Here is a 144,179-nt window from a genome sequence, read left to right as displayed (position 1 = left end):
AATTCAGTTCCACAGTCACTGGAAGGAGATATACCATTAAACCATTCTGTACATGTACCACTAGGCATATAGTATATTTGATCACTTGCCCTTGTGGCAAGCAATACGTCGTACGTACAAGGACATTCTCTATAAAAGTGAGCAAGCATATCCACTCTAATTAAAAGTAGGGACCCCAAACACAGTGTCCCCAGACACTATAGAGAATTCCATAATAGTGACCCAAGGGGTTCCCAATTTATTGCCATAGACAAGTATACTCCACCTTGGAAGGAGGGTGCCATGACCAGGGGGGGTCTCACGTCTAGAAACATTCTGGATATATGAACTACAGTCTCATTTTCCACATGGCATGAATATGGATCTGGATATTAATTCCTTTATTAATGATTCTTGAATATAACATAAAGGCGATAGTTCATTATTGGTAATTTGTAAAGTATACATATGTATGTGGTGTCGATTTTAATAAGCATATGATGTTATTTGTAATGCCTAAAAAGTCCCTGTGACCCGAGGAGATTCCACCTTAGACATCAATATTAAAATCAAGCCCCTTTTCTTATTGGTCACAAGCTTACTTACAACTACGAATAAGGGACTGTATCCATTACATAAAAAGTGTCAAAGAGATTCTTTGACGCCGGAATGACTCACTTCCCCCTAATATACCAGTAGAGTATTCACTCTTGTTACAATATAGTCCATGGGATTACATTTATTACATAAATATACCAATGTTACAATTACACAGTCTTTATATTTTATAACATAAACCTCACGATTATATGTATTTAATAGTATTAATATAACACAGTTTATTTGGAGTCTTTGATGTCCAAACCTTATTTACACTACCGGTTGATGGATTTTTGGTATAGTGTACATACAATGGACGGATGTATCCGTTCACCCTGTTGACTCCACTCGCAATGTTCGTTGGAGGATTTTTTTGGTGTCCCCACAGACATTTTTTATCTATACGTGCGGCCGTCGTGTCACGTTGTTGATCTTTCCATCACATCGAGACGTGAAGCGCACGTCCCCTCTAGACACACCTAGCTTGCGTTCCACTGTATGTGGAGCGCACGTCAAGGTGTGACGTCACGACAAATACGCGACCACGTGATTCAACACGTAGGTCGCGTTGCGTGATACAGGCGAACTGACGGGGAACAAATACAGATGTGAGATGGCCACTCTTAATAATTCCTGGTTTTTTTCATTGTATATGTATTGGTGGCTCAGATTCGCTACTACATATAAGAAGAGTTGGTGGATGATACAATAATATATATGGAGAAATGTGTATGAATCATTTTGGGTGCTGGAACGCATAGGTGAAGGGAATAGGGAGGCTTGGAACGCACGCGGGTCCGCCATTTTGGATGAACCCGAAAGTGCACGGCCAAATGAGCCACGAGCTGGATTCTCATCATAGGGGTCACAGGGCCTTTATTAGGGAGCATGGCTGCAGTGGAGGAGCACCCTAGACAAAGTCTGAGACGAAACGCGTCGGTAGGACTCCATTGCCGCCAGTATTTTATCCAAAGCGCTTTTCTTACCACTTAACTGTAAGTGTTTACTATTTTAATAAATATTTTCCTGCTTACGGAATTACACTATATGGCCCCTTTTTTCATCCTATATGGGCTAAACTTTCCTGGATGCATACCATCTTGATGGAGAAAATCTTCTACCATTAAATCCTGGATGACTCCAGTCTTCCATCGGTGTGGACCCTTAAAGGCTCTTCTTCCATTGCCAGGAGCAATACAAGCACATTTGACTCACAGAATGTATGTTCTTTTGAGTCTACAGTCTCTGGAAAGCTTGCAATTCACTAGGGTGGCGGTGTCATCACTAATTACCTTCCATTCATCCTATTGATATTCACGAGGTGAACAGGATTATTTATTTTGAATATGGACTGTGAATAATCATTACACGGAACAGAATGAAATTTGGTCAGCAGAGACTTTTCATTATTTTTATATTTTTTATTTTCATTTTATTATATGAAATGTTTACTGTATTTGGTCACATATAATTTTCACTGATTCACGTTGAAATCATTTGAGGTTATTTAATGCAATACTACAGCGCTGCACTTTGTTACACATGAGGTTTTTGATGTTGTCATTTTTTTCCCACAATTCTTTGCAAAATTAAGGTTTTTTTTCCCACAAAAATTTTCATTGTAATAGGTTATTTCTCTCACATGGCATGTGCATACCACAAATGACACCCCAAAATACAGTCTGCTACTTCTCCTGAGTATTACGATACCACATGTGTGGGACTTTTTCACATCCTGGGCACATAGAGAGGCCCAACATGCAGGGAGCACGGTCACGTGTTCTAGGAGCATAAATGACACATCTAACTTGTTGACTACCTATTACACTTTTGAAGGCCCCGGAGCACCAGGACAATGACACGTGACACTGAGAGATGGCACTAATATGTGGCACTGATGACACGTGACACTGATGACAGATGGCACTAATATGTGGCACTGATGAAACGTGGCACTGATGACAGATGGCACTAATACATTGCACTGATGACAGATGGCACTAATACATGGCATTGATGACAGATGGCACTAATATGTGGAACTGATGACATGTGGCACTGTTGACAGATGACACTAATACGTGGCACTGATGACAGATGGCACTAATACATGGCACTGATAACAGATGGCACTAATACATGGCACTGATGACAGATTGCACCAATACGAGGCACTGATGACACGTGACACTGATAACAGATGGCACATGACACTGACAGATGACACTGATACGTGGCACTGATGACATGTGACACTGATAATAGATGGCACGTGACACTGACAGGTGGCACTGATGACACTGACAGGTGGCACTGGGGGCAGATGGCACTGGGGACAGATGGCACTGACAGGTGGCACTGGGGACAGCTGGCGATGGGGACAGATGGCACTGGGGACAGATGGCACTGTGTTGTGTTAGTGTACCTAATTTGTTTTCACTCCCGCTGCAGCACGGAAGGGAGAGCCGGTGATGAGTTGATCTCATATGTTTACATATAAGATCATCTCTCATTGGACACTCCGATTGAGTGCTAAATGGTCGCTGCGATTGGCCATTTAGCATGATCCGTGATTGGCTGTGTCCAAGGGACACGGCCATCACAGATTTCCCCCGCAGCGGCGCACCCGCGGCGGCGTGCAGGGGGAACGTAAATAGGAGGCCGTCCAGGGACGCCCTCCCGGCAGTTGAGCGCCGCGCTGTAGCCATCTTTCGGCTATAGCGCGGGCGCGAAGTGGTTAAGGGAAGGACTCCTGTGCAACTATGGGTAATCGTGGTGGTGGAAACAAATGGTACAGTGAGTGTTTATGATACATTACATAGTTACATAGTTGGTAAGGTTGAATAAAGACAATAATCCGTCCAGTTCAACTTGTGGTATGTGTGTAGAAAAATCATTTCACGTCCAAGAATCTTTTAAAACTATCCATACTTATTGCCGACACCACCGATTGTGGAAGAGAGTTCCACATACTTACCGCCCTGACAGTGAAAAATCCCCTACGCAGCTTAAGGTTAAACTGCTTCTCTTCCAGTCTCATTGTGTTGCCCCTGTGTCCTCTTACACTCCCTAACACTGAAAAGTTTCCTACTTTTCCTACTTGGGATCACCATTGATATATTTGTATATTTCTAGAATATCTCCTCTCAAGTGTCTCTTCTCCAGTGAGAACAAACTCAGCACTTGTAGTCGTTCCTCATAATTGAGGTCCTCCAGTCTCCATATTAATTTAGTTGCCCTTCTCTGGACTCTCTCCAGCTCCAGTACATCCCTTCTGAGGACTGGTGACCAGAACTGGACGGAATACTCCAGATGCCGCTGAACCAGAGTTTTATAAAGTGGCAGCATTATCGTTTTATCCCTGGAGTAAATTCCCTTTTTAATGCATGCTAATATTCTGCCGGCTTTGGCAGAGTTGTTTGCTGTAGCAAAATTAAAGTGATTCTAAACCGTTAAACATTTTTTTTAAACCACTTTCCTACCCGCCCATTGTCATATGACGTCCTTGGCTTCCCGGCGATATAGGGGGCGCACACGTGCCCACCGCGTCACCGAAGAGCCAATGCGCATGCCCGGAGGCCGCGATGTCCGCTGGGCACTCGCAATCTTTCGTTACAGAGCAGGACCGTGGATCTGTGTGTGTAAACACACAGATCTACGTCTTGTCGGTGGAGAGGAGAGAGATCGTGCGTTCCTAGTATATAGGAACACCGATCGGTCTCCTCCCCTACTCAGCCCCCTCCCCCTACAGTTAGAATCACTCCCTAGGTAACACATTTAACCCCTTGATCGACCCCAAGTCTTAACTCCTTCCCTGCCAGTGACATTTATACAGTAATCAGTGCAGTTAGTGGTCCCAAAATAGGGTCAAAAACGCCTGATCTGTCCGCCGCAATGTCACAGTCACGATAAAAATCACATATCGCTGCCATTACTAGTAATAATAATAAAAATGCCATAAATCTATCCCCTATTTTGTAGGCGTTATAACTTTTGCGCAAACCAATCAATATACACTTATGATTTTTTTTTACCAAAAATTTGTACAATAATACATAGCGAAAATGAAATAAAAAGTAGCGCATAAATGGTGCCAAAAGTCTTCAATCAAGAAAACAACTGAAAAAAACAAATGTCCACAAATGATAAACATAACAGTGAAAAAACTTGTAAGTCTCTCAATATAGGTGAATAAAATCCTGTCGGTGAGTGGGAAACAAATGACATGGAATGTCCCACTGAAAACCATGCGTGGATGCAGGGAGACAGAAGTTAAAACGCAGGTGAATCAACAAATCATCCCCAAGTTGTATCTCTCAACAACATGCGACTTGGTAAAGGTGGTGTGTAAGAAACTCTTACCAGATATGATGGACTCCCTTGTCAGCGACAGGGAGTCACTCGAGCGGGTTGCCTCTCAGGGCCAGTGAACAGACATCACAGCTCTGCGAACCTTCTGGGTCAAACTCTGAGCGGATCTCCCGGGGTCGCCAGGTGGGTCCTCCCAAAGGATGGCCAAGGTGCGGATCAGAGGGAACAATGCGTCACGTGCAAAGGCTGGAGTGAAGGCTGGTTGAATCTCTCAGTAAGTATGTGGAGAAAAAATAAACAAGCTCCACATAGTGTAGATGAGCAAAAATAGGATTTTTATTGCTAAAAATGCCAGGTAACAATAAAATGTGATCACAAAGTAAAAAATCGAAAATGGGCAACAAGGAGGATGCTGGAATGCTTCCAGCATCCTCCTTGTTGCCCATTTTCGATTTTTTACTTTGTGATCACATTTTATTGTTACCTGGCATTTTTAGCAATAAAAATCCTATTTTTGCTCATCTACACTATGTGGAGCTTGTTTATTTTTTCTCCACATACTTACTGAGAGATTCAACCAGCCTTCACTCCAGCCTTTGCACGTGACGCATTGTTCCCTCTGATCCGCACCTTGGCCATCCTTTGGGAGGACCCACCTGGCGACCCCGGGAGATCCGCGCAGAGTTTGACCCAGAAGGTTCGCAGAGCTGTGATGTCTGTTCACTGGCCCTGAGAGGCAACCCGCTCGAGTGACTCCCTGTCGCTGACAAGGGAGTCCATCATATCTGGTAAGAGTTTCTTACACACCACCTTTACCAAGTCGCATGTTGTTGAGAGATACAACTTGGGGATGATTTGTTGATTCACCTGCGTTTTAACTTCTGTCTCCCTGCATCCACGCATGGTTTTCAGTGGGACATTCCATGTCATTTGTTTCCCACTCACCGACAGGATTTTATTCACCTATATTGAGAGACTTACAAGTTTTTTCACTGTTATGTTTATCATTTGTGGACATTTGTTTTTTTCAGTTGTTTTCTTGATTGAAGACTTTTGGCACCATTTATGCGCTACTTTTTATTTCATTTTCACGTTTCTTTGGTTGTTGTCACCTTGTAAGTAGCTGCTCCGCACCATATTTTCTTTCAATTTAGCGCAGTGTACACTTTTATTATAAATACATAGCGGCATAAATTGAGGAATTTTTTCTTTTTTTTTTTTAAATTGGGGATATTTATTATAGTAAAAAGTAAAAAATATTGTGTTTTTTTCAAACTTGTTGCTCTTCTTTTGTTTATAGCACAGAAAATAAAAACTTAAAAGCTGATCAAATACCACCAAAAGAAAGCTCTATTTGTGGGGAAAAAAAATTTAAAACATTTAATTTGGGTACAGTGTTGCATGACCGCGCAATTGTCATTCAAAATGTTACAGCGCTGAAAACTGGCCTGGGCGGGAAGGGGGTGAAAATGCTGTGTATTTAAGTGGTTAATAAACATATTGTACTTACCTGCTCTGTGGAATGGTTTTGCACAGAGCAGCCCCGATCTTCCTTTTCATGAGTCCCCCTTCAGCGCTCCTGGCTCCTCCTGCATTCTGAGTATCACCGTAGGCAAGTTGCTTGCTAGGGGGGCACTTGTGCAGGCTCTTTCCCAAGCTTCGCTGCCCGCATCCCGCCTCGTGCTCCTTCATCACTGGATTTGATTGACAGCAGCAGGAGCCAGTGGCTCCCACTGCTATCAATCTGTCCTGTAAGGAGGAAGAGAGCGGAGAGAGCCATTGTTCTTGGGCACAGTGCTGGCTCAAGATCAGACCCAGGTAAGTATGGGGGGTTGAAGATCCTGGAGACAGAAGGTTTTTTTAATTTAATGAAGAGAATGCTATAGGGTAAACTTTAAAAGGCTTTAGAGACACTTTAGATGTGATCTAGTTGGTGTTTAAATCTACTTTAAATACCAGTAATAATCTTTGGAAAGCACTGTGAGGTGTTATACAAATCCTTTTATGCCATACTGGCTACGATACCCACACTGTGGACAGTTAGCCAACCACTTCTGGTCCCTGTGTGTTACTTGAAGTAGTTGGAGAGTTCACAGTGCTGTACCTCAGAAAGGACAGCACCAAGGAAAGAGTAATTTTTAACGCGGACTTCAGTCATTTTTTTTACTTTCCATCTATTAAATCTTCTGCCCTTGTTGTTTTAACTTTGACTAGTAAAACATTTATTTTCTTCCAGTAAATACCTTATACAGCCCACTTCCTGTTTCTTGTCTGGTCATTAGCCTAGGCTTATGACATCATGCACAGCTCTCTCTCTCTCGTGAGAGTTTGCCAGGAAGGGAGGATTCATAAGAGGGCCAATGAGAGCTGCAGGTGTGTCTGTGTAAAACCAGGAAGTGAACAGGCAGCAGCTTCAGCTGCCCACAGTTAAAATGGCTGCAGCCAGACTCAGTGGAGGGAGATTTCTGCAGCATATTTGGCAAGTACAGAATCACAATATATATAAAATAATAAGCAAAGTGGTTGGAGGGAAGCTTCAGAATGGCAAAGATGTTTTTTATTACTAATTCAGACTGTAGTTCCCCTTTAACCATTAAGACCCCTTTCACACTGGGGCGCTTTGCAGGCGCTACAGCGCTAAAAATAGCGTCTGCAAAGCGCCCTGGAACAGCCACTGCAGTCTCTCCAATGTGAAAGCCCAGAGGGCTTTCACACTGGAGCGGTGTGCTGGCAGGACGCTGAACAAAGTCCTGCTAGAGCATCTTTTTATCGGTGAAGGAGCGGTGTATACACCGCTCCTGCCCATTGAAATCAATGGGGCAGCGCGGCTATACCGGCGACATAGCGCAGCGGCGCTTTGCGGGCCATTTGAACCATCTTTTGGCCGCTAGCGGGGCGGTTTTAACCCCCGCTAAATAGCACCGCTAAGACGACGGTAAAGCGGCGCTAAATATAGCGCCGATTTACCGCCGATGCTCCCATCGCCCCAGTGTGAAAGGGGCCTAAAGGAAACTTCACTTCTAGTAAGTGTATTTAACCTGCTATCAGGTATAATTTGATGCCATTCTCCCCATTAGGAAGATGTACCCTCTCTGTTTGTCCTGGTGACTATTGTCAGCTGTTAATACTCAGTCACTATGAGATTCATTTTCTGTATTCAGCATAAAACCTGATTGACCCTGCTGTGCCCTATCTCCACCTTCTGTTCATGTCCCCAATTAAGTTAGGGATTTTGCAGCTGTGGTGGCAACTCTACACATGCTCAAATTTCAGTGTGATTCTATGCTGAGAATTTCCTCACCATCACATCTGAACAGCCCATGTGACTATAAAGAAACACATATGGGTGTGTACACAGTGACAGTGGTAAATGGCAGCCCACTCTCTCCTTCCTCTTCCAAACCCAGCTAAACAAAATGGAGGCAGGATATTACATGAAGATGAATGGAGGCTTCACCTCCATCTTATTCTAAGACACAGGCTGGAGGGGTGTGACACAGTCTGTGACTGGCAGAAATCCACCCACAACACATAGCACCCAACTGTCCCTGATTTCAAGGGACTGTCCCTGATTTGGAGCAATGTCCCTCTGTCCCTCATTTCTCCTCATTTGTCCCTCATTTTGGTCTGATCTATATAGATGTATATAAAATGCACTTTTTATCTATCAAAAAGTGTTTTCCAGCGCTAAATCCTTAATCTGATTTCTAAATTGCTGCATTTGTAAATTCCAAAAGCCAATATAAAGGAATAGTAGTGGTAAAAAAAAGCAGTTGTGGGTTTAACCAATCTTGGTTTTTTGTACAATTCCCCTTTAAGGGGGCGTGGCAAGGGGTGTGTCCTATGCCTGCATACTTTTGCTGATAGGTGTCCCTCATTTCCATCTCAAAAAGTTGGGATGTATGCACAACATGTTATTTCCATAAAATAATAAAGATATAATTTCAAATATATATTTGTATGTCAATTTAAAACAGATTTTGATATTTTGCTCTGTATTCCAAAGGCTGTTTTTTTTTTTTAACATGTGACCAGCAGCAGAGGACTATAAGCTCCTCCTGCTTTTATTTCCCTGTAGACAGGCTGGGAAAGATCTGGGTCATGTGACAGCTGTATATCGATTAGGAAAAGGGTACTTAGATGTTTTTTTTTTTTAATTAAAATAATTACAGTGCAATCATCCATATACAGAAATAGAAAGGACAATATAAATTAACCAGTGTGTGTGTTTAGTAACACTTTAAGTATACTGTAAATTATATACGAATATAGATCTTTTTTTTTTTTTTTTGTGGTTTCCTGCTGTAGATATCATGAGGATCATTGCTGCTTTGCTTACCAAAGTTAAATCGGCCTCGCTATGAAGTGCAGCATTTGAAAACTGATGCCTTGTTACTACTACTTTTAATTTTTGTGAAATAAATCCACAGCAGTTTATGGTCACAAGGTGGAAAGTCCTTCTAGATGCAGGTTGTGAAATTTATTGTACAGTATATCCCTAAAATGTCCCCTAAAATGTGTATTTATCACTTTAAGACATAGGTCCACCTAAGTAATGTTGGTGATGCTTGCCTTGCACATTTACTTGGCTGAAGACATTTCCAGAACACTTGTTTTTTCAGTAGGAAAGCTGGGCTGAAATGATAGTTTCTCCAGTTTATCCAGAACAAATATACAGGTCAGAAAGATCATAAATCCTTAACCGCATATACTTGGTCCAGATCAGTGACTAAAGTGAACGTAAAGGTATTTTTAAAATAATAAACATGTTATACTTATATGTTCTGTGCAATGGTTTTGCACAGAGCAGCCCTTACCTTCCTTTTCCCCGGGTCCCCCACCGCCACTCCTGGATCCTCCCCCCTGCTGAGTGCCCCCATAACAAGCTGCTTGCTATGGGGGCACTCATCCAGGCTCACTCTTAAGATGCGTGCAGCGTGTCCATTGATACACAGCGTGACTCGGCCCCGCCGCCTGCTCCCTTTTAACTGGGTGTGATTGACAGCAGCTCCTACTGCTGCCTCTGAGCCACTAAGGAGAGAGTGCAGCAATGCTGCTCTCGTGCACAGCACTGGATTGATATTGAGCTCAGGTAGGTATGGGGGGGATCTTGGACGCAGAAGGTTTTTTTACTTTAATGCAGAGAATCTTTGAAGGTACAAAACTTTCTGCCTTTGGAACCACTTTGACGTATGGAAGCATTTCCAGAAGGCAAGGTAAACAATGGGAGCCTCTATGTTTCTGATATGTCTTTATGGTACTTCAATAGCAAGGCAACATCCTTGGCACTATATCCTTAGCACTGTTCATTTGGTCAAGCCAAGACGAAGGTGCTGACACCTGAATCATCCCAACATTTGTTTATTTACACATTTCATTTTGTTAAGAAGGGGAAGTCACCTAGCTCACCACATTATCTCAATGTTAAAGGGGTTGTAAACATATGTGTTTTTTCACCTAAATGCATCCTACGCATTAAGGGGAAAAAACACCTGGCAGTGACCGCTCCCCCATTTTACCTACCTGAGCCATGGAACTTGACCCGCTGCTGTCAGTCAAATCCAATGACGCAGGTCCTGGGGGGGTTCTGCCAAGTCCTGCATTCGGCATCTATGGACGCCCAATGCTGGACTCGGGAGCGCACCTGCAAGGTAATCCCCCAGGAGAGTGCTTCTCCCAGGGGGTTATCTGAAGTGTGGAGGAGCTGCGAGAGAAAAAATGGAATGATTCGCGCTAAGTGAAAGAGTGAATGTGTGGCTAAATAGTCACATCAAAGCCACTAAATGCAACCTGTGTAAGAAAATGTATAAACCATATGTGCAATGATAATCGACAATCAGTGCAAAATATAAATAAATGAATAAAAATGAAGTCCAAACAGAATAAATCTATTAGAAAATCGTTTTCACATAAAATCTCTTGTGAATGATTAAAAGTAATCCATAAAAAGTACCCAAAGAATGGTGAAATGGCAATCACAGGTTTTTCAACTGCATGGAGCCTCAAATGTATGGAACCAATCAGTGCAAACAAATCACAATCAATGCAAACAAATGTGAAAATAAAGTCCAAACAAAATGAATCTATTAGAAAATCATTGTAAATAATTAAAAATAGTCCATAAAAAGAACCCGAAAATAGTGAGATAGCAATCGCGGGTTTTTCAACCGCATGTGGCCTCAGTTGTATAGAACCATCACCGACAGTAAGAGCCTGGCCGCTTACCAGAACTCCATGACCCCCCGTTACAGAGGGTCTAGGAGGGCTTTTATGATCCTAGTGGTCCAAACTTTCCAGGAGCGAAGATGGAAATGGAAACTGGACGGGGCATCAGGTGTTGGAATGGAGATGGATGGGTCCACAAGAAGGGGGCTCAACCCTCAGCAAAGCAATGTCATCATAGAAGAAAAGAAGAGGAGGGCTCCCATAGTGTAAAATCTGATAGCAATTTATTTTAAAAATATAAACACTTACATGTAAAATAGGACAATCAGCATCTTCAGATGAAAGAACAAACTGTGGCACCGGCCGGATGACCACAGATAGCTCGTCCTGTTAGATGTACAGCGACAATGGGAGGTGGCGCGATAATACCGCTCAGCCCTACGCTGCGTTTCGCAAAAAAATGCGTCTTCCAGGGGCACCAAGTGAGGAGGAGCTGCGAGAGCCGCCGACTTTTACAATTCTGTTGGAACATGTGTACTCCTTGGACGAAATAAAGAGACATTTTATTCATCCTCACCTGGTTGCCGACTTTACCTATATGGAATGCAATTCTGTTGCCTTTAAAAAAAATGCTCATTGCAAAAGAATGCTGTTCGTGCCACCTTGCAAAATCTTGGCTCCTTGTAGAGCAAACCCACAGAATCTTCATACCTGTCAAACTTCCTGGTGTGTTGAATGTTTGCACCCCCACACCTTGTGCAGTAGTTCCATCTGCAGACTCCTTTTTCACTACTACTGGTGGATGGAATCACAGTGTACAGTGGAGAATGCAGGCATCTAACACAGGGGTTGGTTTACCAAAACTGGAAAGTGCAAAATATGGGGCAGCTCTGCATAGAAACCAATCAGCTTCAAGGTTTTTTTTTGCCAAAGCTTAATTGAACAAGCTGACATTAGAAGCTGATTTGTTATCATGCACACCTGCACCAGATTTTAAGTTCGCCAGTTTTAGTAAATCTCCCCCTCAGTGTTTCTTAACCAGGGTACTTTTCGGGTTCCCTCCAGGTGCCTCGAGCATGAAACCCAGTTTGCCCTTGATCAGAGATGAATGAGAGGACTCCTGATCAGAGATGAATGAGAGTTTCCAGGTGAGGACTCTACGATGATGAAGGTTTCCTATGTATAAAGGATACTCTGACATCATGGGGGCTTCTGACTCTGATGGGGGCCTCTGTGTAGATGAGGGCCTCTGATATATGTAGCGCTGGTAGATTTTTGATCTACCATCTGATAGGTAAATTTAGTGGGTTGCTTGTTAGAGGAAGTTAGATTTGCCTCTGTTCCAGCTTGGCTGAGTTGCGTGTGGTTCCACACTGTGCCGGTGGGTGTCGCTGTTACCATTGGCTGGTGTTGGAAGAGCAACGTGTCAAAGTGTATGGGTGCTCCTCTGTCCCGGAGTCAACTCGGTGGAGGTGGTCCTCCGAGTTGCATTCTGGGAGGGGGTATTTATGGGACAGACGCCATGTTTAGGGGTTCGTTTTCAGCCACCTGCTGACCCTCCTGGCCGACAGGTATGCGTTAGAGTACCACCTCGTGGTCCTCCGTTTTGGAGGCCCGCGTCGCTGCGGCGCATGGGTGGGCCCAGAAGCCTGTCTGGGGCCTACCACAGCAGCAGAGGAATGGTCCTGAGCTGTCTATCCCGAGTGAAGAAGCTGGACAACCGAGGAGATCCCAGGGGAGGACCCGTCATGGAAGGATCATGCAGAGTGCTGGTCTGGAGAGGGGCCTGGTGACTCGGTTGGAGGACGTATCCTAAAGTAGTCTTACTGCATAGTACTGCCGGGTTGGCTTAGAGGTCCAAGTACTGTGTCTGACGTTCACCACAAACCAATACTCTCTCTCATAGTACCCTTCACCTTCTAGGAATCAATCCCATGCCAATAAAGAAGAGATTATGAAAACTGAGTGACATACTGTAAATATGAATGATAACATGTATGAAAGCATTATTATATACAAATTTATAAATATATACACTAATCAGCCATAACATTTTGATGACCCTCTTAATATTGAGTAGGACCCCCTGTTGCTGCTAAAACAGCCCCTTTTGCCACCATAATAGCTCTGACCCGTTGCGGCATGGATGCCAATAGATCTCTGTAGGTATGCTGTAGTATCTGGCACCAAGCCGTCAGTAGCAGATCCTTTAAGTCTTGTACGTTATGAGGTGGAACCTCCATGGATCGGACTTGTTTTTCCAGCATATCCCACAGATGCTCGATTGGATTGAGATCTGGAGAATTGGGAGGTCAAGTCAATACTCATTGTTGTGTTCCTCAAACCATTTTTGCAGTGTGGCAGGACACATTATCTTGCTGAAAGAGGCCACTGCCCTCAGGGTATACAGTTGGTCAGCAATAATCTTTAGGTAGATTGTACATGTCAAAAAGCATCCACATCAATGGCAGAACCCAAGGTTTCCCAGCAGAACATTGGCCAAAGCATCACACTGCCTCCCCTGGCTTGCCTTCTTCCCATACCGCAACCTGTTGCCATCTCTTCCCCAGGTAAGTGACGCACACGCAACTGGCCATCTACACGGTGTAAAAGAGAATGTGATTCCTCAGACCAGGCCACCTAATTTTATTCCTCCGTGGTTCAGGTCTGATGCTCACGTGCCCATTGTAGATGTTTTTGGCTGTGGACACGGGTCAGCATGGGCACCCTAACTGGTCTGTGGCTACACAGCCCCATGCACAACGAACTGCAATGTCCATTTTTAATGCTTTCAACACATCAACTTCATGGACAAACGGGTATACTTTCTGCCTAATATACCGACTAACTTTCAGATACCATTGGAGATATCAGTGTTATTCACTAGAGATGTGCACAACCGGAAAAATTTGGTTTCAAGTTCATTCGTTAAGTTAATAACTTTCGTTATGTTAGAATGATTAGTTTTCAGAATTTGTTTCATATATTTGGATTCATTTTGTATATTCGTTATTTTAAAATCTATTTGAAATTCGAAAGATGGCTATGTTCATTCTATTTTATTCCTTTCTTTTCTATTCTGGTGGATTCTTTTCTATTCAATTTAATTGTTTTTAATTCTATTTTGTTTTATTCTATTCTTTTCAATTGCTTTTATTTCTATTCTATTCTGTTTTATTCTACGCTATTCTGTTCTTTCCTATTTTATTCTATGCCTTTATTTTCTTTTTGATTCTATTCTGTTTTATTCTAATTTTTTATATTCTATTCCTTTATTTTCTATTCTATAAATCAGTAGGAATAATTTTATTTCACTTTTAGACCTTATTGTATTTATAGCAATATGTTACCATTTTAAATTCAATTTCATTTTTGAATTCGAATTTTTAGTTTTGTTTTAATTTATTTCGGATTTGTTGAAATTCGTTACTATTGTGATTCGGAAATTTGGATACATCTGAATAATGGAATTTTTGTCTACATTTCGATTTGGAACGAAACCGATCGCACATGTCTTTTATCCACTTTACTTGTCAGTGATCTCAATGCTATGCCTCAATGGTGTTATCAGAAACCATGAAATCAGGCTGAGACAGAAGTACAGTTAAATCACACTTGTTTAATAAAAAAAAAATAAAAAGAACAAACGTAGTCAAAACATAGCCAAAGTTCAGTAACTGGAACGGATAGTCAGCCAAGCCAGAAGTCAGGGATCAATGTAGTGGAACAGCAAGCAGGATCTGGAGCCAGAAGGGATGTCAGCAAAGCAAGTCTTGAACAGGATCGCAGGAGGTAGTTTCTGTGATGTGACCAAGGTGAAGGCAGAGCTCCTCTGGACTGGACAGCTTAAGTAGGCAGGACTGACGAGCGGGATATCAACAGTGGCCAGTTCAGAGAAGGAAGGGCTGAGCCCAGCCCTGACAGTACCCCCTCCTCAATGACCCCTCCCCTTTGGAGGACCACCAGGCTTGAGGGGAAAACGTCTATGGAAATCACAAGGGGGCACAGGGGCATGTACATCTGAGGATGAGACCCAAGAGCGTACCTCCGGACCATACACTTTCCAATGCACCAGGTACTGTATGCGCCCATGGAACCTATGGGAGTCAACAATAGACTGTACTTCATACTCCTCATGGTTCTCAACCTGTACAGGGTGAGGACGTGGCACCGAGGTGGTAAAGCGGTTACAGACCAAAGGTTTTAATAGGGAGACATGAAATACATTTGAAATACGCATATTAGAAGGAAGGTCTAATGCATAAGCCATAAGAATACGGAAAGGCCAAATAAACTGAGGTGCCAACTTCAGTGAGGGAACGCGAAGTCGGAGGTTGCGAGATGACAGCCAGACCCTGTCCTCAACCTGGTAGGAAGGCGCAGGCAGGCGTCTGCAGTCAGCATGGAGTCTGTACCTATCATTAGCATGTCGCAAAGCCTCCTGGCTTGTGCCCAAGTGTAGGGATGAGCCGAACACCCCCCTGTTCGGTTCGCACCAGAACATGCGAACAGGAAAAAAGTTCGCTCGAACACGCGAACACCGTTAAAGTCTATGGGACACGAACATGAATAATCAAAAGTGCTAATTTTAAAGGCTTATATGCAAGTTATTTTCATAAAAAGTGTTTGGGGACCCGGGTCCTGCCCCGGGGGACATGGATCAATGCAAAAAAAAGTTAAAAACGGCCGTTTTTTCAGGAGCAGTGATTTTAATAATGCTTAAAGTCAAACAATAAAAGTGTAATATCCCTTTAAATTTCGTACCTGGGGGGTGTCTATAGTATGCCTGTAAATGGGCGCATGTTTCCCGTGCTAGTCTGACAGCAAAATGACATTTCGAAGGAAAAATTCCATATAAAACTACCTGCGGCTATTGCATTGCCGACAATACACATAGAAGTTCATTGATAAAAACGACATGGGAATTCAACACAGGGAAACCCCGAAACCAAAATAAAAAAAAAAATGACGTGGGAGTCCCCCTAAATTCCATACCAGACCTTTCAGGTCTGGTATGGATATTAAGGGGAACCCCGGCCAAAATTTAAAAAAAAAAATGACGTGGGGTTCCCCCTAAATTCCATACCAGACCTGAAGGGTCTGGTATGGATTTTAAGGGGAACCCCGCGCCAAAAAAAAAAAAAAAAAAGGCGTGGGGTCCCCCCAAAAATCCATACCAGACCCTTATCCGAGCACGCAACCTGGCAGGCCGCAGGAAAAGAGGGGGGGACGAGAGTGCGCCCCCCCTCCTGAACCGTACCAGGCCACATGCCCTCAACATTGGGAGGGTGCTTTGGGGTAGCCCCCCAAAACACCTTGTCCCCATGTTGATGAGGACAAGGGCCTCATCCCCACAACCCTGGCCGGTGGTTGTGGGGGTCTGCGGGCGGGGGGCTTATCAGAATCTGGAAGCCCCCTTTAACAAGGGGACCCCCAGATCCCGCCCCCCCCTGTGTGAAATGGTAAGGGGGTACTTACCCCTACCATTTCACTAAAAAACTGTCAAAAATGTTAAAAATGACAAGAGACAGTTTTTGACAATTCCTTTATTTAAATGCTTCTTCTTTCTTCTATCTTCCTTCATCTTCTTCTTCTTCTGGTTCTTCTGGCTCTTCTGGTTCTTCCTCCGGTGTTCTCGTCCAGCATCTCCTCCGCGGCGTCTTCTATCTTCTTCTCCTCGGGCCGCTCCGCACCCATGGCATGGGGGGAGGCTCCCGCTCTTCTCTTCATCTTCTTCTTCATCCTCTTCTCTTCTTCCTTCTTCTCTTCTTCATTTTCTTCTCCGGGCCACTCCGCACCCATGCTGGCATGGAGGGAGGCTCCCGCTGTGTGACGGAGTCTCCTCGTCTGACGGTTCTTAAATAAGGGGGGGGGCCACCCGGTGAACCCGCCCCCCTCTGATGCACGGTGACTTGACGGGACTTCCCTGTGACATCACGGGGAATGCCACAGGGAAGTCCCATCATGTCCTGTGCGTCAGAGGGGGCGGGGTCACCAGGTGGCCCCGCCCCCCGTTATTTAAGAACCATCAGACGAGGAGACGCCGTCACACAGCGGGAGCCTCCCTCCATGCCAGCATGGATGCGGAGCGGCCCGGAGAAGAAGATAGAAGACGCCGCGGAGGAGATGCTGGACGAGAACGCCGGAGGAAGAACCAGAAGAGCCAGAAGAACCAGAAGAAGATGAAGGAAGATAGAAGAAAGAAGAAGCATTTAAATAAAGGAATTGTCAAAAACTGTCTCTTGTCATTTTTAACATTTTTGACAGTTTTTTAGTGAAATGGTAGGGGTAAGTACCCCCTTACCATTTCACACGGGGGGGGGCCGGGATCTGGGGATTCCCTTGTTAAAGGGGGCTTCCAGATTCCGATAAGCCCCCTGCCCGCAGACCCCCACAACCACCGGCCAGGGTTGTGGGGATGAGGCCCTTGTCCTCATCAACATGGGGACAAGGTGTTTTGGGGGGCTACCCCAAAGCACCCTCCCAATGTTGAGGGCATGTGGCCTGGTACGGTTCAGGAGGGGGGGCGCACTCTCGTCCCCCCCTCTTTTCCTGCGGCCTGCCAGGTTGCGTGCTCGGATAAGGGTCTGGTATGGATTTTTGGGGGGACCCTACGCCGTTTTTTTTTTTTTTTGGCGCGGGGTTTCCCTTAAAATCCATACAGGTCTGGTATGGAATTTAGGGGGAACCCCACGTCATTTTTTTTTTAAATTTTGGCCGGGGTTCCCCTTAATATCCATACCAGACCTGAAGGGCCTGGTATGGAATTTAGGGGGACTCCCACGTCATTTTTTTTTTAAATTTTGGTTCGGGGTTTCCCTGTGTTGAATTCCCATGCCGTTTTTATCAATGAACTTCTATGTGTATTGTCGGCAATGCAATAGCCGCGGGTAGTTTTTTATGGAATTTTTCCTTCGAAATGTCATTTTGCTGTCAGACTGTTCTAAACACGGGAAACATGCGCCTCTTTACAGGCATACTATAGACACCCCCAGGTACGAAATTTAAAGGGATATTACACTTTTATTGTTTGACTTTAAGCATTATTAAAATCACCGCTCCTGAAAAAACGGCCGTTTTTAAAACTTTTTTTGCTTTGATCCATGTCCCCTGGGGCAGGACCCGGGTCCCCAAACACTTTTTATGATAATAACTTGCATATAAGCCTTTAAAATTAGCACTTTTGATTTCTCCCATAGACTTTTAAAGGGTGTTCTGCGGCATTCGAATTTGCCGCGAACACCCCAAATTGTTTGCTGTTCGGCGAACTTGCGAACAGCCAATGTTCGAGTCGAACATGAGTTCGACTCGAACTCGAAGCTCATCCCTACCCAAGTGTAACGAAGACCACAGAGATGCTCCTCTAAAGCAGGAATATTCTATGGAACAAACGAGTCAGGCAACACGGAAGGTTGGAAGCCATAATTCGCCATAAATGGGGACAATCAGGAAGCAGAATTCAAGGCACTGTTGTGAGCAAACTCTGCCCACGGTAATAGGCCTGACCAGTTGTTATGATGGTCAGAAATATAGCAACGTAGGAATTGCTCCAAGGACTGATTGGCTTGTTATGCGGCCCCATTAGACTGCGGGTGATACGCAGAGAAGAAAGCAAGTTGAATTCCCAACTGTGCACAAAAGGCTGGCCAGAACCGGGACACAAACTGACTACCCCTGTCTGAGATAATCACCTTGGGTATCTCATGTAAGCGAAAGATCTCCAGAGCAAAAATGGAAGCCAGTTCCTTAGAAGTGGGTAACTTCTTAAGTGGAATACAATGACACATCTTTGAGAACCGGTCAACCACCATAAGGATAACTGTGTTGCCCTGGGAGTTGGGTGACTCCACAATGAAATCCATAGACAGGTGGGTCCAGGGCCTCTCTCCATTGGGTATGGGTTGTAGGAGGCCCACTGGAAGGTGTCGTGGAGTCTTACTCTGAGCACGCATGGAACTGGCAGCTTCGAAGGCAGTTACATCAGCAGGTAAACTAGGCCCCCAGAATTGTTGGCAAATGGCCCAAAAGTATTGATTCCTCCCAGGGCGGCCAGCAGCCTTGGGAGAATGGTAAGTCTGGAGCACGGCAGTATGGAGACTCCCTGGGACAAAGCAGCGGTCACAAGGTTTCTCAGGAGGAGCATGGACCTGAGCAGCAAGAATTTTGTCACCCAAAGGAGAAGTGAGACTGGTGCGAACCTTAGCCAGAATACGATCAGGAGGAATCCCAGGAACCGGAACCGACTTCAACTTGGAAGTGGAGGAAAAATTTCGTGACAAGGCATCAGCCCTTACATTCTTAGTACTGGGTAAGAATGAGACAATGTAACTGAAACTTGACAAGAAAAGAGCCCATCGCGCCCTTCTGGGAGAGAGAGGCGTTTAGCCTCAGACAAGAATGTGAGATTCTTATGGTCAGTAAGAATGAGAACCGGCACAGTGGTACCTTTGAGATGTCTCCATTCTTTCAGGGCTAAAATGATCGCCAACAGCTCTCTGTCACCAATCTCGTAACTGCACTCTGCAGGTGACAATTTCTTGGAAAAGTAGCCACAAGGATGCATAGCGCTCTCTGAGGTAGCACGTTGAGACAGAAGGGCGCCAACACCCTTCTCAGAAGCATCAACCTCAAGGATAAAAGGTAACGTAGGATCAGGATGTGCCAACACAGGAGCAGAAACAAAGGCAGCCTTGAGACTCTCAAAGGCCTTAATGGACTCTGGAGACCAACTCTGTGTGTTACCGTCCTTTCTGGTCATATCAGTCAGGGGCTTGACCAGAGATGAGAAGTTACGAATAAACTTCCGATAATAGTGGGCAAAGCCCAGGAAACGCTGCAGAGGACATAAACCCACGGGTCGAGGCCACTGTAGAACTGCTGAAAGTTTCTCTGGGTCCATCGAAAAACCAGCAGTGGAAATGACCTAACCCAGGAATTTAACCTGTTCACAATGGAACTCGCACTTCTCCAGTTTACAATAGAGATTGTTCTCTCTTAGTTTCTGAAGCACACGGCAGACATCTGTGTGGTGGCTCTCCAGGGACTTGGAAAATATGAGATAATTGAGATAAACCACCACACATAACTGCAACAAATCTCGGAGGACATCGTTAATAAATTCCTGGAAAACTGCCGGGGCATTACAAAGGCCAAAAGGCATTACGAATTACTCATAATGGCCTGTTCTGGTATTAAATGCAGTTTTCCACTCATCGCCCTCCTTAATCCTCATGAGATTGTATGCCCTTCTCAAATCAAGCTTTGTGAAAACCGTTGCTCCCTTGAGGCGGTCAAATAATTCCGTAATCAACGGAATCGGATAGGCATTCTTAATTGTAAAACGATTGAGACCCCTATAACCAATACAAGGTCTCAGTTCACCACTCTTCTTCACAAAGAAGAAACCAACACCAGCAGGAGACGAGGATTTGCGGATGAGACTTCGAGAAAGTGTGTCTGCAACATACTCCTCCATGGCCTTATCCTCCAAGACCGACAAAGGGTAAACCCGGCCACGAGAGGGTATGGCACCAGCTTGAAGGTCAATTGCGCAATCATACGGCCGGTGTGGAGGCAAACTACCGGCTTGACTGTTGTCAAAGACATTGCTAAAATCGCGGTACTCCTCCAGCGGGGAAGAGAGTGAAGAGGTGCACAGGACCTTGGCTACCTTCTGGAAGCATGTCTCACTGCATTGTGGTGACCAGGAGAGAACCTCAGCATGGAGTCAATCAAAAGAGGGGTTGTGCCTCTGTAACCAAGGATAACCAATAACCAAAGGAAACATAGGTGAGGGAATAACTTGGAATTGGATTATCTCATGGTGAAGAGCCCCTACAGGCCATGGACAACGAAACAGTCTCATGAGTCACATGGGCAGGCTGTAGAGGTCTCTCATCAAGAGCCTCAATGGCAAGTGGAGTGTCACGCAGCTGCAGCGGAATTGAGTGCTTTGATACAAAGGCAGCATTAATGAACAGACCTGCAGCCCCAGAGTCGATTAGAGCCTGTATCTCGACGGACAACACAGCCCAAGAAAAGGGTGACCGAAACCAGGGGCTTATCCTTCTGGATAACTGGGGATGAAAACAACACCACCTAAGGTCTGTCCGTGACTGGACCTCAAGGTTCGGGTGTTCCCTGGACGGGTAGGACAAGACTTCAAAAAGTGACCTGCCTGGCCACAATAAAGGCACAATCTCTCCCTCCTCCTAAAGGCTCTCTCATCCGCAGAGAGACGCGTGAAACCCAAGTGCAAGGGTTTCCCTTCATTGACCGACTCGGTACGAGGAGGCTTGGGAGGTGAGGGAGGCACAGGTGGGACTGCAAAGCTTGGAGACAAATGTACAGGAGGCTTCCGCAAGCACTCCTAGAAAGAGTCTTTCTCTGAGTCTGGAGTCAATGAGGATGGAAAACGTGATCAACTCCAGCTCAGTGGGTATATCTCGGGCTGCTATCTCATCCTTGATGGTCTCCAAGAGACCATGAGAAAAAGAAGCCACGAGGGCCTCATTGTTCCACGCAACCTCAGCTGCCAGAGTATGGAATTCAATGGCGTCGTTGGCAACAGTTCTCGTACTCTGTTCGATGGACATGAGGCACTTGGCAGCAGAAGCGGAGCATGCGGGAACGTCAAATACCCTTTTAAACGAAGCCACAAGCTCAGGGTAGCTCAAGACAACAGGTTTTTGCGTCTCCCATAGAGGGTTTGCCCAGGCCAAGGCCCTCTCAGAAAGCAAAGATATCACGAAATCTACTTTGCTTTTGTCCCTCAGAAACGTCTGGGGCAGCATCTCAAAGTATATCTCAACCTGGTTGAAGAACCCTCTGCATTGGGTTGGATCACCCCTAAATCGCTGGGAAAGCAGAGCGGAACCAGACATGCCTCTTATAGAGGTAATACTCGAGGCAGGTAAAGAGAGGCCCTTAGGTCCCTAGGTTGATTTAATGGGGTATATAATAATGTGTGTTAAAAAAGGAATAATATACATATGGGCTGTCTATATAAGTATAATGTATAGGCAGATACGCTTCAATATATATATGCTAATGTATACTATCACATCTAGATAGATAGATAGATAGATAGATAGATAGATAGATAGATAGATAGATAGATAGATAGATAGATAGATAGATAGATAGATAGATAGATAGATAGATAGATAGATAAGCCACAGAAAATCAACCAAGCGAATACAGTACAAATTATATAGTAAAGCTTGAACCCAACATATGCTGCAGTAAACAGGTCAGGTTAATATATAATAATAGTCTCATAAGCTTTTATCTGCATCAAAACCAGTTAGTATATAGTAGTAGTCCCATAAACTTTTATCTGCATCAAAATCAGAACATCATCAGGGTGACTTTGGTGCTTAGAGATGTTTTCAGGTGACTTCTGTGCTCCCCCTTCAGATTACCCACTCACCGGCTCCAAGCACCCCTGCAGGGGTAGTAGGCATGTAGTGCGTTATATGGAGATCGCTGCTCCCTGTTGTCTTCGTTGGATGCCCCGGATATGTCCTGGCTGATTGGTAGATGCTGTTTATGCCAGATACACCGGGAAACTTCTTCCAGTCATGTCATGACTGGAGGGAAGAAGTTTCCCGGTGTATCCCGGCATAAACAGCATCTACCAATCAGACTCTTGGTCTTTGGTGAAGATTCTTTCACCAAAGTCACCCTGATGATGTTCTGGTTTTGATGCAGATAAAAGTTTATGGGACTATTACTATATACTAACTGGTTTTGATGCAGATAAAAGCTTATGGGACTATTATTATATATTAACCTGACCTGTTTACTGCAGCATATGTTGGGTTCAAGCTTCACTATATAATTTGTACTGTTTTCGCTTGGTTGATTTTCTGTGGCTGATCTATCTATCTATTTATGTAGATGTGATAGTATACATTAGCATATATATATTGAAGCGTATCTGCCTATACATTATACTTATATAGACAGCCCATATGTATATTATTCCTTTTTTAACACACATTATTATATACCCAATTAAATCAACCTAGGGACCTAAGGGCCTCTCTTTACCTATTTTATACCAACCACTTGGGTTTAGTATCTCATACACTAACTGAGAAGGTATAGGTATTGACGTATGATTCTCTAATATTAAAAAACACCTTTTGTGATTTTTCCTAATATGCAGTGGCATTTAGGTTTTTCTTAGGTAGCGCCATTACCCCATTTGTTTACTTTATATTACGTTAGCGGAGTACCCCTGGTAGGTGCTCAGTGTAGGGGAGGCAGCAACCTATTCTCTTACCATATAGGCCTATCCTAAGCGCAGTTTTTCTACCTGCTATTATTAATACTCGAGGCGGATGCCTGCACAGAGACTGGAGCAGCAGCAGGGTTGGCCAGCAACATAGGTTGTACCGCGGCGGCCACAGTGGGTGATTCCAGGTAAGCCGTGTGACTCAGGAGCGTTTGTAATGCCATGGCAAACTGATCCATGCAGTGATCCAGTTCATCCAATCTGGAAAAAATATTGCCAACACGTGGATTGACTGCATCTTCTGAATTCATGGCCTTCGCCTACTGTCAGAAACCATGAAATCAGGCCGAGACAGAAGTACAGTTAAACCACACTTGTTTAATAATAAACGTAAAAAGAACAAAGGTAGTCAAAACATAGCCAAAGTTCAGTAACCGGAATGGATAATCAGCCAAGCCAGAAGTCAGGGATCAATGTAGTGGAACAGCAAGCAGGATCTGGAGCCAGAAGGGATGTCAGCAAAGCAAGTCTTAACAGGATCGCAGGAGATAGTTTCTGTGATGTGACCAAGGCGAAGGCAGAGCTCCTCTGGACTGGACGGCTTAAGTAGGCAGGACTGACGAGCTGGATATCATCAACAGCTGAGTAACTGTGGTGAGATAGGAGCTGGCAATTAGCCGGCAGCTGAGAGGCCAGCTCAGAGAAGGAAGGGATGAGCCCAGCCCTGACAGGTGTATGTATTATAAATAGGCTCAGTGCTGCCCCAGTACTTCTTTTGCAGATTCCCAGTATGAAATTGCTTGTTGCAAGATTGTATCCACTCTGCAAAAGAACAAATCAGCAAGGGTGCAGGATCAGTTTAACAGCATTGTTTGTTAGGTAAAAAACATAGCACACTTATATTTGATCTTGAGCAGAAGGGGTGAATTGTACAAACACAGAGGAAGATGATAACAAGGCAGATGAGATGATAAGCCTCCATTTGTATGATTCACCCCTTCTGCTCTCCAGGCCATTTGCAGGCAGTTCAGATGTAAGTGTGCTATGTTTTTTACCCAAAAATGATTCTACTTCACTGATCCTCTGCCCTTGCTGCTTTGCTCTTTTACTTTGTACGAGGATGGATGGATCCCGGATCTAATAGGAGGGCTATGGGATACCGCTGTTCTTATCTGGGTACTACCTATAAGAACTGTAGGACTCTGCCCGGAGCTGTCATAATATAGCCTGAACTGTTTTATGTGCACATTGTACAAAAAGTGCTGTGTTCTTGTATCCATTCTAATTGGTTTGCATTCATGTGACGAGTCCAGATACTGACACTGCGCAAAAATGTCTGCTCCAGGGACTTAACCTTACATTAAAAATGAGAGTAAAAAATTAACAGAGAACTGTAGTTGTGGATTGCAACCAATCAGATTTCATGGTTTTGACTGTTGACCATTCTACTGCTGACACATTGGGTTTCTGTATTTAAATTCTTTTAATTTTCATAACTGCTTGCAAAACAGACATTTTTTTGTAAAATAAAATATATATTTTCTTTGTAATATGCATGTTTTGTTTGTATTGCAGTCTTCTACCCTTTAAAATACTGCAATGCAAAATGAATTCTTGACTGATTTAATGTTCTGACAAGCACAGTGTGTTTGCTAATTCCACATGTATTGACCCTTTACTGCTGATGTGAGAAACCTTTTTGTTTAAGGCTGGGTTCACACTACTGCGAATTGGATGTGGGTTCTTCGCATCGAATTCGCAATAGCAGGAGATTGTAACCGTCTCTCTATGGAGCCGGTTCACATATCTCCGCAGCTGCTACGGTGCGATTTGCTGTGAGCCGCTGCGTGCTCATATGTGAACCCAGCCTAAAGTTTTATTAAACTCCATGCCACACTGGAAAATCCTTTAACTGCTGGACATCACAGTTGGTGTGTAATGAGCATAAGGAGTCTGAAAAGTCTAGAAGCCGTAAGCATGGTACGCATGTAGCCTAGCGGGTTAACCAAAATAAACATGACAGGTTGCTGTATTAACACACACAATATTAGTGCAGTGATCTCCCCAACTGGGGGGGGGGGGCTGGGGGGCAGAACACACTGATAAACTCTGGCAGCCATTGGCTGTGAGCACCAATCGAAGGCTGGTTTTCCAGCATGTCCCTTCGAACAAAAGCCGGTCTGACTTCTGTTGGAATGACAGCTGTACATACTGACGAAATGTCTGTTGAACCAGCTGATATTCAGCCTGTGTGTACCCAGCCTCAGAGTTTCAAGTAGATGTCCTGAGCAAAAGGCATGCTTGGCCTTGTAGCGACTTCAAAGTCACATGGCTCAATGTGTGTTTGTGGCTATGTCACAGATTGATATAGTCATGTTCTTGCATTTATTTGCCAGTTTGTAGTTAAATTTTAATGAATGTTATTCACCTATCCATTACAGTTTAATTCAAAGTTATTAAATGCAAAACCATAAAGCTGACCAAAATGTGAAACCTTAAAGCTGACCTCCAGGTGTGGATTTTTTTGATTGGTTACATTGGTCCTAATTGGACCAATGTAAGTAAGCAAATGCCATACCTGTGGGATCCGTGTGGAAGCTGGAAAGCACCATAGTAATCAATGCTATAGGATTGTCGCTGTCTTCCAGGTCGAGTGCTGCCTAGTACATGCAAGACATTCTCTTATTGGATATGGTGGTGGAGTGGCAGAACGGTGACATCAGGATCCCTACTTCGTCCACCCAGGGATTACATTGCATCCCTGGAGCTAGTATTGTGACGTCATCACGCACGGGCATGCTCATCGCGGCTGTGCTGGAGAATTTAACTGCTTAATGTTACCTCATGTTTGTAAGTGCAATCTTTTTAAAAATAAAATACTATCACTACAGTATAGCACTATGAGATTTCTTCCTTCTGCTTTTGTGCTGGAGTTTGATGGCGAATTAAAGGCCAAGTGTAACACCGTCATGGTGGGGACACTGCTGTTGGAATTGGCTGACGGGGTTGCAGAGCTCCTGTGGGAGCCAATGGTGAGAGCATCGACTCTCTAGGTTGGGATATACAAAGCGCTATCAATCTCCTTACTGTTAGATCATACAGTACACCGGAAAGTATTCACACCGCTTCACTTTTTCCACATTTTGTTATATTACAGCCTTATCCCAAAATAGATGAAATTCACAATTATTTCCTCAAAATCATACAAACAATACCCCATAATGACAACATGAAAGAAGTTTGTTTGAAATCCTTGCAAATTTATTAAAAACAAAAAAAAAAAACAAAAAAAAAAATCACATAAATAAGTATTCACAGCCTTTGCTTAAAGTGATTGTAAACCTTCCTGTTTTATTTTTTTAAAATAACAAACATGTCATACTTACCTCCACTGTGCAGCTCGTATTGCACAGAGTGGCCTCGATCATCCTCTTCTGGGGTCCCTGGGCGGCTCTCGCGGCTCCTCCTTGCATTAGATAACACCCTAGGAGAAGCGCTCTCCCGGGGGGTTACCGTGCAGGCTCGCTCCCGAGTCCAGCATTTGTATCCATAGACACGAATGCCGGACTCGGCCCCACCCCTCGCATCATTGGATTTGATTGACAGCAGTGGGAGCCAATGGCCGTGCTGCTATTAATCTATCCAATCAAGAGTCGGGACCCAGTGCAGAAAGTGAGAGCGCGTCTGCCGAGGGAATTACGGTAAGTAAAACGGGGGGCTGGGGGGCTGGTCACTGCCAGAAGTTTTTTCACCTTAATGCATAAGATGCATTAAGGTGAAAAAACACGGAATTTACAACCCCTTTTAATACTTTGTCGAAGCACCTTTAGCACCAATTACAGCCTCAAGTCTTTTTGAGTATGATGCTACAAGCTTGGCACCCTTTTTTTGGGCAGTTTCTCCCATTCTTCTTTGCAAGATCTCTCAAGCTCCATCAGGTTGGATGGGGAGCGTTGGTGCACAATCATTTTCAGATCTCTCCAGAGATGTTCAATCAGGTTCAAGTCTGGGTCCTGGCTGGGCCACTCAAGAACATTCAGAGTTGCCCTGTAGCCACTCCTTTGTTATCTTGGGGCTGTGTGCTTAGGGTTGTTGTCCTGTTGGAAGGTGAACCTTCACCCCAGTCTGAGGTCCAGAGCGCTCTGGAGCAGGTTTTCATCATGGGTGTCTCTGTACATTGCTTCATTCATCTTTCCTTAAATCCTGACTAGTCTCCCAGTTCCTGCTGCTGAAAAACATCCCCACAGCATGATGCTTCCACCACCTTGCCTCACTGTAGGGATGGTATTGGCCAGGTGATGAGCAGTGCCTGGTTTCCTCCAGACATGACGCTTTTTATTCAGGGCAAAGAGTTCAATCTTTGTTTCATTAAACCAGAGAAATTTGTTTCTCAGGGTCAGAGTTCTTTAGGTGCCTCTTGGCAAACTCCAGGTGGGCTGTAATGTGACTTTTACTGAGGAGTGGCTTCTGCCTGGGCACCCTACCATGCAGGCCAGATTGGTGGAGTGCTGAGAGATGGTTGTTCTTCTGGAAGGTTCTTCACTCTCCACAGAAAAATGCTGGAGCTCTGTCAGAGTGACCATCAGATTCTTGGTCACCTCCCTGACTAAGGCCCTTCTCCTCCGATCGCTCAGTTTGGGCCGCTCTAGGAAGAGTCCTGGTGGTTCCAAACTTCTTCCATTTATGGATGATGGAGGCCACTGTGCTTACTGGGACATTCAATGCTGCAGAACATTTTCTGTACCCATCCCCAGATCTGTGCCTCGATACGATCCTGTTTCGGCTGTCTGCAGACAATTCCTTGGACTTCATGGCTTGGTTTGTGCTCTGACATACACTATTAACTGTGGGACCTTATATAAACAGGTGTGTGCCTTTCCAAAATTATGTCCAATCAATTGAATTTACCACAGGTGAACTCCAATCAAGTTGTAGAAACATCTCAAGGATAATCAGTCGAAACAGGATGCATCTGAGCTCAATTTTGAGTGTCATGGCAAAATACTTATGTACATGTGATTTTTTTCGTTTTTCATTTTTAGTAAATTTGCAAAGATTTCAAACAAACTTCTTTCACGTTGTCATTATGGGGTATTGTTTGTAGAATTTTGAGGAAAATAATGAATTTAATCCATTTTGGAATAAGGCTTTAACATAACAAAATGTGAAAAAAGTGAAGAGTTGTGAATACTTTCCTGATGCACTGTATAGTAAGAGGCCCCTTGGCCTAAGAACTTTTCTTCAGCACTGAAGCACCTTTTATTGTATTCTGAGAACTTTTTTCAAGAGTCTGGATGGACTTTCTACTATTAAATGATGAACTTTTGCTCGAATTTTTGCTTTTTTAACCTCATTATACTGCGGCCGGTCGGCTTTCCTGCGCAAACCACCGTAGGTGTACGCCGATCTGTGCAGGGAGGCTAGCAGGAGCATTCCCACGGGTCCCGTGGACTCGATGTCTGCCAGTGACCCGTGATCGCGGTGTACAGAAGCAGAACGGGGAACTGCCTATGTAAACAAGGCAATTCCCCGTTCTGCCTAGTGACATGTCAGAGGTCTTCTGTTCCCAGTCATCGGGAACAGCACACTGTCATGTCCTAGATAGCCCATACCCCCTACAGTTAGAACACACCCAGGGAAAACAGTTAACCCCTTCCCTGCCAGTGACATTTATACAGTAATCAGTAGCTATAAATATGGAAGAAAAAAAATCACACCTAGAATTTAGATAAATTTTTCCACACAAAGAACAATAACATCTTTTATAACTCCAGCTATAACAGCTGGGTACTGACTAAATCAGCCAGACATGGCTCCTGGAAAAAATAAATTAGCAGAACACTGTGGGGGTTATTTACTAAACCTGGAAAATGCAAAATATGGTGCAGCTCTGTATAGAAACCAATCAACTTCTAGGTTTTAGGACACTTCCACAATGCCAGCACCCGGGCATCAGCAGTAAAGCGCGGCTATTTTTAGTGGCGCTTTACCGTAGTTTTTGCAGGGCTTTTCAGCCGCTAGTGGGGCGCTTTTAACCTCCACTAGCTGCCGAAAAAAAAGGGTTAAAACCGCCCACAAAGCAACGCTGCAGCTGTGCTTTGCCAGCGGTTCAGCGGCGCTGCCCATTGACTTCAATGGACAGGGGCGCTTTACAGCGCTGCAAAGGAGCTGCTTGCAGGACTTTTTTTGACGTCCTGCCAGCGCATCACCCCAGTGTAAAAGCACTCGGGCTTTTACACTGGGATTGCAGCTGAGGCTTTTTTCAGGCGCTATTTTTAGCGCTAAAGTGCCTGAAAAACGCCTCCAGTGTGAAAGGGGTCTTATTGTCAAAGCTTACATGAACAAACTGAAGTTAGAAGCTGATTACTACCATGCACAGCTGCATCAGATTCTGAGTGCACCAGTTTTAGAAAATCTCCCCCTGCATGTTTTAGCCCATATTCATTTTTTAGCAGTTAAAGCCGGCATTTTCTCAAGGAATTTAGGATGCTAAAGCCAATATAGAATGTTTGTACCAGTTTTATTAATAAAGAAGCTTACACTAAACATATGTTTATTATATTAAATGCAGAGGAGTTCAGAACCATTGAAGAGTAGCTATAAGTTTAGGCATGCTCATAAAAGAAACCAGTCATTGGGAAACATATGCAGGCTGCTAACGCTTACCTCAAAAAATGCTAGTTGGCTGTCTGTGATGCTAATCAGATGGATTCAATACTTTGTGTTACTAAGAAGGAGCAAGCATGCTTATCAGAAGATACGACTTTACTCTAGCTTCACTAGCTTAATGCTTGTCCAAGGTTAGTGACATAGAAAGCCAGAGACACTCAGGAAAATAGCATTTTCAGAGGAGGAGGTCAGCAATGGAGTCCCTGGTGTTTCTAACAGTACAGGTGTCCTTTAAAGCACAAGTACATAATTATATTACTCCTTAGAACTGATTCAATAAAAGCAATCACAAAACTATGAAAAATAAAATACCCCTGCGCAACCACTATGAGATATATAGTGAATCACAGTGAAATAACCAGATATTTTGTCAACCAATACTGCTGCCAGAATCTCAAGTGCTTCACACACCAATAGACGAATATCTTAATAAAATTATTCAGCACTGCAATAAAAAACTATTAATCCAAATTAGATCCAGCACAAACCAATTGTGAAAGTTATATAAATAAATAAAAAAGTCCCAAAATGAAAAGTCCTGTGTATTAACATCAGTCCAAAAACGTGTGTTACAATTGTCCTCTGGGAATGCCACCTTGTGATTTACATATCACCACCGCAGCAGTTCACCTTATCTCTTGACCCACAAAGGTCAAATTGTGCCTGTCCCTTTAAGGGCAATATTTTCCTTGGCATGAGATATCCTCACGGTTTAACTGGACCAACATATTAACATCCACCAAAATCCAAAGATGGTACTCAAAAATAAAAAGATTTAAAAACTATTATAGGGCTTTCTGTAAAATCACTAATTTATTAACGAACAGGAAATTCATGTGTGTTAATCACGAGGTGGCATTCACAGAAGACAATTGTAATGTATGTTTTTGAACTGATAATAATACACACTGGACTTTTCATTTTGGGACTTTCTTTATTCTATATAACTTTCACGTTTGGTTTATGCTATGGTTTCTGTACAGCTCATATTATCAATGCAATGCCTGAAAGCATGTACAAAAGGAACACACACACAAAACAAAAACACACAGCCTTTTCTCAGTCGGGGTGTCACGGCACCCTCGGGTGCCGCCTGAGGTCGTCAGGGGTTCCGTGGCATCCTGGTAGAGAAAGGCTGTCAGATGAGACTGAACTTGCGATCCTGAGCCAAACTGTAAATCAGCACTGTGGGAGCTATGTTAGACAGTGAATGCACTTAGGAAAGTGAACTGGAAGGGCAAAGCTTATTCCCACGGCTGAGCTCTCTGACCACCCCCTACAGTGAACTATCTGGCTGTTTGAGTGAAGGTAAAGTGCTGCAATTTTTTTAAAGGCTGTTTATGTGTGTGTGTACTGTATGTATGAGTGTGTGTACTGTATGTATGTGTGTGTGTACTGTATGTATGAGTGTGTGTACTGTATGTATGTGTGTGTGTACTGTATGTATAATGGTGTGTGCACTGTATGTATGAGTGTGTGTACTGTATGTATGTGTACTGTATGTATGTGTGTACTGTATGTATGAGTGTGTGTACTGTATGTGTGTACTGTATGTATGAGTGTGTGTACTGTATGTATGAGTGTGTGTACTTGTATGTATATATGTGTGTACTGTATGTATGAGTGTGTGCACTGTATGTATGTGTACTGTATGTATGAGTGTGTGTACTGTATGTATGAGTTTGTGTACTGTATGTATGTGTACTGTATGTACGAGTCTGTGTACTGTATGTATGTGTATTGTATGTATGAGTGTATGCACTGCATGTACGAGTATGTGTACGGTATGTATGAGTACTGTATGTATATATGTGTGTACTGTATGTATATATGTGTACTGTATGTATATGTGTGTGTATTTGTGTATGTATGTATGCAAGTTATTTTTAATCCTGTAAGATCAGATCTGCGTTCTTAGGGCTTCTTAATAATAGCAGCAAGGATTGACACTCAGAGAGAGTTCTCAGTGCAGTTCCTCAGAAAGAACAGCACCAAGGTAACTGTTATTTAACCATTAAAGGAAACTTCACTTCTAGTAAGGGTATTTAAACTTCTGTCAGGTTTAATTTGCTGTCTGTCTCCCCATTTGGAATATCTACCCTGTTTGTCCTTGTGACCATTGTCACTGGGACTGAAAGTGATGAATAAAGGGGAAATCTTTCAGAAGGAAAGCTTTTTCTGGTGAGAGCTGTCAAAGAGCTTGTTCACAGGTGTGGCTATATATATCCGAGGTGGGTCTCTTTTCAGAAGGCATTCGACAAGCGTCAAGAGGCAATATGTCCCCTCCTTTCTGCCTGTTTAACCCCCTTAATGCTGCATCACCACGCCACAACCACATGCAGTGCAGCCCCATTCACCAGGGGATACACTTCTAGCTGCTGCCACAGCATGTGTACACCCCCCGGCTACTACCTCGGTAGCTAAAGGAATAGTAGTTGGGGGTGGTAAAATTTCTTAACCTCATGGTTTTACTGCCCCCCTACCTCACATGTGAACAAAGCATTGATTCACATCTGTAGGACAGCTCTTTCCTTTCAATGGGGTGCTCTATTTGCAGAAAGGCAGGGAAAGGAGTCCTCGAGCCACACCTAAAACACACCGCATTTGCCAATGTGTGAGAGTACCATTATAAATTCAAGACACCCTTGCTTTTCTGCTACAGAGCACTGCATGTCAGGAACATGTGTGATTTTGCACATGTTCCGCAACATGCAGTAATGTAAACCAAGCCTTAGATTGGAGTGCCTTGAGACTGAAAATGCTTTTCAAGGGCGCCTTGACTGGAATAAAGTTGAGAAACACTGCTTTAGACATACAATTTCCCTACAGATCTCTGTCAGCTGATTCTGACCAAGCCTTGGGTACAGACACATCTAAAGGGACGCAAGGATGACTTTATTTAATCCTAAATGCAGAAAAGCCATTGTCTGCAGACCGTTTTATCAGGAAGCAGAAGGAGATTTGAAGACCCTGCATGATGGCAGTGCAGCCCCAAAACTAGTGCAGGAGAGAACAGAATATGTAGATTATATTTTAAAAACTGTTTGATTGGACTGGACATGATAAAAGAGGCAAATGTGTATTTAAAATGCACTTATTCTTTACATTTCTGTGACAAAGATACATTCTATACATTAAATACTGACTTTTTTTAAATGCATTTATTACACAACTTGGAACCTTTCAACTAATACATCTACTCTACTCAAGACAAGATAAGAGGCTTTGCAACCTCTGTGCCTGATTCTTCAGCAGAATGCAGTGACACTTAATATCACACTATGCCAGCCTATCCATTGTTCCTAAAACAATCACTGTACAAGAAAAAGGCTAACATATTGGCAGAGTAACATTAGTGACAGCAAAACATGAACCAATTACCGTATATACTCAAGTATAAGCTGACTTTTTCAGCACATTTTGTATGCTGAAAAAGCCCCCCTCGGCTTATACTCAAGTGAGGGTCTCCCGCTGTGTCATGCAGTCTTAACTGTTCGGCAGCCGTCCACTGTAACAAAGCCCCGCCTCATCCTCGTCCATGATAGACGGAACACTGAACACTGATACAATGCTGGAAAACTGAATCAGTGTTCCGTCTATCACGGACGAGGAGGAGGCGGGGCTTTGTTGAAGTGGACGGCCGCCGAACAGTTAAGACTGCATGACAGAGCGGGAGACACCCGCTGTTTTGGTTATTAAAGGTACAGGTGGGCACAGTGAGGCTGCAAATGGGCACAGTGAGGTTGCAAATGGGCACAGTGAGGCTGCAGATGGGCACAGTGAGGCTGCAGATGGGCACAATGAGGCTGCAGATGGGCACTGATGATACAGGTGGGCAGAGTGAGGCTGCAGTTATTGTATTCGGGTCAGATTATACTCGAGTATATATGGTAGTTCTAACCATCAGTCATGAACCACTAATATTCTAGACTAAGACAAACATGTCTGGATATTAACAGATTACATTTGCAATCCAATACCAAATGCATCCTTCTGCCTACATTGGAAGCCACCTACAGGCCACTAGAACTATAGGAGAAAGAGGTGGTGATAGAATTGTGGTCTATTCTCCTAGAGGTCCTGGGATTTCCCGGAATTATAGACCTGGCATGCATATTCACATTTCTCATTGCCAGCAGGATAATACCACACTGATTTCTAAAAAAAGATTAATGATGAACTAAACATCCACCTGGACACAGCTTACAGTAACATAATTTCAAAAAAGCAACTTGATACTGAAAGATCTTGCAAAGGATGGTTTTATAGGCACCACTGAAGATATCCTTAATTGCTGTAGGAATCCATCTGTTGAGGAAATTAAGGTAAAAATTAATTTTATTTTAGAAGAACATTAGTTTGGAAAAAAATACTGTACATCATATCTTTGGTGTGGTCATTTCCAAATGGAACATTGTGTGGATAGTGAAGGGTTGACTGACTTGATTACACTATGTGCAATGTCTAGTTGCATACATAACAAGCAAAGCCATGGTGGTGTAAACATGTCAGACTCATAAGCAGCAAATGGCCTAAAGGTCTGTGAATCTTTTAAACAGTGCATCCAAAAACGAAATCACACACAGACATAACTATTTATATTATTATTTAGTAATTAGGGTGCCCTTTTAGCAATATGGGAGAAGATTTGCAAGAAAAAAAAATACTTTGGCTATGAAAGGGTGCTGTGGCTTCCTTAGAAAGGAAAAGAGGAGGCAGCTGCCCTTACAGTTTTTTTTAAAAGAGAAGTATGTTTTTTTTTACTTACTTTTACTTACCTAGGTGGATGCAGCATCGGACCGATGCTGCATCTGCCCCCGGCGTCTCTGCACTGAGAACTGAGCGATCGAACACCGCAGATGGCTCAGTTCTCTCAGCTCCCCAAGCAGAGAGCTGCTGCCTGTCAACAGCTCCCCTCTCTGCTCCTCCACGCTCGTTGGAGTGCTAAGCTATGGAGGGGCGGGGAACGGCCGCTGAGACTTTATTGTCGTGATGACGCGGTGTCTGGACTGATTCTAGTGACATCAGCAGAGAGCGGACTCTCTGCTGAAAACGGGTCACAGGAGTGCAAAACGAATTGCACTCTTGTGACCCATAGGAGAAGCCCAGCCAAACAAGCTTAGACTGGACTTCTCCTTTAAAGTCTTGCCAACCCAGGACACATTGCTCTGCAGTGGGAAACTGTGGTGACAGCTTTGCAAGTAAAAACTACTATTTCTTGGATTTGGCACAAAGTTGGACAAGCTAAGACTGTTTTATTACTGTGGATAATCTGATTGTGTTTTCTGGGGCTGCTTTGTGGACTGTTGATACCTGTACAAAAACACTCTACTAGAGGTGGTTTATCCCAAGAGATGGCAAAAAAGCAAGGCTGCTGCCATTACAAAATTCACTGAAATTATACTCACCAAACCTTCAGGTACTAGCCTTTCTAAATGAGCATATTCATCTGGAGACATTGGTAACAGAGAATCGGCTGTTGTCAGTCTTGAAGGGTGTCTAGGACAAATAGAATGAAAACAATTAGTTTTATGCCAGTAACTCATTTTCCGAAGGCATAATCAGGACAAAGAAGAAAACAATTAGCTTAATGCTATAATAATACATTTAAATTTAAAAATACTCAGCACTATACTTACACTTCAGATACTGATATTAATTCTGTTTTGATGTATCCTGTTGCTTTAGGTCCATCAAGATCCATTGGTTCAGAAACTAAGAAATAAAAAGAATTACAATTATTTAGATGTCTCAGGAGTTTCACAAACTTTATCCTCTTCAACATTGCTGATGTCCGTTTTATGCATTGCTGATTTCTTTGGCACAGCTATCTGTATCCAGAGCTTTTTTTTTACCATAAAATGTTAAATGAGGACCAATACATAGGGCAACAGGTGCAGCGTTAAGCCTCAACATTTACAAATTGTGATAAGCTTGTTCTTATTTTGTTTCTCTCTTCTGGCCACCTATGGACATTTTTGGCTAAATTCAGAAACAGAACTGTTGGGGAATGAGGGGCAGGGAATCTTGTGATTACTCAGAAGACTCTCTATAACTCAAGGAATATCAAACCATCTCTCCTTTCTCTTTTTGGCCCAAATTTATGAATACATTCATTTTTTTATGTTTTATTGGATATGTTTTATAACAGAAGTAGTAAATATTTTTTTCTTTTCATCATATTCAGTTTAATTTGGTTACATAATAAAAAAACTGTGGTAATCAAATACCGTCAAAAGAAAGCTCCATTTGTGTGAAAAAAAATGATATAAATTAAATTTGAATACAGTGTTGGATGACCACGTAATTATCAGTTAAAGTAGAGCAGTGCTGAATAGCATAAAATTGTCTGGTCATGAAGGGAGTAAAACCTTTCAGAGGTTGAGTGGTTAAACTTGATGTAAGCCTTCTGTTAGTCTCTTCAAAGTGACAGCCAGCATTCTCATTATCTGTGTTAAAACCTCCAAAATAGCCCTGAAGATTGCTTTATAAGCCTCAGCAAAGTTATTCAAAGCTTTCTAAAAGCTTTACAAAAACTGTCACAATCGTATATCCTACTCAGGGTTCATTTGTTGCGCCTGCACAGAATGAGTGTTCAGCCAGATCCCTGTTGCCCTAAATGTCAGCATGATAATGGAGATCTCATGCATCTACTCTGGCGCTGTCCCAAACTCCATCTCTACTAGAAGGGGGTGGTTAACATGATTAATTCAGTGTTCCAGGTTAACACACCACTAGACCCTAAATGCTGCCTATTGAATGTTTTGGGAGATGTAGAACCCAGGGATTTTGCACGAGGCCATATCCAGAGCCCTGTTTGTGGCAGGAAATTTGCTCTTGATACATTGGAAATCCATAGCTCTGTCTTCCTTGTAGGAATAGATTAGCTCTCTTGGTGAATTGAATCACTGCGTTTAGAAAAATACATATTACAACATAGGGGCTGCTCTGGCAAATTTGAGAAGCTATGAGCTCCTTGGCTGAACACCCCTGGACTCAGTTCTCTAGAACTGGTTCAGATGCGACTCTTGCCGGGTCTTTCAAGGTGAAGCCTAGGTTTATCTATATGTTTTGGTGCACTCGTTAGGTTTGAGGTATCTATATATCCCTTTCATGCCTTAAAGTTGACGTAAACCCGAATTTTTTTTTTTTTATGTCATAATGTAGAGTATAAGATTTCCTATCATTTGAGCCCAGTCTTGCCACAAAGAGTTAATCCAGCTCTGAGCAATCCTCTTTTATTGTTCAGTGAGATAAAACTTGACAAACAGAGAAAAACTTTGTCAAATCCTCCCCCTTTCTGCGAGTGACAGGTGATTTACATATCTCGTGCACTAGCATAAGACATGCATTATTTTTTAATTCCTACCCCCACTCCTTTCTTCAGCAGCTCTGCAAGGATTGGCTGTTCCACACCTCAGCATGATTTGGCATGCTGAAGTCATGTGGTTACTTTCCTGTCTTTTCACTGGATGTTAGAGATCATAGCAGAAGTTCAGTGTAAGAAATACACAGGAGAAATGCATATTGACAAGGGGAGTGTAGAGGTGGGCGGGGAGTCTACTGACATCACGACTCCACCCACCGAGCTCCAGACAACAGACCCACCCACAGAATATGCAGTTTTTCGGGTCTCATAACAGAAGAGGGGAGACATTTGACAGGTAAAGATACATGCAGCAGGCATGTATATACTTATAGATAACCCCTATGGCAGTAGTTTAGAAAGGATGACATTGGGTTTACATCCACTTTAAGCCTCGTACACACGATCGGATTTTCGGCAGGGAATTGTGTGATGACAGACTGTTGGCCTAAAATCCGACCGTTAGTATGCTCCATCAAACAATTGTTGTCCAACTTTCCACCAACAAATGTTGGCTGGCAGGCTAGTAAATTTTTGGCGGACAACGGCCTGTTGTCAGATTTTCCTATCGTGTGTACACAAGTCCGTCACACAAAAGTTGAAAGTACAAACATGCATGTTCAGAATCAATGCTCACCAAACACAACATTAACAGAAGATGCCCAAAGGGTGGCGCTCAAGAGCTGAAATTCCTTGCAGTACGTTACTACGTTCGTGTTTGTTGGCCGAAAATTGTGTACCGTTTGTATGCAAGACAAGTTCGCGGCACACGCCCTTCGGACAAAAGTCTGATGCTTTGTTGGCCAACAACCCGATTGTGTTACGAGGCTTAAGCCTATTTCTGACATTTGTTGCTTACAAGATAAAATCCATATTTTTTGCTAGAAAATTATTTAGAACCTCCAAACAGTATATATATTTTTTTAGCAGAGAATCTAGAGAATAAAATGATGATCGTTTCAATATTTTATGTCACACTATTTGCAAAGTGGTCTTTCAAATGCAATTTTTTAGGAAAAAAAGACACTTTCACAAATTAAAAAAAAAAATAGCAAAGTTAGCCCAATTTTTTTGTAACACGTGAAAGATGATGTTATGCCGAGTAAATAGATACCCACCATGTCCTGCTTTGAAACTGCGCACACTCGTGGAATGGCGACAAACTACAGTACCTAAAAATCTCCACAGGCGACGCTTTAAAAAAAATTAACGGTTACCAGGTTAGAGTTACAGAGGGGATCTGGTGCTATAATTATTGCTCTTGCTCTGACGATTGCGGCGATACCTCACATGTGTGATTTGAACACTGTTTACATATGCGGGCGCGACTTACATGTGCGTTTTCTTTGGGCGATTTAAAACATTTTTTTTCTTATTTATTTTTATTTTTTACATTGTTGCTTTTAAAAAAACAAATTTTGACCACTTTTATTGCTGTCACAAGGAATGTAAACATCCCTTGTGACAGTAATAGATGGTAACAGGTACACTTTATGGAGAGATCGGGGGTCTAAAAGACCCCAAATCCTTCCTTTGCACTTAAAAGTATTCAGATCGTCAAAAACAGAGATTCTGAATACAAGTCATTTTTTTTAAATCGCCGCCATTGGCAGCCGAGTAAACCGGAAGTGACGTCGCTTTCATGTTTACACATATGAGACTGGAGAGAAGCAGTTTCTGGCTTCCTTCCAGTCTCACTCTAGCCGGCGATAGTGCTGGATTGCCGATCGTGTCTCCCAGTGAGACGGGTGGCCCTGGAAGAGCGGTGGAAGGGGGGGTTGTCCCCTCTCGCTCCTTTGGGATAAGAGCTGAGGGGCTTTTAGCCACATCGCTTGTTATCCTTGAAGAGCCAACCACCCCCTCTAAAAAACGGTACCGGGATGATGCCGGCATCATCCCGGTCTAACCCCTTAAAGCCGAGGCCGCATATGTGCGTACGGTCAGCGCTAAGGGTTAAGTTATTACTGATTACTGACTGGATATTTCAATGATAAATTTGACTGTGTGATTGGGAGTTTTATTTCTTCTATCTTTTGTATTGGGTGCTTACTGGCACTAAACTGCTGTACCTATGTCCGTAACATTGGTCCAACTTGGAGCAATGTAAGTATGCATAGGCCATATCTGTGGGATCCCTGTGCAAATGGACAATCACCATTACTACAGTAATTGCCAGTATCTTCTGGGTGCTATTCACCGAATGCCTTGTAGCTCTCTAAATGAATACAAATCGTTCTTTGATTGGATGAAGTAATGACTGTGACTTCACTGCTACGCCTCTTCACCTTGTTCAAAGAACACTTCTGTGAATGATGCCTAAGCTGAGCAAGCTCTCGTGTTCACTAGATAGCGGTGATTATTATAGTAGCTGTGCTCACAACAGTGATTTTTTGCTTCCACAGGGATCCCACAGGCATGGCATATACATACTTACAATTGTCTCAGCTGGTGCAATATGTCTATGCAAATAAACATACCTAAATTCTGCTCATCCTCATTACTCCTTCCTCAACCAGCACTAAAATTAACAGTGCTGGTGAGGTAACAGTACTCTCTCTGTCATGTGACAATGTGCAGGCCTAGCAACTGGTTGCCAGGCCTGAGCACTCTCACAGGGGAGGAGATCACATGCAAGGTGAGTATATGTGGGTTGGGGGAAGGCCTTTGCAGAGAACTTGAAAAACAAAAAAATGATATACTCGTATATATATATACCATCTGTAGGCCTGGAGTAGTATCTTCCAAATGCTACATCTTTTGGCGTGTCTGGATATAAAAATTTCAGTGGATTTTCAGGAATATTTTCAGCTGCCATTACTTTATAGTTGCGAATAATGTCTGGAAATGTTACAGCAGAAAGTTCCTTCTTTGTATAAGGCTCCACAGAATGAAATACTGGCTCTGAAATTAGATAAATGGATAAATAGATAAATAGTAATCTTATAGTTTATCATTACATATCTCAATGTGCCCATTGTATTGAAAATGGAAGTGAAACCCTGAACCAGACATTGATGCAACGGTGTATGTTTTGCTGTAAATACATTATTATCTCATGTTATTATTATCTTATGTTACCAAAAATTATTCAGATTATATAATTAAAGGTAATATAGTATTTCAAGTTTATTTTTTTATAGATTTAGGATCTGATCAGCATAGTGTCCATTCAAAGTTTCACAGTTTCATAGGGTTTCATAATTGGTAAGGTTGAATAAAGACACCACTTCCATATCCCTCTATATTGTGTTCAATAAGATGCCCATCTAAAGGTTTTTGTTTCAATTAGCAACATGTTCCTGCTGAAACCACCAATTGTGGAAGGGAGTTTCACATCCTTACCGCTCTAACAGTAAAGAACCCCTTACGCAGTTTAAGTTTGAACTGCTTCTTGTCCAACTTCATTGAGTGGTTACGTGTCATCTTAAGTGACCTGAGACTAAATAGTTTCCTCACAATGTTGGAATCACCATTAAGATATTTATATATATTCCTATCATATTGCTAACTTGTTATTGATTGTTAAAATAAGTCAAAAGGAAATAGAAAATATAAAAACATTGAAAAGCAGAAACCTAAGAGGAGCCCACCTCTGCATTTACATTTCTTCATAAGCTCTTTAATAGAGCTGGAACTAAACAGTGCTCTAATATGCAAATACAAACTATTGAACAGTGAGCTTACCCAACTAACATTTGCATCAAAAGTGAGGCGTAGGAGGCAACTCTAAGGCTGCATTCACACCTGAGAGTTTTTAGCTTGTAAAACGCTTATCTCAAAAGTTCAAAAACGCCCAACAAGCAAAATCCCATTCATTTAAATGGCCCCTGTTCACATTTGAGTGTTCAGTCGTCTGAAGCAAAACACCTGAAGCTCAAAAAAGTACATGAGCTTGTTTTTAGGCAGATTACAGGTGTTTTTCTGCTTTTTACATTGGTGACCTTTTGACCTGTACAAAATCGTGGCAAAAAACAGGCGACTTTCCGCCTGAAAACGATACACTCAGGTGTGAATGCAGCCTTTGTGCCTGCTTTAAAGTCTAAAAATACAATATGCAACTTTCGTGCCTTTAACACAGTCTTTTCCCATCAACACAGTCAGTGTTACTGGAGGGAATGACTCCTGCAGCCTTCCCCACTGACAGAATACAATGCTCACTGCCGGCATCTATAGGTGGGCAAAAAAAAAACACAGACAGGCTGATTTTACTGATATCAATTGATGGATCAACTTCAGTACAACCAGCCTGCCCATAGACGGCTTGGAAATCAGCCAGTACCTGTAGTGCTAGAGATACAGTGAGTAAAATAAGTATTGAACACGTCACCATTTTTCTAGGTAAATATATTTCTAAAGGTGCTATTGACATGAAATGTTCACCACATGTCAGTAACAACTCATACAATCCATACATTCAAAGAAACCAAAACAAATATAAAGTTATGTGTATTAAAATGGAATGACACAGAAAAAAGTATTGAACACATGAAGAAAGGGAGGTGTAAAAAGGCATGGAAAGCCACGATACCAGTTGAAATCTATTAGTAAATAGAAAGCAATCCTGCCCCTTGTCAGTGCAAATTAATATCAGCTGGTTTAGTCTCAACTGATGGCCTATAAAAAGGTGTCTCATTATCAAGGGGTCACACAAGAAACATCACATGATGGGAAAAAGCAAAGAGCTCTCTTGACCTTCGCAACCTTATTGTTGCAAAACATACTAATGGCATTGGTTACAGAAGAATTTCTAAACTTCTGAATGTTCCAGGGAGCACTGTTGGGACCATAATCCGTAAGTGGAAAGAACATAATTTCACCATAAACCGACCACGGCCAGGTGCTCATCACAAGATTTCTGACAGAGGAGTAAAAAGAATTATCAGAAGAGTTGTCCAAGGATCACTTGTGGAGAGTTTCAGAAAGACCTGGAATTAGCAGGTACAATTTTTTCAAAGAAAACAATAAGTAATACACTCAACAGCTATGGCTTCTACGCATGCTTGCCACGCAAGACTCCATTGCTGAAGAAAAAGCATGTTGAAGCTTATTTAAAGTTTTCTACACAACATTTAGACAAGCCTGTGAAATACTGGGATAATATAGTCTGGTCAGGTGAGACCAAAATTGAACTCTTTGGATGCCATAATACACACCATATTTGGAGGTCAAATAGCACTGCACATCACCCCAAAAACACCATACCAACAGTGACGTTTGGAGGTGGGAACATCATGGCGTGGGGCTGTTTTTCGGCATACGGTACTGGTAAACTTCATTTCATTGATGGAAGGATGAATGGAAAAATGCATCAAGACGTTCTTGATATAAATCTGCGGCAATCTACCATGATGATGGAAGATGAAACAAGGGTGGACATTTCAGCAAGACAATGATCCCAAACACAAAGCCAAGGAAACTCTCAATTGGTTTCAAAGAAAGAAAATAAAGCTGCTAAAATGGCCCAGCCAATCCCCTGACTTGAATCCAATAGAAAATCTATGGAAAGAACTTAAAGATCAGGGTTCATAGAAGAGTCACACCTGAGCAATGCATGCGACTAGTTTCTTCATACAGGAGGTGTCTCTAACCACCTCCCACCTGGCCACTGCACATATACGGCCGGATGGAAGCTTCCTTCTTCTGAGTGGACATTCAGGAACATCCCTCAGAAAGAAGGGGAACGCGCGCGCCTGTGCAGCAGCGCGATCCCACTATGCTCGTGTCACCCGGACACGGCGCATTTCCGATCGGCAGGAGGGCTCTGTGATTGGCCCTCCTGATCACATGATCAGAGGCATCATGTGATGTAAACAGAGAGCTGGTTGCTAGGTGATCGGCTCTCCTCTCCTCACACAGGAGTTGTCAGTGAGGAGAGGAGAGGAGATCGTTGCAGCCAGCTGGTGATCAGTGAGTATGAGCTGTTTTTTACAGCTTTTTACACACTGATCGCTGGCACAGTGTCCCCACACATGTAAACACACAATGTAAACACAAAATGTCCCCAAAACACTGTCCCCACACATGTCCCCACACAGTAAAAACACCTGTCCCCACATATGTAACACTAAAATCCAATGATCATCTGCACACATCCGTGATCATCTGCACACATATGTCCGTAATCATCTGTGCGCATCTGTACATGATCATCTGCGTACATATGTCCATGATCACACAAACCAATTATTATACACTTAATGGGATTTTTTTACCAAAGACATGTAGCAGAATACATTTTGGCTTAAATTTATGACAAAATTAGATTTTATTGGATCTTTTTTACATCTTCTACTTTTACAGAAAGTAGAAAATATATTTTTTTTCAAAATTTTTGCTTTTTTTCGCTTATATTGCAAAAAATAAAAAATTGATTTGTGAATAAATACCACCAAAAGAAAGCTCTATTTGTGTGAACAAAATGATAAAAATTTCAGTGTTTTAGTGTTGCATGACCACGCAATTCTTATTGAAAATGCAAGAGCGCTGAAAGCTGAAAATTGGCCTGGGAAAGAAAGGGGCAAAAGTGCCCAGTATTGAAGTGGTTAAGCTGTGGTTAAGCTTACCAACAAAAGATTTTGTACGAAGTATTAAATAAATTTCATTTGGTGTGTGCAATACTTTTCCCCTGTGTCATTCCATTTTATTACACATAACTTCATTTCTGAACTTATGTGTTTTGGTTTCTTTGTATGTATTGATTGCAATGGGTTGTTACCGACATGTGGTGAAAAATTTTCATGTCAATAGCACCTTTAGGAATATATTTACCTAGAAAAATGGTGACGTGTTCAATACTTATTTTACCCACTGTATGTTAAAAAGGAAATGCAGTCTGCTCACAAAATTTGTAATAAAAACATCTTTGCCATTCTGAAGCTTCCCTCCAACCACTTTGCATATTATTTTATATATATTGTGATTCTGTACTTGCCAAATATGCTGCAGAAATCTCCCTCCACTGAGTCTGGCTGCAACCATTTTAACTGTGGGCAGTTGAAGCTGCTGCCTGTTCACTTCCTGGATTTACACAGACACACAGAGGCACACCTCCAACTCTGCAGCTCTAATTGGCCCTCTTATGACTCATCCCCCTCCCTACCTGGCAAACTCTCTGAAGAGTGTGAGAGAGCTGTGCATGATGTCATAAGTCTAGGCTTTTTTCCAGACAAGAAACAGGAAGTGGGCTGTATAAAGTATTTACTGGCAGAAAAAAAAATGTTTTACTATCCAAAGTTAAAACAACAAGGGCAGAGGATTTATTAGATGGAAAGATGAAAAATGACTGAAGTTCTGCTTTAAATTAGTGTTTGCATCCTATGAATGTGCAGCTGTCTTACCATTTTGTGACCTCTCCACCCAGGTAAATGTGATGGCTCCTTCTTTACTGCTTTCACTAAACCTCAATAAAAATGTACCCGGTTCTTTGTCTTTTAGCAGCATACGCTCTCGTTCTTTGCTTATAAAACCCATGATACACCTGGAAGTTTACAAGATGAGAAAGCATTATTGTTGTTTACGAGTAAATCTATGACAATCACACGATAGCTGCACAATAAACATTTTTTGTTTACTCACCATAGAATCCTGAAGCAAACAAAAAATTGCAGGCTAGCTCAGGATGAACCCTCTTACTCCCAAGCATGCCTCAGTTCTGTAGTAAAGCAGTACCAAAAGCATGATCATAATTACAGAGGGGTAGGCCATGTGTCCCTCAATGGACTCCAAAAAACGTATTTTACTGAGTTTTTTCTTACACATCGAGGGACATGAGAAGTCATTCCTCTTCCAAAAAAGCAGTCAAACTGAGGGGTGGGCAACACAGGAAACAAACACTAACAGGCCCAAGAAAACAACAGAAAACTGGGGAATACCTGCAGCTCAGAAAATCACCTGAAGGACCTTACACCTGAGGCTGGCATCAAATGAGACGTGCAACATTCACCTGGTAAAATGTGTGAATAGAAGACCAAGTGAAAGCAGATGCTTTCTTACAAAAAAAAAGAAACAAGAAATACTCACAGATCTAGTGTAGTGCGCCTTGATAGGAAAGGATGGAATCTGATCTTTGAGATCATGAGCTTGGATGCTGATCTGTCTAAGCCACCTAGAGATGGTAGAACAAGAGGTTGGTGCACCCCTAGAGGGAATCATTCTGAAAGAAGCAGTAGCTAACAGATGAACTAACAAAGGCCAGAACCACATCCAGAGAATATGGGAAATTTCCTTTCTTTTTGGTGAACTGGAGCTGGACAGAGATGGAAAAGTGATATTCTGGTTGAGGGGAAAGGCAGAAACTACTAGGAAAAAGACAGAAACTAGGCAGAAAGGAAGTACTGGGCTTTAACACCTCATTGGATAAAGCTTGCAAAGGTGATGGCTAAAAGAAATACTGTACCACTTTGTGGGCAGGAGTAGAAAAAGGAATGTCTTTAATGGGTTCCAATGTTGGTTTCTGAAGCACACAAAAACTGATTCAGATTCCATGAAGTCACAGGGGAACGAAAAGGGAGAACTACATGGGAGACTACCTGTACAAGAATGTTAATCAAGGAGTGAGAGGCCAATGGTCTTTGAAACAAGATAGAAAGGGCAGAAACCTGACTTTTGATAGTGCCAATAGCCAAACTCCTGTCCAGATCCAGCTGTAGGAAGAAAACAGAGAAACTCCTAGGTTGGAAGCCTGGTGGACTGCATTAAAGAAGGTTACCATCAGACCCAAGATTCTTATGCAATAGCAGACTGACCTAGAGAGCATAAATATAGAGAGCCTGAACCTTTAGTATCTATCTGAACCACTGTTGTGTCTGGACAATCAAAGGCACATTGTTCGACAGAGCCTGCAGCAACTTTCCCTCAACAGAAGGTCGTCTAAGCATCCTACAATAGGGATGCCACAAGAATGCAGCAGGGCTAGTACTGGGGCCAGAACTTTGGAGAAAACCCAAGGTGCAGACGAGGAACTGAACGCCAGGGCCAAAATCTATAGTGTGGGTGTCCCATGACAAATACTGATGCACTGAAAAGATGGAGACATATAGCCACACATCCTTTATGTCCACCAAACCTAGAAAGTCTACTTGGTCAAGGCAGGTGATGATTGACCTGGTGGATTCCATTTGTAATTTCTGAGTTTAAATGATCACATTTACTGGTCTTAGATTCAAGATAGGGCGAATGCCCTCTCTGGGTTTGAGGGTGGTCATCAGGTTGAAGTAAAACCTGAAAACATTCTGTAGCAGGACCTCAAATCAGAAGATCCGAGCAGGCTTAATAGAGATCTGCTAACCTATGCGGTGACACAAGAAGGCTGAAGTTGAGAAACCAAGGAAGAAGCAGGGGGTAAAACTCCAGTCTTTAGCCCTTTAGCCCCACACCCAAGCATTTAAGATGCAATCTGTCCAAATGTCTGCAAAGGTTAACAAATGTTCCCCAATTCTGGAAATGGGGACGCACCTTCATGCTTAGGAAGGTTTGTCTGAGGGTTTGATGGACTTCGAGCCTTTAGACCTGCAGGTGGACTGTAAGCCAAGCTAGGGGGTTTAGACTTGGATGGTGCAGAAATAAAGAAACGAAAGAGACATATGTGGAAGGTGAGATGGAAAACTTCCAGCAGCCTGACACAAATATATCTCAAAGCTACAACTACTTGCTCCAAAAATTCTATGACCTATGGAGACCCGTGGAGACTTCATAGAATTTTCTTTTTGCACAGTCAAGTTTTGCTTTGTTTTACCTCATTTACTAAAATAAGTGAAAATTCACTATTAAAGTAAATATGTGCTATTCCTTTGGTAAATCAGAGCCATACTATCATGGTGGCGGGCCACGTGTCTAAAACTTCTGTATATAAGCAGGTACACCTCGTAACAGTTTTTGATCACGGCAAGTAAGAATAAAGAATTATTCCCATATTTGTTTCTCATAGCTATACAAAATGGTTTTAAAATACATTCCCAACTCTAGCAATTTCAGTCCCCCCAAAAAAGCACGCTGATTTCACAAGAGAAAATTAGGCAGTGTGCAATTCTGGCAGATTAACAGGTATTTTCTTGTAACTTAAATAGGTATATATATAAGGGATATAACATGAGCAAATGAGTATGTTTTGCAGAGATGTACTAATTATATAAATTAAAGTATTTAAAGTACTAATTAAAGAAAATGGTCTGCTTTTATGCAACACCCAAAAATGTACACATATTATCTTCATATGAATTAGCTCGGAATTGATACGATTAAGCCAGTGTATCTCATCCTGAGACACGTTATGGTACCATATGGAAGATATGGTCAGCATATACTGTATGTTCTCAGATTATGCTAGAAATGATGAAAAGAGGAGAGGATGCTGACCACCAGTGAATTCATGCACTGACAATGATGGTCATTTTCACTTTTCAAGTTGTAATATTAATAGTACAGGATATTTCCTTTACCTCTAATAGCAGTATATGTTTGAAGAAGCCCTTTGTAAAATGATCTAGTTGCTTCTATTTACAAATTAATTGGTAAACAGCAGGTAAAAGAGAAGTAAGGCCAAAGCTTTTTTGGCCCTACTCCTCCTATGGATCACAGAAGTGCATTTAGTTCTGCACTCCTGTGACGCATTTTCAGCCGACATTCAGCCAGTCCAGGCTCAAGAAAGGTTCTGACTTTACAGTCGGGATCCACCCAGATGTCTGGACCAGGAGCTGGCTCAGCTGTGGGGCTGGGAGACTAAAACAGCTGTTCCCTCCCCAGCACTCTGAGTGGTGAGTGCTAAGGGAGCAGAGCAGAGAGCCGGTGATTGACAGCCACCGCTCTCTGCTCAAAGCGGAGGCGGAGGACTGAGCGATCAGCAGTGTTTGATCGCTCAGTTCTCAGTGCAGAGGCAGCGGGGGATAGATGCAGTATCAGGTGAAACCCCATACTTCTCTTTTAAAGGGTCTCACCTCCTTATTTCCTTAGGTCTTTAGACATGCTTTCAAAATTTAGATAATATAAAACGCACATTAACGCACCTATTATGTTAAGGCATGTATTGACACTTTTTAAAGTTTGCATCGCCTTAAAGCGGAGTTCCACCCAAAAGTGGAACTTACACTCATTTGCCTCCTCCCCCCTCCGGTGCCACATTTGGCACCTTTTCGAGGGGTGGTGGGGAGCGGATACCGGTCTTTGACAGGTACCCTGTCTCCACTTCCGGGAGACCGGGCCATGGTGAATTATGCCAGCAGCTCAGCTCCGTCCTCCTCCCCCCCGCCAGGCCAGTAGGAGAGCGCAGCGGTGCCTCGCGCATGCGCAGTAGAGACCCGGCGTGAAGCCATAATGCTTCACTGCCGAGTTCCCTTACTGGCAATGGTGGCGGCAGCACCCAACAGCTGATGGAAACATCATCTGCGATGCCGACATCGCTGGAGTTCAGGACAAATAAGTGTCCTATTATTAAAAGTCAGAAGCTACAGTATGTGTAGATGCTGGCTTTTAATTTTTGCGGGGGTGGGCGGACCTCTGCTTTAAAAAATGCATGCCAGAAGCCTCCTCTGTGTTGGGTTTCCATTTTTTTAAAGGGAAAGGGATGTTCAGGAGATGGAAACCTTATACCACATGTAAAAGTGATCCAGCGGCCTTTACATTATTCACCATTGAAGGCTGAAAAAAAAAAAAAAAAGATACCAGGGTCATGACTGCAGCTGCATTCATGACTCTGGTAGAACCACTACTACAGATACGTCTTATGAGTCAAGTGGTTAAAGTAATCAAATCTTCCTACCACAATGTCCTTTTTCAGTGGGGCGTAACTGCCTTCACAGAAAGAAAAAATTGGAGACACTTTAGCTATTTTAGATTGGGGTAGGGTTTAGACTGAATTTAGATTGGTGTTACTATATCACTATTATAGATCTGAAATAACTGTGAGAAGGGGTATGAATATACAGTTAATAAATCACTCACCCATCATTCCACAGGCATAATAGATGCTTTTTAATTAGTTCCAAGATGCCCTCAATCCAAAGCCAAAATGGAAAAGTCTTATCATTAAGATTTTCCTAAAAGCAATAGGATTACATCAAAACAGTCAGTCTTCATAACAGAAAAACATTTTTTGAATAATTTCAAGGAGTGTATCAAGCAATGTTGATGCTGCAATGTCTTACACACAGTCTTGTTAATATGCATATTGACATTAATGAAAAACATTCAACCAGCAAAGGAAATACATTAAACCAGTAAAGCCCTTAGGTTGTGTTCTTTTATAAAGGGAAACACTCAAATTACAGAAAGCAGAGGAGAAAGGAGTCAACAGAAGCAAATACCTTGCAGAATTTTGTCCATGGAATACAGTCATCGGTAGGATTTGGCCCTAAAGATGGAAAAACACAAAATAATATTTATTTTTTAATTCCCCATAAATAGAATATAAACTGAAGTACTTCTAAACCTAAAAGGGTAACTCCACTTTTGTGGTGAAAAAAATTGCAAATAAAAAAATAATAATATAGCGTATACAATTGTGACACAAGTCATATTGTAATTGAATGTTATTAAAAAGTTCCTTTCCTTTTTCAATCTGCAGCCACTGTAATTTTCTAAAAATGCAATGCAATATGGCTACCTGGAGGTGTTCTGTACACAGAATGTGTACAGAACGCACCCCCTGCCCCCCCCGAAACATAATTTCCTGCTTGTATGATCGGCTCACTGATTTTCCCAGAAGTCTGCACTAAGATACAAGTCAGATTTCAGGTATCCCCTGCAACAAAAATTTCATCTTTGGTGAGATACTCCCAACGTCTAAAGGGATGCAGGCCAAGCAGCTTTCTTCATTAGTGCCCTGCAGCCAATTGATAATTACGAAACCACTTCCATTAGATTCACTTTCCCACATGGGCACAGAGAAACACAGGGATTTCTTCAGAATAACAAAAGATAGGAATCTGCAACAAAGTTTGTTAAAATCCTTGTAATTTACATAGATCACCCAGAGGGGAATGTTTTTTTTCTCAACAAAAGTGGAGTTACTCTTTAACCACTTGCCTAACGCAGATATACTGTGGCAGAATGGCACGGGCAGGCAAAATCACGTACCTGGTACGTGATCTGCCATCGCGCCCCGCCCCCCCCGGTGCCCGAGGCGGTCGGCATCGTTAGGGGAGCGATCCAGGCTGAGGGGGAGACCACTCATTCGTGGCCACCCCCTCACGATCGCTCCCAACTAATGAGAATCTTCCTCTGCTGCTGTATAGTAGACAACGGCAGAGGAAGTGATGTCATCTCTCCTCGGCTCGGTATTTTCCGTTCCGACACCGAGGAGAGAAGACATCTGAGTAAGTGCACACACACTTACAGTAAAACACACCAGGCACACTTTACACCCCCCATCACCCCCTGATCACACCCCCCCCCCCCCCCGTCACAGTGACACCAAGCTGTTTTTTGTTTTTTTTTCTGATTACTGCATTGGTGTCAGTTTGTGACAGTTAGAAGTGGTAGGGCAGTTAGTGTTAGCCCCCCTTTAGGTCTAGGGTACCCCCCAATAAAGTTTTAACCCCTTGATCCCCCCCGTCGCCAGTGTCACTAAGCGATCGTTTTTCTGATCGCTGTATTAGTGTCACTGGTGACGCTAGTTAGGGAGGTAAATATATAGGTTCGCCGTCAGCGTTTTATAGCGTCAGGGACCCCCATAAACTACCTAATAAAGGTTTTTACCCCTTGATTGCCCCCTAGTTAACCCTTTCACCAGTGATCACCGTATAACTGTTGCGGGTGACGCTGGTTAGTTAGTTTATTTTTTATAGTGTCAGGGCACCCGCCGTTTATTACCTAATAAAGGTTTAGCCCCCTGATCGCTCGGCAGTGATATAACTTAGGTTTTAGGGTCAGATAGGGTCTGCGTCACCCCAGGCAGCATCAGATTAGCGCCAGTACCGCTAACACCCACGCACGCAGCATACACCTCCCTTAGTGGTATAGTATCTGAACGGATCAATATCTGATCCGATCAGATCTATACTAGCGTCCCCAGCAGTTTAGGGTTCCCAAAAACGCAGTGTTAGCGGGATCAGCCCAGATACCTGCTAGCACCTGCGTTTTGCCCCTCCTCCCGGCCCAGCCCAGCCCACCCAAGTGCAGTATTGATCGATCACTGTCACTTACAAAACACTAAACGCATAACTGCAGCGTTCGCAGAGTCAGGCCTGATCCCTGTGATCGCTAACAGTTTTTTTGGAGCCGTTCGGTGAACACCCCGGTCGTAGTCAAACCAGCACTGCAGTAACACTTGGTGACGTGGCGAGTCCCATAACTGCAGTTCAAGCTGGTGAGGTGGCAAGCACAAGTAGTGTCCCGCTGCCACCAAGAAGAAGACAAACACAGGCCCGTCGTGCCCATAGTGCCCTTCCTGCTGCATTCGCCAATCCTAATTGGGAACCCACCACTTCTGCAGCACCCGTACTTCCCCCATTCACATCCCCAACCAAATGCAGTCGGCTGCATGAGAGGCATTTTCTTTATGTCCTCCCGAGTACCCCTACCCAACGAATCCCCCCAAAAAAGATGTCGTGTCTGCAGCAAGCAATATAGGCATGACACCCGTTATTATTGTCCCTCCTGTCCTGACAATCCTGGTCTTTGCATTGGTGAATGTTTTGAATGCTACCATACACTAGTTGAATATTAGTGTAGGGTACAGCATTGCAGACTAGGCACACAGGGTCTCCCAAGATGCCATCGCATTTTGAGAGACCCGAACCTGGAATCGGTTACAGTTATAAAAGTTAGTTAAAAAAAAAATAAAAAAAACACAAAAAAATATATAAAATAAAAAAAAACAAAAATAGTTGTCGTTTTATTGTTCTCTCTCTCTCTATTCTCTCTCTATTGTTCTGATCTTTTTTACTGTATTCTATTCTGCAATGTTTTATTGTTATTATGTTTTATAATGTTTGCTTTTCAGGTATGCAATTTTTTATACTTTACTGTTTACTGTGTTTTATTGTTAACCATTTTTTTGTCTTTAGGTACGCCATTCAGCTGCAGCGCGGATTTATTTATCTTGACAGCAACAGCGTTTGCTCCCACGATATATAAAGCTGTGACTCCAGCGGAGGTGATATATGTCGAAGCATGGGGGCAGCAGGGGCGGAGGAGCGATTTGCTCCTAACTTTTGGGGCGGATGCCCCCATGCTTCGGCATATATAAATGGTGCATGTATGCCCATCATTAGAAGTGGGTGGATGAAGGGAGGTATTCTAATGGTGGGCATACCCACCAATCAATCTCTTTTTTTCGTTCAGCCCACAGGCTGCATGAAAAAAAAAAGATTACAATATATGCCCAACAAGGACCAGCAACGTACTGGTATGTTGCTGGACTTTGAGTGGTTATACCAGAAAGATGCCTGCAGGTTTAGGTATCATCTTGGTATCATTCTTTTCAGCCAGCGGTCGGCTTTCATGTAAAAGCAATCCTATCGGCTTATTAGCCTCTAGACTGCTTTTACAAGCAGTGGGAGGGAATGCCCCCCCCACCGTCTTCCATGTTTTTCTCTGGCTCTCCTGTCCCAACAGGGAACCTGAGAATGCAGCCGATGATTCCGCCAGCTGACCATAGAGCTGATCAGAGACCAGAATGGCTCCAATCATCTCTATGGCCTAAGAAACCGGAAGCTACGAGCATTTCATGACTTAGATTTCGCTGGATGTAAACAGCGCCATTGGGAAATTGGGAAAGCATTTTATCACACCGATCTTGGTGTGGTCAGATGCTTTGAGGGCAGAGGAGAGATCTAGGGACTAATAGACCCCATTTTTTTCAAAAAAGAGTACCTGTCACTACCTATTTCTATCATAGGGGATATTTACATTCCCTGACATAACAATAAAAATGATTAAAAAAAAATAAAAATGAAAGGAACAGTTTAAAAATAAGATAAAAAAGCAAAAAAAAATAAATAAAAAAAAAAGCACCCCTGTCCCCCCCTGCTCTTGCGCAAAGGTGAACGCAAGCGTTGGTCTGGCGTCAAATGTAAACAGCAATTGCACCATGCATGTGATGTATCAGCGCGAAGGTCAGATCGAGGGCAGTAATTATAGCAGAAGACCTCCTCTGTAAATCTAAAGTGGTAACCTGTAAAGGCTTTTAAAAATGTATGTAGTTTGTCGCCACTGCACATTTGTGCGCAATTTTAAAGCATGTCATGTTTGGTATCCATGTACTCGGCCTAAGATCATCTTTTTTATTTCATCAAACATTTGGGCAATATAGTGTGTTTTAGTGCATTAAAATTAAAAAAAGTGTGTTTTTCCCCAAAAAATGCGTTTGAAAAATCGCTGCGCAAATACTGTGTGAAAAAAAAAATGAAACACCCACCATTTTAATCTATAGGACCTTTGCTTTAAAAAAATATAAAGTTTGGGGGTTCAAAGTAATTTTCTTGCAAAAAAAAATTATTTTTTCATGCAAAAAAATAGTGTCAAAAAGGGCTTTGTCTTCAAGTGGTTAGAAGAGTGGGTGATGTGTGACATAAGCTTATAAATGTTGTGCATAAAATGCCAGGACAGTTCAAAACCCCCCCAAATGACCCCATTTTGGAAAGTAGACACCCCAAGCTATTTGCTGAGAGGCATGTCGAGTCCATGGAATATTTTATATTGTGACACAAGTTGCAGGAAAAAGACAATTTTTTTTTTGTTGCAGAAAGTTGTCACTAAATCCCCTGATGAAGACACGTGACTCCCTGTGTCGAAGACGCGTAGGGGAGGGGCCAGGACGGAGCGATCAGCACAGAGCTGGGTTGTGGAGCTCTCACACCCCGCAGCACGCCGCACAGCCGTTTCTTTTTCATTGTTATGTTTGGTGCACATGAGTACCTTATAAATGTGAGTACCCCATGCGGGGATTGGATGTGATTTTAATAAAAGTATCCTACGGTATTACACTATATTAGCCTTTCTCTTTTATATGGTCTGATGTGAGTGGAGCCATAAAGAATCTATTTTGGGAATCAGCTGTACCAATTACTGAGCCCAGGGGTGGCTCCAAAAGTGTGTATTGACACAATTAAAAACTGTGTCACACGCTCCAAGGTGAGCGCAATCACATTGGGGGTCACCAAGGCACTTCACAGCATGTTTTCTTTGGGCACGTTTGATTCAGAACTGGAACTTTTTCTTTGAACCATCACTAATATTATTATTATTATTATTATTATACAGGATTTATATAGCGCCGACAGTTTACGCAGCGCTTTACAACAACATTAGGGCAGACAGTACAAGTACAATACAATTCAATACAGGAGGAATCAGAGGGCCCTGCTCGTTAGAGCTTACAATCTAATATACTGACTTTTGCTTGAACTTGGTCACTTTACATTGTTGGATTGGAAGATTTTTTCACGATTGTGATTTTAACACCATAATTAGGGCGATTATAGTTTTAATTTTTCTACGCATGTGACTGATTTACTCTATATGTGTTTTTTACCATTTTTTATTAATATTTTTTACTTTTTCACTTTCACTTTAATCACAGTGGATTTATATGTGTTATAAATATAATTTTTTTTCAGCATATACACCCCATCAGAGATTATTTTCTCTATATTTAATCACTGATGATTTTATATTTACCACATCATGGTTATATTGTAAGATATAGGTATGTTTTATATGCACATTGCACCTTGTGATTTATTGTACTAGACACTTTGGTGTGCATGGTTATAGGATTCATACAGCAAGTGATTTCAGCAAGTGATTTTAGTTTTAAACTCTCTGTGATTTGCACGCTATATTATTTGTGATTTATATTCAGGATTACAGTTATTCAGGTACACCCCTAGGCGCGGCGCATTTTTCATCTATATTAATGTTTTATATTCTCATTTTCAGTCAGCAAATAAAGCTTTGGTCTCCTTTTCAGGTTTTCCAGGCTGTTAGCTACCATGCTGAAAATAGCATGCCGTTTACAGAACTCAGTAGTGAATTCACATGGCTCTGTCAGAAGCCCTGATGTGACATAGTGGGGGAGATTTACTAAAACTGGTGCACTCAGAATCTGATGCAGCCATGTATGGTAGCCAATCAGCTACCAAAGCTCGTTTGGCTGTACTTCTCCTGTGGATCACAGGAGGGCAGATTGTTTTGCATTCCTGTGACCCTTTTTCAGTTGCCGTCACAGAGTCGGTCCAGGCTCGGGAAAGATTGCAACCATATGTTTGGGATCTGCCCACGTGCTTGGACTGGCACCTGGCTTAGCAAGCCGCTAAGAGCCTGAGCCGCCTCCACAGCCCAGCACTCCAGTGAGCAAGGGGGGGAGAGGCAGAGCAGAGAGCTGGTGACTGATAGTCACCAGCTCCCTGCTCAAGGAAAACACTAAGAACCGAACGATCAGCAGGGTTTGATCGCTCGGTTCTCAGCCTTAGAGCCGGCAAGGGACAGATGCAGCATCGGACAAGTATGGAAAAAAAAAAATTCACTTACTTCTCTTTTAAGCTTTAACAAAAAAAACTTGTAAGCTGATTGGTTTCTATACATAGCTTCCCCAGATTTTGCACCATGCAGTTTTAGTAAAAAAAATTAAAAATAAAAAAATAAACAGTGTGTGTAAATGTGACAACTTCTGCTTTGCTGGATTTAGAAAACCCATGGATTTAGTAAAACAAAGGGTTTATAGTATATGCTTGTGTGAGTTTATATATACTGTATGAATTACAATTATAAATGACAAAACTCACGTCCACCTATTTCCGACATGTAATGCAATCAAACTCCCTGGAGAAGGCAATTATGCTCGGATTGGTTAGCAGCAAAAGGAGGCCAGGCTGCCAAAGAAGCCGATGGTTAGACACCATAAAAGCCAACACCAGCCAGGACATGAAACAATTAAAAGAAATAGTACAAGAGCAAGATTGTTAGTTGTCCAATATAATGGCAAATCACTTCCGAAAGTCTCCAATTTTAGAACATACAAGATAAAAAGAGCAAACGTCAAAATGTATCATCCATGTGGTAACAGTATTATATAGCAATAATGTGTTACAGAATCCAAGCATCATGCAAAAATCGTGGTAAAAAGGATGAGAAGAAACCAACAGAACTGGTAATCTACAGTTACTGGTGTACTGTTTCTTCATTAATCCTCTTCAATAGACATGTGTTATATTTGTGAAAATCAAAAATCCAAGAAAAAAAAAAAAGGGGGGGGGGGGGTAAGGGTGGAAAGAATTCCCCATAAGGAGGTGGAAGGTGATGACCAAAAATAAGTGGGGTAAAAGGGGGGCAAAAATGTAGGGGAAAGAGATCTCTATCAATATAAATGTAACATTCTAAGGCCCCTTTTTAACACAGATCCATATCTAATCAACAGGCTACAATGTTTTAAAGCGGTAGTAAACTCTGACCCTCCTCATCTGAATTTCTTAGGAGTCATAGTAAACAATTGCACAGGAAATTCAAGCCCCATCTACATATGTCTTACTTTTAGTGTGCGTGTTTATTCCCATTCTCCTTTCTGGATGCAGCCACCCCTATCATAAATATTGTCTTTGGAGTCTGATGCTGGACTTACTTCTTCTCCTGGGCCGTAAACTCACGCACGCGCAGTAAATATTTATCCAAGCCCTGTTTCCATTGCGGGATTACCAATGCAACCGTGTCCCGCGAATCAGAGCTGACCTACTTCTGCGTGTGAATGGGAACTAAGTCTCACAGGATCTCAGAGCTGCAGCTGGACAAAGGAAATTATGTAGCTCCGGGATGTTTATACAGGACTTTTGGCACAAAGAGCGTGAAATAAAAAAATCAGGTAATTGAAAAAAAGGGTCAGATTACATGGGAACTATCAAGGTAGGAAGGATTCTACATAGCAATCAGTTAAATGCTATATAATGCAATAGATGGCGGAAAATGGACAGGTTTACTACCACTTTAAGATTCCCTTCAGGTTAGAGAATTTATGTGTGGTAGTGTTGGACTCCTGTGTAGTAGCGTGACTTGTGTCTCCTGAAAGATGAGGGGTCATAACTCCTGAGCAGGATGGTGCGGCCCCTGAGGTTGTAATTTAATGGGTCGATGTAGCACAAACCTTAGTAAAGTTTCCAAGTTTACCTTTGCATGGTAGCCATTCCTCTGAATCCATAATATCTGCTGCCTTCCTTTTCCAGTCCCCCCTACTAGGAACTCATGATGATTTACAAAAAGTTGTCAGGAAGGGTTCAGCAGTGTTAAAGAGATCTGGTAAAACGCTACATTTATAATGACTAAGCAGAATAGTGGGGACATGGAGCATGAAATGCAACAGGGAAAATGGTAGATCCACATCATGAATAGTTTTTGACAGACACCATCAGGATTTTTTATTTTTTTTTGCATTGGCTAAAGAAGCTTTTCATGTAGTCAGGTCCATGGAACAGGTGCAAAAGAATGTAAACGGTTTGCAAGTGAGCTCTATAGCTATACCACTGCTAACTGCCACTGAATTTAGTATGGCTGCCATAAGTATCAAATCCTCCAATCACTCTTACTAAGGGCCTGTTCACACTACAAGCAGTGCAGTGCTTTTTTTCTGCATCACAAAATGCATGGAGAGTAGGTTATATGGGTTTCAATGGCAAAGTTCACATCAGCATGGTGTGTTCCAGTGCGTTTCAGCAAAAGAACAAATAAGTACAACATGCTGCTTTTTTCCCGCACAAAGCTGTACTGGAACGTGGTAAAAAGCATCAAAAATGCATCAAAATGCACTGGATCCTAGTACAGTTTAAAAAAACAGGAGAATAGAAGAAAAAAAGCATCTGTAATACATCTGTAAACGCATAAAAAACGCACCGGAACACATTAAAAACGTGTTACAAACGTGCATGCAGAAATGCATCCGAAATGGACCTGGAGGATGTTTTTGTAGTGTGAACGGGCACTAATAGTACATCCTGATGGATTATAGACTCAAACTTTTTAGAGAGAACCTGGGCCAATCAGTACATATATACAGACCCTACCTCTCATCGCAACTGTATACAGGAGGTAGCAAACTGCCAGTAAATCAGAAACAGAACCCAATCTTGCCAATAGACAAGTATTTCAGGTGACCAATTGTGAAATTCAAGTGTCAAGTGTGATGTATTAAGGACAGTGGAGTAGCTCACATTCACCATAAACATTAAGTCCAATTTAATTGAAAACGACATCCCAAAACAGTTGTTATGTAATGTTTGTCAGCATCTCCACAAATCAAATAGTACAGTATTTAAATTTCTGCCATAAAGACCATGATGACATTTATTTACACCATACCTAATAATTTTTCTTCCAGCATATTCAGCTGGTCTCCGTGAAGCCCCCTTTTGGTTACTGAAGAAAACTGCCAGCTGAGTACTTCCATCACCTGGGGCCATCTGGCTACTGATGGGCTTAGGAAAAAGGATAAGTTCTGCACAAAATAAACCATATTACTTTAATCACCCTAACAAATGATCATGCCAATTTGAAAATAAACATTCCCAGAAAGCATTTAAAACTAATAAAACACAGGACAAATGAGTGATTGTATGATGGACAAGAGATAGATAGATATATACTAATATAATGCAAATAATTACTAACCTTTGTCTCAGAGCACAGCATATTATACCATAGAATAGAAGCCCAGCCACTAGGGAGCTGGCTTACGTTAGAAATCACTACTATTGGAAGTGATGCTGTCTGTGGAGAAAAAGATAGGATAAGCGATTTATGACATGTTTACTTTCTGACATAAAATAAAAGGTTGAATACACCCTGTGTGCATTATGGACAGTTCACCCTAACCTGCATGGATGTCACACTGGCAGCAGGGGCTAGGTCCATGCAGCCACTACATCCCAACTGACAGCAATGGGTCTGACTGCTGGGGATGCATGGAACACCTGTGCTTCTCCATGCAGGTAAACACGGCCCTCACAAGGGGTATGGATTTACACCTCCTGTGTGAATGAGGCCTAATTATGTACAAATACCATTGTTTATTGTGGGTTTAAAAAAAAAAGTCATATTCCACTTGCTTTAGGCTGGGTTCACACTGCTGCGGTGCGGGAACGCAGCGAATTTACTGCGGGTTCCCGCATCGCACCAACTCGCACGGCAGTTCACACTGCCATATGCGAACTGCTGGGGAGTGTCATACAATGTTAATGACACCCCCAGTTCAGCCCGCATACTGCGAACTGACAATTCGGACATGTATCGGATCGCATAGGTGTGAACACCCATGCGATCCGATTCTGGTCCGAACAAAAAAAAGGGTCCTGTGCGAGTTTGGACCGAATGCGGTGCGATATCAGCCATACTATCTGTATGGCTGATATCGCACAGCACAGACATCGCATGTGATGTGAACAGCAGTGCGCTGCGAATCACATACGATGTCTGCCACCGCAGCAGTGTGAACCCAGCCATAAAGTGGTTGTAAAGCATTACATATACTCAGTGCAATGACTAGCCATATATGATACACAGAGATAAACAAATCCTGCATAAACTGTACCTGTTTATCTGAGTTTGCTCTCCTCTACATCTGTTCAAAGTCCAGAATTTTTAACGCTTGTCTGACTGTCATAAAAAATGGGGGGGGGGGGGGGGGGGGGGAGCTGTAGCTACACACTGCAGAGCCCAATGAGAAAAGCTCTAAAAGCTGGACGGGGGGAAGGGACACCCCCCCCCCTTCACACAGCACACAAGAACAGAACTGAGGCTGTCGATTTTCTGGAAGTCCCTCCCCTGTCACCATTTTGCTCTTGGTGTCAGGAAAACTTGGCAGAAGTGATTCATGCTGATACAGTGAGGGAAAAAAGTATTTGATCACCTGCTGATTTTGTACGTCTGCCCACTGACAAAGAAATGATCAGTCTATAATTTTAACGGTAGGTTTATTTTAACAGTGAGAGACAGAATAACAACATATCCTGAAAAACGCATTTCATAAAGTTATAAATTGATTTGCATTTTAATGAGTGAAATAAGTATTTGATCCCCTATCAATCAGTAAGATTTATGGCTCCCAGGTGTCTTCTATACAGGTAACGAGCTGAGATTAGGAGCACCTAGGGAGTGCTCCTAATCTCAGCTTGTTACCTGTATAAAAGACACCTGTCCACAGAAGCAATCAACCAATCAGATTCCAATCTCTCCACCATGGCCAAGACCAAAGAGCTGTCCAAGGATGTCAGGGACAAGATTGTAGACCTGCACAAGGCTGGAATGGGCTACAAGATCATCGCCAGGCAGCTTGGTGAGAGGGTGACAACAGTTGGTGTGATTATTTGCAAATGGAAGTAACACAAAATGACGGACAATCTCCCTCGGTCTGGGGCTCCAAGCAAGGACTCACCTCGTGGAGTTTCAATTATCATATGAACGGTGAGGAATCAGCCCAGAACTACACGGGAGAATCTGGTCAATGATCTCAATGCAGCTGGGATCATAGTGACCAAGAAAACAATTGGTAACACATCACGCTATGAAGGACTGACATTCTGCAGCGCCCGCAAGGTCCCCCTGCTCAAGAAAGCACATGTACAGGCCCGTCTGAAGTTTGCTAATGAACATCTGAATGATTCAGAGGAGAACTGGGTGAAAATGTTGTGGTAAGATGAGACCAAAATCCAACACTTTGGCATCAACTATTAACTTACCGTGTTTGGAGGAGGAGGAATGCTGCTTATGATCCCAAAAACGCCATCCCCACCATCAAACAAGGAGGTGGAAACATTATGCTTTGGGCGTGTTTTTCTGCTAAGGGGACAGGACAACTTCACCGCATCAAAGGGATGATGGACGGGGCCATGTACCATCAAATCTTGGGTGAGAACTAGAGTTGCACAATTAATCGTTAAAGAAACGAGGTCGCGATTCTACCCCCTCGCGATCATAAAGAATATGTAAAGCTTTGTTTAAAAAAATAATAAAAATAACAAACATGTCATACTTACCTCCTTTGTGCAGTTGGTTTTGCACAGAGTGGCCCCGATCCTCTTCTTCTGGGGTCCCTCAGCGGTGCTCCTGGCTCCTCCTCTTCTCGAGTGCCCCGTTGGAGAGCCGCTCTCCCTCGGGGCACTCATGCGGGCGCGCTCCCGTGTCCTGCTGCTGCATTGACACAGACAGCAGGACATATCCCTGGCTCCCACATCATTGGATTTGATCGACAGCAGTGGGAGCCAATAGCTGTGATGCTATCATTCTATCCAATCAGGACCTGAGACACCGGCTGGAGCTGGTGTGCTCGTCCCAGTCGCTGGAAAGACCGGGTTCAGGTAAGTAAAAGGGGGGCTCTGGGGGGCTGCTGCATCACAGGAGGTTTTTCAACCCCTTTAACATAGCATTTCCTTAATTCAGTGCAGAGAGTTCTCTTCTCAAGCTGACAGCTGTCAAAAAAAAAAAAACGGCAGCCTGCCAAGTTTATCACAACATTGCTCAGGCAAGATAAAGAGAAACATTTCATTGTTTTAGAATCAGATCAAAGGAATGAACTTCTGTCTGTAGAAGAGGGCAGTTTAACCACTTAAAGACTAAACCTTTTTCTGACACTTGCTTACAAATTAAAAATTCATATTTTTTGCTAGAAAATTATTTAGAACCCCCAAACATTATATAGATTTTTTTTAGCAGAGACCCTGCTAAAAAAAATATTTTATGTCACAGTATATTTGCACAGCGGTCTTTTAAACGCAATATTTTTGGAAAAAATACACTTTAATGAATTTTAAAAGAAATATGAAAGATGTTCCGCCACAAGAATCGTGATCTTTATTCTAAGCAAAAAAATCGCGATTCTCATTTTAGCCAGAATCGTGCAGCTCTAGTGAGACCCTCCTTCCCTCAGCCAGGGCATTGAAAATGGGTCGTGGATGGGTATTCCAGCATGACAACGACCCAAACACACAGCTAAGGCAACAAAGGAGTGGCTCAAGAAGAAGCACATTAGGGTCCTGGAGTGGCCTAGCCAGTCTCCAGACCTTAATCCCATAGAAAATATGTGGAGGGAGCTGAAGGTTCGAGTTACCAAACATTACCCTCAAAACCTTAATGACTTGGAGAGGATCTGCAAAGAGGAGTGGGACAAAATCCCTCCTGTGATGTGTGCAAACCTGGTGGCCAACTACAAGAAACGGATGTGCCTGGACCCTCCCCCTCGCCGCATGGCTCTATGGTCTTTGTAGTTAGAGGCTGGAGAGCTGCCCGTGCGCATGCGCACAGGCGTCTTTACGTCCGCCTCGAGCCGGCGACGTCACACGCCGGCTCGTTGCAGGGCTGATTTAAACCGCCCCATCAGGCTGTCAGTTCAGCCTGAGACGGAGGGAGACACTTGATCTGTGACCACTGAACTGTGAGGTAAGACGTTACATATTTGGACTCATCATTCTCTAATTATCTCCATGTTACCCTTTAACTCTGCACTAATCTTTTTTCACTTGGAGGCTGCTGGTTTATATTACTTTTCATCACAGTTGGTGTCTCTATCCATTTGATGACAGTTGGTGTCTCTATCGCCTTCTGATGAGCTGGTCTATAATATAAATACTCTGTCTGTGTCATGTTATTCAGGTACCGAGAGCCCCCCGTCACCTATTTCATTTATCATTACACTTATTCATTTCTGCTGATGTCCAGCTACCAGTTCGGGTCAGTCAGCCAAACTCTACAGATCCTTCATCCTCTTTACAGGCATATCCATTAATTCACTTGTAGTCATTATATAATACAATACCACAAAGAACTATCTATATTTCTATTTCATTAGATTTCTTCACTCTTTCATTTCTTTTAAACTATAATCTTATATTAAAAATCTCCCATCATCATTTTTCAGTCTGCCTCTGCAGCCAATTCTACACAGGGTCTGACCAAAACCCTAGAAATACCATTGCGTTCTATGGACAATTAGATTACCAAACCAATATAAAATTCAGTGTGAGTATACACATATATATCTTTTCAGTAGGAGACGTCCTTTACCCCTTCCCCTCTCCTTCCTCCCCCCCCCCCCCATTCCTTATCTCCCTTACTCCTTCACATCAATTTATCATCTATATATTCAATTCATAATTTAATTTTATGGTAATTTTAATGTCCCCCAGTGTCTCCCTATCAGCCTTCTATGACCGTGCCAAATTGACCCCCTCGGATCCGGTCTTTTGGGACTAAGTCAGGGGCCTGGCCAGGTGGTTCATGGGTGCCATCATCGCATGGGGTAAGTGTCTAGTCTTTTTAGGCAACTGGGTTCATAATCAAATTGACACTCTGTATATACAATTTCATTGTATTTTTCAGACTGTGGTTATAATTCTGTTTTCTTTTGTCTATTTAGTGGTCTCAGTATAATAAATCCCTTGCACATCCCTTGAGGAAGCTTAAGTAGCGAAACATGTCGGGCTAGTGTGCAATACCTCCTGCTGTGATTTATTACTCACCTGTATATGATGTTGACCACCAAATGCTTACAATCCCATACTGCCTAGTTACAGTATGCTTTGTCTGTTTTCTCTTTTAAGTATATTATGGTAATAAAAATTATGTTTTATCTACAGTAAGTCAATTGTGCATCTCTATATTTGACACCGCAAAAATCCCCCTATCCCCTTTTCCTGATTTAGTCTTCATTGGGATGAGGTGTCTTTAGAAAAGGTGTTGTTCTCACCAACCGGACCAACCATTACAACTACAAGAAACGTCTGACCTCTGTGATTGCCAACAAGGGTTTTGCACAAAGTACTAAGGCATGTTTTGTGAAGGGGTCAAATACTTATTTCACTCATTAAAATGCAAATCAATTTATAACTTTCTTGAAATTAGTTTTTCTGAATATTTTTGTTGTTATCCAGGGGATCAAATACTTTTTCCCTCACTGTAGCAGAGAAATGGAGCAGCAGACAGAAATGACACTTAGAGACAAGTACACACTATAGAGGTATATGCTTTGTTCATATTTCATGTCTGAGGTTTAAAACCACTTTAAAAGTGACCCTCTGTCCCACGGGGTACTTATGACAAAAGCCTGGGCTACAAAGAAGAAATCATACAATTGTACCTTTCCAGGAGCTTATTTTAAATGTTATTTGTTTTCAGATGCTGCTCCTCTGCTGTGCCAGGTATACCACACTTTCAAGTGTTAAAAATCAATACTTGCTTCTCCCACCGCACACTGTATTTTCTTTTACTGGTTTGCATTTCACTACAGGAAGCATAAGCTTGTGGGAGTAACCCAAGTATGGTTATGGAAGGGGAAGCAGATATTCATCACATCTGGACGACGTCAGTTCTGACAAAATGCGTAGGAAGGAGCGTCGTGCTGACGTCACCACGTTCACGCAGGTCCCAGAGTGACAGGCTGCATTGGAGAGCTGGCCGGTTCGATTTTTATGCTTTGTATATTCTACCTAATTGTAAGTGCAATACTTTTTTGATTAATAAATTACCATAAAGATTTTACACTATGGAAGCCTTTATTTCTTTATGGGGATCGTGTGGCAATAAGTCCCTTTGAGTGGTGTAATCCAGGAAGACGCTGTGACCATTGCGGTGTTTACCAAAGGCCCGGGCTGGGTATTAAGCTGAAAGCGATTGTGATCTCCCGTGATAGGAGATCATTGGAAGTCGGTAAGCGGCAGTGTGCTTTGCGGTGGAAGTCATCTTTCTCCTATCACATTCTTTGGGTGCATCATTTGTTCGTTTGACATCAATTTTTCATCTTACATTGGATGGACTTTATTTATGATATTCATTCTCCAATTTTTTCACTATATTTATGTATCAATGATTTAGGAGTTTAGCACAACTCAATTATTATCACATCTGGAAGTGTGGAATACCTGCAGTGCCAGGGGAGCAGCAAAGGGGCAGACAGAGGCCACTGCAGGGTCGCTTTAAACCATGACCTTACTTAAAATCAAGACCTTCTTCCTGAAGCATCCATAAGGACTGCATGATGATTCATTAACACCAGGAAGATACACCTGTAGTGAAAGTTACATGCACTACTTTAAAAATATCCCCCTCTGTCTTGCTATCACATAAAACCACTCACATACTAAAAAAGGTAAGAAAATGCCCGTCACAAACAATAGAAAAATACTATCATTTTAGGAAAGCTGCTGAAAAGTACAGGCACTCAGCACCTTGCACATGCCTGTAGCAGCGTTCAGTATCCTTTGATTGGTCTGAATGCCAGGCTGTTCTGATGAGACAAAGTTACAATACTTCCTGGTATCGTTGAGGTTTGCCACTAAGCCGCTGCCCCCCCTCCACACACACACACACTCCTTTTGGCCCATAACTAGGATCTAGGCAATCAAACTGCCTTTGTGGGATCAGGAAGGATTTTTTTCATTGTGAGTTAGAGCTGCCCATGGAGATTTGATTTAGCTGGTCCACTACTGTAGATGTACAGCAAATGATAAAGCCCAACTCTGGGCTGCTCTTTACACATGCAGTAGGGTCCCTCTCACACTATATGTGTTCCTTGCTCTCTGGGCAACCAGCACTCTCACCTACTGTCAGATGCTCTGAAACGTGGGCTGACTGTCCATACAATGCAGGACTGCTGGTCCTGCATTGTATGCAATGACATCAGATAACTATGACCAGCAAGGCATCAAATTTAAGTGGCTTTAGGGCAACCAGTTGCACGGAGAAAGGAAGCCTGAAAAAGTGAGGAATAAGGTAAGTATTTATACAGCTTTGTTTTACTCCTAGCCAAACATGTGTTTAACCCATCCACTCTAGGGGAGGGGGAATGGCTGGTGCTGCCATTGCATTGGTAAATTTATCAGAAGCCCATAGTGGGGCTTTATTCTTCATTTCTAAAGATACCTTACCTCCAAATCCACTACATATCCAAGATGGCAAAGCTGTGTCTCAAAACTCAATGAATGCAGTTCCTCAGTCACAATAAGAGGCCCCTTAAGACAAGAAAATGTCACATTCAATTATTTTCATTATATTAAAAGCACAAAATGTATTATAAATATATATATATATATATATATATATATATATATATATATATTTATATTTGGTGTTTGTGTGTGTGTGTGTGTGTGTGTATATGGGATTTATATAGCGCCAACAGTTTTAGCAACGTTTTACAACATTATGGGAGACATTACAGTTACAATACAATTCGATACAGGAGGAATCAGAGGGCCTTGCTCGTTAGCACTTACAATCTAAGAGATATATATGTCCTTGTACATGATTGGGTATTCTTTATTAAATGAATTTAAACGCACATTTATAGATTTATATTTTTTACTATATATTTATATATGACTTTTACTCAAAAACTGCTGATAAGGAGACACTGACATTGTAAGATGAGTTCTAAACAGAGAAGCTGCACATTTAAACATGCAATGTAGACTTTCCTAAAGTGGAACTCCTGTTTGTTAAAGCTCAGCTTTCAAGCTGAAAAAGGTGCCCATATACATGGGATGAGAGTCACCCAATGTGGGGAAACAAATGCTTGTCTATGGGCAACTTAACAGTACCAGCCAACAGAAATCAGGGAAAAGAGCCATCAGACAGCAAAGGAAAACAGCTCCGATCTGTACTGTTTCCCCTTAGGAAAGCTGGCACCTCAAGTTTTTGCAGTATGTGCTCATAGCCTTCCACTTTTCCCCATCTAATAACCTAAACAGAAACCATCAAAATACCCAGGCATTACTCTTTTGAGTTACAGTTGTGCCTTAATTGTTATAGGACAGTCAAATTGTGCTTGCACACTTAATTGTTCTCCGACAGTCGGAAAGCAAACATGCCGCATAAAAAAAATCAAATTTATCTAATTTGCAGTTAATCACTGTAAGGCTTCATGCAGATGGGAGAGTTTGCCTGTGCAGCGTAAAAGAGCCAGCATATTTTGTGCCCGGGATGCCCTGGACCTGCGTACAGCTGTCCATAGACATAAACTGGGTGAAGGTAGCTGTGCACAGCTATGCATAATTTGCTATTGATGCTATATGGGCAAATACACTCATCTGCATGAAGATAATAGGCCCACTGCAGCTTGGCGGCTGCCCGAATCCTGCTAAGCTGCTGCTAAAAGCTGCACATCATCACCTCATTCACTAAGCTGTGTTTTTTGCTTCTTTCTTTGCTGAAAGAAGTATAGCAAATGAGGCACGCTGGATTCAATGGTCCCATTGTGTGTCAGCACAATGCACATGATTGGATAGTCTTTGCAAAGTTAATTTTATATTTAACCTTTATCTCATTCACTAAACTAAGTGAAAATTCAGTTTGCAAAGTGAACATGCAAAAATGTATTCTTTTAAAAAGCATTCCACAAGCTCCCTATAATGGAGACCAGAAAAACAGCTTCAGGAAGACTAGCACCAAAAAACTGGTGTTATCCTACTGAAACAGGAATTTAAGGTGGTATTTGGTCAGCTCTTCTTGTCGTGCAGTTTTTCCTCACCAAAGGATCATCACAGTCTCCTTGACCTGTGCCTGAATAGATCTGAGATTAAACTGCCCCTCCAGGAATTAATTGCATAGATTTAAAAATATTTATTCCAATATAAAAGTAGGATAAAGGATGGAGCAAATGCATTCTGTGGGTCTTAAAAATAGCCCATTCATCAAGGCTTAAAGATGGGCAATGATGTAAACTGCACAAAACAGCAAAAGTAAATTAACAGTACAGAGTAAAGAGTCTGAAACACAATGGCTTATCCTTTATCTTAATTTGTATTGGAATAAATATATACAGTGGATATAAAAAGTCCTGTTAAAATGGCAGGTAAAAATAAAAAAACTTAAATAATGTGATTGCATAAGTGTGCACACTCTCCTATAACTGGGGATGTAGCTGTGTTCAGAATTAAGCAATCATATTCAAACTCATGTTAAATAGGAGTCAGTACACACCTGGCATAATTTAAAGTACCTCTGATTAACCCCAAATAAAGTTCAGCTGTTCTAGTAGGTCTTTCCTGACATTTTCTTAGTCGCATCCTACAGCAAAAGCCATGGTCCACAGAGAGCTTCCAAAGCATCAGAGGGATCTCATTGTTAAAAGGTATCAGTCAGGAGAAGGGTACAAAAGAATTTCCAAGGCATTAGCTATACCATGGAACACAGTGAAGACTCTCATCATCAAGTGGAGAAATTATGGCACAACAGTGACCAAGAACTGGACATCCCTCCAAAATTGATGAAAAAGACGAGAAGAAAACTAGTCAGGGAGGCTGCCAAGAGGCCTACAGCAACATTAAAGGAGCTGCAGGAATACCTGGCAAGCACTGGCTGTGTTGTACATGTGACAACAATCTCCCGTATTCTTCATATGTCTGGGTTATGGGGTAGAGTGGCAAGACGGAAGCATTTTCTTACGAAGAAAAACATCCAAGCCTTGCTAAATTTTGCAAAAACACATCTGAAGTCTCCCAAAAGCATGTGGGAAAATGTGTGGCTATATTACCAAAAGATATGTTTGGTGCAAAAACACTGCACATCACCAAAATAACACCAAGATCACAGTGAAGCATGGTAGTGGCAGCATCATGCTTTGCGGCTGTTTTTGTTCAGCTGGAACAGTGGCCTTAGTCAAGGTAGAGAGAATTATGAACAGTTCCAAATACAGGCAGTCGCCGAGTTACGAACGGGCTAGGGACTGTAGGTTTGTTCTTAAGTCGAATATGTTCGTAAGTCGCAACAGCATGGGCAGAATGGCAGATATGTCGTTTTCCGATGTTCCGACGAATGTGCCCGCCGTCGAAAAGGTTCCGTCGAATGTACCCGCCGTCGAAAAGGTTCCGTCAAATGTGCCCGCCGTCCCGTTCATAAGTAGGAGTCATTCGCAAGCTGGATGTTCGTAACTCGGGGACTTCCTGTACCAGTCAATATTGGCACAAAACCTTCAGGCTTCTGCTAGAAAGCTGAACATGAAGAGGGACATCTTTAAGCATGACAACGACCCAAAGCTACTTCCAAATCAACAAAGGAATGGCTTCACCAGAAGGAGATTAAAGTTTTGGAATGGCCCTGCCAGAGCCCAGACCTGAATCCGATTGAAAATCTGTAGGGTGATCTGAAGAGGGCTGTGCATAGGATATGCCCACACAATCTCACAGATTTGGAGTATTTTTGCAAAAAATAGTGGGCAAATATTGCCAAGTCAAGATGTTCCATGCTGATAGACTCATACCCAAAAAAGACTGCGTGCTGTAATTAAATCAAAAGGTGCTTCAACAAAGTATTAGTTTAAGGGTGTGCACACTTATGCAACCATAATATTTCAGGTTTTTACTTCCCTCTGCCTAAAAGATTTCAGTTTGTTGTTCAACTGAGTTGTACAGTTTTTAGGTCACATTAAAGGTGGAAAAAGTTCTGAAATGATTTATCTTTGACTATTTTGTTTTACATCACAGAAACCTGACATTTTAACAGGGGTTGTAGACTTTTTATATTCACTGTACCTGGACAATGAATTCCTGGTGGGGCGCTTTAATCTCAAATCCAGTAAAAGCAGACTGTGAGCTGTTGGCCATGCAGGACAGCAGAAGAACCCTAATCTTTTTAATTAAGGTACAGTTAGGTAAGGTACAGTTTAGCTTTGCATGAACTTGCATGGGCAATAGTACAGTCACTTTCAGAAAAGTTGGGATAGAAATGGAGGAGTACGTTTTATAAACCCCAAAAGTAAAAAGCAATTGTGTGTCTCCTAAATCTTTTAATTGTAATTAATAGGAGGAATCTCATAATATTTACCTTAATGACACCACCCATAGTTTCACATGAGAAAATCATATGCAAACATATAAATGATCACTTTACCTCATTAGTCCTGTTTCCTGCATTCTTTTGTTCTTTTAATTGCTAAAAAAAAAATGTGAAAAAAAAAAAACATAATGAATTTTAGTCCCAGAGCATTCTAAAAAAGAACAGACTTGATGAATGATTTATAAAGAAATCCCATTGCCATTTGCCCCGGAAAAGTGCATGTACATTCGCTTGAGCGAATGGGAATAAAAAAATGACTGCAAATAGACAATATCTTGTGATGGCTAAATGTAAATAATTGATTTTAAATGGAAAATACTGCATTTAGCCACTAGATAGAGCTTTTCTATAATACATAGCTCCATCTAGCATCTAGTAATCAAATGCTGTATTTCCCATTTAAAATAAATTATTGACATTTTAACAGCAGAGGATTTTGCCTATTTGCATTAATTTTTTTGCCAAATCACACAGAATGAATGCACTTTCATAAAAAAAATGGTAATGCAAATTCTTTATAAATCAACTCCTTGGTAGTAGGGAAGCAGCCATTTATTATTTTATTTTATTCACAAGTTTGCTTTTGACAGAAACCTGAAGAGTCACAGCTTTAGCATGGACTTCTGAATTGATTACAAGGCAAGTGGGTTTGAAAAAAAAAACCTTTACCTCGGGTTACAAACAACCCCAATAGCCTTGAAAGAATTATCCATCACAAGTCTGCTAAGTCAAGCAAAACTTATATTCATATGTGTATTGCTGTTGTAAAGGGGTTAATGGCAATAATAATAACTTACCAGATGTCTGAACTCAGCTGCTAAACTTCCATTTGTGGATTCTTCCATATTCATTACTTTCGTGTTTGTACCTAAAATATTAAATTTCCGGAATCTGCCAGAAAGCACACAAGGAAATTTAGGAATTGTGTTCACGGATGCCATTCATTAACTCTCTTTACAAATTCTATCTGCATCTATGTGAAATTAAGCAAGCTTTGTAGTTATAAATATGTAAACAACTAAACATTAACATAAAACCAACATCACTTACCCTTTTACTGTATTCTTCTCATTGACATCTCTATAGAGAAAATATAAAAAATAGTTTAAAAACAGGAACATTTAAAGTATATTAAGTCTTCTATATCTACAATAGAAGTTACATTTTCTTCTAAAAAGTATTTTACAACACTACTACAACAGTCACATCTAATTACGATTTAAAAAAAAAAATTTAGAAGTAAAAAATACATTATATATCACATAATAATTCTAGAAATTGATCATTTCAGTCAAACATACAAATATACAAGAAAAAAAAAAAAAACAATGATACAGAAAACTATCTAGAGAAAGAGTAAGTAAATAGCCACACACTTGATACAATCCAATAAGAGCCCTTTATTCCTCCAAGATGGGACAAACAGCACAAAGACTTGATGTAGAGGTAATGTGTCTCACACAGAAAAGTTCTTAAAGTGGTTATAAAGGCTGAAGATTTTTTTTACCTTCATGCATTCTATGCATGAAGGTAAAAAACGTTCTGAGTGCAGGGGCGCCCAGCCCCCCTCAATCCTTACCTGATCTCCCTCCAATCCAGCGATGTGCACAATAGCCTCGGCTGTCCCGGGACTCTCCCTCCCCATTGGCTGTGGCTCTATGTGCCGTATGGATGCATAGAGCAGCAACTCGTAAGCGAGCACGCAGCGGTGCCCCCAGGACATGCGGGGGTACTGCTCGAGGGGGAGGAGCCAGGAGCGCCGGCGGGGGACCCAAAAAGAACGAAACTGATCTGTTCAAAACCACTGGACAGAGCAGGTAAGTATAACATGTTTGTTTGTTTTTTTAAAAGTAACCTTTAATACCACTTTATATTATAATTATATTACTTATAATTGGTTATGATTAAGCACTTTTCTGTGTGAAACCCGTTAACTGTACGTCAAGTTCTTGTGCTGTTTGTCCCATCTTAGTGGAATAAAGGGCTCTTATTGGATCGTATCAACAGTGTGCTGCTATTTACTTACTCTTTCTGGGGTCTTACACGGTGGCCTTCACCTGTCTATGATCCTTATGAATATCTACACCTGAGCCAAATATTGCTCTCCATTAGAAAACTAAATAAAACCCATCCATTCCTGCTTTCTAGAAAGGAAACAACCCTAGTCGCGCTGAAATAGGTTGTTAAACTAATTGTGAGGGCAACAGTGAATGTGATATTCACCAAAACATTCACTGGTGGTAAATCATTCCCTGTGTAGTAAAGATATTTTCCAGAAAGATTCAGCTGCCATGACTGTCTGGTGAACGTCACTTTCAAGGCTTCATAAATATGCCCATATTCTATAGGCATTTTTTTATGAAGACCTTCATTTTTATTGTGCTTCTTCAGCTTCAGAGTCCCAAAACTGAAGGAAAGGAAAGAATATGTGTGAAAGCACTGTATTTAAATGAACCATTTTTGCTCATTTATTGTTTTTTGCCATAGAAATAAACATGAATATTCAAATTGTCTACAGTCCAGAATTATAGAGAAATATAGCTGCAACAATTTCAAGATGTGTTATTTGGTCCCTACTTATAATCTCTGCATTGTGCAAACACAGCAAGGCACAATCTTTGTGTTGTGGCTGCCATTCATTTTGAAACTATAGGAGGGGGCAGAGATGAGACCAGTCACCATGGACAAGGAGAGAGAGCAGTAGTAATTGGTCTTTATTACAGGAAGAACCTTGCAAAGGCAAAGTGTCAAGGAAGAATGCACATCTCTTGTATTTAGACATGATTTGCTAATCATGTAGTTCAGCTTTAAGTATTCAAAGTAAACATACTTTTATGACATTTCTGTAGTAAATCAAGCCTCTTTAGTAAATCAACCCCAATATCAGCATTAGTAAGTGTTCCCATGTAACTGCAGTGGGTTGTAGAATGCTAAAGAGACTTCCCTGATAGACACTTTACAGGATTTTGGAATGCTGTCAACTGACAAGCAAAGGTCTCTCTCATCTGTACACCATCCTGAAATCCCTACTTCATGCTCTGCTTTTTTTACTGCCTGTAGAACATCTCAGAATTTCACCACAAAATGAAAAAAAATCAGCTACACTGTGCAGACCAGTCTGCAGGCTCAGGCTTCTTCTCCAACTGCGCCATGATATTTTTTGCTACTTTAACTGAGTAAATGCTTCTCTTCTACTTTCAAAGCTCTTCTTTATGACCTAATCTCTTGATTTAAATGAGAAGTATGGACAAAACTAAGTCACAGGTGTGCATATACTTTTGCTCTCCTTGGACCCAGAATGAGCCGACAGTGGGCTAAAGCCCACTGGCAGTTCATGTCACCAGGCTCTGGAAGGATCCCAACCTTATTGTTGGTTGCTTTCTAGGCAGCTGGCTCAGCTTTCCACCACGCCACTGAGAGCAAGAGCCAGCTGCTCCATCCCCCTCCCCTGCCAAGCATTCTAGTGAACGCTAAAGAGACAGAGGGGAGAGAGGTGACTGACAATCACCGCTCTCCACTCCAAGAGCACTGAGATCTGAGCGATCAGCGGTCATGTGATTGCTCAGTTCTTGGGCTTGGAGCTGTCGGGAGACAGCTGCAGTATCAGATTGATGCTTATGTTTGTGTACTTTGTTTTTTAACCCCAAATCCCCTTTACTACCACTGTCATCCCTCACTTCATCTCCTTTTTTGCATCATGCTTTACATCCATTTTTTAGGGTTATGCCTTTTTTTCAAACACACTGTTACAATGTAACCAATAATAACCCACTATAATCCTTTCATATTCTCCATTGACACTACCTGAATGACAAACTCACTTATAACAAGCAAGCTATTTTTTAACAATTCCTGTTTAAATTCTCCATAAAATGAATATTGCAGTAAACATTTTACCAATGGAATTGCACAGAGCTGCTCTGAACCTCCTCTTCTCAAGTCGTTCCTGGCTCCACCTCTTTAGTGAGTGCCCTCATTAGAAGGGGCTTCCCAAGGGGGCACTTGTGCAGGCTCCAACCCAAGCTGCGCTGCCTGCATTCATAGACACAGACAGCGCTGCTCGGCTCCGTCCCCCCATCACAGAATTTGCCTGGCAGTCTGTGCTGTGAGACCAGAGAGAGAAGACATAGCCGCTGCAAAGGGGCAAAGCAATGGATCAAGTGAGGACTCGGGTAAGTAAAAAGGGGGTAAGAGGTGATACTGATATCTAAACATTTTTTTTCGCTAATGCGGGTAATGCATTAAAAAGGTAAAAAAATGTTAGGCTTTAGAGCCACTTTAACAAAGCCTGTAGACACAGGCATTGATACTCCCTATGCTCTCCTGTTTGGAAATAAATCAAAGGCCTTGCACTTACTTACTATTTTATCTTACATTCTGAATGGTCATTTAGCACCTCTAGATCTCCTCCTTCTGTCATTGGCCCCCTTTTCTTGTCCATTTATATTTTGGTCTAGGTACCGTCATTCGGATTCCAAAGGGAGTCTTTAATGAATTCGAATTTTTAGCATTTCAAGCGTGTTTTTATTATGTAATTTGCATTTTATTGCACACATTATAATACTCTAAATTGCATGTGTCTCATTTCTCCATAGTAAAACAGTGCCTGTTCCTATCTCTGTGCTGCCATCACACAAAAAAAAAAAAAAAACACATGCACAACAGCACACCTGCCTAATGCTACAGAAAATGCACCTCCAAGTACATGCATACATTTAAATGGACACTAAAACAAGTGATTTGATTTGTTTCTTATAGATTTATTAAGAATGTATGTACATACTTATCAAACACAGCTTTTACTTTTAGCTGATAATTAAGCTCCGGTAGTTTTACCAAAAGTCTGTAAAAGAGAAAAAAAATCAACACATATATAAATTTGCAAGACAAGGAAAGAGAACAAAGCATATACCTTTGTAGAAATGTATTAGATACTTTTTCACATGCTATAAACTAAAGTAAACAGAAAATTGACATGAAAAGGTACAGCATCACAGAGTGAGTTAGACTTACAACTTAGGCTTTTCACACCTACAGGTGCAACCAATCGTGGGCACATTCCTCTGCATTGTGTGTAGGGCAGCCCACTCATTTCAAAGAAATGTAGAAAAGAAGTCCCAGACTCTTTTACAAACATGCGCCGCACCGAGCTGCATGTTTCTACAGCACCATGTGGTTTCTCACATGCAAAAACACGGTGCATTGATGCAGATGTATCAATCAATGGCATAGCAGCACGTTTCTCTGCATGCTGGGAAAGCGCACAATTTTGAACGCATTCCTGCCACGTGAAGGTCTGAACCAAGCCCCAAAATTTCTCCATATCCATCAATTTACTAGAGAAGTTTAGAATCTTCACACAATAAATTGTGTGAATATCTACTTCAATTATCGTGTGAAAAGCAAATTCCTGCTCACGATGATTAAAAAATCATGTGCAGATGCAATAAGTAAACAGGAATTTGCTTTTGATGTGATTGGATAATTGAAGTGAATAATTATACAATTTTTTGTGTGATGTTTCTCGTTTATTAAGTGGCCTAGTGAGCTCTAATGCTAATTTTAGTGCACAGAAACACAAAATGTATTACAATATTTTTGGTAAAGTATAAAAGATGAGGTTGTGTCAAGTAAAGATACCCAACTTGTCAAGACTTAAAATTGTACTTGCCCATGGAATGGTGACAAACTTTTTTCCCCAAACTCTGCCATAGGTGACGCTTTAAAATCCCTTACAGGTCATCAGTTTAGAGTTAACCATGAATTATGGACCTATAATTATCATTTTCACTCCAGCTCATATGTGTGTGCATGGAAACGTGGGGTGGATAAGTGCCAGATTTTTTACATTTTTTAAAATAAGTTTATTGCCAATAGCCCCCATGTGATAACATATTCACTGCAACAGCCTCTCTTTAATGAAACATCAGGAGTCCATGGAAACGACCAGGTGGTTATACAGCCACTGAATCGCTTCCACCTGAAAACTATCAAATTTACAAAGCACAGGGTGTGTAAACCTCCCAGCTGTTACCAATGTGCGCTTTGTGTTGGTGGCAGTAAAGGGGTGAATGCCACTCTAATGTATAAACTTACTCATAAAACTGGCGGGTGTCATAAAATCTTTAGGGAAATCTGACTTCTAAGTAACTGGATCTTATTTTATTACACAACGTATTATATCACATATTCATGTGCTGTTTTTTTCATAAGAAGACCTTGCAAATACAGTAGCTTCTAGAGCTTTTTTAAACAGAAAAAATACATTAATAATGTGCGCCATTTCAGTTGTTAAAAGAATACAAGCTTTACACAGTTACATTCAAAAACACAGATAAAACAGTACCTTAGTTTTACAGTGAACTGGACACTGGTTTTTAGGACCAAGGGTCTCTGTGGGTGGGTAGGCATGCATGGTTGCCTTTCAACCACGAAAGAGCTGCAGAGGAAGGACAATAACTTATTACCTGAGTAAATACAGAGTAACAAAGAAAACGCAATACAGTTATTTATCTGCCTAGATTAGTCACCAGAAATACTTTACATACTTGTCATATATGTGTCTTTTATTATTTTAACTGGCAACAGAATAAACTCTTAAGCTGGGTATACACGGTTAGTTTGTTTTTTCATTCAGCCAGCTGGCTAAATAAAGAAAACAAACGGGTTCTCCTATCCACACAAAAGAAGTGGATGGAGGAATCTAATGCAATGTACATTAACCAGAGGGGATTGTTTGTTTCTTAAAAATATGGAGTTGCACTTTAACCACTTCAGCCCTGGAAGGATTTATCCTCTTAATGACCAGGCCATTTTTGCGATACGGTACTGCGTTACTTTAACTGACAATTGTGTGGGCGTGCGACGCTGCACCCAAATAAAATTGATGTCCTTTTTTTCCCACAAATAGAGCTTTCTTTTGGTGCTATTTGATCACCTCTGCTTTTTTTATTTTTTGCGCTATAAACAAAAAAAAGCCGAGAATTTTGAAAAAGTTCTCATACATATCCAAAAAAAATAATATTGATTGGTTTGCGCAAAAGCAATAGCGTTTACAGACTATGGGATAGATTTATGGACTTTTAATTTATTTTTTTTCTTACTAGTAATGGCGGCAATCAGAAATTTTTAGCGGGACTGTGACACTGCGGCGGACAAATCTGACCCTGAGCTTAGGTTCACATTGGAGCGATTTGTCATGCGATTGAGAGATCAAATCACATGACCTATTGGCGGCAATGGCACTGTTCCAATCGGTGCAACACCGATTTTGCGGTGCCGCACCAATTTGCAAAAGTAGTTCCTGTACTACTTTTGCTGATTTCAGGTGCAACTTCGATAGACATCTGTGTATGAAGCCACACAGATGTCTATCAAGTAGCACCTGAAATCACGCTGACCCTGCTACTTTGAAATCGCGCTACTTCAAGTGAACCAGATCTTAGTGACACTTTTTGGGGACCAGTGACACCAATACAGTGATCAGTGCTTAAAAAAATGCACTGATTACTGTATAAATGACACTGACAGGGAAGGGGTTAACACCAGGGGCGATCAAAGGGTTAAATGTATTCCCTCAGTGTGTTTTCTTACTGTGTGGGGGGGGAAGTACTGACAGGAACAACACAGAGATCACTGTTCCTAATCACTAGGAACAGCAGATCTCCATGTTGTCCAGTCAGAACGGGGTTCTGCCTTGTTTACATAGGCAGATCCCCGTTCTGCCTCTCTGTACTGCGATCGTGGGTGGCTCGCGGACATCGGCTCCTCCTCCATGCAGCAGGCGCGCGTGGGCCCACACTATCTATTGCATGAAACGACGTACAGGTACATTGTTTTGCGCAATAGAGCTGCCGCAGTATATATGTGGTGGGCGGTCTTTAAGTGGTTAAAGCTTAAGGGTCTATGTATATTATTATTATTATAATACAGGACTAATATAGCACCAACAGTTTGTGCATTGCTTTACGATGAAGGGGGGGGGGGGGGGGGGCAGCACATTCACAATACAGTTCAATACAGAAGGGACAGGATGGCCCTGCTCATGGAGTTCACATTCTAAAAGGATGGGGGTGGTGGTACGAACGGTAGTAGCTGCGGGGGGACGGTCTGATGGGGGTGGCTTGGGTACAGTTCTCAGGTGGGTGTGGGATAGGCTTCTCTGAATAAATTAATTTTAAGGGATCTTCTAAAGGTGGACAGGGTAGGGGCTGACCGGACAGACCGGGGCTGAGAGTTCCAGAGGATGGGAGAAGCTCTATAGAAGTCCTGGAGGCAAGCACGGGAGGAGGTAACAAGGGAGCTTGAGAGCAGGAGGTCTTGGGAGGAGCGGAGAGAACGATTTGGGCGATATCTGCAGATAAGGTTAGTGATGTATCTGGGGATAATGTTGTGGGTGACTTTGTATGTTGTGGTTAGTATTTTGAATTTTAGATGGTGGGTTAGTGGAAGCAAGTGAAGGGATTGGCAGAGAGGAACAGCAGTCACAGGTCGCTTATTGAGGTGTATGAGTCTAGCAGCAGCATTCATAATAGACTAAAAGAATTCTGAAGATGTTGCGGAGGTTAAGGTGGCAAGATTTAGCTAGTGATTAGATGTGGGGGCTGAAGGAGAAGTCAGAGTCTAGGATTAGACACAGCACCCTGGCATGTGTGGAGGGACCAATGGTTGCGAGAGAGATAGATCTGGGTATTGTCAGCATAGAGGTGGTATTGGAAGCCACGGGAGGATCTCAACTGGCCCAGGGAAGAGAAATAGAGAGAGAATAGGAGGGGCCCAAGAACGGAGCCTTGGGGTACCCCAACAGAAAGAGGAAGAGGATTGGATGAGATGGTGCTGTATGTGACACTGAAAGCTCGCTGAGGTAGGTAGGAGAACCAGGAAAGAGCAGAATCATGGAGGCCAAGGGAGTGGAGTTTGTTGAGGAGGAGCAGATGGTCAACTGTGTCAAAGGCAGCAGAGAGGACCAAGAGTATGAGTATGGAGTACTGGCCATTGGTTTTAGCAGTTATTAGGTCATTGGTGAGTTTTAGTAGTGCAGTTTCAGTGGAATGTTGTGGGCGGAAGCCGCATTGTAGGGGATCCAGAATGTTGTTGTCAGTGAGGTAGCAACTCATACAGTCGTGGACAAGGCGTTCGAAGAGCTTGGAGACAAACGGGAGCAGGGAAATGGGTCTTAAGTTATTCAGGTGCGGTCTAGTAAAGGTTTTTTAGGTATTGGGGTAACCAGTGCATGTTTGAGCGGGGAGGAAAAGGTGCCAGAGGAGAGGGAGAGGATGAAGATGTTAGAGAGTTTAGGATAGAGTGGGAAGGTAGTGGCAGTAATTGTGAGGGGACAGGTGGTGGGGTGGGACATGGAGAAGGGTTTGGATACTTCCTCGGTGGTAACAGGGCTAAAAGAGGAAAGTATTGAGTGCAGTATTGGACCTGATGTGTTGGTTGTTGGGAGGGGGGAAGTTGGATGCTGGATATCTCATCACAAATTGTGTCAATTTTGCTTTTGAAATGGTTGGCAATCTCCTGGGCGGTAAGTAAGCAGGTTGGTGGGCGGAGGCAGTGGGGGACGAAGTAAGGAATTAAAGGTAGAAAAAGAGTTGAAGAGGTTTGGATGAGAGCGTTTTGACGAGAGTGTTGTAGTAGGTTTGTTTAGCAGTGTGGAGGCAGAAGTTGTATTTGAGAAGGGCAGATTTGTAGAGGGTAAAGTCTTGCAGGGATTTAGATTGACGCCACGCTCGCCCAAGAGCACTTCTGCGTCTCTTGAGACTTCTGGTATCGTCTGTTTGCCAGGGTTGTAGCAGACAAGGCCTGGTTCTGCATGTAGAAATAGTAACAAGTGAATCAAGGGCGGATGACAGTGTGATGTTGCAGATGGAAGTGGTCAGGACAGGGGTGCGATTTTATCATAAAGGCCATCAGTAGCAGAATGAAGAAGGAAAAGATTGAGGTAGCGAAGGTTCCTGCGGGTAGTGGTTTGCAGGTTGGCAACAAGGGAGGTAGGAGAGTGTGAAACAGATGAGGTTGTGATCGGAGAGAGGAAAGGGGGTGTTAGAGAGGTTGCAGGGAGTGCAAAGATGGGAGAATGCGAGGTCAAGAGTGTTGCCGTTGGACTGAGTGGTGGTTTGTGTCCATTGCATTAGGTTAAAAGAGGAGTTTAAGTTGAGTAGTTGAGAAGTGGTTGCAGTGTTAACATTGACTGGAATGTTAAAGTCACCCAGGATGATGGCAGGTAGTTCAGAGGAGAGAAAGTAGGGTAGCCATGCGGAGAAGTCGTCCAGAAAGCGTGACACTGGTCCAGGAGGCCGATAAATGACTGCAACCCTCAGACAAACTGGAGAGAAAAGACGAATGCAGTGCACTTCGAAAGAGCAGAGGGAAATAGAGGGAGGTGTAGGAAGAACCTGGGAGGTGCATAGTGGGGAGAGAAGTCCGACATATATGAAGGCCGAAATATATGAAATTTGCTGTGCAGATGTGTCAAACATTTGTACAGGTGCCACAAATCTTTACTGTAGTTTGCGTAATACATTTAATTCCTAGGCTTGGCAGCATTATTTAGTGGAAACAATGCAGTATTTTTCCCAATTGAGGTATTTCAGGATTAAATTCTTAACCATTTGCTTACTGGGCAGTTATTCCCCCCTTCCTGCCCAAGCCAATTTTCAGCTTTCAGCGCTGTCCCACTTTGAATGACAATTGCGCGGTCATGCAGCACTGTACCCAAACAAAATGTTTAGCATTTTTTTCACACAAATACAGCTTTCTTTTGATGGTATTTAATCACTACTGTGTTTTTTATTTTTTGCTAAAGAAAAAAAAAAAAAAGACAGAAGATTCTGAAAAAAACCCAAAACATTTTTCATAGTTTGTTATAAAATTTAGCAAACAGGTAATTTTTCTCCTTTACTGATGTGCACTGATGAGGCAGCACTGATGGGCACTCATAGGTGGCACTGATAGGTGACACTGATGATGATGCACTGATAGGTGGCACTGATGAACACTGCTAGGTGGCACTGGTGGGCACGGATTGTAACAGTAGCCGGTTACCAGCTTTCTTCTTTTCTCCTCAGGCTGATCATGAGGAGAAAAAAAAAAAGCAGATAACCGGCTTCTGCTTACTTCCGTGATCAGCTGTCATTGGCCGAAAAACTGATCACATGGTAAAGATTGATTGGCCGTTTACCCCATTTTCTGATTAGCAAGTGGAAATGGTTACTGCGCCAACTCCAAAAAAAAGGAAGGAAAAGCAGCATACAAAAGTGTGGCATGTCCCTGTTGAAGACCCTTTGGTCGAAACGCGTAGGGCCGGTTTATCACTCTCCACATTGCCCTTCATTTTATCCTTTTGTGATCACTTTTTATCTATATGGTGGTTTTTAGAAATAAATAACCTTTTTGACCTGCACCATGTGGAAGTCTATTTTTTCTCCACATACCATCAGGATGTGAGGGGATGTGCTGTTCTTTGAACCTGCCGCTAAGATCCACCTCTGACGGTCCTTGGATTGGATGTCGATTTGGAAGCTACCCTTGGTTCCCCTGGATCCCATCCCGGAGGTCTTAACCATCTAGATACCCATACATCTGCCGAGTGCGGCACACTGCCTGTATGACTCTAGGTCGCTGACATTCGAGTCCATCCTTTCCGGTAAGAGCATCCACATTTCATTCAATTATTGAGGTCTCTTTAACAGACAGAGTTGTGTTTCCACTTCACCGCTTTTGAAATGATATCATCTGATGTTGCACGTTTTTTGTTTACACAGCTGGACATTATCTTTCCCACATTATTAACATTAGTGGTCCACTTTTTGGTTAATCACCCTTGTTTGCAGATGGTTTTTTGTATCCTTTATTTTTTCACATATATTCCGATATTTGTGTATACTCGTTAGTGCTACGTTTGCACCTTTTTTGTTTTCCATTTTGTATTAGCCTAGTCCGAAGGACTCGATCAAAGAGCGTGCCGCATGGGGCGACCTCTATTGACGCCCTCCTGGCACTGGAAGCCCGCACTGTAGCTGTCTTTTAGCTATAGCGTGGGCAGAAAGTAGTTAATTATTGCCCCTAGATGGCACTGACAATCCTAGAAAATAAACATATTAGTCAAATTACAGTAAAGATTTAGGCACCTGTGTGAATGCCTGACACATTTACACAGCAAATCTTTCTGACCTGATACTGGTAAACCAGGCAACTCCTTAAATCAACAATATTGTTAGATTAAAAGACAAAGCAAAAATTGAATTAACTAATAATAATTAGTTATAATAATACACTTTAAAGCTATACTACGTTCAAAATTGAAAATGCAATGACATGGCAACTGTCTATGACTTTTGTATTTCATTTAGATGCTGCAAAAAAGTTTCAAGATATATCCTGCTGATGTAACCTCCCCTTTCCCCAGCCCACTTCAACACTTTCTCACTGACCTCCACAAGTTGTGCTTAACACACCCAAGCTGGCTGTCTGGTCAGGCAACCTTTGCAGCTATTAACCACCTTAGTCCCGGACGGATTTACCCCCTTCCTGACTTGAGCACTTTTTGCGATTCGGCACTGCGTCGCTTTAACTGACGTTACATCAAAACAAAATTTATGTCCTTTTTTTCCCACAAATAGAGCTTTTTTTTGGTGGTATTTGATCACCTTTGTGGTTTTGATTTTTTGTGCTATAAACAAAAAAAAAGAGCGACAATTTTTAAAAAAAAAGCAATATTTTTTACTTTTTGCTATAATAAATATCCCCAAAAAATATATAAAAAAACATTTTTTTCCTTGGTTTAGGCCGATATGTATTCGACATATTTTTGGTAAAAAATAAAAATAAAAATCATAATAAGCGTTTGATTGGTTTGCGCAAAAGTTATAGCGTCTACAAAATAGAGGATAGCTTTATGGCATTTTTATTATCATTGTTTTATTAGTAATGGCGGCAATCTGCGATTTTTACCATGACTGCGACATTATGGCGGACACATCAGACACTTTTGACACTAATTTGGGACCATTGTCATTTATACAGCGATCAGTGCTATAAAAATGCACTGATTACTGTGTAAATGACACTGGCAGGGGAGGGGTTAAACACTAGGGGGCGATCAAGGGGTTAAGTGTGCCCTAGGGAGTGATTCTAACTGTGGGGGGATGGGCTTCCACTGACATGACAGCAATCACTGCTCCCCATGACAGGGAGCAGTAGATCCCTATCATGTCACTAGGCAGAACAGGGAAATGCCTTGTTTACATACATGCCCACTAGCCCAGCAAATTAAAGGGGACGTACAGGTACGCCCATTTGCCCACCGCTGCCATTGTGCCGTCGTATATCGGCATGCGGCGGTCGGGAAGAGGTTAATAGATTGGTAAAAAACAACACTTAAGACTTCATGTACACAGAACGTTTGAAAACCTCTTCTGAACACTGGATACTTGGCAGCTAGTAACCGACGGTTAAAAACTTCCGTTTTGCCGCTTTTATGTTCTGCGTTTATGTGCGTTTAGCGGCAGTTATGGGCATTTGCGTTTAGAAGTGTTTTTTTTTTACAGATAAAATACAATTTTTCAAGCATTTGGCATTTGAAATGCCAGTAAACTACAGTCCTGAACATGATTTATCTGCTTGCAAAAAAAATGCCAGTAACCTCAACTGCCCCTAACCTACTATAAACAACTGAATGTACATGTACACATAAGATAATATTTAGGAGAGTTCAGAGGCTGATAAAAAAAATGCCCAACTGCTCCTAAAAAAAGCAACTGCTGACAGTAGTAAACGTGTTGTTTTTTAAAATAAAACTATCAGAAAAACGAAAACAAATTATAACCAGAAAATCTTTTCAGAAAACCCTCGTTCTTTTATAAGTCTACATTTGAACTGACAGATTGTACCCTTTTCCAAAATTACCAAATTTTACAAATGTCTTTATTCAGCAGCACAAAGTTTTGAATACATTTCTATGATTTAAAGTGGAACTCCAGGCTAACACTAACTAATCTTAAAGTGGTTATAAACCTCAGATATGAAATATGAACAAAGCATATCCCTCCATAGCGTGTACTCGTCTCAATTAGGAGCACTAACTATCATTTCTGTCTGCTGCTTCATTCCTCTGCTATCAGCATGAGTCACTTCTGACAAGTTTTCCTGAAACCAATAGAAAAAAAAGTGACAGGGGAGGGAGCTCCAGCTGATTGATAGCCTTAGCTCTGTTGCTGTGAGCTATGTGAAGGGGTGTGTCCCTTCCCTCCAATCAGCTCTCAGAGCTCTCCTCACTGAGTCCTGCAGATTGTGACTTCAGCTCTCTGCCCTCTTTTCTCTGAACTTTCTTTAAATATTTAGCATTTTGAACAGATGTAGAAAAGAAACACTGTAGATAAACAGGTGCAACTTATGTAGGAGGATTTGTTTTACTTCTGTGTATCACCTGAGGCCATTCTATTTGCTGGGTATATGTAAGGGTTTACAATCACTTTAAAACTGCTCCCACCCCCTTCTAACTTCTATATTAACTACCCTGTGGAGGACAGATCTGTATACTTCATTATTTTCAGGCGTGACCTCCTCTGTCAGCCAGTCGAGGCTACAGGGACAGAGACATGCAAACAACAGTGGCTGGAATGCCTGGAATTCACCTTCCTCTCCCTTGAAGCCACTACTAGCTGACACACAGGATTTATCAAATAAATGGCCTGCAGTGGCATGAAAATAGGTAAGAATACACATCTTTTTTTCCACAGGGTAGTTAGTACAGGTGTTAGAAGGGCTGTGGGAGCAGTTTTAGGATTAGTTAGCTTTAACCTGAAATTCCACTTTACCCAGTTTCGGACTAGCTGCCGCAGTTGTACTGTTGCAGGTTGACTCGGCTGGACATTATGCTACGTTGGGCGCGCGGCCGCCTAAGGGGCGTACGCAAGCCCCCTAGGCGGCCACGACAATCGGATTTGCATCAGAACTGATCAGTCTCCAGGCCCAGGCCAATGATTTCTGGCCTGGACCTGGTGTTCGGTTCTGGCGAATTAAATACTTCCCCTGCCTGTGTAAGTGTAAACACAGGCAGAGGAAGTGATGTCATCTCCCCTCGTGGTAGTCTTTTCGTTCCAGAGAGAGGAGAGAAGACATCTCACAGTAAGTTGCACCAACACTAAACTAACACCAGTACACGTATGTACACTTGTCACCCCCCGATTGCCCCCCCAGTTAACCCCTTCACTCCCTGTCACAGTATCACCCAGTGCAGTGTTCATATTGGGTACTACTTGTATGTGGACAAATATTACACGAGCATGCCACTTTTTAGTCACCTTTTTAATTGTGGAATTGGCGCATGTAGCAATGTGCGATCTAATCGCCGGGCACCCCAACGGCTTGTAGAGTCCCGACTTAGACGGGGGGGGAGAAAGCCTGCTTGAAATGTAATAATTTGTTAGCAGTGAAGTGGAGGGATACACTGAATGTTTTCGTTCTGTCCTCCCTTCATGCAGATACGACTGTCCAAATTTCTACGGCGACTGGTGTTGTGGAGAAACCCCTCTCCCCCTGTCCACGAATACAACCTTAACATGGGAGGGGTGGACCTCAACGACCAGTTGTTGGCACCTTACCTAATTGCCCATAAGGCCAGATGCTGGTACAAAAAAAGTGTCTGTATATTTATTCCAATTGGCTCTGCTGAATGCTTATGTGCTATACAAAGCTTCAGGACGAACTGGATCCTTCCTTAAATTCCAGGAAGAGATCATCACATCCCTTCTGTTTCCAGACGGTGCTGTGGCCCACCTTCCCAACGCAAATGCAGTGAGCCGGCTGCATGAGAGGCATTTTCTTATGTCCGTTCTGGTACCCCTACCCAAAGAAATCCAGAAGAAGAAGATGTCGTGTCTGCAGGAAACGCGGATATAGACGTGACACCCGCTTTAATTGTTCCTGTTGTCCTGACCAACCTGGTCTCTGCATCGGTGACTGTTTCAAACGCTACCACACAATAGTGGAGTATTAGCGTAGGGTACAGCATTGCACAGTCCTAGGGCACACTTACACAGGATCTCAAAAGATGAGATGACCATCACATTTTGAGAGACCCTAATCTGGAACGTTTACAGTTAACAGTTTATATAAAAGTGCAAAAAAAAAAAAAAAATAAGCCAAAAATAGTTGTGGTTTTATTTTTCTTCTCTCTCTCTATTGTTCTCTCTCTTAGACCCCTTTCACACCAAGGCGCTTTAAAAACTCCCTAAAACGCCTTAGCGTTATTACCGCATTTTCACCGCGTTTTAGGGGCGCTAGCGGTAAATTTAACGCAACGCTGCAGGCGTTTCAACAGCATTTTTCAAGCGTTATTGAAGGATGTGTTATTGATGCCATCTTTCTGCTTGCATGTTTATCCTTTGTGAGATCATGTAAAACAAGCAGTGTCTTGTAAAGTAACAAGCAGTGTCTTGTAAAGTAACAAACAGTGTCATGTTTTACTTCAAATCTTCATTTTTCTGGGATTAAATTTTTTTTACACTTTAATTTTGTTTTTTTGGCACTTTGATGGTCTGTTTAATCATTCTGACCTTCCCACAATTTCAGTCCTGTTGTTGTAGACGCTCTCTTTTCTGCTTGCATGTTTAACTTTTTGTGAGATCACGTGACTTTTCTACAGCTCAGGGCGGATTATAGGCACTATTCAGGCATTTTTACAGCGTTTTCAATTCATTTCAATGGAGAGGGGCGTTTTTGAAGCGCTTTTTTCAACACCCAAAAGCTGCTCCAAAGATGCTGCTTGAAGGACTTTTCTCAATGCCCCACCAGCGCAACGCCTCAGTGTGAAAGGGTCCATTGAGATGCATAGGGAGCGTTTTATGAGCGTTTTAATAGCGTTATTTTTAGCGCTAAAACGCTGCAAAAACGCCTTGGTGTGAAAGGGGTCTTATATTTGCTCTCTATTGTCCGCTCTACTGTTCTCTCTCTATTGTTAAAAAACAAGTAAATATCTGCGCTAACTGAAAAGAACACAAAAAGCAGCTAGCATAGTTTGTAGATTGCATCAAACATAAGTATAAAAGTCCAAATGCAGCGCTAAAATAAAATAAATGTCCAAATAATGATAATAGTCCATAGAACTCAATCAGCAATAAAAGATGATGTGAAACCTCCACCAAGCTTCAGTGTGTAAAAGGAAAGCACACCACACCCACGTGCTATCAGTCTGCTTACCAGAAAGATATAAAAAATAGGCGATGTACTCATATATTGCAGAGAGTCAGCAGCAAATCCAAATGGCACACTCCATCATGGGCAGGCACAGCATGGAAACAATCAGGTCACCACATATCAGAAAGCTCAGGACTCGTATTAACGATGGACAGGTTGGTGCAGTCATCAGCAGGAACAAACCAGCAAACAGAAAGCAACAAATAGTGAAGCCCGTAAGGTAAAACAGTAGTAGTTTATTGTAGTCTACTTACAGGTATGAAGTAAAAATCATCACAGAAAACAGGAACAATCCGCGGTTCTCAGCGTACTTGCATTGACCAGCATAGGCTGGTCAATGCAAGTACGCTGAGAACCGCGGATTGTTCCTGTTTTCTGTGATGATTTTTACTTCATACCTGTAAGTAGACTACAATAAACTACTACTGTTTTACCTTACGGGCTTCACTATTTGTTGCTTTCTGTTTGCTGGTTTGTTCCTGCTGATGACTGCACCAACCTGTCCATCGTTAATACGAGTCCTGAGCTTTCTGATATGTGGTGACCTGATTGTTTCCATGCTGTGCCTGCCCATGATGGAGTGTGCCATTTGGATTTGCTGCTGACTCTCTGCAATATATGAGTACATCGCCTATTTTTTATATCTTTCTGGTAAGCAGACTGATAGCACGTGGGTGTGGTGTGCTTTCCTTTTACACACTGAAGCTTGGTGGAGGTTTCACATCATCTTTTATTGCTGATTGAGTTCTATGGACTATTATCATTATTTGGACATTTATTTTATTTTAGCGCTGCATTCTCTCTCTATTGTTACTGTATTGTTTTATTTTTACTATGTTTTATTGTATTTGCTTTGCAGTTATGGTATGTCTTACTGTTATACTGTGAAGTTACTTTGTTTTATTGTTAACCATCACTTACTTAGCAGGTACGCCATTCAGCTGCGGCACGTATTTATTTATACTGACAGCAACAGCGTTTTCTCCCACGATACGTAAAGCCGTGACTCCAGCGCTGTAGGAGGTGATTTCATCACCACAGTTAAAAAAAAGAGCATATATGCCGAAGCATTGGGGAAGGGGTGGAGGAGCGATTTGCTCCTAACATTAGGAGCGGATTGCCCCATGCTTCGGCATATATTTTTTAGGCACAGATTGCGTTAAAAAATCAAGATGTTTTATTGAGTTAATGTTTTATTCTTACCATTGTTTTCGTTTCAGGTACTCCATTCAGCTGCAGCACTGATCTATTTATCTTGACAGTAACAGCGTTTTCTCTCACAATATGTAAATCAGTGACTCCAGCGCTGTAGGAGGTGATTTCACCACCACAGAAAAAAAAAAACTGGTGTATGTATGCCCATCACTAGAAGTGGGTGGATGAAGGGCGTATTCTAGTGGTGGGCATACCCACTGATCAGGCTGCATGAAAAAAAACATTACAATATATGCCCAACAAGGACCAGCAACGTACTGGTATGTTGCTGGACTTTGAGTGGTTATACCAGAATGATGCCTGCAGGTTTACGTATCATTCTTTTCAGCCAGTGGTTGGCTTTCATGTAAAAGCAATCCTAGCAGCTAATTAGCCTCTAGACTGCTTTTACAAGCAGTGGGAGGGAACGCCCCCCTCCCACCGTCTTCCATGGTTTTCTCGGGCTCTCCTGTCCCAACAGGGAACCCGAGAATGCAGCTGGTGATTCCGCCAGCTGACCATAGAGCTGATCAGAAAACCAGAATGGCTCCAATCATCTCTATGGCCTAAGAAACCGGAAGCTACAAGCATTTCCTGACTTAGGTATCGCCGGATATAAACAGCACCATTGGGAAAGTATTTTATCACACCGATCTTGGTGTGGTCAGATGCTTTGAGGGCAGAGGAGAGATCTAGGGTCTAATAGACCCCAATTTTTTCAAAAAAGAGTACCTGTCACTACCTATTGCTATCATAGGGGATATTTACATTCCCTGAGATAACAATAAAAATGATTAAAAAAAACTATTAAAGGAACAGTTTAAAAATAAAATAAAATAGCAAAATAAATAATAATAATAATAAGAAAAGCACCCCTTCCCCCCATGCTCACGCACACGCAAGCGCCGGTCTGGTGTCATATGTAAACAGCAATTGCACCATGCATGTGAGGTATCACCTCGAAGGTCAGATTGAGCGCAGCAATATTAGCAGTAGACTTCCTCTGTAAATCTAAAGTGGTAACCTGTAAAGGATTTTAAAGGCTTTTAAAAATGTATGTAGTTTGTTGCTGCTGCACATTTGTGTGCAGTTTTAAAGAATGTCGTGTTTGGTATCCATGTGCTTGGCATAAGATCATCTTTTTTATTTCATCAAACATTTAGGCAATATAGTGTGCATTAACATTTTTAAAAATTACGTTTGAAAAATCACTTCGCAAATACTGTGTGAAAAAAAAAATTGCAACACCCACCATTCTAATCTGTAGGGCCTTTGCTTTAAAAAAAAATACAATGTTTGGGGGTTCAAAGCAATTTTCTAGCAAAAAAAAAAATATTTTTCATGTAAAGAAAAAGGGCTTTGTCTTCAAGTGGTTAGAAGAGTGGGTGATGTGACATAAGCTTTTAAATGTTGTGCATAAAATGCCAGAACAGTTCAAACCCCCCCAAATGACCCCTTTTTGGAAAGTAGACACCCCAAGCTATTGAGCTGATAGGCATGTTGAGTGCGTGGAATATTTTATATTTTGCCACAAGTTTCAGGAAAATTACAAACATTTTTTTTTTGCACAAAGTTGTCACTAAATGAGATACTGCTCAAACATGCCATGGGCATATGTGGAATTACACCCCAAAATACATTCTGCTGCTTCTCCTGAGTACGTGGATACCACATGTGTGAGACTTTTTGGTAATCTAGCCACGTACAGGACCCCAAAAACCAAGCACTTGCAAAAAAAAAAAAAAAAAGTTTGTAATTTTCCCACAACTTGTGGCAAAATATAAAATATTCCATGGACTCAACATGCCTCTCAGCAAAAAGCTTGGGGTGTCTACTTTCCAAAATGGTGTCATTTGGGGGGGGGTTGTGCTATTTTGGCATTTTATGGCCTTCGAAACTGTGATAGGCAGTGAGGAGTGAAATCAAAAATTTACGCCCTTAGAAATCCTGAAGGCTGTGATTAATTTTCGGGGTCCTGTACCCGGCTAGGCTCCCAAAAAGTCTCACACGTGTGGTATCCCCATACTCAGGAGAAGCAACAGAATGTATTTTGGGGTGTAATTACACATATAACCATGGCATGTGTTAGCAATAGATCATTTAGTGACAACTTTGAAAAATGACAAAAAAAAAAAACACAAAAAGTGTAAGACTTTTTGGGGGCCTAGCCGAGTACAGGACCCCGAAAAGCAATTACCGCCTTCAGGATTTCTAAGGGAGTAAATTTTTTATTTCACTCCTCACTGCCTATCACAGTTTCGAAGGCTATAAAATGCCAAAATAGCACAAAACCCCTCCAAATGACCCAATTTTGGAAAGTAGACACCCAAGCTATTTGCTGAGAGGCATATTTGAGTCCACTGAATATTTTAGATTTTGCCACAAGTTGCGGGAAAATTACAAACTTTTTTTTTTTTTTTGAAAGTGCTTGGTTTTGGAGTCCTGTAAGCGGCTAGGCTCCCAAAAAGTCTCACACATGTGGTATCCCCATATTCAGGAGAAGCAGCAGAGTGTATTTTGGGGTGTAATTCCACATATAACCATGGCATGTGTGAGCAATATATCATTTAGTGACAACTTTGTGTAATTTTTTTATTTTTTTGTTGTCATTTTTCAATCACTTGTGACAAAATAATAAAATATTCAATGGGCTCAACATGCCTCTCAGCAATTTCCTTGGGGTGTTTACTTTCCAAAATGGGGTCATTTGGGGGGAGGGGGGTTTGTACTGCCCTGTCATTAAAGCACCTCAAGAAATGAACTAAACTAAAAGCTGCGTAAATTCCAGAAAATGTACCCTAGTTTGTAGACGCTATAACTTTTGCGCAAACCAATAAATATACACTTATTGACATTTTTTTACCAAAGACATGTGGCTGAATACATTTTGGCCTAAATGTATGACTAAAATTGAGTCTATTGGATTTTTTTATAACAAAAAGTAGAAAATATAATTTTTTTCAAAATTTTTGGTCTTTTTCCGTTTAGATCGCAAAAAATAAAAATCGCAGAGACAATCAAATACAATCAAAAAAAGCTCTATTTGTGGGAAAAAAAGTATACAAATTTTGTTTGGGTACAGCAATGCATGACCGTGCAATTACCAGTTAAAGCATCGCAGTGCCAAATTGTAAAAGGTGCTCTGGTCCTTGAGGGGAAATTCTTCCGGGGCTGAAGTGGTTAATTTATGATGGTGGTGCTGACTACCTTACTTGGTTGAATGGATGCATATGCCAATAAAACCAGGCCCAAAAACATTAGTTCTCCAGAGCCTGTGCCACATACTACTATAATAAATAAACATTTGCACAAATATTGCAGATTTGTTGCAACATTTACCCATTTTACCAAAAGCTGGGAGTACACTATTAGGATTTTGTTGGATATTTTTCATTGTAAGAATGTTTGTTCATTTTTGTAATCACTGGGGTGAAATCTACCTTTGTTTTCAACCGCAGTGGCGAGAAAACTTAGCAGGATGGGAATTTTTTCTCGAATGTGCAAAATTCGAGCAGTGTATGGTTTTCATTCTGCAAAATCCATTCATTCCAATGTTAAAAGCAAACTAAATCTTGAACTACTTGCGGACATTCAACTGTAATGGGAATTTTTGTACGAATTTTCCTAAGAATGTTCCTATGAAATTCTACAAGTGTACAAGTGTATACACAGCCTAAAACAATAGTTTTAAACCATTCTACAACCCCTGGCAAAAATTATGGAATCACCAAAAACTAAAAGCATTTCAAATGGCAACTTTCTGGCTTTAAGAAACACTAAAAGAAATCAAGAAAAATAATTGTGGTGGCCAGTAACAGTTAGATTTATAGAACAAGCACAGGGAATAAATTATGGAATCACTCAATTCTGAGGAAAAAATTATGGAATCACCCTGTAAATTTTCATTACAAACACTAACACCTGAATCAAATTAAATCTGCTTGTTAGTATGTAGGTAAAGAGGGTAAATCATCACGCAGTGTTGCACAAGATGTTGGTTGTTCACAGTCGGCTGTGTCTAAAACATGGACCAAATACAAGAAACATGGGAAGGTGGTTAAAGGCAAGCATACTGGTAGACCAAGGAAGACATCAAAGCGTCAAAACAGAAAACTTAAAGCAATATGCCTTGAAAACAAAAAATGTATAACAAAACAAATGAGGAACAAATGGGAGGAAACTGGAGTCAACATTTGTGACCGAACTGTAAGAAACCGCCTAAAGGAAATGGGATTTACATACAGAAAAGCTAAAAGAAAGCCATCTCTAACACCTAAACACAAAAAAACAAGGTTACAATGGGCTAAGGAAAGGCAATCGTGGACTGTGGATGATTGGATGAAAGTCATATTCAGTGTTTGAATCTCGAATCTGCATTGGGCAAGGTGATGATGCTGGAACTTTTGTTTGGTGTCGTTCCAATGAGATTTATGCAGACGACTGTCTGAAGAAAACAAATTTCCACATTCAATTATGATATGGGGCTGCATGTCAGGTAAAGGCACTGGGGAGATGGCTGTCATTAAATCTTCAATAAATGCACAGGTTTACATTGAAATTTTGGACACTTTTTTTATCCCATCTATTGAAAGGATGTTTGGGGATGATGAATTCCTTGAAGAAAGACACATAAGGTCAATGTCATGGCCTGCAAACAGTCCAGATTTCAATCTAATTGAAAATCTGTGGTGGAAGTTAAAGAAAATGGTCCATGACAAGGCTCCAACCTGCAAAGATGATTTGGCAACAGCAATCAGAGAAGGCTGGAGCCAGATTGATGAAGAGTACTGTTTATCACTCATTAAATCAATGCCTCAGAGACTGCAAGCAGTTATTAAAGCCAGAGGTGGTGCAACAAAGTACTAGTGATGTGTTGGAGTGTTATTTTGTTTGTTTGTTTTTCATGATTCCATCATTTTTTCCTCAGAGTTGAGTGATTCAATAATTTATTCCCTGTGCTTGTTATATAAATCTAACTGTTACTGGCCACCACAATTATTTTTCTTGATTTCTTTTAGTGTTTCTTAAAGCCAGAAAGTTGCCATTTGAAATGCCTTTAGTTTTTGGCCATGTCTGTGATCTGCTTTTTTTCTACAACAATAAACAACTGAAGGAACATACTCAGGGACTGGTGATTCCATCATTTTTGCCAGGGGTTGTACTAATCGTGCATTGACCATGCTCAGCAAAGAATCAGGTTTACTTTAATTCGCCCCCCTCCTAGCAGCACATACTAATCTATCCTTCTTTCCTTCACTTCTTCATTATTCCATACAGTTGCAAGGAATAAGAGAAACCACCCTTTTTTTGAGCTATCAGTTGCTCAAGTAGATTTTCCCCAAATGACAGCCCTGGTACTTGGTGAGTATTGCTGGCCATAGATTATATGATTTTCTTTCCTTCCACCATTGGTGGAAGGAAGGAAAATCGCTTGATTTCCCCATCAACACAGTCAGCGCTATTTTTATCTGCCAGCCGGGAGCGCAGGATTTCCAAGTCTGCAGAATACAATGATTACTGCTAGCGGTTATAGCTGCTGGCAGTAACTGTACAGTGGAACCTCGGATTACGAGCATAATCCATTCCAGGAGTATGCTTGTAATCCAAAGTATTCGCATATCAAGGTGAGTTTTCCCATTGAAGTCAATGGAAACTAAAATAATTTGTTCCGCGCTGACTTCAATGGGATGCAATACCGCATGCGGCCAGAGGCGGGGGCGCCGGAGAGCCTTGTAAACGGCCGAAAAGGCCCGAACACACTTCGACGGACCTCGGCAAACCTCGGAAAGACTTCACGAGCCTTTCCGAGGTTTGCCAAGGTCAGCCGAACTGTCCTCGGAACTTTCCGTGCATTTCCGAACGGCGCCGATCGGCGACTTTCTGCTCTGTTCGGCTCTGGCGCCCCCCACTTCAGGCCAAAAGCGGTATTGCACACCGCTTTTGGCCTGAATCCTGCTCGTTTTGCGAGACAACACTCGCGAACTGAGTTAGGATTTTTAGAAATACAGTACTCGGTTTGCGAAACGCTCGTTAATCGCGTTACTCGCAAAACCGAGGTTCCACTGTATGTAGAAAAATTCGACATACTGGTTGTACCAAGTTGACTGATGGATCAAACCTGTCTCTTTGTCCTGTATAGAAAAAGTATCACAACTGAGAAATGTATTACCCACTATCACTACTTACACTAATACAACACCATTTGCAGATAAAATTAAAGGATAAATTAATGAGAGAAAAAAAAGCAGATATAATTGTGACACAAACCATATTTTAATTTGTATAATATAAGATAGGCGCTACTTTTCAATCTGTTAATCTTTATACTATACATATATTTTTTAGTGTTGTCTACACTTTAAAGGGGCAGCTGTACTTGGTAAAAGGGTATTTGGGTTGGTGCCCTCTTATTTCACATAGTTCTATATTTTAATTTAATGTTAGTAAAAATGACCTTTCTTTTTCATTCTGCAGCATTGCAATTTTCTGTGCAAAGTTGTTAAATGGAACATCCCCAGAAATGTAATTTCCTGCTTGTGTGATTGGCTGACTGATTTTCCCAGAAGTCTGAACTCAGACACAAGTTGGATTTTGAGCATCCCCTGCAACAAAAATGTCCATTTTTGGTGAGATGCTCCTAAAGGGTCAATCATTTCTAAAGGGATACAGACCTTTCCTCATTAGAGCCCTGCACAAGTACATCAGCAAATCAATAATGAAAGGGAAACTTTTTAGAGTCAGTATCCAAAAGACATAGAAGAACAAGCAGCTTTTTCTTCAGAACAGAAACAAATAGGACTATGCAACAAAGTTTGGTAAAATCCTTGCAATGTGTACTGCCCACCAGGAGGGGATTGTTCTTTCACAACAAAAGTTACTCTTTAACCACTTTCCACCCGCCCACCATCAAATGACGGCTGGGCGGTGCGGCTCTCGTTCTGGGAGGCCGTCATATGACGGCCTCCCAGAACGATCGTTCATGCGTGCCCCCGGGGGTGCTCAGCGTGGCGTCCTTAAAATGTAATCAGCAGGAAACAAAGTAAGGGGAAATCTCCCTAATGGCACCCCAGACGCGCCGTGTTGCTAGGACACAGTGCGACCCCGATCTGTGTTAAGAACCGCGGCCGGGGCTCTTTAACCACGTGATCAGCTGTGTCCAAATCACAGCCGGTCACATGTAAACATGAAGATGCCGGTAATCGGCATTCCTCGCCGCACACTGACAGAGTGTGAGGAGAGGAGAGCCGATCAGCGGCATCTCCTCAAAGAGGACATCTAGGGATGTAATCAGGGCACTGATCATCAGTGCCCTGATTACAATTAGCCATCAATGTATGCCCACCACTGCCAGCAATTAGTGCCAACCGGTGCCCACAATTACCACCAAGTGCCAGCAATCAGTGCCCACAAGTACCAGCAATCAGTGGCCATTTGTGATGCCAGTCAGTGCTGGCTATCAGTGCTGCCCATCAATGCTCATCACTGCTGCCCATAAATGCCACCCATCAGTGCAGCCTATCTGTGCCCACCAGTGCCACCTATCTGTGCCCAGTGCCCACCAGTGCCACCCATCAGTGCGGCATATTCGTGCCTCCTCATCAGTGGCACCTAATCAGTGCCCTTAAGTGCCACCTCATCAGTGCAGCCTATCAGTGCTGCCTCTTCAGCGCCCATCAGTGAAGGAAAAAAATTACTTATTTACAAAATTTACCGATATAAACTAAGAAAAACTTTTTTTTTTTCAAAATTTTTTTTCAAAAAACAGGAGTGATTAAATACCACCAAAAGAAAGCTCTATTTGTGTGAAGAAAACGATAAAAATTTCACATGTTTACAGTGTAGCATTCAAAGTGTGACAGCGCTGAAAGCTGAAAAATGGCTTAGGCAGGAAGAAGGTGCAAGTGCCCTGTATTGAGGTGGTTAAACTTAAACTTAAACTTAAACTAAGTCTTAAAATGTCTTATTAGTATAAGACTAATATTACTGGTCCATACCTTTTTATTTGCAAAAAAAAAAGACATAGAGCCTCACTAAGTGAATTAAATAACATTAAAGTATCTATTTTACTACTATCACAGGAACAGTTAGAGGGATTTACCCTCACTTCCTGTCCTGCTGAATGTGATGGTTGTTCTGCAGTAGGAACCCATACAGAAATACAACATCTAACTGGGGTTCTAACTTTCCCCATCTCTGCTAAAAAGGGGTGTTCTGTATGTCTTGAGTTTCTCCTTAAAATGTAATCAGCAGGAAACAAAGTAAGGGGAAATCTCCCTAATGGCACCCCAGACAGCAGTAAAATCTGAGATTCTAACCTTTCCATGCGCTATCCAATACTAAAGCTTCGCCAGATTTGTTCATCCCCACTGTGAATCTCCCTCTGTGCCTGGCAGCTGTCAAAATTCCTGAACAGCGGATGCATCTGATTTGATGCAGATGCCCTTTGGGCGACAATTTTGTACCCGGCTTTTTTTTATTTTTTATTCTGAGAATGTTGAGCGGGAGAGGGTCGACTTGGCCACCCACTAAGCGAATTTTGTCTGGTTCATCAGGAACCGTCAAAAATTTGCAGAGTGTATGGCCAGCTTAAGGAAAAAATTTTTGGCTTGACATACACTTTTAGGCCCCTTTCACACTGCCCCACTGCGGTTTCCCTGCAGCATGGTGCAGCAGAGTGTACCTACAGTTTTCATGTGGGTTACCTGCGCTTTCTTATAGACTTTTATTAGATTGCGTGTTTTTGGTGTGTTTTCAGAAAATGCACCAAAAACACGCAATATAATACTGCAGGTACTCTGCGCTGCAACCGCACTGCGGGAAACTGCAGCGTAGCAGTGTGAAAGAGGCCGAAGTGTGTCAAAAGTCAGTTAGATACATCATATTGATGGGAAAATAAACTTAACATAGTAGCTAAGTAGTAAAAAAATTACCTCTGTATCAGCTGTTTGAATAAAGTTTGTGTACGTTCTTGCAAGGCTTGCTTGTTGTTGGTAATCGGATCGCATTCATATGTAAGTTTCTGCTCTAACTCCTCCAGTTTCTTCAACTGTTGACGGATTTTCTGTAGACTTTTAGCAATAGACGTAAACCTAATGGATTAGATAACAGAGAATAATGCTTTAGAATCAACATTTAGAAAACAGATCTGCAGTACAAATGACAGACACCTCCAGTTTGTGTAAAAGTCCCTTAAAATTATGTAAATGCTAGCAATAAACATATCTTTTTTGCTGCTTTTTGGTCTGGTATATAAGTGTTATTTCCTATTTTTCTCATATTTGATAACTGCAAAAAAAATAGCCGTTCATCCAGCAAGAAATCTTGTGAGCTGACATCTTTCTGTGCTCTCTAACTCAGGGCTGTTATCAGTTAGCAATGTTCCCTGCTATCTCTGTGAAAGACAAAACATTTCCCCTTGTTATAGTGAAAAGAGGGAGGTGTTATGTAGTCCTAACACACTCCCTGTTCGAGTGGACAAGGCTGATGAATATGGTTGTCACCTTAGGAGAGGAAGTGAGTTAATTGCGGGATTAACGGTAAAATAAATGAAAAAATTTGAAAATAGAAAACTAATGCAGCCACCACATCTACGGACTGGTAAGCTTCAATACTATCAATTTATGTTTTTGGGTTTAGATATTTTAAGCACCAAATTTATATATTCGCTGGTGGCATCACCCTCAGATGGAAGAATCGGGCAAATAAAAACGCTGCTAAGTAAATATAGGGAGTGGGAGGAAGGTGTGCCTTATTTTCCAGCTAAACTCATTTCCAAGACTGTTAGTTTGGTTCCTCTGCACCTCTTGAATGTTTAATCGGTGGTCTGGAACCATAGAAAACCTTTGTTTATTAGTTAGTACTAACTTAGCTACAGTATGTCCTTGTAGGTGGCACTTTCTATGATCATTTGATTGTTTTTTTTATTTACACTATACAGACATACAATTACATAGTTATAGTTAGTCAGATTAAAAAAAAAGACAAAGTCCATCTAGTTCAACCATAAAAAAAAATTTAAAAAAATTAAATAAAATAAAAAATATCATACAATCCCATATACTCAATCCTATACCCACAGTTGATCTAGAGGAAGGCGAAAAAACCCCCAGAAAAGCATGATCCAATTTGCTACAGCAGGGGAAAAAAATTCCTTCCTGATCCCAGAGAGGCAATCGGATTTTCCCTGGATCAACTTTACCTATAAATGTTAGTACCCAGTTATATTATGTACATTTAGGAAAGAATCCAGGCCTTTCTTAAAGTAATCTACTGAGCTGGCCAGAGCCACCTCTGGAGAGAGTCTATTCCACATTTTCACAGCTCTTACTGTAAAGAAACCTTTCCGTATTTGGAGATGAAATTCCTCTAGACGTAAAGAGTGCCCCCTTGTCCTCAGTGTTGACCGTAAAGTGAATAACTCAACACCAAGTTCACTATATGGATCCCTTATATACTGTATTTATACATGGTGATCATATCCCCCTTAATCTCCTCTTCTGAGTGAATAAAATAAGTTCCTCTAATCTTTCCTCATAGCTGAGCACCTCCATGCCTCTTATCAGTTTAGTTGTCAAAGGTTCAACCACCCACAGAATTTCACAGAGGCACTGAAAACACACCTCGACCCCCTTGGTTTCTCTGGCAGCATAAACTTGGTAACCTGCCAATTTTCTAAAATAAATAATCAGGTAGCTAGTGCTGTAAGCTTTTCAGAAACAACTACAACCAAACATTAGAGTCTCTTTTGTGATTTTTGAGGATGAAACACCCCACAGTGCTTGAAGCTACTGAGGTCAGTGATGGTTTGGTTAAAGTGAATCTTAAGGTATTCACTTTAATCCTCTTCTTTTTGGGTCCCCTGCCTCCTGGCTCCAGCCCCCATGCCGAGTGCTTCCAACAGTAAGCCTCTTGCTATTGGAGCACTCAAGCAGGCTCGCTCCTGAGCCACGCTCCTGTGAATGGACATTCACTGCCCCCTGCTCTCTCTTCATTGGCTCACGGGCTGTGATTGACAGCAGCAGGAGCCAATGGCTCCTGCTGCAGTGTAAGCCAATGAGGTGAGAGAGACACGGGAGAGCTACTGCTCTCATACACATTGCTGGATCAAGATGAAGCTCAGGTAAGTATAAGGGGGAGGGGGCTGCACCTAGAAGTTTTTTTTACCTTAATGCATAATATGCATTAAGGTACAAAGAATCTTCTGACTTCAAAACCATTTTACAGATCCTAAATACTATAATTTACCATAGTCTGGAAACAGCTGTCAGGCATATCTACTTGAAGTGCTAAAGGGAGTGCCTTGTGTGTTCACACTTCCGCATCAAACTTACCCATTCATATTTTGACAAAAAGTAGAAAAAAAAAAATCTGAAATCTGACTGATGGAAACAAGGAAGAAAGTTAAAAGCAACATTTGTTACCTTATTAATTTGTATTTAAACTGATAAAGAAAAACCTGCCAGCTTCTTAATAATATGCCTACCAGGTTTGCAGTTGGTCAAGACAAGCATTAGGTGGGCCTCCAATGCAAGCTATTTGCTGCCTGCGCTTCCATTCAACCAGTTCTTCATTAATTAGGGAACTCTGTGTATGATCTATGCCATTTAGCAGTTCACCTATTCTCTGAACAATTTCCTAGCAGAAAGAAAAAAAGTAAAAATGTATTTATTCGTTTATACAAAGATCATATAAATCACATAGAACAAACAAATCTGAAAAAATTTACTGCACTGGGGTTAATTTGCTAAAGAGGTAAAGAATGTTTACATTGCAAACACATTCCATGAGCTTAGTAAATAGGTAAATTTGTGTTCACTCTAATCAATCAGCTGGAAAAAAACAGTCTAATGTATTTTGCAAGTGAATGGATAGAGTGAACAAGAGGTTTACCTTATTTATTAACATTTGCTGTGCTAAGTCTACTCCTTTAGTAATTCAGCCCCCAACATCTACATTTTTATACAGAATATCAACACACTTAATCTAATCTAAATAGATAAAAAAGCCTTCGCGCTACTGCGATGTGTTCAAGGAATAATCAATAAACAAAAAAATTATTAAATATTCACCGCAATCGGTGGTAAGAAATAAAGTGCAATATAGTGCAATGAGAATATGATGAATACTGTCTGCAGCAAAATCTAATAGTGTCCACACCACACATAAAAATTATATAAAGCAATAATGATCTCGCGCAACAGTACTCAATAGAATATATCATAAAAATCCAAAAATAAATAATAAGTGAATAGTAATAATTCAATGAAAAATGAATGATAAATTAAAGAATTAAAAAATAATCTGAGACATCCAGAATGAATTATAATAATAAAGAAGTCCATATAATGATGTGTAAATCCTCTTCTAATCAGGCATCTTTCTCAATGGTAATTATCTCAAAATGATGTAGAAGAAGAAAGAAACCTCCGATAGTGTAGTATGTCAAAATAATCAACTAATTTATTAAATAAATGAATTGGACTCTTACACAAAGAATAAGGTTTAAAAGCAACAAATGTAAGAATGTGGCGCTATCTCGACGTTCTCACGTCACTTCCGGTATTCGAATAACATCCACTTCCGGCCACTCCCTTATTCTTTGTGTAAGAGTCCAATTCATTTATTTAATAAATTAGTTGATTATTTTGACATACTACACTATTGGAGGTTTCTTTCCTTCCCTCCCCCCCTTTTGTGAGTTTATCATCACGGAGGTTTATAGACCCGGATACAGAACATCTATATAGGTATAACTTATATTGGGACGGAGGACACCCTGGTGGCTGTTATCGGAATAGGAGAAAAAAAATCATCCAATAAGGTTTATGCTAAGGATCTAAGGGTCTAAGGATTGGAGGTGAGAGTTCTGTGAGCTCGTTTTTGGATTGTATATATCTTTTCTCTTATTCACAAAGATTTGTGGGCAACCTAGCGTATTTATGAGAACATCATTTTGAGATAATTACCATTGAGAAAGAAGCCTGATTAGAAGAGGATTTACACATCATTATATGGACTTAATCTAAAGGTTGTGTCATATTAGTTAACTGACAGTTTTTATTTGTAGAAAATACCCGATCTACAACTAGCAATGAACAAATCAATTTGCCTGAACCAGTCTTCACAGTAAATGGGGACATTTCATGAGGGTCACAAATATGCGAAACACCAATTTGATTCCATGTGTGCCCATTTTGTGGGTCAGTGACCCAGATAGCAAGCAATTGTGCTGTAAGTTCTAAAATGACTTGCTAAGCTATTGCCAGACTTGCCAGGCTTCACATGTTTGTTGCACATTTGCAGCAGGTCTGCATTGCATGACTCCAAATCAACTTTCTTTGCAAACATTCTGCAAGTCTGCTGCAACTTCTGGTTCAGTTGTGTTGTGCAATAGTCATCCCACCACAGGGGTCACTGCGGCTGAATCTTCATGCTGTAGATTTGCAGAGCTCTTGCTGTAGACTCACCACTGCAACTTTGCTCTTGCTAGAGACTTGTCACGCAAATTTACTACAAATTGGAAAAGTGTCAACAAGAACTTGTGCTTCGAGTGCTGTGCTTCAAGTGCTGTGCAAGTGTACAACATGCCAGTGAAAATGTGCAGCAAGTTAACAGACTTACAATTGAACACTGCCACAAATTTGTGGCAAGTTATCCTTGCTATCTGAGGAGTCACTCTCTAGATGTTCCCGCCCTTTACAATAAGCAGACCAAAAGGGTATGGTTTGGGGCACCCAAAAATAAAAGCAAAGGAGCTGACTGCACCTGCACTTTTCAATATGTTGCGGGAATAGAAAGGAGATCAAAGGCAAAATGCAAACCTTAAAAAATGACGTGCCTAAATAGAGCTGAAAAGGGGTATTGGTCTGCCGATGTCATCAGTCCACAAATACCAGTGGTAGATTTTTTTTTTTCTATGGCAGCTGAATTGCTATGCGTCTTTACTGTACATATATTTTTGGAAATATAGTAGTATGCAGAGGAGCACATAAGTTGACAAATAACAGGATCGGGGTGTATGAATGGGAACTAAGAAAAGAATCCGGCAGCTCACACCTGCACACTAACATGCTCCCCAACTTGACATTTAAAACACAACTTCAAGATATGGTATGGGTATGCTGAAGTATCCAGTTGTTTATTCCTTTTTTCTTTTGTATATTTTCCCACGAGATATACACATACTGTATTATAGAAGATGTTTTTTTCATGTTATTGCTTCTGGGATCCTGCATTTGGTGATAGAATATTGTATCCGCTATTTGGTGCTTCCAATACACTTGGTGGAATTTTTTGTGGGTCTTAAGGTGTGCCTTTTTTGTGTACCCACATCCCATAAGAGGCTTGTTACCCCTTTGAATGGCATGGCTTTTTTCGCTCTGAAGAAAAAGAAATTTGGACAGCTGCACTCCGATAAAAGCCTTTATTGTTCACATAGTCAAAGTTCACGTGACAACAGAAGCAAGGCAAGATAACTGACGCATTTCACATTGGAGACACAGGAGCGGCTCTCTCAGGGCGCTTTGCAGGCGCTATTTTTAGCGCTGTAATGCCTGCAAAGCGTCTCAGTGTGAAAGGGGTCTTACACTCTTATTTTCATTAATTCAGTGATTCTACAGTACACCATTATCTGAGAGACCTTGGGATATTGGCGCAATATCCATAGCTACCCTATTCTGCCATCAGTTCTAGCTGGTAATACTCCTGACTGACATGCAGTATGGTTTGGTCATGTTTAACGATCTTGCAGAGTGTTGTTATATGAGTGATATGAATGCTTTGAGATTATTGATGTAGTTATAAAACTGCTCCTTTCTTTGTTTTTTCTTGCCATTATCCATTCCTCTTTCTACATTTCTTTGTCCTTTGTTTCACTCTGTCTCTCCATCTTTTGGTATTCATGCATCTTTTGGTATTCATGCATCTAAACCTGTTTTGATGTTTTTTGATATTTGGATATTTGTAGGGGTTCTACGTTTTTTTCCCGTCTGTTCATGTGGTCAAAGAGCAGTGGATCTATTGTAATTGTTAATCGACTAGAGTTCTCTTTACCGCTTTATCCATTTATGTCCATCTGTTTAAATTACTTATTAGACCACGCAACACTGCGACTTTGCATTTGTGCCTTTTTTGTATTGGCACCCCATGAACTGACACTACCACATACAATTATTGTATGTTTTTATATGTCTTGGTATATGTTTTAGAGATTTATATATACACACAGTTTCACTACTAAAGGTTGCTTTGGAACCACATGTACACAGTTTTGTTTATAAATGAATTTAGTTGCTCTATCGTTACTGTTTCATGTTTTCATGCGCTTCCACTAGATTACACATAGTGATGATTTTACTCTTTGTGATTATCTGACCATCATTTTTGTGGTCCACCTCCGTGTTTTCCAGGGGCTTTGTATGTTTTTCTTCTGGCCACATGTGTTTGCAATTAAAGACCATTAAATATATGTGATATGTTCTAACTTAGTATATATTTGCTAAGCAATATGTGGTCATTTAGCTATGTTTAAGCAACGTTGATGTTGTGAAACGCGTCAGTTATCTTGCCTTGCTTCTGTTGTCACATGAACTTTGACTATCGGAACAATAAAGGCTTTTATCGGAGCGTCCAGATTTATTTTCTTCATTATTGCTTATGCTGAGCCAGCACCTGTTATTTCCACATTGAGGAGGGCGTTACTTTCAGTTCACTACCTGGAGCGGTTCATCCTTTTTTCTCTTGTCCTGGGCTTCTTTCGCTCTGTTAGGCTTGCAATTATCTGTCATTTCTGCCCACAACTTTTTTGATTCCTGGTCTACATTTATACCAATCTTGTTTGTTATTTGTTTTTTCTTTCTGTACATTGTATTGGTGACAAGGGACTGCCGTTTTAGCTATTTGCCATGCTATGGTGCAAAGTGGTAAAAGCATATGGTCAACTTATCTCTGTATGCTATTTGCACCTTTGAATAAAAATTATATAAAGCACAACTCCAGCACATGGGACGCTCTAATCTTAGTTTTTTCTCCCTGGCACTGGACAACAACTCAACTGCAGTATGCACACAAAGGCAAAACTGAGGCTATCAAGGCACAGTTTATGGAATTCAGCTCTCACCCAGCACACAAATTGTCCATTAAATACTAAATATCAGTTTCACTACTTAAAAATGCATATATCTATAATGCTATATGCATACATAATATATAATAAAAACAATCATACCTTTCTTCGAAGACTCACAGTAATGTGCATATTTCTTAAAACCAACTTTTCCTGCTTCAGTTCATTTTGTGCAATTCCATTATGCTCATTTTCTGAAATGCAAAATCCTAATTACCCATAACAAGTTACAACAATGCTAGCATGTGTGAAGATAATTAAGTATTTAAATATTGGCTTGGATTGGTGAAGGAACTGGGAACCCAGATTTAGTAAGTGTCCTGCAGCGGGGTTTGGTAAAAGTTGTTTTTTTAAGCTTTAAACACTGTGGGGTTATTTACTAAAACTAGAGAGTGCAAAATCTGCAACTCTGCATAGAAACCAATCAGCTTCCAGGTTTTATTGCCAAAGCTGAAGTTAGAAGCTGATTGGCTACCATGCACAGCTGCACCAGATTCCGAGTGCTCCAGTTTTAGTAAATCTACCCTTGTATGCCATCTTCTCCTTTTTTCTGTGGTCATTGAGGATCCATTGAGATATTCATGCTGAGAGCACCATCAGTGCTTTTAAATGACAGCTGATGGGTAGAGAACCTGAATTACTGAACTGTGTTTTAAGTTGAAGGGTAGATTATCTACCTGTTACTTCACATGTCCTTACTAGACAGAAGAAGGTTTTGGTTGGAGTTGGCCTTTAGGTCATGAGCAATAACAGGTACATAAATTTGCATTAAATCTTATTACAAGAAAAAACTATATGCATCGAGTTTAAAAGAGAGATAAAGTTTTTTTCTTTTGTAATCATACTTACCTTGGTGGATGCAGTATTGGTCCGATGCTGCATCTGTTCCCTGGGGTCTCTGCACTGAGAACCGAGCGACCACCGCTGATCGCTGTGTTTTCAGAGCTCCGTGATCAAACAGGTGTAGACTGTGAGTCACAGCTCTCTGCTCCGCTCCCTCCTCGCTCACTTAAGCGCAGGGCTGTGGAGGGGGCGGCTGGCTCAGGCTCTCGGCGGCTCGCTGAGAGGCTGTGACAGGTATCAGTCCAGGCATCCGGCAGATCCTGACTCCGTAGTCGTGATGACGCGGTGCCTGGACTGACAGCAGTGACATCAGCAGAGAGCGGACTTCAGCCCACTCTCTGCTAAAAATGGGTCACAGGAGTGCAAAACTAATTGCACTCCTGTGATCCATAGGAGAAGTATAGCCAAACGAGCTTTGGCTGGATTTCTCCTTTAAGGATCAGAATAAAACTGAAGACATTTGAGGTAAGGTTCTAAAGCTAGAATTATAATCAAAATTTCAGGCATTAACACACACACTCACTCACAAACACACACTTTAAAAAGCAATATAATACAAAGATAAAAAGTAACTTTTTTTTTAGGTTTACTAACTTTTTGGACTTCTGGTTAAGGCTAGCACACTTCTTACTATTGTTTCAACTCAGGTTAAATTGGCATCTAAGGTGAAATACTCAGCAAAGCACTTCACTTTTTTTTTCTTTTTCAATAAGTTTTTATTGAGTGTTCGAAAGAGGTTGACAGAGACAAAATGTAAAAACAAAGCAGAGGTCTTTGTATAAATGACAATTGTCAGTACCAGAAAAATTGCGCAAAACTGTACAGTGCATTGTAGTGCAAATTATAAACCACACCCAAACCTAATTAATGGGAGTTCCAATGTGAGTGCCATGTGGTTCAGTGGAGATTTTGCAAATGTCATACAAAACTAGAGAGAACCAGAAAACAGAAGGAAAAGGAAGGAAGTAAAAAAAGAAGTAAGACCAAATGGGTAAGAAGGAAAGGGAGAAGGATTGGGGGGGGGGGGTCAATCAGAGGGGATAACGTCATTCCTGGGCCCAAGCATACTATGTTGTATAACTCCAATAGCCGTCGATCCAAGCTGCGTGGAAGAAATGTAGACACCCACAGCTCCCATACCCAGTGGAATTTGGACTTGTTGCCCTGAAGCTTAGCAGTAGGTTTTTGTTATGTAGGGTCCAATGTACTTGAGATTTGACTTCAGAAATGGGTAGGTATTTTGAGAGCCATGCTTTGGCGATCACCTGTTTTGTGGCGGTAAGTATATGTGTAATAAGAATAAACTGAAATTTAGACAGTTCCCCTGGTCTCCGGTTATGGAGGGCCTCCAGTGGGTTCAGAGGCACTGGGGGAGATTTACTACAACTGGTGCACTCAGAATCTGGCACAGCTGTGCATGGTAGCCAATTAGCTTCTAACTTCAGCTTGTTCAGTTAGAGGCCATTCACACAGGGACGACTTGTCAGGCGACCTAGTCGCCTGACAAGTCGCCTTCCGTTCTGTGCTATGGAACCGTTCTAAGGGGAGCGACGCAAGTCGCTCCGACTTAGAAAAAAGTTCCTGTACGACTTCGGGGGCGACTTGGGGCGACTTGGATAGACTTCTATACAGAAGTCGTTTTGCAAGTCGCCCGGGCAGTCGTTTGCGGGTCGCCTTGCTGAGGCGACCTGCAAGTCGTGTTGCCCCTGTGTGAATGGGGTCTTAAGCTTTGGCAATAAAACCTGGAAGTTGATTGGTTTCTATGCAGAGCTGCACCAGATTTTGTACGCTTACACTTTAGTAAATAACCCTCACTGTTTGAAGCACTTCACTTTTTTGATAAATTAGAAATGGATTTAGCCTATTTCCATATGTTTAATGGTTAAACTGACTGGATTAACCAAGTTCTCACCTCTGCTTTGTATAGTTTTACATTTGAAGTCATATTCATCTTGTAATTCCTCCAAATTTTTGACTTCTTGTTCTAGTTCCTACAAATGATAGAAATCCTGTCTGTAAAACATGTCACCCAAAAACTTCAGTTTCAAATAGATAATATTCTATTTACCACCGTCAGATTCCTATAAATAATATCTTAGTTATCACTGTCACTACAACTTAGGAAATAATAATTGACATGGTAAAACGTATAATTTATATAACTTATGAAACTTATAAATGTTGGCCAACATCGGCCAATTCAATAAAAAACGGCTGACATTTGGCCCGTGTGTATGTCGGACGAGAATGCTGGAAAACCAGCAGCCGGTCGATCAACGCTCCCAGTGAATGGCTGAGAGCGTCGATAGGTGTGTTCTGGCGCATCCCCCCCTGTCAGAACACAACAGCTCAGCGGGGGAGATCGCTGTAATAACATTGGATCATTAGTACAGTGGCTGCAACCAGAGCTGACAGTTTTTTTCAGTTCAACCAAAAAAATCTAATAGTGTGTACTAGGCTTAACACAGACCTGGAAGTAGATACTGCCTTATTTATTACACAGCAGCTAATTGTCACACAATGGAAGCATTATACCTTAAAGTGGATGTAAACTTGAGCCCGCCTCGGTCCGCCGGCTCAGCGGGAGATCTATCCGTTGATCTCCACTGAGCCGGCGGATGACAGGTCCCTCTCTGCTCACTGAGCGGGGAGGGGCTTGACAGGCGCCGCTGCTGCCTATGGAGGGATCGGAGGAAAACGGACAGCATGTCCGTTTTCATCAGGTCTCACCCGATCCGATCCACCAGTGACGGATTTGGACGTAGGGCCATTCGTCTGCTTTCAGCGGATTGGACCGGGTCCGATGTCAGCGGACATGTCTCTGCTGACATCCGTCGCTCCATTGGCTAACATGGAGCGCCCATTCAGGTCCGCCATCAAAACTGACAGGCGGACCTGAACGGTCCGATCGTGTAAAAGGGGCCTAAGTCCCGTGTTCCGTTCTTCTGTTATCAGCATGATAACTTCTGACAAGTTCTCTGAGACAGGAGATAAAAGCAGCTGAAAATTTTTGGCAGGGTAGGTGCTATAAATAGATTAGCAGACAGCTTGTCTATTCACAGCAGAGCTCTACACGTTCTAAATCTAAACAGTATATAAAACTGAAGACAGCAGATATACAAATAAAACTTATATAAGATTTGTTTCATCTCTGTGGATCATCTGAGGCTGTTGACTTCACTGGGTATAGGAGAGGGTTTACATCCACTTTAATCTTTTCCCAACTCGGGAATAGATTCAGTAGAAGGTATGACAAGTCAAATGTTTGATCTCTGATAAAGTGGTTTTAAATTGCATGCAAACAACTGACTTTTCTTATTTGTTCTCTTTTGCTCGGTTACAGTGGACCCGAACTCCGAATGAGAGTATTTGCGATGTTATAGACAAAATTTACAAGTTAATTATTAATTTAGTTCCTCTGTGAATAAACTATTGGGAAAGTTTTGTTATAGCTGTTTAATATGTGCAAAAAAGCATGCTGATCCTGGAAGAAATCAACTGAGCTCCTATCTTCCTGATCTAAAATGTGAATGTTATCAGCCCTGTCCAGTTCCTCACTGTGAACTATAGAACACTTACCCCCTATAATGAGAAAGGAAGGTGTCCTGTTAGTCCCCTTTCACACAGGCGGCTGTTCTGCCACTGTTAAAAGCATGTTTTGTTATTTTGAAATTCAGAGAATCCTGGCACAGCGTTCACTTGCAGTTGTACATTGTGATTAGCTGCGTTTACGTGCGTTTACATGCGGCTGTGTTTAGCTGCGTTTGGAACATTATTGGCATTTCTGATGTGCTTCCTGTTGTTTTTCTTTCTTTGTTGCCGCTGCTATCTGCAGGAGAAATAATACACTGCGATTATATGCAGTTATGTGCAGATAGCTGTGCTAAATCGTTCCTGGACGCAGTCAACTTTATTTTTTCTATCTGCACAAAACCGCATGTAATGAAACCGTTGCTAAATGCAGTGTGTGAATGGGGCCATAGGAAAGCATTATGTGTGTTTAGCTGCGGTAGATAACTTCATCTGTCCGCAGCTAAAAGCACAATTCTATTCGCCAGTGTGAAAGGGGTCTTAGTAGTTTTAATTTCTGCACTTCTTAGGACTAGTAAGGTGCAATATCTTAAATGTTTTTGAATACACTTTAACACTTCTATTTTCTTATATCTGTGTGACAGGATCATTTCATCCACTACATGGTATGGAGTTCATTATCAATTCTGCATCACACACTCTTGGTTCACTTTGTGGCTCACTGTTTAGCAATCTGACCCATCATAAAACACTCAACCACTATGATTATATCTATCGTACAAGAGCACATGTCAAAAAATGAGTCCAGCCTTTATATTATTTTACAAAAAGTATTCAAAAATAGATCAATACATTTTGTAAAGTAAATTTAAGAGGCAAAAAGGAAAAAATCTCTTAGAATTATAATATACTTATTGTAACTGATTCTGCACCCCACATAGACATATACACAACTCACCAGAGCTCTGTTTTTTATTTCTGTGACCTTCTTATCAAGCTCTCTGTGCTTGTCCATCATAACTGTATTTTGTGTATTACCAATCTGATTCTGCAAAAAAAGGGAAAAATAGTTACCATGCTAAAAAATAAATCAGGTACAAATAAAGTCAGACAAACAAAGTCACGTATTATAGGACAACCACCCTAAGCACACAGCCAAGATAACCAAGCAGTGGCTACGGGACAACTCTGTGAATGTTTTTGAGTGTCCCAGACTTGAACTCAATTTAACATCTCTGGAGAGATCTAAAAATGCACCGACGCTCCCCATCCAACCTGATGGAGTTTGAGAGGTCCTGCAAAAAAAAAATGGGAGAAACTGTCCAAAAATAGGTGTGCCAAGCTTGTAGCATCATACTCAAAAAGACTTGAGGCTGTAATTGGTGCCAAAGGTGCTTCAACAAAGTATTAAGCAAAGGCTGTGAATACTTATGTACATGTGATTTTTTTTGTTTTTTATTTTTAATAAATTTGCAAATATTTCAAATAAACTTGTTTCACATTGTCATTTTGGGGTATGGTTTGTAGAATTTTGAGGAAAATAATGAACTGAATCCATTTTGGAATAAGACTAACATAACAATATATGTGTAAAAAGTAAAGCGCTGTGAATATCTTCTGGATGCACTGTATGCATTGGTTATGTATGAACTGGTCATCCATCACTAAACTTAATTCTGTATTATTGAAAACTGATCAGTAATATAAAGATCAATAACAGTTAATAAGATAAGATGCTATATTAATAGCATTAAGGTAAGATTGTGGTGACCTATCTGTTCCACTAGCAAAGAGCCTTTTGTTTGTGTTCCACAGTGAAAAAAAATCAATGCTCAATACTGCAGGTACACACTAATTAAACTCTCTAATATAAATAGTGATTTTTTAGGTACGAATGAAGATGATTTTCTAGGTACAAGTGAAATTATTTTCCTAATAATCATTCTCTCTATTAGACTATTGGAAACAAAATGATTTTCCTAATTTCAGGTAAAAAAAATACCTGAGAAAATGAACGTGCATTGGCCAAGATTTTGTTTTCCTCTTTTAGGCAGTTGTATATGATCATCGCCATTTGTACTGGGTCTTCCTGGAAGTTATCCTGAAAAAAATAATTGCAAATATTATTTACACTTAAATTAATTGATAGTAGTTTGTACTATCATGTTTTTATTAACCACTTATGGACCAGCCTCGTTTTTGATTTTAGGTGTTTACATGTTTAAAACAGTTTTTTTTTGCTAGAAAATTACTTAGAACCCCCAAACATTATATATTGTTTTTTTTTTTCTAACACCCTAGAGAATAAAATGGCAGTCAATGCAATACTTTTTTTTGCACTGTATTTGCGCAGTGGTCTTATAAGCGCACTTTTTTTTGGAAAAAATTCACTTTTTTGAATAAAAAAATAAGACAACAGTAAAGTTAGCTCAATTTTTTTTTTTATATTGTGAAATATAATGTTACACCAAGTAAATTGATACCCAACATGTCATGCTTCAAAATTGCACCCGCTCGTGGAATGGCGTCAAACTTTTACCCTCAAAAATCTCCATAGGTGGTGCTTGCTTCGGCAGCACATATACTAAAAATTGGAACGATACAGAGAAGATTAGCATGGCCCCTGCGCAAGGATGACACGCAAATTTGTGAAGCGTTCCATAAAAAAAAAAAAAAAAAAAAAAATCTCCATAGGCGATGTTTAAAAAATTCTACAGGTTGCATGTTTTGCGTTACAGAGGAGGTCTAGGGCTAGAATTATTGCTCTTTCTCTACCGGTCGCGGCGATACCTCACATGTGTGGTTTGACCACCGTTTTCATATGCGGGCGCTACTCACGTATGCGTTCACTTCTGCGCACGAGCTCGTCGGGACAGGGGGTTTTTTTAATTTTTTTTTTTATTTTTATTATTTATTTTGCGTGATTTTATTTATTTTTACATAGTTTAAAAAAAAATGTAAACATCCCTTGTAATAGAAAAAAGCATGACAGGTCCTCTTAAATATGAGATCTGGGGTCAAAAAGACCTCAGATCTCATATTTACACTAAAATGCAATGAAAAAAAAAAAAAAAGTCATTCAAAAAAATGACATTGAAAAAAATGTGCGTTTAAGACGTATGGCCGGAAGTGACGTTTGGACGTCGCTTCCGCCCAGCAGTGTTATGGAGACGAGTGGGCGCCATCTTAGCCTCACTCGTCTCCAGGCACAGCACGGAGAAGGATGCGGAGGGCACCGGATCGTGGCGGCAGGGGGCGGGCCTCTCCCGCCACCGATAAAAATGATCCGCCGCAGAAACCACTTTTATCTTAAAGCCGACCGCCGCACAAAAACAGGGATACCGGGGTTATGGCAGCTAGCTGCTGCCATAACAACGATATCCGCCGCCAAAGTTTGGATGTACATCGTCGTGCGGCGGTCGGCAAGTGGTTAAAGCCATGGATAAAGCTGGGTATACACTAGTAGATTTTCATTCAAATATTTTCATTTTAAGATCATTTGTTCAATTTTGGAATCATTAACCAGTCCATAGATTATGAGATTTTCCTTCCTTCTTTCACCAGTGAATGGAAAGAAAAATGCTTGATTTCCCCATCAACACAGTCAATATTGATGAAGGAATCCCTCCCGCAGCGCTATTGTGTTCTGCTGGCATGGAGCCTTCCTGGCTGGCAGAATACAGTGGTTACTGCTGGCAGCAAGTCATTTAAAAAATCCAACAGGCTGGTTGAACCCATGACTATCAATGGACCTTGGGTGCACTTGGGTGCAACCAGCCTGCCCACAGATGGATCGAATATTGTCTGGTCCCTGCTGAACGGGCCCAGATTCGATGCATCTATGACCAGCTTTAGCCAGTTTAAACTGACATGCATTTTTGAATGCAGCAAAAGGAAGATTCAACGAAGCAGGATGGAATTTTTTTGCCTACACGACTTTCTAACAGTGTATGTGGTTTTTATTGGGTAAAGTCCATTTACTCCAATCAAATGGTAAAAGCAAACAAAATTGTAAACTACTTTCAAAAGACATTCATCAAACTGTTGATTGAGCCCGTCACCAGTATCTGTCTTTGTCACTTCTGTCTATTGTGGCTTGATATTTTTGTTTGCCTTGTCCAAGTGTTTCAATGATATCTACTTCATCTGATATTTTTGCCGAGGTTGTCAGTAATATTCAGTGTTGTATTTTGTACATGCCACATTTTTCAATAAAAGTAAAACATTTTAAAATTATAAATAGAAAAGTTTTTTTTCTCTTGGTTTGTTTCTTCTCTTTGTTTGTTTGTTTAACCGCTTCCCGACCGTCGCATGACGATGTACGTCGGCAGAATGGCACGGGTGCACAAAAGGGCGTACCCATACGTCAATTTGTAATCCCGGGCTAGCGGGCGAGTGCACGCCACAGAAGCGTGCCCGCGGGTCACACGGACTCGATGTGGCCCATGATCGAGGCGAGGAGGGGCAGAACGGGGAAATGCCTATGTAAACAAGGCATTTCCTTGTTCTGCCTAGTGACACAACAGGGATCTACTCCTCCCCGTCATCGGGAGCAGTGATCTCTGTCATGTCCTAGGTAGCCCATCCCCCCTACAGTTAGAGCACGCTGAGGGAACACATTTAACCCCTCGATCGCCCCCTGGTGTGTAACCCCTTCCCTGCCAGTGACATTTACACAGTAATCAGTGGGTATTTTTTTTGGTCCAAAAATAGTGTCAAAAGTGTCTGATCTATCCGCCGTAATGTCGCAGTTCCTATAAAAATCGCAGATCACTGCCATTACTAATAAAAAAAAAAAAAATTAATAATAAAGGCCATAAATCTATCCCCTATTTTGTAGACGCTATAACTTTTGCGCAAACCAATCAATATTCACTTACTATGTTTTTTTTTACCAAAAATATGTAGAAGAATACGTATCGGCCTAAACTGAGAAAGAAATTTGTTTTTTTATATATTTCTTTGGGATATTTATTATAGCAAAAAGTAAAAAAATATTGCTTTTTTTTCAAAATTGACACTCTTTTTTTGTTTATAGCACAAAAAATAAAAACCGCAGAGGTTATCAAACACCACCAAAATAAAGCTCTATTTATGGGGGGAAAAAAAAGATGTCAATTTTGTTTGGGTACAACGTCACACGACCACGCAATTGTCAGTTAAAGTGACGCAGTGCCGAATAGCAAAAAATTCTATGGTCAGGAAGGAAATAAAATCTTCTGGGGCTGAAGTGGTTAACCTGGATAACATGTAAGGGGAGAGGGAGTAAAATTCATCTCTAAAAGAGGAACTTTGCTAAGTTCACCTTCCAAGTGATACCCACTGACTCTGCCCAGCTTTCTGGTCCGGGCGGAGCTCGTCAGAACATCTGTGGACGCACTGGTGATTTGCTGTACACGTGCAACGACAGAGAAGTTTACAGACTTTCTTGGTTGTGGTTTTTGCGTGTGTGTGCGGGCAACTCTATGTCTGCACAGTGGGTGTGGTGCATGAGCCACAGGGCTCTTTCAGTAACCAAGCTCTGCTATACATGTTTGCACATGCAGCAGGCAGTGAAGACATTCTTGCATAGAGTCGAAAGGGAAACAGCTTCTAGAGTGCTCACTTTAGGGAAAAAAAAAAAAAAACATAATATCCCGTGAATTCTGTCATGGTTGACCTGTCAGAGCGCCGCTCTCCCCTATGGGGGATTGGATGATGACTCACTGTAGAGTCCGTCGTCACCCGATCCGATGACGGATGGAAAGGTAGGTTTTTCCTCCGTCACACTTTTTCGGACCGGAGCGGGTCGGATGTCAGCGGACATGTCACCACTGACATCCGACGCTCCATAGAGATCTATGGAGCGTCCGTTCAGGTCCGCCTAAAAAACTGACAGGCTGACAGGGATCGTCCGTGTGAGAGGCCTTACAGTGTATGTTGTTTTCATTTGGTAAAGTCGATTCACGCAAAAAACGAATGTTAAAAGCAACTGATATTTTTAAGTACTTTCGAATTACATTTGCCAAGTCATCGAATGTACTAAGCATGTTCAAGCGAATATTCAGACAAATATTTTTATGAACATTTGTTCAAAAGTAGGGATGCACCGAAATTTCGTCCTTTTCTGCAATTTGCCGAAAGAGAAATCACACCGATAATGGTGCAGAAAATGGGGCGGGGCCTGGGCGGGGGCCCCGCCCCTTGTGCCACCCATTACGGGGGTGTCGTCAGGGCCGATCCTAGGCGGGTGCAGTTCACCTGGGCGCCACAGAGGTGGGGGCGCTGAAGCGCCAAAGTGCTCCCCTCCATCCTCCTCCTCCTCGTCTGTGTCGAGAGGCGGCTCTCCCCGCCAGTCGCCGCCATTGTGTTTCCCAAGCCCGTCCCCCCTCCCTCCTCCTGTCAGAGGAGGAGAGCGAAGCAGCCGGAGATCGAAGCGGCTGTCTCTGTGTGGAGAGAGACTAGCCGCGCAGTGATGTCGCTGAGAGGGCGGTCCGTGCCTGCAGTGACATATGTTCTCCTCCTCCTCTCTGTCTTAACTACTGCCTGCTGAAATCTGCTGCAATCTGCTGCGATCTGCTCTCCACCTGTTCTCCCATCTGTTTTTATGTACCGTAATGGAGGTGGGGGGGTTTGTCCTGGGGGGGGTCTGTACCAATGGAGGGGGGGTTGTCCTGGGGGGGTCTGTACTAATGGAGGGGGACTGGTTTGTACTGGGGGGTCTGTACTAATGGGGGGGGATTGGTTTGTCCTGAGGGGGTCTGTACTAATGGAGGGGGGTTTGTCCTTGTGGGGTCTGTACTAATGGAGGGGGGTGGTTTGTCCTGAGGAGGGTCTTTACTAATGGAGGGGGGGTGGTTTGTCCTGAAGGGTCTGTACTAATGGAGGGGGGTCTCTACTAATGGAGGCTGGGGTGGTTTGCCCTGGAGGTGTCTGTACTAATGGAGGGGGGTGATTTGTCCTGGGGGGGGTCTGTACTAATGGAGGGGGGGTATCGCTGGGTCAGGTGAGAGGGCCAATCGGCCATTATCTACTAACGTCCATTGGAACTGCAGTCTCTGACCATCTTCTGTGCCATGTCTACAGTTTCTGACCATCCCCTGTACCATGTCTGCAGTTTCTGACCATCTCCTGTACCATGTCTGCAGTCTCTGACCATCTCCTGTACCATGTCTGCAGTCTCTGACCATCTCCTGTACCATGTCTGCAGTCTCTGACCATCTCCTGTACCATGTCTGCAGTATCTGGCCATCTCCTGTACCATGTCCCCAGTCTCTGACAATCTCCTGTATCATGTCCCCAGTCTCTGACCATCTCCTGTATAAAAATATTTTTTAAAAACAGTCATTTTTGGTATTGGTCAGTTTTGGTATTGGTTTTCGGCCTAGTGTAAGTTCATTTTCGGTATCGGTTTCGGCACCAAAAAACCCATTCGGTGCACCCCTATTTAAAAGTCTACTAGTGCATGGCCAGCTTTAGTCATTTGTCGCCATCCTTCTCATACCCTACTCCAAATGTAATTTTTCCTAAAAATCATTATTTATGTAAATATCCACCACTTGCCAAACTTTGATAAGGCATAGTGGTAGATAAAACCTCAAAAGTGCCAGGCTCAAATGTCAGACTCAAGCATCAGAGACAAGTGTCCTCATCTAGCATTGGGTATTGGTCTCGAACATCAGAGTCAAGTGTCCGACTCAAGTGTGAGATTCGGATGTCAGACTTGGGCAACAGACTCCAGTGTTGACTGAGGTATCAAGTATTAGAATCAATAGTACAATAGATAGATCAACCAGAGATAGGTGGAGCAAGGCACCACATCCCAAAAAGTAGGAAAAAAAGAATTGGGAGAGAGGGGACTTTTAAAGTGCCAAAACGAATAAAACCATCACATCACATCACTAAGATTGTTATATCTTTTTTAACCTATGTACAATAAAACTTTTTTTTACTATATATGTTATAGTTTCATTCATTTTGGCACCTTAAAAGTCCCCTCCCAGTTCTATTTTTTATTAGAATCAATGGTCAGGTTCAGACATTAGAGTCAAGTGCACTCATCTCAAGTGTAATACTCAGGTGCCATACTCAGGCACCATGAGTAACACATGCAAATACTATACTGTTGAGTTTTAAAGTCAGGGCAGACTGCCTTATGGTCCTGTTAACCGATGTGCGCTGTGGAACATACGTTATTGGTCTACATAAACTGGTCCATAAAACTGAAGTGAAAAAAAAGCTACACAATTTTCCCAATAACAGTCTTGGAAATTTAATACAGCTTTTATGAAACTTTTTTGGGCAATAGGTCCCTTTAAAACTACCTGCTTCTAATTTATGCAAGCCTTTGAGACAGTTTTGGTAATAGTACGAGCACATACAACAAATACAGATAGTTCATACTACTGCCAGTTGGCCAGATGGCTGTGACAGATTCAAAAAAGAATTATCGCCAACTTGAAAAAAGGATAAAGGTCATCTTTTAACCAAAAAAATAATAAGTGCAAATTTTTTGCACGTGAAAAAAAAAGTGCATTTTTCTGTTGTTGTTTCTGGAGCCTCTAAATAAAGCATTGCACCAGCGATCAGCAGATTGCTGGTGCCATGCAGGTCCCCTGCAGATCGTTCAGTGTATCTGTGTGCCTGTATTGACTACCTAAGCCAGGAGTCTCAAACTGGCGGCCCTCCAGTTATTGCGAAACTACAAGTCCCATGAGGCATTGCAAGGCTGACAGTTACAAGCATGACTCCCACAGTCAGAGGCATGATGGGACTTGTAGTTTTGCAACAGCTGGAGGGCCGCCAGTTCGAGACCCCTGACCTAACCACTTCACAGCACCATGGTAGTTCATTGAAAACTGCAAGCCGACAGCCACAAAGGCTCCCAGACCTTGTAGTTTTCCATTAACAGAACACTGTGAATGTGTGACTCAGCCGGGTGGGCAGAGCACCACTCAGCCACTTTTTTGAAATTGTGACAGCTAGCGAAGATCCCTGCTAGCTGTCAGATCAGGAGGGTGCAAGGGCCGGTCCGTTCATAACGTGTTACATGGTAAACCCTGACTATTTGTGTGAACTTATCTTTTAAGAAACTGGTGGTAATTAAGACCAACTCTGAGCTGGTACACAGAGCCTGACTGAAAGCTGAATGCTGACAAAGGGTGCCTGGGATACTGTACAAACAAATGGCAACCACCCCAACCTTTAACTGGCCCTTACAGCAAGGAACACATGGAAGGGTGACGCATGTCAAAAAACAACAAATAAAAATTCCCAGCTCAACTTACCAGCCAGTCTGCAACAAACTGAATTGATCTTAACAGTTCATGTTAAACCAGGGGTTTAGTTTGCACACATTTGCACATATATTAGTAAGCTGCAACGGCCATGCCGCGGCACCCCAATGTAGTGCAGTCCTAACTCTAATTTTGAAAGTCTCCGGAGTTGGAGCACATATATAATAATGGCTAGATTAAGGGCAGGTATGCCTGGAGGGAGCCCACCCCTACTAAAGTGTATAAGGATGCACTGGACACTAAGCAATAGCACAACCACCCCAACGTACAGTGCCTCGAAAAACTATTCATACTTCTTGAAATTTTCCACATTTTGTCATGTTACAACCAAAAATGTAAATGCATTTTATTGGGATTTTATGTGATAGACCAACACAAAGTGGCATGTAATTGTGAAGTGGAAGGAAAATTATAAATGGTTTTCCAAATTATTTACAAATAAATATGTGAAAAGTGTGGTGTGCATTTGTATTCAGCCCCCCTTACTCTGATATCCCTAACTAAAATCTAGTGGAACCAATTGCCTTCAGAAGTCACCTAATTAGTAAATAGAGTCCACCTGTTTGTAATTTAATCTCAGTATAAGACCCCTTTCACACTGGGGCGCTTGGCAGGCGCTACAGCACTAAAAATAGCGCCTGCAAAGTGCCATGAAAGAGCCGCTGCTGTCTCTCCAATGTGAAAGCCCCGAGGGCTTTCACACTGTAACGGTGCGCTGGCAAGACGCTAAAAAAAGTCCTTCTAGCAGCATCTTTGGAGCGGTGAAGGAGCGGTGTATACACTGCTCCTTCACCACTCCTGCCCATTGAAATCATTGGGGCAGCGCGGCTATACCGCCGGCAAAGCGCTGCTGCAGCAGCACTTTGCGGTGGTTTTAACCCTTTCTCGGTCGCTAGCGGGGGGGGAAGCGCCCCGCTAGCGGCCGAATAGCGCCGTGAAATTGACGGTAAAGCGCCGACGCACCCACCGCCCCAGTGTGAAAGGAGCCTAAATACAGCTGTTCTGTGAAGCCCTTGGAGGTTTGTTAGAGAACCTTAGTGAACAAACAGCATCATGAAGGCCAAGGAACACACCAGACAGGTCAGGGATAACGTTGTGGAGAAATTTAAAGCAGGGTTAGGTTATAAAAAATTATCGCAAGCTTTGAAAATCTCACGGAGCACTGTGCAATCCATCATCCGAAAATGGCACAACTGCAAACCTACCAAGACTTGGCTGTCCACCTAAACTGACAGACTGGGCAAGGAGAGCATTAATCAAAGAGGCAGCCAAGAGGCCCATGGTAACTCTGGAGGAGCTGCAGAGATCCACAGCTCAGGTGGGAGAATCTGTCCACAGGACAACTATCAGTTGTGCATGCTACAAATCTGGCCATTATGGAAGAGTGGCAAGAAGAAAGCCATTGTTGAAAGAAAGCCATAAGAAGTCCTGTTTGCAGTTTGCAAGCCATGTGGGGGACACAGCAAACATGTGGAAGAAGATGCTCTGGTCAGATGAGACCAAAATTGAACTAAAAACAAAACGCTATGTGTCGCGGAAAACTAACACTGCACATCACCCTGAACACACCATGAATTCCTCCTAGTGTGTTAAAGAACATATCTATACAACATCATGCAGGCCAAGGAGAATCAAAACTAATCCAGGACAAAGTTGTTGAGAAGATTATTTAAAAAATGTCTCAAACCTTAAATACGTCCCAAAAGAGAGTAATACTGAGCCCATGATAAAAAATATGACATAGACACAATGAGATCTGAGAAGGCCATCTATTAAAACCCGGTGACTGGGTAAGCAGGGTATTAGTTAGAAATGCAACCAGGAGGTCACAGTAAATCTGAGGGCAGCACACCCATTGTCTAGCGTTGATGTGTGGTGGGGCCCTCTGCGTTACCTAGCCTATCCCAAAGTAATGGGCTGAAATGCAACTACAACTGCATTTTTTTCCAGTGCAGCACATTACAAGCTCATCTCTGGCTCCCTGACGTTTGGCTTGTCTATCTGTTCCGTTTTCTGAACCCTGGCTATGTTTTGACTACGTTTGTTCTATTTATTTTTTTATTAAACAAGTGTGATTTAACTGTACTTCTGTCTCGGTCTGATTTTATGGTTTCTGACACTCCCATAGCAAGCAGCTTGCTATGGGTAACTCAGCAGTACGGAGGAGCCAGGAGTGCTGGAGAACCAGAGAAGGAGGGAGAATCAGGTTGCTCTGTGCAAAACCATTGCACAGAGCAGGTAAGTATAACAGATTTGTTTTAAAAAAATCCTTTAATATCACTTTAAAGTACAATATTCCTGCAGTATCCGTGGGTTTTATTTACACTAAATTAAAATGTATGTAAAGACAAAACCTTTTTTTCTTGGATAGAATATGGAAGGAGCATTACCTATGTTAGTTTGTTTTATGGCTGCCTGTGCCTGCATTAGGAGATTCCCAGCACTATCAGTCCTGGTGACCATTGTTCCTAGTACAGCAAGTGGTGGAAAATCCAAAACGTTTTAGTTACCATAGGAACAGGGGGTAAGGGTACAGTAAATTTTCCAGTGAGGAAAAAAAGAGTGTTGTTTAAGAGAAGATATCCCTTTTTTCCCTTGTTTAAGAGAAGATATCCCTTTTTTCCCTTGTTTAAGAGAGGATATCCCTTGCTTTTGAGAGATATTCTTTTACTTCCTACTGTTTTTCAGGGACAGGAAAGTAAATGCCATTATCCCCAGTGAGACAGCAAAAAAAAAAAAAGACAGGGGCAGTTTCTTATTTTATCCAAAAATATATAAAAGTTTTGTTTTCATATACCTCATTTGCAAATTATAATACAACAGTAAATACATGAGGTACCTGCAGATTTCGTTTGCTTTTCCGTATATTATGTTGTAATAAGAAATTACACTCCAAGGCAAATCTGCTGTACTGGTCATCCAGCTGGGATAGAAGTCCATGGAAGAGAATCGTGGCCAAAGAGACATTGTTTGCAGCATGTTCCCTAAAATAGGAAAGATGTCAGGCATGAGTATTGATGTTTATTGTCTAATGAAGTAAGCAGCTTCACCTGTTAGCCAACTAAAGCATAAATCTCAACCTGGGCAGATGTCACCCGGTTATATTACATACAAAATCATTTTATTTTTGATACTGATAGTGAGATTTCTGCATTGGCTTCACCAGGCCAGATATAATATGTTTATGTATTTTAAATCTGTACTGAGTGGTAAACCATCACCCCCCGTGACAAAATTAAATTGTGGCGCTCTCTCCAATGGATTTAATCACCTCCTATAGTGAAAAATAAAAAATCTAAAATCTAAATCTAACCATCACCCTATTACTGGTGTGTATCTAAATAGCAAAAAACTGTACAATAGATATAGGGTAAATAACCTGTTGATACCCTCACAATGTGTTCATTGAAAAAAATAAGTGAAAATAATAGTAACAACAAACGCCAATAAGTCTGTTGTTTTTCAAACAGAATGAGCTGTTCTAAAGATGTAGTAGTTAGAGGATTGCGTCAAAACATTTACCAATGACAGGGGCAATTATAATGATCAGCTTTTATTTATTTATGTAAAAACCTTTATCTCAAAAGAAAAAGAAAACGGTCGCTGTAGCTGCTTAAAAAGTGTTAGCTGGCGTTTAGCATTATTTTTGGACAGCAGACAGGGGGCTGCTGTCCAAAAGTGCCCCCTGTTCTCCTTCATCTAGAGGGGGTACTGACACTGGCCAGATCACCAGGTGAACACAGAGGGGAAAAAGCCTAAAAAAAAAAAAAAAAAACAACACAGCTACCACATCTAATGATTGGTAAGCTGCAATATATTAAATTTTTGGTTTTGGGTTACTCCATTAAGTGGAATTCCAGGATTAATCTAACCAAGCTTCAAATTGGTCCTACGCTCTTCTAAATCCTATACTTACTACCCTGTAGAAGGAAGATGCTAATACCTACCTATTCTCATGGTGCTCCAGTCAGGTCATGTGATTGGCTCCCAGCGGCCAGCTTCAGGGGAGGGGAGGGACAGCTGACATCTTACTTCTACAGGGTAGTTAGAATAAGAGTTGGTGGGGTGGGCAGGCTTAATGTTAGACTGATCCTGGCATTCCACTTAAAAGCGGAACTTCCCCCTCTCAATCAACATTGAATATGTTTATGTTTCGATATTTTTACTGATTTATACACAAGAAAGAAAAATTACACAGCACACAAGTGTGTAAAAAAACAGAACGTGGTTAGTGCCATATATGACAAGGTGGTACATATAACAAAGGGTTATTAACTTGGTTACTATGAGAGAACAAGAGAGGAGGGGGAGGACCCAGTCACCATCATCCTATCAATCAACATAGCACCAAACTTAACATGAAGAGTTAAGCTGTATGAATAAAACCATAAGTGTTAAGTATCAGCAGGTCAAAAATAAGAAGATGATGTGTTGTTCTATGTATGAGATTGACTAATGGGATTTGTTGCCGAAACATGTTTATGGAGGGGAAGTACCTGGACAGCCTTACAAATTTGCATTCATTTTGGGAGTACCAATTCGACCAGGGAAGCCAAAGATTATTCACAGTCTCAAATCTGCCTTGTGAAGATGCAAATCTCACTTCATAGTTGTAATGTGTATGGACTAATTAAATTTATCAGTCAATAAAGGTACAGAGTGTGACTTCCATAGTTTGGCTATAGAAAGTCTTGTGGCCAGCAAAACATGGGTTATCACTGTTCTGAGGATCTGTGGGATATCTTCCATGCCAATGCTCAAGATCGCCAGGCTTGGCGATAAAGCTACGCCAAACCCTGCAATTTCTGAGATTAAGTTAAAGACTTTTGACCAAAGCTTAGAAAGTTTGCTACACGACCAGAAGATGTGATATAAGTTGCCGATTTGTCCGCATTGTCTCCAGCATTGTGTTGAGATGTTGGGATGGAATTTGGAAATGCGGAAAGGTGTTTTCCCTCTTTACACCGTAGTTCCATGTGCCCCACTTTGCCTTCCTCGACCGACCATTATTATCATGTGGTCGATTGACGATGGCCCCATATCCCTTGATGGGGGAAATTTTCTCTCCTCATGGGTAATTCTTGGATCTCATATTAGACTAACTTATTCAACCGTATATTTTTTCATTTATGTTACCTGTTTTTCTCTTTTTCCAGACCTCCCTTAGGTCCACTTCTTCTTCCCCCCCCCCTTTTCTGTTCACTTGGACTGGTCCACTCAGCCGGAAATATAACAAAAGTGGTGAGTATCATCTTTTTTATCTTCTACCATGGCACCCTTGAACATCCTTTCCCTGAATGTTCAGGGACCTAATGTACCGCAAAAGCGTTCAAAAGCATTTAGATTCTTCCAAACGGAGAAAGCACATATAGTTTGCCTACAGGAAACTCATTTTACAATAAATTCTATACCCAGATATTTGAGCTTTTCCTATCCTCAGGATCCACTAAAGCAACGTGGCACTCTGATAGCTTTTCATCGTTCGGTACCCTTTTCTCCTATATCAGAAATCAAAGACATATAACCCCTCCTTGATTTCTAAAGCCAGTTTAGAAAAAGCACGCCTAGAATATGACCTATTCCTCACAGAAAATGCAGATAAATCTTTGCGCCGATCTAGGCACACCTTTTATATGAAGTCTAACAAGCCAAACACATTTCTAGCACCAGCCCTTAACTCCCAATATAAACAAACAAAACCAATACGACTCAAAATATCCAAAGATAATTACACATGGAACCCTGTTACAATAGTTCACAAATTTAGATACCACTTAGCATCCTTATACCCGGCAACAAATTATTTTAATCCAGTATTTTCTCAAATAAAACTCCCAGAGTTAACACACACCCAACAAGCTCTTCTTGAAGAACCCATTTAATCAGAAGAAGTAAGTTTCACAATCAAAGAACTAAAGTTAAACAAAAGACCCTGCCCTGATGGCTTTTCAGCTTTATATTACCGCACATTTGCAGAAAACTTATCCCCACTACTTACCAAAGCTTATAATACAATACTAAAAGGTAATTCATTTAGACAAGAAGCACTTATGGCAATTATCTGTATGATACCCAAACCTAATGCTGATCACACATCTCATAATTATTATCGCCCCATATCTCTCTTAAACATAGATATAAAAATATTAGCAAAAATCCTGGCAAGTCGACTTAATAAAATTATAGGTAACCTTATCCATAGAGATCAGGTAGGTTTTATGCCCAATCGTCAAGCGGGAGACAATGTACGCAGAGCAGTTCTATTGGCACACATTGCCAAGACCCAACGTATCCCCTCATGTTTCCTCTCATTGGATATTAGGAAAGCCTTTGACTCCGTTTCTTGGACCTATCTTTATCATACTTTACAGAAATGGGATTTTGGACCTCATTTTACCAAATGGATAGCCGCACTTTATAATAGTCCTCAAGCATACATATATACAATATATCCCTGTCTGATAGAGACAAAGAAATAGTAAGGTCAGCACTCCCTTTCACTTGGGCAGAGAAAACAATCCCATATCTGGGCATACATTTAACAGCATCCAGCTCTGATCTCTTCTCAGCTAACTATCCACCTATTCTAAAACACATAACAAATTTGATGAAACAATGGTCCTTCCTTCCACTATCTTGGTTTGGCAGGATTAATACTATTAAAATGTCGATCTTACCTAAATTATTATATCTGTTTAGAGTTCTCCCGATTCCAATTCCGACTTAATTTTTACGACTAATTCAAAATAGAACGAAAAAATTTGTATGGGGATCCACAAAACCACAAATTCCTGTACATACTTTGTACCTCCCCAAATCTTCTGTTGGCCTTAGCTTCCCCAACTTTGCAACATACTATAAAGCTGCACATATGGCAAGTTTACTTAAATATCACACAACACATGAAACAATGTGACCCTCTATCGGTCTCAAATTTATTGTGGCTTAACCCCAAGGATCCTCTAGGTTTACGCAACCCCATCACAAAGCACTTTATAACCCTTTGGGACAAGCTTAAAGCTAAGCATCAGCTGCAGTCTCCTCATAACACTCTCCTCTCCTTCCTCAAAAACCCGGCCTTTTACCCAGCATGGGTTTCCCCTAAATCGATTAAAATATGGGACTCCATGGAAATCTCGAGACTACATAAATTCGTCACACCTTCCAACATTATCCCATTTCCAGAATTACATGAAACATTTGGAATACCTCAATCAGAAACATTCCGATATCTTCAGATCAAAAATTATTTCACACCTTTCACAAATACAGACACTCCTCTACACCAATTTACTATGTTTGAATTCACTTGTATAAAATATCCACATGCCAAGAAACAAATTTCCTCTATCTACTCCCATTTACTGGCTAATATTAAATTAGATAAACCATCCTATGTTCAGAAATGGGAGGAGGACCTAGGATGAACTCTTGAGGATATGGAATGGTCAAATATCTGGCTGGCCACTAAAACATCTTCTGATAACATTTTAGCGATGGAAAGAAATTACAAAGTTCTGACTCGGTACCTAGTATCTTCTAGAATCGCAAAATATGTTCCAACTTACTCAGCTCTTTGTTTTTGTGGCTGCCCAGACCTGGGCACACAATTGCATGTCTGGTGGGCCTGCCCGGTAGCCCAGACCTTCTGGAAGAAAATTTTTGGCATAGCCTCTGAAATGTTCAAATTTAAAATTCACCCTGATCCTACCATGGCTTTGCTCAACTTAAAACCGGTATATCTAACACATATACAGTTTAAGCTTTTGATCCAACATCTCACAGCCGCTAGACAAACAATTGTGAAAGCCTGGAAATCCCCTTTACTAGGAGTGGCTGAGACAAAAAATAGAATGAATAATTTCATGATTCACTCTAAAATGGCTACTATAGAAATTAATCTTATACCAAAATTTGAGAAATTATGGAACCCATTGATTCAATTTTTCAACGCATCATCTATGGATGAAAAAGTCCTATTGCCATGGTAGTAGTTAAAATTGACTGGTCTTAGTATTTACTCAATTCCATATGGCTCTCGGACCAATCTGGTGAACTCCTTCTCCCCCTCTCTCTCTCTCTTCTTCTATATTCCTGTCTATTTCTACTCTCTTCTTTTCTGTCCCCTACCTTTCTTTTTCTCTATTGCTTGTGAACATGGTATTATTTAAGTTCATTGTTCTCTTTATAATTTAATGAATTGTTCTCATTGTATATCTTTAATCTTTAGCTTTAGATTGGCTGATTAATTCAGCAATAACATACAGTCTTTAGACTCCCCACACTAATTCCCTTATATGTACAATGTAATCTTTGAATATGATTTGTTTTCTCTTGTTTTTTTTTCTACTTATCTTTAATTTTCCTATGTAATAGCAAAATTAGACTTTATCTATTCATATGCGATTATTCAACATGTACGTTTTGCTGACTGTTGTATATTCAATAAAATCTTTTGACAAGGAAATGCGGAATGGTGTTTAGTACCAGCGTAACATAATTTTAAGTTCGTTCCCATAGCCCAACGCATTTTGTTGCTGCGTAGTCTGTAGATGGAGCTTTCTGCCATTGGGATGCCGAGAATGATAGCTCCAGCTCTCTTTCCCAAGCTTGTAATGAAGAAGATTTGGAGAATGTTGTTTTTGTTATTGATGGTAGCATAGAATAGAGGAATACCTCCGTTTGGGCTAGTACTGGGTCTGAGAAATCGAGGCTATCTTCACAGGTACTTTAGATTTAATGTTGGGAAGTTTATGTAGTAGAGATGCTATGTGGCAGTAGTTGAATTGTTCAGTTTGTGGAAGAGCATATTCCACACACAAATTGGGAAAAGTTTTTAAAGAGCCGTCTTGAAAAAGATCTGAAACGCTGGAGGTATCCTGTTGGGTCCAATGTGATAATGACCAGGCAGAGGTAAGCTTAGATAAAGCTGCCAGAGTTATAGGATAGGGAGTTCTGATGTAGACTCTGATTCTTCAAGTTGTGTGGTGAAGTATTTCCACGTTGGTGTACATGTAGGTATGATACTAATGCCCTGTACACACGATCGGACATTCCGACAACAAAATCCATCAGATTTTTTCCGACGGATGTTGGCTCAAGCGCATACACACGGTCACACAAAGTTGGTCGGAAATTGCGAACGTCAAGAACGCGGTGACGTACAACACGTACGACGAGCCGAGAAAAATGAAGTTCAATAGCCAGTGCTGCTCTTTTGCTTGATTCCGAGCATGCGTGGCACTTTGTGTGTCGGAACTGTCTACACATGATCGGAATTTACGCGAACGGATTTTGTTGTCGGAAAATTTTAGAGCCAGCTCTCAAACTTTGTGTGTCGGAAATTTCCATGGAAAAAGTCCGATGGAGCCCACACACGGTCGGAATTTCCGACAACAAGCTCCGATCACACATTTTCTGTCGGATAGTCCGATCGTGTGTACAGGGCATAAGTCTCCATGGAGTGTCGCTGTCTTTTCTAAATCACACCACAGAGAACTATGTGGATATGTAAACCATTGTTTTTCTCTGTACTAAGATGGCAGCTAAGTAGTAATCATACAGAGCTGTATGTCCCATCCCACCTGCTGCTCTGGATTTCGTTAGTTTACTGAAAGCACAGTGTGCTCTTCTACCTTGCCATAGATATGGGTTCAGCATAGATTGTACCATAGTGAAAAATTATTTTGGGACTGGAATGGGTACTGTTCTAAAAACCATATAGAACTGAAGGTAGTACCTGCATTTTAAAGGCCGCCAAGCGGCCTGATCATGGCAGTTCATGTTTTGCTAGCCATGAGAGTTGATCTCTGAGTTTTCCAATCCAGAGTACATAGCTGGCTGTACATAGTCAGATGAATTCATTAAAGTGGGGTTCCTATTTAAAAAAAAAAAATTAAAAGTCAGCAGCTACAAATACTGCAGCTGCTGACTTTTAATTGGACACTTACCTGTCCCAGGGCCCAGCGATGCGGGGGATCAAAGCCGTGCTCGTCCCCCCCTCCGCTCGGTGGTGCCGGCATTCTGACTGTGGGCGCCCGGCTGTGGCTTCACAACCGGGCGCCCACTGCGCATGCGCGAGCCACGCCGCACGCTGTCATTGGCCCCGCAATCATCTGGGACCGGTCACGTGTCCCAGATGATTGACAAGAGGGAGGGGAAAGAGGCGATCTCCCTTCCTGCGCCGAGGGAAGTGACGTCAGGAGCTCAGGCACCAAAGAAGGCAGACTAAGAGGGACCCCCTAGCAACAGGCATTTAGAGGTGAGTAAAAAAAAAAATTTCTCCAAATGTTTTTTTTTATTTTTTTTTTAAACACGTTACTAATTTTTTTTTTTGGGGGTTGGAACTCCACTTTAAGATAGTACCCAGGTAGGGTATGCCGTCATCTTTCCATGACAATGGATACGTTTCTTGTAAGGTCTTTCTGATGATTCTGTCTATCCTAAAATCTAAAATGTGTGGCTTCGACTTATTCACCACTTTTTTCTAATATCTTTAGCTACTTCCTGGTTCCCAGACCTAGGTAAATGATCTCATAAATCCCACGGGTCTTTATGAGGGGAGGAGGAGGCTTTCTTAGCTAAGCACGCCCTGCTGCCTGCATGCCTAAGCTAAGGGCAGATGGATTCCAGGAAGTAAATGCTACATGGATCATTTGCCCTTACTCAAGATGTCCATGGGAAGAAATGCTAGGTGGGGGCGTTTTCTCAGCAAAATAAAGCATGGAAACATGGATGGATGGATGGATGGGGGAGTTTGCTTTGATTATTAAAAATGAATTATATAGCGCTTATGGTTTGTGATGCTCAGATGCAGTATAACTCCATTTTATGCTACAAAACAAGAACATGATGTGACATTATATTGTAACTAAACTATGCATTTTAAGTGGTAGTAAATTATAGCCTTTGAAATAAAAAATCCCCTGCAAGGGAATGGCATAATGTGCTAGTATGCATTGCATACTAGCATATTACTAAATACTTACCTCAAAACGAAGCCAACCAGTGGTGCACTGTCAAAGCTGACAGGGCTTCCATCCTCCCCCAGTCTTCCTTCTAGGTTCACTGGCCCCAGTCCTTTGAATGGTTGAGCTGCAACGTTGTCATTCCCACACATAACAAAAACAAATATTTTTTGTATACACTTGCTGGGGCAGCAGCCACAATGCCTTGCAGTAAAATTATACCACAGGTTGCTTTTGGGGACAGTCAGTGGGGCCGTGCTGCAACCATGAATGCTGTTGCAGAGAGGTACTGCAGCTTTTCAAGGGTTAAAACAGGTGACATATGGCCTCTGAGCCACCTGTAAAATGCCCTGGAAAAACGATCCACTATGGATTGCTTATCAGAGGAGCTGCAATGACAGAGGCAAGTATAAACGAGCCTTAAAGTGGAGGTCCAACCTAAAACAGGAAATGGCATTAAAATTCATTAAAAAATTTGAAAAAAAACATTTGAAAAAAAAAATTTTATCTTACCTGAAACCCCTGTTGTTAGGCAGTCTTCCTAATCTGCCTCTTCCTATTCTGCGGCGCTTCCTCCTCCTAAGGTGAGCGGCCCCGTTGCCTTCTGGGACATGTGTGTCCCAGGAAACAATGGGGCCATTCACAGAGCGCCGCTCGCACATGCGCAGTAGGAAACTGGCAGTGAAGCCGCAAGGCTCCACTGCCTGTTTCCCTTAGTTAGGATGGAGGCGCCGCCGGCCGATCCGGAGGACGGATCGGCCTCGGGGGGGGGGTGACATCGCGGGCTCGCTGGACATGTAAGTGTCCTTATTAAAAGTCAGCAGCTACAGTGTTTGTAGCTGCTGAATTAAAAGAAAAAAAAAAAACGACCAGAACCCCCCTTTAACTGAGCTCTGCATGGATATAAATAAACAGATGTTTGAAAGCTTCTAGTAGGCATGGTTTTACACCCTTCTGGCCTCTACCACAAAACCTGCCATGCCACCCACCTAGCCCCCAAATGTATAATGTGAAATAATGTAATAATACAACATATAAAATACTTACCAGTCTTGTCCTTCTAACCATTGAGCTAGATACTGTCTTATCTCCATGGGAAAGCTGTCATCATACAACTGATGGACTTGTTCCAAGAATTTGGAATCGATTTGCTGTAAGTCATACCACTGTGCCATCCTGAACAAGAACATGAAATCAGAGCAGTCATTTGCAATATTAATTTAACCTAATTGCAGGAAAAATACTTACCCAGCTGTTGGTCAGAGACTGGCCTTCATATAATTGGGTTTAAACTGACTTTGAGGCTATATTCCCACCTAAGCGTCACGTTTTCAAACCTTTTTTTTTTTCCTCAAGCGTTTTTGAGTGTTTTTTCGAAAAATTGCGTGTTTTTGCAGGTTTTTTCTAGTGCTTTTCAACTAAAAGGTGTAGAGTGCTGATGAAAAAGGGGCAGAGAGTTGCTGTTTGAGCAGAAAACGTGCAAGAAAAAGCTTGAAAAGACCCTCAAAAAAAGCTCCTGTCGTGCTTTTTACGCGTTTCCATGAAGTCTATGGAGACAAAATGAAAAGTAGCTCGCTCCGCTCACACCCGACCAAAGTGACTTTCAGGTGTCTTTATTTGAGAGTCTTTGAACATTTTTGAAGTGAATTACAAGCGTTTTACAGCTTCAGATATTTTTGTTTAGCCAAGAGAAAGTGTTACGGGGATGAAAATAGGCGTGGAGAGCTGCATTTTCAGGTGTTTCTATTGAAGTCGTAATCTGCCAAGAAAGAAGCTCAGTACCCTGATAATCACTGCAGCCCCATCAGTGCTGCTTACACCACAGATTAATTGTTTCTCTTATGCTTGTACCTTGCAATCTAACTAAACAATCTTTAGATCAACCAACAATTGTGCAGTAAGGGAGCCTACTTGTCTGGATACAAATTAAGCGGATTGTGCTTTTAATACATAGTTTTGGTAGATCTAAGGCTGGGTTCACACTGCTGCGGTGGCAGACATCGTATGTGATTCGCAGCGCACTGCTGTTCACATCACATGCGATGTCTGTGCTGTGTGATATCAGCCATACAGATAGTATGGCTGATATTGCACCGCATTTGGTCCAAACTCGCACAGGAACCTTTTTTTTGTTCGGACCAGAATCGGATCGCCTGGGTGTTCACACCTATGCGATCCGATACATGTCCAAATTGTCAATTCGCAGTGCGATATGCGGGCTGAACTGGGGGTGTCATTAACATTGTATGACACTCCCCAGCAGTTCGCATATGGCAGTGTGAACTGCCGTGCGAGTTGGTGCGATGCGGGAACCCGCAGTAAATTCGCTGTGTTCCCGCACCGCAGCAGTGTGAACCCAGCCTTAAGGAGTTTGGCTAGATTACACATTCAGATTGTGAGGTGTGTGGCCAGCTTTAGTTATTAAAGTGGTTGTAAAGGCACAAGGTTTTTTTTATCTTCATGCATTCTATGCATGAAGGTAAAAAACCTTCTGTGTGATGCTCCCCCCACAGCCCCCCTAATACTTACCTGAGCCCATCTAGATCCGGCGATGTGCACAGGAGTCTGGGATGGGCTGTCCCGGATCTCTCTCTCCTCACTGGCTGAAACACTGCAGCAGAAGCCATTGGCCCCCACTGCTGTCAATCACAGCCAGTGAGCCAATGAGGAAAGAGTGGGTGGGGGGCAAGCTATGGCTCTATGTGTCTTATGAATGCAAAGAATGGGGCTTAGGAGCGAGCACGCACCAGTGCCCCCATAGCAGGCACTTGTCAGGGGGGAGGAGCCAGACGCACCGACGGGGGACCCAAGAAAAAGAGGATTGGGCCTGCTCTGTGCAAAAACAGAGCAGGTAAGTATGACGCGTTTGTGATTTTTTTTTTTAAACCAAACTTTTAGAATCACTTTAATTGCAAACAATTTGGTAGCATGAATACAGATCATCTATAGAACTATAGCTATAGCAAAAATTGCTCTGGTATAAAAACTGGTGCATGAGCTTAAAGGGGTAAAAGATAAATAAAGAAATTGGGGCAAAGTTTGGCACTTGGGGAGCAATGCAACAAGTACAAACTGATGTGGCTGGTTCTGTATATGATATGACAAATGATAATTCATTATTGTTTTGCATGAAATAGAAATATGCTGCTCCTATGTTAGCCCCTCTCCATCTGTAACCTTCAAGGCTGTATATCTGTGACATTCCAGACTTATGTATAGCAAAACACTCCTCCAGTTTCACATATAACAATTGCTTGAAGCAGGGCTGAAACAACTAATCGATTAATCGACAACTAATCGATTATGAAATTAATCGATTACTATTTACAGAATCGATTAATCGGCCTATAACATAATGGGGTTAAAAAAAAACTAAAATGAGCTCTTTATAGTACAAATAGAGCAAATAATCTCTACTGTAAATAAATTAAATAAATACATTTAGTTGGTCTACCTGACCGTGGTTTGGTTTCAACAGAACCCCTCATTTTCCACTTCTTGATTAGAGTTTGAACACTGCTGATTGGCATTCTCAATTCCTTGGATATCTTTTTATATCTCTTTCCTGTTTTTTTTACAGTTCAACTACCTTTTCCCGCAGATCCTTTGACAATTCGATTTTGACCCCACTAACAATTAGAAAATTGAACGAACGTTCTTAAAATGACATTTTTTGTCATTTGTCGGGGAAGACATTGTTTGTTTTTTTAAAATAAAAAATAGATCTCTGAGTCTGATGATATTTACCAGATTCACCCTTTAATAGTATATACAGTATATCTCCTCTAATAGTATATACACAGTATACCTCCTCTAATAGTATATACACAGTATACCTCCTCTAATAGTATATACAGTATATCTCCTCTAATAGTATGTACAGAATATCTCTTCTGTCTGTTATTCTCAGAGTGGATTAGATATTTTGCTCCCTAACCATATAGTTGGTTACTTATATTCACCACTGCATAGAGATATTTAAGAATAAATTGCCTTTTTTTTAAACTTTACATATTAACTAAATTATACACCACACTTTTTTTTTAAAGTTATTAACCGATTAATCGATTAATCGAAACAATAATCGGCCAACTAATCGATTATGACAATAATCGTTAGTTGCAGCCCTAGCTTGAAGTGATACCAAACCCTCAGTTTGTTTAAGCATTTTTAGTAGCTGATTTAATCATTTACTGAATGCGCAGTTTCTTTATCTTTAATCCTTTAATTGCTTATGCTCCTGTTTAAACTCACGCCATGGTCACTGCTCCAGGTTTCCTTTTTCAGAGTGGCTGCTTTCTCTGGAGTCGCCCTTGCATGCAAAGACTTGCGTCATCTCTGCCTGCATGGTGGGCATCAATAAAAACACACAATCCTGTAGCCTGAGATGGCAAGGCACTCCCCTGCCCCTCACTTCTTTAAACTAACAGGCTGGCTGGAGACTGCACTGTTAACGCTTTCTTGTGAAGACAAGGAGTTCAGGGAAGCAACACTGAAAGGGCAGCAGCTTTGAAAATTGAACGGCAAGTGCTAGGGTAAGAATTTGAACAATGTGTTAAGCTAAAATAAGGGTTTAATACTACTTTATTGCAAGATATATGTTTGCAACTAGCTAAAAACAATACATTCGTATATTAATTATATTAATATATATACTTTTTTTTTTTTTTTTATATACTTTTCCAATTCCTGGCTAAAAATTGACAGTTGCTACTATTTTGTGACTATTGCCCACGTATGCCACTTCATAGTTAGTACCTTAAGGCTCGATTCATATCTATGCATGTTGCTTTTGAGCGTTTCTGCAGTGCTTTTTGCGGTGCTTGCCGCGTTTTTGGACACATGTTTTTACCGCGATTTGCGGGGTTATTTTTTTTCTTTTTACACTGTATATAGCTGCTTGCTAAGTAGGGAGCCAGGAAGCCGGCCGCCGCGTCCTTAACAACCGATGAGTCATAAGCTTCCCTGCTGAATTTAAAAAAAAAAAGAATTGCCAGCTAAAAAAATGAAAAAATGAATTGTAAAAAAAAAAAAAAAAAAAAAAAAAAACAGGTTGGAGTCCCTCCCAAGGTCCATACCAGCCCCCCCCCCCCACGCCAAAATGTAAAAAAAATAAGGAGTAAGGTCTCCCCCAAAACCATACCAGAACCTTATCCAAGCATGCAGCCCGGCAGATCGGTAGGGGACGAGCGAGCACCCCCCCCGAACCATACCAGGCCACATGCCCTCAACATGGGCAACCCCCTCAATATGCGCCCCCCACCCCAAAGCACCTTTTGGTCTCTTCCTGACAAGCCTTGTCTGGTGGTTGTCGGGGTCTGCGGGCGGGGGGCTTATCAGAATCTGGAAGCCCCCTTCAAAAAGGGGGCCTCCAGAACCTAGCCTCCACCCTATGTGAATGAGTATGGGGTACCCCTACCCATTCACCAAAAACAAGTAGTGTAGTGTGAAAAAATACAGTAGACAGTTTTTGACAAGTCTTTTATTAAAAATATCTTCTTCTTCCTCCGGTCTTCCCCATTTCCTCCCACATCTTCCTCCTCTGGGCTTCTCCTTCTCCAACTCTTCTTCTTTCTACTGTCTTCTTTGTCCTATGTTCTTCCTCTGCCATCGCTCCTGCCGATGACCTCCCTCCGATGTTGCGACTCGCTGATCTGCCCACGCCGATGTCAAGCATTTCTTAGATAATGATGGGGGCGTGGCCATCGGATGATGTCGTTCGGAGGCATCATCATCCAATGACCACGCCCCCATCGTTATCTAAGAAATACTTGACATCGGTGTGCACAGATCAGCGGGATGCAACATCGGAGGAGGGTCGTTGGTGAGAGTGACGGCAAAGAACACCGGACAAAGAAGACAGGAGAAAGAAGAAGAGCGGAAGAAGAAGAGGGAGAAAGAGAAGCGCAGGGGAGGAAGATGCGGGAGAAGATGGAGGAAGATAGGAGGAAGAAGATATTTTTAATAAAAGACTTGTCAAAAACTGTCTACGTACTGTATTTTTTCACACTACACTACTTTTTTGTGGTGAATGAGTAGAGGTACGATGTACCCCTACTCATTCACATGGGCGGGAGGCCAGGATCTGGGGGCCCCCCTTGTTAAAGGGGGCTTCCAGTTTCCGATAAGCCCCCCCGCCCGCAAACCCCGACAACCACCGGGCAAGGGTTGTCAGGAAGAGGCCATGGGGGCAAGGTGCTTTGGGGGGGGAGTGCACCCACCCCCCCATGTTGAGGGTACGTGGCCTGAATGGTTCGGGGGGTGGCGCTCACTCGTCCCCTCCCTTCCCTGACCTACCGTGCTGCATGCTCAGATAAGGGTTTGGTATGGATTTTGGGGGGGGGCATTTTTTCTTTAAATTTTGCCTTGGAGGGGTCCCCTCCGAATCCATACTAGACACAAGGGCCTGGTATGGACCTGGGGGGGGGGACCCCCCGCCGGTTTTTTTTTCACTATTTTTTTTGCCGGCAGCTGGCAGCGGAAGCCCGCTGACAGCTGATGACTCATCGGCTGTTAAGGACATGGCAGCTGGCTTCCCGGCCCCCTCTTTAGCAACCAGTTATATACAGTAAATGTACAGCAAAAAAAAAAACACACAAATTGCAAAACGCAAATCATGGCAAAATCGCGTCAAAATTGCAGTAAAAACACGGTACTTGCGTTTTGGATGTGGGTCAATTAAAGTCTATTACATGCAAAATGTTGCATTTTGCAGGGAAAAATGTCCCTGACCCTTTCCAAAAATGCAGAGGCATAAAAATGCATTGATGTGAACATGTTCCATGGGAACCCATGTTAAAAATTTAACTGCATTTCTGCAAAATGCATCAAAAAAGGCATTAGTGTAAATGACACCTAATAGAGCATTTACACCAGGGTGAAAATGGCGTACATTTTAGTTCACTTTGTCAGTGGTTTTGCACAGAGCAGCTCTGTTCCTCCTTTTCTCTGGTCCCAAATGGCGCTCCTGGCTCCTCCCCCTCACCAAGTGCCCACCATAGGAAGCCAATTCCTATAGGGGCACTCATGAGCCCTGCTGCCTGCATCTATAGACAGCGGGGCTTGACCCCGCCCCAACGCTAATAGGATTTAATTGACAGCAGCAGGAGTGTCCCTCACTGCTACCAATCTACCCTGTGAGGGGGGAGAGAGCCGAGAGACGCTGTTCTCGTGAACAGTGCTGGATCAAGAATGGGCTCAGGTAAGTATAAGTGGGTAGCTGCCACAGAGAAGGTTTTTAACCTTAAAGCAGAGTTCCAGACTTTCTTTTTTTTAAACACCCCCGTGATGTTAGTACCTAAAGCAATAAAATAGGTTATTATATGTAATGTCGTTTTTCTATATGCTTTTTTTTTTTGTTTAAACTAACCTTTCTCTTCCTTTCCGAGCGAGCTCCCATCTTCATTGTGGGCATGTGAAGCCCACTAGTATCCTCTTCCGGGGAAAAGGTGCTGCTGGCTACCCAGCATGCACCTCCCAAACTCGTGTATAAACCACAAAGCGCAGTGCAAACATTTTTGTTTGCGACGAGGTACACAGGAAGAGGAGCAATTACCCATTTGGAACCAAATCGACCAAAAAAAAAAAATTGCCAATGCGTGTTAACCCTGCAACAATGCACTGGATGGCGCAAAGTTATAAATGTGGGTGAAACTCCGCTTTAAAGAAGAGCTCCAGTTTCCTGTGTAAAAATTAAAAGTCAGCAGCTACAAAAACTATAGCTGCTGACTTTTAATAAAAAGATTCTTACCTGTCCAAGGATCAAGCGCTGTGCCCAACCAAGCTGTTTTCTCCACCAGTGTTTGGTTCCCGGCACTGGCATCTCAACTGCGGGCACCCAGCTATGACAGCTTGCAGCTTCATAGCTGGGTGCCCACTGCACATACCCGAGCTGTTGTAAATGGTTCAGTGACAGGTGGGTGGTGTAGAACTTTTGCTTGACTCGCCTAGGCGATCCAAGCGAAAGTGGGAGCAGGTACCTGTCAAAATCAGGTACCCACTCCCACTCCCAAAAAAAGTGCCATCTCTGTGGGGGAGGAGGTTTTTAAGCAGAACTTCCCCTTTTGGGTGAAGCTCTGCTTCAATGCATGGAGTGCATTATTGTGAAAAACCTTTTAACTTTAAAGACACTTTAATTTGTACAATTTTTACATTGTTAAAGTGGTTGTAAACCCTGAAATGAAAAATGAACAAAACATATCCTTCTATAGTGTGTACTTTCCTTGATCTAAAGCACTGGGTGTGATTTCTGTCTGCTCTGTCATTTGACTGCTATATGCATAAGTCACTTCTGACAACACCCAACAATCCTGAGAGACGTCCCGACCCTTCTCCAGAGCACAGCAGATGACTCACAGCCTCAGTCGTGCATGTTTCCCAATGGTGTAGAGGGGTGTGTGCTCTTTCCTTCCACTCAGGTCTCACATTACACTCAGCTCCATGCTCTATGCTGTGCAGTGTGTGGCATCAAATCCTCACCCCTGCCTTCTGGAAGCTCAGAAATGCTGAATATAATGTGCGCTTTAGAGGAGAGAGGGCTACAGATAAACAGGTACTAATTATGTAGGAGGGTTTGTTTTTTATGATTCTGTGCATCACAAGAGGCTAGTCATTTCACTGGGTATATGTAAGGGTTTACAACCACTATAATTTAGGGTGAAACATGGTCACAGTCCTTAGCCCCCCACCCCCCCTTACTGAATCCAGGGGTACTTCTCTCCGCAGGCTCTTGTCATTTTTTTTTGATTGCTCATGGTGCTGCCTGAAGTCCCATCTGTCGCTGCAGGAGAAGGATTCAGCCGTTCACATTGAAGCGATTTGTCATGCGATTTGACAACTCACATCCTATTGCTGGTGTCTTGCCGAGAAAGTTCCCTCGGCGGATAAGTTCCCCCCCTGTACTGCGCAGGCGCAGCGCCTGCGCAGTACAAACTACTAGCAGCCGCCGGAGATAGCCAAACGACAAAATCTACAATCAGCTGTACACGGCGCCTGCGCTCTAGGTCCAGGTTCCTTCCCCACCATCCAAGTGGACCTAGAGGGGGAATAAAAAAGAGCCGGGCGAAGCGAGGCTGTGCCCGAAGCGTGGCGAGCGAAGCGTGGCGAGCGAAGCGAGCCCGCGAGGGGCCCTCTTACAGGCGCCGTGTACAGCTGATTTTCCCCTATTTATCTTCGGCTATTTCCGCCGGATCCTACTGCGCAGGCGCTGCGCCTTCGCAGTAGAGGGGGGTCCTTATCCGCCGAGCGGAACTTTTTCGGCAGAACACCGGCAATGGCAGTGTTCAAATTGATGTGCGCCAACTTTGTGGTGCTGCATCGATTTGAAAAAGTAGTATATGCACTACGTTTGGTGATTTCAGGTGCAACTTCAATAGACATCTATGCATGAAGCCGCACAGATGTCTTCGAAGTCGCACTGAGATGCCGCTTTGAAATCGTGCCATTTCAGGTGAAATTGCATGATTTTAAAGCCGCGCTCTATGTGAACGGGGACTTAGATGTCATCGGTGCATAAGTGTAGTGACAACACCTCATACTTTCTCCAACCTTGTAACCAAAAGCTCTGGACCGGCTCCAGCTGGAGGAATAGTCTGCAGGAGCCAGAGCATTGCACCCACGATCCAATGATTGCAGTCACAATGCTTTGCAGGCTCAAATGCAAAAAATTAATAAATGCATTTTTTAAAAAAAGCTGTGTGCAGAAAATCTGCAAACCACCTACAATGAAGTAAAATAAATGTGAACATTATGACAACCCATAATACACAGTTCTCTTGCTATTAGATCAATAGTCAGACCCCATAAACTAGAAATACTTCATTTTATCTCCAGAATGTCTTATTTTCTACTCCTCCATGTGACAACTAAGCAATATGTATAAAAAGTGCCAGCAATGTGATTACCTCAGGGCCTGATGTTATGAAGGAAGAATATGTAAATAATATCACCTACAACTTGTTATCCCAGTAACACGTACAGAGCTCTGTCACCTTACCTTCCAGCTCAGAGTCTCCTCCAGTTGTGAGAATTGAGTCTAGGACCCTGACCATAAGACCCGTCTAGTTTCCTTTTCCTGGAAGCCAGCGATTTACAGGCAATGCCCCTCACGAAACTGAAAGTTACAAGCAGCCAATCAGCGCCAAGCAAGAGCAGAGTCCCGCCTCCTGTATGCAGACGCTGTTCCTTCATTCTGACTTCCTCCCTCCACTGCACGGCACGGCAGGGGCGATGGGCATATAATTACCTCAGTACAGTCAGCTGAGGGAACCGGTCCTCTGTATAGTGGAACATGAAAGGAGAACTGAAGTAACTGTAAAATAGATAGCATTATAGTGTACAATAAATGAAATCATACAATAGTCACATAATCAGCTTCCTGTGATAACACAGTAACTGATATATTTGGCAGCACTGGCAGCTGGTGCTCAAAATTTTTGAGGGGGCACAAACAAACTGAAAAAAACATCAATTGCAGCCTCACTGTGCCATCAATTGCAGCCACTGTGCCATAAAACACAGTCACTGTGCCTTTAATTGCAGCCAATGTGCCATCAAACGCAGCCACTGTGCCCTCAATTGCAGCCACTGTGCCATCAAATGCAGGCACTGTGCCATCAAACACAGCCACTGTGCCATCAATTGCAGCCACTGTGCCATCAAACACAGCCACTGTGCCATCAATTGCAGCCACTGTGCCATCAATTGCAGCCACTGTGCCATCAAACGCAGCCACTGTGCCCTCAATTGCAGCCACTGTGCCATCAAATGCAGCCACTGTGCCATCAATTGCCGCCACTGTGCCATCAAATGCAGCCACTGTGCCATCAAATGCAGCCACTGTGCCATCAAATGCTGCCACTGTGCCATCAATTGCCGCCAATGTGCCATCAAACACAGCCACTGTGCCATCAATTGCCGCCACTTTGCCATCAAACGCAGCCACTGTGCCCTCAATTGCAGCCACTGTGCCATCAAATGCAGCCACTGTGCCATCAAATGCAATCACTGTGCCATCAAATGCAACCACTGTGCCCATCAATTGCAGCCACTGTGCCCATAAAATGCCGCACTGTGCCCATCAAATGCCGCCAATGTGCCTCATCAAATGCTTAAAAAAAACACCCCGTCGCTGTAATTCAGGCACCCGGCGTCCTAAAAGAGGACAGGCGCCTGAATAGGGGGTGGCGGCGGCCATGAATAGATTCATGCAGTGCATGAATCTATCCATTCTACATAAAGGGTGTGGCTAAAGAGAGGGGGCGGCACCCGTGCACCCTTAATGGACAGGTCACCCCTGTTTGGCAGCTTGTTACAGGTGCAGTATCTCAGAAAGGCACCTTGGCATCCTTTAATCTGTCTACAGCAGTCTCTCTCAAATGTTTAACTACAGGGAAACCCTTAGAGCAGTGATTCCCAACTTTTTTGGCACCAGGGACCGCGGTTGGGGGGGTGGGATATTCATATATGTAAAGGGGCGCTGTGATGTAAAGGTGGCACTGTAATGTAAAGGAGGGCTGTGATGTAAAGGGGACTGCAATGTAAAGGGGCACTGTGTAAGGGACTGCACTGTAAATGGGCACTGTACCGGCCCCCTAGCAATCACAGCCTCCTCCATCACAGTGCCCCTGCAGTCTTCCCCCCCTTGCCTCCCTCTCCATTCTAATCTTTGCCTCCCCTGTTTATGACTTGTACCTTTGGCAGGGCAGAGGCTGTGCTCAGTCTGTGTGTCCTCTCCCAGCTCTCCTGCCCACCCACCCAACAATGTTATCCCATCAGCAGGGCAGGAGACGGAAGGAGCTCTCCATTCTGCAGCTCCTCCTGTCCCCTGCCCTGATAGGATGACATTGTCGGGGGGGAGGAGGAGCCAGGAGAGGAAAAACAGGTATGGCTGCACAGCAGGTGGTGAGCGGTGACCGCGGTCTGTGATAGCCCTGTGCGGACCACAGTCGTCACTCACCTTCCGTTGTGTGGCCCAGTCATCAACAGGCAGCAGACCGGCAGCGGTCTGCCTGCCCGGGGGTTAGGAACCTTTGCCTTACCAAATAATACCAAAGTTCCTTTGCCTCTACATCTCCTGGGGATCACAGGAGTGCACTTCGCTCTGCACTCCTTTAACCCATATTCGGGCTAAAGTCCACTGTCGGATGATGTCACTCAGCCAGTCCAGGCTCTGGAGAGATCCTGACTTTGATGTCAGGATCCACTCAGATGCCTGACCAGCAGCTGGCTCAGCCTCTCAGCATGCCACTGGGAGACTGTCCCAGCTGCTACTCCCACCCCTTCCACAGCCCACTGTGCAGTGAGCACTGGAGGGGTAGAGCAGATAGATCCGACATAAACAAATGCTTTATTTTCGTTTTCGTTGCGACAACAGTTCGATATAGATAGGAGATTCAACATGACGCTGACAATAACAATCTGTGTTTATAAAACCTGTGGTCGAATGTGCCTAACCTTAGCTCTATTAGTCCAAGATTATTCTAAATAGAGAGAAAAGATTCGACATAGAGAGAAAAGATTCGACATAGAGAGAAAAGATCGCTGCTGGAATTGGGTGGGGGAAGTAAAATAAAAATAATGATGATGATGAATGCTATTGGCCGATTGTAACCAAAGAGGAGGGGCAGTAAAATAGCTAGAACTAAGTATACACGTACAGCCAACTTACTTTCACTTACAATTTGCTAGCAGAGAGAGACACACACACTGAATCATTTCAGAAGACAGTCAATCTTAGCTGATCCGTTTGTCAGAGAACCTGAATTATTTAGCAATTAAGCATAAGCACAGCAGCAGAAAAATAGTGAATCTACAGTTCAACTTCACTTTTTCATAATAATCTGCTGCTATTGTGTTAGTGTTGTGAACTTGATAGTGATACTAGTGTTGCTAGTGTTGTGATAGTCTCAGACGCTGCCCGTGTTGTGGGGGGGGGGGGATTTATTATTATAGATTCTATATTACAATGCCATATCAATATCTGACACAACATCGGATGCCGTGCCCACCATTGCACTTGGAGATTGAGAAACGAATGTGAAAGTTGGCTGACTGTTGGGGTAGAGTAGACCATTCAACATGAACAACGAAGATTCGACAAAGCAACGAAAAACATACAAACCTCGAATCTTTGGCTTATGGTGTCTGTCGAAAGTTCTAAGAAGATTCGACGGAGCAGCTAAACTGTACGATGCTGCAATTGTACATTTCCGGTCAAATGCATCCGCCCATAGGCTATAGAAAAATTCTAATGTTGGTTGACTAGTAAAATAATTAATAAATATAATTATTACTAGTCATACTGTGAAGAAATGTGATGTAGATAATAATAATAATCTGAAAATGCCTATTTTCTTATGTGTATACATATTTTTCTCCTTACTCATTATATAAGTATACAGATTTGCTCTGTTCCTATATTTTCTCAAAATGGCGGGTACCCCCTACATCCCACACATCAGAAAAACGCGGAACTAAAGATAAAACCAAGGACAGCCAAACCTCGTTATGAAGATTCTCCATCTTCTTTTCTATCTTAACCAATAAGATGTACCTATTAGACTAACATAGCAATGACGTATTTTTGTGTATAAAACATTAGCACCGCCTTGAATAAATTAGAAGTGTAAAAAGTAACGGAGCTGAGCGTGTCTCAGAGTGTTTACTTTTATATGCATGCATATCCACACTTTCCAATTAGAGACAGCAGCAGATAACCTTGGGCTCGATTGGAGCTCTTAATCATTTCCATAACAGCTGGTGCCGAAACCCGGGACCTCAGGCTACAGTCGAAGCCATACCGCAATAAGCATTCGGGCGTTAATTGATTGATAAGAGGGGGTTTGCGCAGCCCTAACAGTACCGGTAAGTCTTCTTTATATTCTTACCACTGTACGACTTTCTTATCTTTCGGTTGACCGCTGGATTCTGTCGGTATGCTGAGACTGTCTTAGAGGCAGGTATTTCCTCGCCTGAGGTTGTTTTAACGAACCTGCCAATGGGTTTCTGCTGTCTGTATTTGTTCACTGTCTGCCATTCTTTGGGCTACGAAACTCAGCAGTCTAAAAGTGCTACATGTGTGTTCTCATCTCCAGATGAGCTGTCGGCCTCTGGAGTGAGATGGGTTATTGTGGCAGTCGGTTTTGGGACGGGTTACTCATGGGTTTGTCGGACCTTTGAGGGAAATCTCAGCTGCTGGAGCCCCCGCAGTCTGAAAGCGTTACAGATGTCTCACCCCCAGATGAGCTGTCGGCCTCTGGGAGTAACTGTAATGACGGCCTTTAACTGGGTTTAAGGGGAGTTGTCTGCCCCTGAGGTTATCTTAGCCTGCTGAGGCTTTACGGTTCAGAGAGTGGCAGGTGTAATGTCCTGTCCTGAGTGTATTTGTGGTTTACTGTTTGCTATACACGAGAGGGGTTGGGGAATGGTTAAGGTCGGAGGGTGGGCTGCCCGGGGGATCTGTTGGGTCGCGGGCCGTTGCTCCTCACTACCCCTATCGTGTTTGTTCTTGTTCTGAGATTAACCGTACATTACAGGGTTATAGCAGACAGTAGCAACTAGAAGCGCAGTCTTATGTGCCCCCACCCAAGGAATTTGATAAGGAGCAGTGAGAGAGAGAGAAAAGAATGTGATATTGTAAAGAAGGAGAGTGTCAGAGAGCGTACCTCGGCAGGCAGGGTGCTCGCGGCGGTGTGCGTCGGGCGCGTCGGCGCGCGTTGGCGCGCGCGTTCCTGTGGACTCCGCTGTGCGCGTTCCTCGTGGTGCTGGTGTGTGTGTCCGGGGTCGGCCTGTTGTGCACGCCGGTGTGCGGGGGCGCGCGCGCGGGCGTTGGCGGGTGCGCGCGCCTGTGTGTGCTGGTGCGCGCGCGTGCACGTCGTTTGGCGCCAAACGGCCCATTTAAGCCGGCGTCCCTCTGTGATCAGTGCTGCCTGATCAACAGCTTGCCGTCCTAGTGCCTGACCCTGAACTCTGCCTGTACCTG

The 144,179-nt window shown here is 42.1% G+C and overlaps 1 protein-coding gene and 1 non-coding gene across 2 annotated transcripts; one reads left to right on the top strand and one right to left on the bottom strand.

The window, feature by feature from the left end:
- Window positions 1-29,797: 29,797 nt before the first annotated feature.
- Window positions 29,798-139,343, bottom strand: STAT1 (signal transducer and activator of transcription 1). Its single transcript, XM_073633172.1, has 24 exons — window positions 139,194-139,343; window positions 130,247-130,375; window positions 121,072-121,216; window positions 110,960-111,058; window positions 109,916-110,005; window positions 107,339-107,417; window positions 104,686-104,777; window positions 99,943-100,094; window positions 97,391-97,549; window positions 76,414-76,506; window positions 74,851-74,910; window positions 71,118-71,147; window positions 70,865-70,958; window positions 70,122-70,163; window positions 66,161-66,244; window positions 58,917-59,015; window positions 58,608-58,743; window positions 49,628-49,674; window positions 49,266-49,360; window positions 44,669-44,808; window positions 40,047-40,232; window positions 35,605-35,680; window positions 35,374-35,464; window positions 29,798-34,273 (listed from the first exon to the last, which is right to left on the bottom strand). Exons 2-24 carry the CDS (start codon window positions 130,372-130,374, stop codon window positions 34,253-34,255), a joined length of 2,238 nt encoding a protein of 745 aa, XP_073489273.1. The 5' UTR covers window position 130,375; window positions 139,194-139,343; the 3' UTR covers window positions 29,798-34,252.
- On the top strand, window positions 111,518-111,625 carry LOC141101917 (U6 spliceosomal RNA). Its single transcript, XR_012235052.1, has one exon. It is a non-coding gene; the product is annotated as a U6 spliceosomal RNA (small nuclear RNA).
- Window positions 139,344-144,179: the final 4,836 nt, after the last annotated feature.

This window comes from Aquarana catesbeiana, linkage group LG06 (assembly GCF_042186555.1).
Source record: "Aquarana catesbeiana isolate 2022-GZ linkage group LG06, ASM4218655v1, whole genome shotgun sequence".
Classification (NCBI taxonomy): Eukaryota; Metazoa; Chordata; class Amphibia; order Anura; family Ranidae; genus Aquarana; species Aquarana catesbeiana.
This window is presented reverse-complemented; position numbering and strand designations above follow the sequence as displayed.

Excerpts from the sequence above, each read along its gene's own strand:
- STAT1 (XM_073633172.1), bottom strand. The coding sequence starts at position 130,374 with ATGGCACAGTGGTATGACTTACAGCAAATCGATTCCAAATTCTTGGAA. Across the intron at positions 74,911-76,413 it reads CAGTTCACTGTAAAACTAAG|ACTTTTGGTAAAACTACCGG; the intron begins GTACTGTTTTAT and ends TCTCTTTTACAG. Across the intron at positions 70,164-70,864 it reads CAGCTGAGTTCAGACATCTG|CAATTAAAAGAACAAAAGAA; the intron begins GTAAGTTATTAT and ends TTTTTTTTTTAG.